The sequence below is a fragment of the Aulonocara sp. 'chitande type north' Nkhata Bay genome, linkage group LG6, assembly GCF_057382095.1.
Source record: "Aulonocara sp. 'chitande type north' Nkhata Bay isolate Kocher_YH1m ecotype deep benthic linkage group LG6, A_spYH_male_GT1.1, whole genome shotgun sequence".
Classification (NCBI taxonomy): domain Eukaryota; kingdom Metazoa; phylum Chordata; class Actinopteri; order Cichliformes; family Cichlidae; genus Aulonocara; species Aulonocara sp. 'chitande type north' Nkhata Bay.
In genome coordinates, this window is record NC_141349.1 from 41451762 (window position 1) to 41591123 (window position 139362).

Genomic DNA, 139362 nt, shown 5'->3' on the forward strand with positions numbered 1-139362 from the left:
ACCCTGCTTTTCATACGTTCTCTCTCTGACTTCAAACAGCTTCTTTCAAATATTTTTCCATTTCTTTGTTCATTATCAGTTTAGTGCATCAACGAAATCATAAAGATTTAAAAACAGGCAGCATACAAACGGGATTTGCACAAACCTCACCTTCAAACCACCAGTGTGAACCATCAGCGATGTGTGAGGGCTAACACCCTCATTTCCAAGGTTTTACATATCAACACATAAAAAACCCTCAGATGAACAGCAGCACAGCATATTATTACACGGTATTATTACACACAGCTCTCTGAATTTTAGTTATAAATTGAATTATGTAGACTGGGAAGACTGGCAGGTGTCATCTGCGAATAATGTTTCTCACTCTAGAACGATGGATTTCAATTTATTTGGAGATGGTCTTCGAACTCTTCCCAGACTGATGGATCATTGCTGATGTTTGTCCTCTTTGGCACTGAATTAACACACGGCTGAATGATCTAAAACATCTGCTTTAACACAGGTGTTCATACAAGCACCTGGGTGCTATTCTTAGTTTCCACAGAAATGTCATGTGTTGTTCTTTATCAGAAATGATATTTATCTAATTTTAAGACATGCTAAGGATGAGATTAGTTTTACGTCCTGATATGTAGGATTGGAGCTGAAAGAAGAAGAGGAGGCGTATTTGAAACTTTTACAAGCTCTAACTGGGCTGTTTATGAGTGTGACACCCTGGATTCAGAAAAAATAGTTTGAATCACAAAGACATAAAACACTTTTTTCTTCAGCGGAGCTCATTAGAGGTCACCATATATATCATCTATTCCCAGCATCCTCTTCTGTCATACCAACCCTTCACATGTCCTACATACATCTTCTCTGAGGTCTTTTTTTCCTCCTGCCTGACAGCTTCTACTTCAACATCCTTCATCCAATATATTCATCTCAGCCTTGCTTCCCTAACTTTATTTTCTATTTAAGAAATCTCTATGTGTTTTCCGGGTTTCCCTTAGAGATCCATCGATATCAGTGAATTGAAAATGGCAGCAGTCTCACCATTTGTGGAAAAACTGAAGAGTGTAGCTGAAATCACATTTTTTAAAGATTCGTGCTGTGTGTTCATAATGCTGTTGTGAATGGATGACTCAGGAGACTTTATTCAAAGAAAGAATAAAGACGGGTGGGTTTTTTCCATGCAGGTTGTTATGTAATAGCTTTTGCGGTCTAACCCAGTTGAGATCAAATTGGGCTGTTTTGTGGTCCATGAGCTAAAACGAGACGCATGACGCCCCCGATCTATGGGAGCAAAACTGAAAAGTACTAAACATGTGAAATTTAAATTTGAATCCAGTTTGTCCATCTGAAGCGCCCTGAGGTTTAATGACTCAAACTTTACTGGCTGTCTTTCCACTTACACTAACTCCTGTAATTCAGTCAGCAGATGTCACCAAAAACATCTCATTTTGACTGGTCTTGCGTCATGGATGCTTTATGACTCCTATCTCGTCTGGTTGAGTAATTCTGTCTTTAAGGTGAAAAGGGGACCTCACACACACACACACACACACACACACACACACACACACACACACACACACACACACGGGTAGAAGCTATCTCGACATAAGCCCTATTCCCGTTTTCCCACGTTTCATTTTAGCTCAGACATGATTTTTCAGAAAACATTCATATCTTCCTAGATTGCCATAATCTGACATGTCTTTCAGCCACAATCTTACTCAACACCATCAAATAACTCGGAAGACATATGCTGTTAACTCAGTGTCTTATAATAGGAAAAAGAGAACCAGCGCAGTTGTACTTTTGAAATGGATGACTGGGCTTTTTATACTGACATATGGACACAAAGCTGTGATGACAGTTTGTCTCACAAGTGTCATTTCTCTTCAAACCCAAAGAGAGAAAAGGGAACTGGCGCTGATGGAGAGGACAGATAGCGAGGTGGCAGCTGGATGAAGCTAACACCCTCTGCTGATCTGAAGGCAGCAAGGCGTAGCCGAGTTCCTGCAGTAACATGTGGGGGCGAAGTGCATCCACATTTGCGCGCGCGCACACAGACACACACACAGCCCCTCCTGCACTCATATATTAAGTTAGCTAGTCAGAACTCATTTTGTGTGCTCACCAAAACTTCCCCAATACAAACAGGAAAGACAGATTTAGCTGTCAGAGGAGGCTCCTGAAGTTTGTCACAAAGAAATTCCCACAAATTTCACATACATTTGTTGCACCTTTGAGATCCCATATCAGGGAGCTTTACTGGCACACGTAATTGATTTCTCTCCTTGCTGTGGGTGAAGTGAAATATAAGTGGGAAGTGGGATTTTTTTTTAAATTTGCATATTCTCTCATTCTTTTCTGGCCCAAAAAATGTAAAATTAAACTATTGTTCACTTTGCTTGAAATCCCCTTCACCCTCTGTCCAACAAAACCACTTTCACATAGAAGCTACACGCACAGAAGACCACGTATGACACATTCGCCACATAGACGACATATATGTGAAGAGACATGTGACTCGTTTTTGTATTTTCTCAAGATGGAGTCAGATTAAATCCTGCGATGATCCCGTTACAAACACCACCATCTCCCCTCCATCCATGGATGGAGGGCCAAAACTGCCAAAATCAAAGATAATTAACAAAATAATTACAAACGGCGTGAAAACTTCAGTTAGAGGAGACGAGCAAAAGGGCGGCTTTGATGCATTTGTAGGTGTTTTTTTTTAAGCGAACATCTACATTTGCTTAAAAGTCCTGATGTCATGTTTGCTTCTTTACGCTATGTTTTGATCGTGGCTGATTCTGCATCAATGCACCAGAATCTCTTTAATACATTTAGTGAAATGAGCAAAGGGTTTACTTCCCAAATGATCCTAAACAATACAAGGAGCTGGATTAGCTCAGACCGTCAGTTCTCTAGCTGTTCCTAACTGCAGACTCTGGTGTAGCTCTGGCATCCATCGTGAAAGAAAATATAGAAATAAATGAGGACATAAACAGGAAGGCGAAAGAAAATATACAGAAATACTTTTAGAAATTATATTAAAAAAAACATTCAGAAGCAAATTAAAATAGAAATATTGGGTTGTGTTGTGCAGTCCCCAAAATAAGAAAGGCCTACATTTATTTTCAACACATTCACCACATTAATTGAGCCATTTACTTACATATGTATTTATTTTAACTTTGGCAGCTTCAGCCAGCCATACATTTCATCATTTTCAGAATCTGTCAACACGTACTGCATGGAACAAAGTGATCAGTCTCTTTTTCCCTCCTGATTTAATGGAACCTAGAAGATTTCATCTGCTGCCATACGCATTTTGAGGCCTTTAGCTTGACTTTTACTGAATTTTTATCCACCTTGTTCGATCTCCTTTACCTCTGTCCTCCATACATGTAGTGCAGTTTTGTACTTTCAAGGGTTAAATGTAATAATGGAACCTCTGTCTCACTGTACGGCCTTTTCTGCACAGTGTGAAGGGAACCGGTGCTGTATAAATCAAACAGAAGTGAGAAATGTAATTGAACACTGTGTGTTTTGTGTGACTAAAAGTCTTGTGAAAAACTGTGAAGCAACTTGTGGGGAGCGCTAAATGAGTACAATATCTGGAGTGAGAAGCAGAGTGATGTGTCCTTTGAAGCCGTGAACTACACTCAGAAAACCACAGCTGAGAAAAAAAGAGACATGTGACCTTCGAGATAATAGGATTTTTTTTTTCTGCAGTCTTGAATTGCCAAGTGTTTGTCAGAGAAGCTAAAAGTCTTTCGGCGTGGTGCAGCTTGTGTGTGACGAAGGAAGAGCTGTCTTTTATTACTTACATCTTTACACTGATAAAAAACAAAAGCATTTACACAATAAATGTAATAAGTGCTCATATTTTTGGAACATTTGAATTAACATATGGAACTGAGGATTAGGATATACACAGCGGCTACAGCAGGGACCATTAAGTACAAATATATGCATGAAAAAGGAGGTAGAAGTGCTCCTGCATTAACATTTTACAGGCCATCTTTTCAGATGACTACAGTATGACTAAAAACACCCTGAAACCCGTTACACTCGTATAACGTCTCCCTCTCCAACACACACACCCACACACACACACCCACACACACACACACACACACACACACACACACACACACACACACACACACACACACACACACACACACACACACACACACACACACACAGGCAGAAAGTGATAGCTACTTCATGAATTCATTTCTGACACTACTTATATGAGTTAATCTGCTGTTTTTCTCATGCAGTGCTGGTGTTGTGCCTGCAGTCTACTTCAACTCTAGGCGGTGCTCGCCACGGGCTATGTGGGAAGAAAACTCGTAACGGTCCCGACTGCGGTGGCCACACACGTTACACTCGAGCGGATCGCGGAAGCCGTGGCACCCCATGTGGATGGTGAACATGACATAGTCCAGGAAGATCACCCTGCAGTGGCCACAGGGGTACACGGCCCCGGGCACGGTCTCCCCGTCAGCTCGCATCACTCGCAAAGCCTCAAGAGGCGACAGGGGGATGGGCTGGGCGTGTGGGTGAGGCATGCCGTTCTGGGAATTCAGCCCCCCAAGCAGGTGGCCTAAGCTGTACATGACAGGCTGGGATATCTGGGTGTTGTCATTGTGGTAAGAGTCCATGCCAAGGGGAGGCTGGGAGGCGTGAGGGATTCCCAGGAGCGGCATGGCCATCTTGTGGCCATTGGTGAGGCCCATGGGAGTGATGTCGCCACGGGCTAACGAGATGGGGTAGGGCCTGTGGGAAGGCGGTTGGTCACCATTGGGGCCTGGGTGGATCGGTTGTTGCTGGTGATGGGCGTCTGGCCCCGGGGAGTCCGACGGAGGATCCTTGACATCAGTTCGGTGGACCAGATCCCTGTTAAAGCTCAGGTCCAGGCACACGCCGTTGTCGCCTAGACGACAAGAAAGAGCTCAGCACGAGGAGACTTTGCAAACCTCATCCAGCAGCACGGGCAGAGAAACAACACAGGAAGCAAGAAGCAGTTAAAACAGATGGAAAAGATTTAGACCCTTGCTGGGTTTCTCACTCCGCCGTGCAGTCGAGTGCAAAACGTGCCCCCCGAGGGCGGGAAAAAGCAAAAACCTGGAAAGCGCCAGGTCGACGGGACTAAAGCAGCTTTAAAGCCTGGCAGCATCCCGAGGCAGCAGTTAGGGACAGGGAGGAAGCATACGACGCAGATGAAGGCCTCTGTAGTGCAGCTGGTGTAATGACAGAGAGACACCTGCTCACGTTTCTCGCCTCGCGCCTTGTTTGCTCTCTGTGGTTACTTCTCTTTTTCCTCCTGTGGTTGTCATATTGAAAGATCTCACTTCATTTGTAAACCTGATGGAGATGTAGGAGGGTTTTTTTTTTTAATTGCCAAAACACTCATGCTTTTTGCGAGCAGCTCGAAGCTCGATTGCGAAACTACAACTCAGTGTTAGTCTTAACCAGAAAGGTGAGAGCAAGCTATTGAAAATCATTGTGCATGTGTGTGTATATATACGCCCATAAAGTTTGGGAAATCACTGTGGCAAGTCAGCCATTTACCGAAACTGATACTTCTGATAATTACCAGCTCAAATTATCTCAGATCGAATCAAAACACAAGCGGTTAGTAATGGAACTCAGAGGTTTCATGTGCATGACACTATTTTATTAACCGTGCAATAATTACCAATACCCACCGATGACACAATTCCTGCAGAGAATTTGGAGCAGTGGGGACCACTCTGTGGTGTGTGCAGGTATGAGGCAGGTGGTCTGCCCTGAAACCCCCTTTGGCGACAGATGAAGGCCAGCATAGACAGACAGACAAACAAGTAGCTCAGACAGACAACTTCAAATTCTGCATTGTGCAGCATAAAAGCGCAGCAAAAGGCAAAATGACAAACGATACGTATAAAAGCTGGAGCCACTAAATATTCCTTAAAGATATAAAAGCACATTTTTAAAGAGAAATCTGAGCGCTTTCATTGGCCTGAGGTGTTTATACCCTTACCTGTAAACTTCTGTGGCATTGAACTCTTCCGCTTGGCTACGTTGCTGGCGAGCCTGTCGAGCAGCAGCGCACGCTCAGTACCCATCTGAGTCCTGGATGTGTGACTGTCCTCTGCTTGGCAGCAGAAGAGCACAGAGAGAGAAAGAGAGAGAGATAAGGAAATGAAGACTCTCTTTTTGATCAGGCAGTGTCATGAGTGCACAGCTGTCCATCAGCCTTTGAAGTCACAGAGTTTTTTTTAAAAAAAAGGAAGAAACTCAAAAAACACAGCAGCTGCGCAGAAGCGCAGTTACACCGGGAGGAACGAGATATTAATTTGAGAGCAGACGCTCCTTTGACCTCACTTCCTGGTTGCTTTTTTACTTCACCAGCACAGGAGAGGAGACCACAGGATGAGGATGTACTTCCTCACCACTACGGCACTATCAGGCATAAACTTACGACATTTGGTGACCACAGAAACAGAGCATTGTCTGTGTGTTGCAACCATGCTGTTGTCCTCTGAGTACATAAAGGCTTTTCTGTTTTTTTATTTGGAGGGAAGGGGGAGGTAAGGTGGTGTGCGTTTGTGTTCCTGCTTGTGTCGGGTGGCTGGGCTGAAGCATTTGCCCTACATTATTTAGCTTCCCCTTTGATGGTAGAGAGATGAGAAGTGGTCTTCTGCACGCTGAGCCTGTACGCCACAGCAGCCATAACCCGTTTAGCTGTAAGTGTGGGGTAGTAGCCATAAGCTTGTTATTTTTAATGGGGCTATAAAAACAGGATCTGTTAAGTGTGCACCTGCACGAGCGTGTGCATTTCTGCACGAGCTGCAGAAATGCATGCGTTCTTCATAACTTTAACACCTATATGTGCATGTGTGAACCGAGTGTCCCTCGGAGACATGTTGGAGTCTTCTTACAAGCGTGGTGGTGAGACAGTGTGTGCGCACCGCTGCTCACCTCTCTCGGCGGGACCTTTGCTCTGAATGTACACATGGCACCTCTCTCGGTGCTCCTCCAGCGAGCTGCGCTGCTTGTAGCTGCGACTGCAATGGTTGCACTTGAAGGGCTTCTCTACTGCGAGGCAGAGGTTTCAGTTAAACACTCAAACACATCAACGGCATGAAGCAAGCATTACTTCGTTAAGTACGCGGTTTCGTACAAAACTGATGATGGTGTGCATATTGGAGGCCGTGCAGGAGAAACACGTGAACTGAAAGTGAATGAGTAAGTTTCCAGAGGTGAATGAGTAAGCTAATCATATGTGATGTGTGTAACCATATGAGAATGCATGGCAAGGTGTTACTGGAAAAGCCATGTAGCCTCAGCAGACCTCAGATTCAAAAGGAGTGAGAAACCAACCAGCATGGTACTGTACGCAGGTGCATACAGTATCAGAGCTTATCAGTGTGTGTGTGTGTGTGGCTGCCTGGTACCAGAGTGGGTGCGCAGGTGCCCGCTCAGAGCGTCACGTCGCCGGCAGGCGTAGCTGCACATCGGGCATTTGAAAGGCTTCTCCCCGGAGTGCAGTTTGATGTGGCGAAGCAGGTTTCCCTTCTGGGTGAAGGAGGCCCCACACTGAGTGCAGTGGAATGGCCTCTCGCCTGAAAAAACACAGCGTTTGAAACAATCCTGCACATTCTCACACGACACCGGCTTCTTTAATCACACAACTTATTCTGATTTCGACCACCTGCCGCGAGGCTCCTGTAAGCAAAATAAAAAACCCCACTGTGGTATTCTTATGTTCTTGTTGGGTGGAAATTTTGCAATAGCTCAGATATTTGTTGGCTTCCATTTTTTTTGACTTTAGTTGTTTTCTTGTTCCTACGATGAATTGCAAAAAAACACAGAATCATTCACCATCTTTAAAAGGGGAAGAAAGTAACGTCCAAACCTAGAAAAGACTGTTCTCACGGACAACTCAGACCGCACAATTGCCAAGCAGATTGTGCATGACTTCCCATGTCAGAAACAAAGCCTCACGGGTGCCAAACGAAGACTAGCACTGCTCGGCTCTACTCAATGAAATGCAGCTCTAATGTTTGTATGTTTTACAACAAAAGTCGCGATTAAATGTCACAGAGACACACGAGCCTTTCAAGTAAGCGAGTACTGCATCAGACGGTGGATCATGGTTGTTACAGGGAGTATGGTCGCCTCAGCGTCTTCACTTCTTAACCATCAGATTTCCTCGCGTCTAGCGGATTTTCCTCAATTTCTCTCCTCAGCTCGCCCACTGAGATCTAACAACAACTTGAAATTACAGTTTGTTCCACGCCCCCGCCCAAGGACACGAGGTGATCGAGCTTTTCGAGGCCACAGCAGGCGACCTGTGGAACGCTCTGCTTCACCTCTGAGGTTTTCCGATTCTGTCATCTCTTTTAAAAGTCAGCTAAAGTCACTTGAGCATTTAAGTAACGTGCTTGCCCCAGCTAAGGACATTTGCGCCTTTGAATCCATGTACTGCTCTAGACTCTGTTTTATTGGGGCAGTTGTGTGTGTTCTTAATCTATCTTCTTTTATCTGTGGGTAAAAAGTGCCATATAAATAAGTATAGCTTGCTTTCATGTTTAAGTACCCTATCTACTCCATCATAACCGTAAACCCAACACTATTTTTTTTTGCTAGAATATTCTTCTGACTAAGATTTGAGAGTTTCAGAAGCCTAAAATCACATAATCTCACAGCACAGGATTATAATAATTGTCTGTGATGACTTAAAGCTAAACTCTGCTTTGTTAGTCAGACTGATGGAAGACGGGACAAAAATAATCTTCGTGACTCATTTTGAAGACATTTAAAATGTAGCAACATGAGAATTTCTGACCTTCTTTCACGTTTTTGATATTTTTTGTGCGCCGCCGATAACTCGATATATCAGTTCTATGGATAAGCTGACAGAGTAATCCCATGAGTGGGATGAGTATTATTTTCCATACTATAACTCGGCTCTGAGCACGCTGGTTAGGTCATCACTTCAGAAAATCTGTCATTCATTTCAGGATTTTAGGGCAGAACGATAACTGCAGCTGCAGTCTGATGTGCTGACCTATCTGCTGCTGCGATCAAATCACACAGTTAGTGCATGCGTGGAATATATGAACAACAATAGAGGCTATTTCACAATCTGTCAGTTAGCACACGATTGTGTGTTCCTAATCGCTTTGACAGAGTCAATAAAAGGAGACCTCAGGGCCATCAACAGCGCAGCGATTGCACAACTGCGATCTTTGAGGTCAGCGTCCCTCTGCTTACCCGTGTGGCTGCGCTTGTGCACCAGCAGTACGTTAATGCTGATGCAGGACAAGCCGCAGATGTCACAGCTGAGCTTGCCTGTCGGTTGGATGCGAGGCGGCCCGGCTCCAGGTGCGTAAGCGCCTTCCGCGTTGGCGGCAGACGCCGCTGCGCTGGCGTCGGGGAGGGCCGCGCTGTTGTAACGCGAGTAGTCCACCAGCGACAGGTCCTGCGGCTCACTCAGGCCATCTCCCTCTTCATCCCCTTCCATGTCCCTCTCCTCATCATTCTCTTCCTCTGTCCTCTCCCCATCAAAACCTTCCTCCATCCCGTCCTCACTGCCTCCCTCTGCTTCCTCTTTAGGCACAATCTCTTGGTCTTTTTCAGCCTTGAGAAGCTGCTCGTTATCTTCCATCTCCTCAGCCTCGGACTTTATCACACCTGAGCAAAGTGGAAGGAGGGGACAACCAAAATATGCATTTGGAGAGACATTTCACAGGAATGTGTAGAGCATTTTCCAACAAAGGAGCTAGATAAGCTGTGAGCAGAATGTGGAACACAGTCACGTCTTTACTTCCACATTTGTATTTAAGGTCGATAGCAAGATATTAGTACTAGCACATCTCCAAAGTGTGGGTAGCCTAATTTGGGCCGATGCATAGTGTCACAGAGAGATTCAGAAGATGTGTGCTTGAGATAAGGCAAAGGCATTTCCTCTACACAGCGGCTAGAACCAGGGCAGGAGAGAGAGAGAGTGAGTGAGCCGGCGCCTCAGACAGACAACACTAATTCCTCATCTGCCTTTGAAGAGTCATTTCAGACTGACTGTTCATCACGTTGGTCACAAAGGCTTAAAAGCATCCAAATTTAAGGGTTAAAAGGTGTTAAAGTGCACCTAAAGTCCTCTCGGTGTCCCCTCAGCCAGCCGAGCACCAATTACATCACCTATACAAGCAAGATTTTCCCGCTTTTGGTTTTTTTTTTTCTGGTTTCTCAACCACACGCTCAGCTCAAACTACTTCTCCATGCAGGATTTAGCAATTTCATTTATTAACACCACATCTGCCTACACGCAGAGTCCTAAGGCCCAATGTACAGGACCTCTCACCTAGCCTCTTGCAAGCGTTAACCAGCCCCCCAGCTTATTCAGTTCCATCCAAAAACCACACTGTGGTCTTGGCGGTGACTGATGATGAGCTGAAGAGCAGCGCCTTGTATTGTGGAAAGCGCTCAGAGGTGCTATGGAAACTTTGCACACACAGAGCTCCGAGAGGCCCGATATAGAGTCCAGTGTCTCAAAGCAGTGAACCGCAGGCTGCGCATTAGACGCAGAGCAGGGCTTTAGGAAGTGCACCCAGTGGGGTAGATAGATGGGTGGCAGTCAGAAATAAAGAGGAGAGCTGTCTGTAACACCATGTTCTTTTTTTTTTTAAGTGAGAAATTAGAGAGTTAGGGCTGAATGACAAAGTCAAAACAATTCAACATTAAAAATATCGTGTGAAACAGAGTTGTCACAGTTTCTGCCCGCTTGATGACAAGAAGAGAGCTTTTAAAATGCAGCTTTTATCACAGAAGCACGAACGTGCAGTGAGAACTAAAACCAGACCATGTCTACCACACGCTGGAGACAGCCTCTCATACCTACATACAGTGTGTGTTCAGTCAGTTTTAATCAAAGGGTCTCTACATGAAAGATTAAAACTAAATTTAATTCTGTATTATCTGTCATCGGGCTCCTAGTAGAAATTTACAAGAAGAACAAGGTTTGAGTAATGATGCAGAAACAGAAGGAGCTTTTCTGGTCACTCTGCTGTGACCAGAAAAAAGAAAGAGAGAAGAGACTGCAGAGTGTGGACACGACACTGGCTGAGAAAATGGAGACAGAGTCCCTGCTGGTTCTCATCAGTGTTCCTGTGACCAATGTTCACCATGTACAAGGAGTTAAAAAGGTCTGATTTTAGACGTCTCAGACTGAGTTTAATGACACCAAATGCTGGAGATGAGGACAGATTTAGGCTTCTGTGAAATGACTTCATCTACTTCCAGACTCAGAGTGCAAACCTTTGGTTTTTGGTGCAGCCCTCAAGTTTTCCTGTAACACTGTGATGCAGCAGGAACAGGACTCGGACCCAGGGACGTTTCTGTGCAGTTTCATCATATATGTTGTAGACATTATCGCAGACTAATAAGTCCTACCATGTCTAACACACTGAGGTGTTGGTCTATATAACCGACTTTGCAGTGAATGTTGTTTTGATGTTACAGCTAAATAGACAAAGCAAAGGCTCGATGCCTGTTTGGGGTCTAAACCTGCCCAATAAAAACAGACCCAGTAGTCTCGTAAGAACAGGTCTGATGAGCCAGGCCAAGCTTTGGGTCAGCTATAACAGGAAGGGTCTCTGGAGGGCTCCTGTCATACTGGGCTGTCTGAACCATCCACACCACAGGCAGATTGAGCTTTTGCTCGAAGGTTTCATCATCTCTTTCTCTCCTTTTCTGCATTCTGACTGCATTTTAGGAAGAATCCAGGATGGATGTTTCCATTTCATCCAATTACTTCTCTGGTTGGTGTCATATTAACTGCTGCCCAATAGGAACAGAAAGACTTCGGACACTCATCAACACTCATTTATTGACCGGAGCTCTGGGAGAACACACAAACTCCACATAGCTACAGCCTCACAAGTCTGAACCCACTATTCTTGTGAGGTGATGGTGCTAACCACTGAGGCATCATGCACCCATATACCATTGGTGTCAAGAAATGTCACCTCACTAACTGGTGAAAAACAACGTTTCCGAACATAAACCACCATCCACTGATCAGATACAGTATGAATGCATATTTGCAGGCCCCGCTCTCTTACTTTCTATATTGGCACGCGGTCAATGAAACTTTAATCAGCTAGATGACCTATCAAATCAATCAAGCACCTCTTCGTCACGTGCAACCTTGATGTAGTTCATGTCAAACCCTGGAAAATGAGAGACATGCAAATACCAGACACAGCTTGTTGCCGAGCTCTTCTCACAATGATTTGGTCCACAGAAAGCCCTCAGCTAGTACACAACAATATTTATTTGGCTTTATAGTATTCAGATAAGCATTTATGCATAAATTTGACAGCTACCGGCACGAACACTAGCTAATTAAACCCAGAAACCTCTGATGTAAAAGCAAAATAACAAATCTGCTTTTTTTGTGCAAGTTTTTGCAGAGACGAGCGTCACAACTGAAAGGTCGCGTGGGAAGTTTCATTTAAAACACAGTTAAAGATCTTTGCTGTTTCACCTGTTACACACATTCCAGTCACCTGCCACGAAACTGGCTGCGCATAAAAATGAAACTCGTCTTCACGTTTCCATCATTTTACGAGCGGGTTTGATAAAACATTTTGCGTTTGCAGCTGCGCTCCTCTTGTGAGCTCAGCGAAGCAGCAGTTCCCTGTCTTTCACTCCAAATGCCTGCTGGTTTGCTGATTCAAACGACAAAATTAAGCTGCAAATTATGCCGTTTGTTGCTTTCGGCGATAGCTAGCCTGTTAGCTCGCAGGTGCAGTGGAGGTGCATGGCCACAGCTACAAATAGGTGGATAAAAAATGATCAGGAACATAAAATAAGATACGGCCTGATTAAGATTTGCAAAGGGCCGGATTTGGCTCGATTTGGCCAAATGCTCTGGTTACAGGTGACCTTTCACATTTTAATCCCCCTCCTCTACTTTTTCTGCCACTCTAAATGGTTTCCTGTATTTCCTGTCCTCAACCAGTATAATCTATTTCATTGTATGAAAGTATTGTAGCACCATTCCTCAATTTTTTTCCTGAAACAGGCAAAAAAACCCAACAAAAGACGTGTAAAGAACAGCTGTAGCACCAATGCCACACACACACACATATATACATATATATATATATATATTTGTGTGTGTTTGAGAGTGTGAGTGTGTGTGTGGGTACACATACGTGGATCTGCGACACCTTCAGCGGACTGAATTCCATTTTCACTAAATGAGCTGTCCTCCTTCTCTTCTTCCTCCTCCTGCGACTTCACATCTGCAACATCTGAGAAAGTAACATGTTGAGTGGATGTGTTAAAACTGAGCGACGCTTTTCTTCTTAATTAAAAAAGTGTTTTCCGTAGCAACAAATGAACATTAAAACTCCAGATTAACAGTAAATATGCAGGAAGTCTTGCTCATGACCCCGACACTATGACCTGCTTTCAGCTGCAGCGTGCACAAATCCCTCCACGTACGTGGTGGAGTTTTTAGGCACGACTTCAGCCAGGATGGTGGCCGCTGTGGAGGAATGCGTGCATCCTCATCATCGAAAGTTTCACATTAAAGACAAGGAATGCCTATACTCACCCATCCCGTCTGCCTCTGAGGATGTGAATTCAGGATGCTTTTCTGTGCTCATGATGAAGGAAAACGTTCTGTGAGGGGGGGGATTTACAGTATTCGGTTAATGAGAGTCTAACCAGATTCTCCCCTTTGGCGCTTTAAAACCAGGTCTGCCAATAAAGATAGAGAAAAGGCGGGTTTGTTTCTTACATTCATTGTGTCACATTTTATCTGACCGTTTGTGAGACAATTTTAACTTTTTCAGATGCTCTCGATGCTAATAAAAGAGCCCCCCCAACCTCCCCTTTACTATTTCTACAAGGCCTGTGAAGAAATAGAAGCAAGACTTGCATCTCTTTGTTCCTGTTGGTTGGACAGTGTAAAAAAAAGAAGAGTGGGTAAAAAAGCCCACGGTTGATTGCTCGACCCTGTCTCTACATTTAGCCTTATGAGAAAGAGATGATGTTCACTGCTCATGTATTTCCTGCTGGGTTTGTACACAGGAGCAGGCGTAAAAGAGCACACACAGACACTCCAGCACAGTTTCAAAATTATTTAAGAAAAATCCAGACGTGCACTTTTTAAAGAAGCCCCCTGTCAGTTTCCACCGAGTTAACAAAGTATTTCATTATATTTTATATTGTTTCAACTATTTATTCGCATCAGCTCTAATAAATAATAAAACACCACACCGTTGATAGGGTTTTCATGATTAACTGAAGCTCTTGCGTTAAAATACATCAATAGGAAACTTTCTCACATGGTCAAAATGAAATTGAGAAGCACATGTCTACATTGCTGCTGTTAATTCCAGGAGACGTCTTTGGTTTTGTTTTTTTGCTGGAAGTTAACAGTAAGTCTGAGGAGTAATGATGAGAATAAGATCTTACCTGCTTCTTGCTCAGCACCACAGAGGAGAAGTGCACTCACAGGAGGAGATTCCACACTCCGCCGCTGGACTTTCTCTGAATATGGAATATAAGCAACGTCACAGCCGTGAATTCCTTAAAGGAACAGGAACGCATTTTCAGCAAGGTGGAGCAACAAAGACCAGAGCGTGTGAATCCAGCAGAGCAGCACCGACGGCGAGACTCAGAACAAGTCTGATGATGTTTAAATCTTCAAACATTCCTTCTCTGAACCTAAACACGCACAGCCAACAACATTTATGAGCGAAACAAAGAACCGATTCGGGGTTTGATGTTACTTCAGGGCGTCCACATGGCTCCAGACTTGGCTTTTAAGGAGATCTAACTCCATCTTGTGGCCAGATGTGAAAGCTACTTCAAAGTCCAACTCGTCTGAAGCTGAAACTTCATTTACTTTTCTTTCTTTTAAGAATTCCCCTCATTTCAGGTGAATAAACAGCTGATATCTGCCCTTTATGGTCCGTACCTGCAGAAGTCAGACACTGGCTGTGGAAAATCTTACATCATGGCTCTGCATCTGTATGCTGCAGCTGCTGAGTGTCCCTCTCTTTATTCCCATCTCTGACGCAGAGTTGGAAGAGAATTAGGAAAAAAGCTTTTAAATACTTGTATCCCAATATTGTCTACAGATGAGCTTTAACAGTCGGGCTTGTTATTATAGGAGAGTTTAAGCAGTCTTAAAAGTGCATATGCAGTATCACTGAAATCAGTACCTATTTTATGATACAGCATATGATCTGAGCACAGCATTCACTTGTTTACAGTGAGTGAAGTTATATTTGTGTGATTTTTATGCCTATAGTTGCTAAATCATCTACCATCCCCCTCACGGGAAAAACAAGCGACTCTAACGCGTGTAAATAAAGGCAAATAAAAGCTCATGCTCTCTCCTGCTGATAAAAACAAGTTAAAAAATCCCTGAACACATGCGCAGCAGATCTCCAGGTGCATGTTTAGTTTGAATGCACTTGTTGCTTGAATGAGCAGCAGTTCTCTAAAACCGCCGTTCGAGTCATACTTAGGTTTTTCTTTAAAGGGGACGAGTGACGCAAACGGAGACAAAAACATGGGGGACAAAAGCGCGTGCGTGTGTGTTTATGTGTAAGAGAGGCGGGGGGGGGGGATACTGACGCATTTTCAGTGTTACGTCAACATTTTCACCGGATCCAGCTTTGACCACAACCTGTGGAGTTACCACAGGTAACAAAGGTCTTGTGGTACAGGAGCATGAAGTGACCCTCAGATATTTGTATCAGATTTAGTTTTTGGTTTCACCTTTAAAATTTACAAAATTTCAAGTGTGAGGTGAAATTTTAAGGGGGGAACAAATAATTCAGCTGAAACACTTTAAAAACTGCCAAAAACTATTTAATATAATCAAAACTTTTAAGTCTTGTGACATTTGAATGTTTTATGTTCATCCCTAAGGCGGGTCTGTTACAAAAGATTATCCACTATCTAACTCCACAGACGCCTAATTAGTAACACGCAGTAATGAAGGAGGTTGGAGCGACCATATGAGCAAAGCTGGTTTTCAGTGACGGGAGGACGTACCAGCATGTAGTGCCTTTAAAGATCCGAACGTAGTCTGAAAACTGAGGCAGAAAGAGGGTCACTGATGAAAATGTTTGTCTTTCACTGCTTCTAAAATTGCTGATGTATGCTCCTCACTTTATTTATATACTTCTTATTTATTTATTTATTTATTTTTTCATCATTGTTTTTATTGCAGATTTTCCTTTAACACGACAGTGTCTCGACAGTAGACACAGAACAACAAAACAGTACAAACACAAAACGTACACAACAGCTCTTAAATAAGGCATAATACAAGATACAAAATATAACATACAAGAGGTGGTGAGTCAGTCTTACAGCGCCCGGGTGGTGATCACGTGTGTAGTAGTCCTTTGAATAAGATAGCGGAAAGGTCTGGTCCAATATAGTCCAAAAAGGGGTGCCACATCCCATAGAACTGACCCACACTGTGGTGTATAACGTGTGTGAGGTATTCCAGAGGAATCAGTTCAAAAACTATTTTGCGCCAGCCACAGACAGTGGGAGTCCTATCGTTGATCCATTGTAAGAGGATATTTTTCCTGGCTGCAAATGTTAGAGTGTTATACAATCTTTTGTTGGCCGCCGCTTTTAGGCGGTCACTTGGAAGACCTAGAATCAGGGACAAAGGGTCCATCTCTATATCAACGTGGAAGATTTTCCCCAGTTCACCTGTAATGTCAGCCCAGTATTCTTGAAGCTTATAACAGGACCAAAAACAGTGAGTTAAAGTCCCTACATCAGTTTTGCACTTAAGACACACAGGGGAAAGAGAGCGGCTGAAGAGGTGTCTGCGGTGAGGGGATACGTGTAATCTGTGTAAAATCTTAAATTGGATTGCTCTTGTCCGAGTACAAATTGAAATCCTTTTTGCGAGAGACCAAACGGTATCCCACTTATCTTCATCTATGGTTACCGACAGTTCCCTCTCCCACACACCTCTAATCCCCTGCGCATCAGTGGTAGTCAAAGCATTAAGCACATGGTAAAATGAACTCAGAGACACCGTCAGCTGTTGCCCAAACAAAACCCTCTCAACATCAGATACTTCAGGGTGCTCAGCAAGGGTTGTATTGTGAGTGATATAGTGTCGTATTTGCAAAAAACGAAAGAAATCCTGTCTAGGCAAGCCGTAACTGTTGGTAAGCTGTTCAAACGACATGAGTTCACCACCCGAGAAAAGGTCACCAAGAGACTTAATATTCTTATCAGACCATCGTTGAAAGCCGGGGTCCAAAGAACCCGGAGGGAAAGCAGGGTTATTCATTATAGGGGTAAAGGTTGATGTTATTCTCGATCTTCCCTCAAGACGGCGGACAATTCGCCACGCTTTTAGGGTGTTGATTGTTACAGGATTTGTACAAAGGGCCTTAATTCCGTTAAAATCATTACAAAATAATAGATCGCTCAGTTTGCATTGTGACAGAGCTGTCTCAATATCCGACCAGATTGAGGTTTTACCCCTAACCCAGTCGCTCACAAATCTTAAATGGGCAGAAAGCTGATACAATCTAATATTAGGTAGATCCAAGCCGCCCCTGGAGCTTGGCAGATGCAACACTGCCATCTTGAGTCTGGGTCTGCGCTTGTTCCAGATGAAAGAGGTGAGCCAACCATTTATGTCCTTCAGTACTCTCTTAGAGAACAAGACGGGGATCATTTGGATAGGATACAATAGCCTGGGCAGCACATTCATTTTGATCAGGGCAATGCGTCCTAGCCAGGAGACAGGAAGTGACGCCCACCGCTCTAGGTCCTGTTTGAGTTTGCCAAATAAGGGTGTGAAGTTGGCTTTGTACAATTGGTCGAGAGACGGGGTAATAAAGATCCCCAAATACACAAATCCATTAGGAGACCATTTAAAAGGAAAGGAAGGAACAGTAGCCGGCATTGTGAAAAGAGTACCGAGAGGCATGGCCTCTGACTTAGCCAAATTGATTCTATAGCCAGAGAAATGGCTAAACCTGTCAATCACCTCAATGAGACTGGGTACGGATGTTACAGGGTTAGTCAAAAGAATCAAGATGTCGTCCGCGTATAAGGTTATTTTATGACACAGCTGTCCAATCTCTAAACTACGTATTGTGGGCGTCGCCCTTATGGCCTCAGCAAGAGGCTCTATGGCCAGAGCGAATAGAAGGGGCGATAAGGGGCAGCCCTGCATAACTCCCCTATGAGTGTTGAAGTAATCAGACCTAAGTCCATTAGTCAGGACTGCTGCCTGTGGATTATTGTAGATAACTTTGACCCATTTTATAAAATTCTCCCCTAAGCTGAATTTGCCCAGAGTATACAACAAATAAGACCACTCAATTCTGTCAAATGCTTTCTCCGCATCGAGAGAAAGCACCAGGCCGTCAATAGATTTTTGCTTGAAAGCTACAATAGCGTTCAGTAAGCGTCTAACATTGGTGGCTGAGTTTCGACCCTTTATAAAGCCTGTCTGGTCCTCCCTTATCAGCACAGGTAAAAAATTTTCTAAGCGGGTGGCCAGAATTTTAGAAAGCAGTTTCCTATCTACATTCAAGAGGGCTATAGGTCTATAGGATCCGCACAAATCAGGACACTTCCCTTTCTTTAGAATTAGGGAAATGTTGGCTTCCTTCAGTGTCTGCGGGAATTCACCCGTAATGAAGGAGTGGTTGAACATATCAAGAAGCGGTTCCACAATAATATCCCGAAACTGTTTATAAAATTCACAACAGAAGCCATCAGGCCCTGGCGACTTTCCACTTCGCAGTGATTTAATAGCCTTAAACACTTCGGTCTTAGTTATAGGGCTGTTAAGGGCAGTCTTCTGTTCCTCTGACAAATTTGGTAAGTCGAATTGGGTGAAGAAATTATGCATCAGCTGCACCCCCTCCGGGACTTGTTGAGAAGAGTACAAGGCTTCGTAGAACTTCTTAACACAGTCATTTATCAGTTTGTTTTCATATATCTTGTGGCCACCTTCATCAGATATCGCTGCAATGGTATTAGATTCTGCGCGCTTCTTAACATAGTACGCCAGACATTTACCGGCCTTATCTCCATGCTCGTAGAACCTCTGTCTGGTGTATTTAAGTTTCTTCTCTGCATCTCTGGTAAGAAGGCAATTCAGCGCTGACCTGAGTGCGGTTATTTCTTGCCATAATGGTGGTGATGGGGAGGCAATATATGTTTTCTCCTTATCCATCAATTCGCTCTCTAAAGAATTTTGTTCCTCCATCCGTTGTCGCTTCTTTGTCGCAGAATACGAAATAATTAGGCCCCTCGCATAAGCTTTGCATGTTTCCCACAAAACAGAGGCAGTAGTAGCTGAGGGGGTGTTGATATCCAAAAACGCTTTAAATTCTGCAGAGAAGTGAGAGGTAAATTCCTCATCCTTAAGAATAATGGTATTAAGCCTCCAGTGGCGGGACCTATGAAGCGCAGCTTTAAGATCGAGATCCATGATTACCCTAGCGTGATCTGAGATGATTATACTTGTTATGTCGCACGATACTACTGAACCTAAGTCAGTTTTCGGGAGAAAAAAGTAATCAATTCTAGTTTGGGACCTATGCGGAGCCGAAAAAAATGTGTATTGCTTATCGGAGGGGTGAGTATATCTCCAAGCATCCACAAGTCCAAACTCGTCGCATAGAGCATGAAGCGCTTTGGCCTGAGGAGAAGGAGTTGCAATGCTGTGTGGAAATCTGTCCATAAGCGGATTTAACATTAAGTTGAAATCACCACCAATAATAACGGTAGAGTTAGGAAGAAATGGGGCTAATTCCAGAAACATTTTGGTAAGAAAGGTAGTTGGGTGGGCAGGTGGAAAATAAACATTCAGTAATAAGATATTTTGGCCTTGCAAAATCCCTTTGACTATCACGTAGCGGCCTTTCAGATCCTTAACGCAATCAGTTACTACAAAAGGTACATTTTTCCTAATCAACACTGCCACTCCTCTACTTCTTGTAGTGAAGGATGAAAAAAACACTTGTCCTCGGTGCTAGAGAGCGGTGAGCGCGGTCTAGTTTGATCTTCCCATTTTTAGTTGTGAGCTCGAGATAGGAGGGGAGCCATGACTCCATGAAGGCGACAACATCATTTCCCTCCGTGCCCTCGGGAAGCCCAACCAGGCGAAGGTTACATCTGCGGCTGCGGTTCTCTAAATCGTCCATGTGGTCTGCCATGTCAGTTACTTGTTTTTCGAGTCGAGCCACTTTCGCCTGCAATACACCTGCCGTGTCTTCCACGCCTGAAATCCGTATCTCGGCGTCTCCCACCCGTGTCGCCAGAGCCTGGATCCGAGACGTCTGTTCACGGATTGCGGCCAGCACAGTATCAACTTTAACATCCAATAAAGTTGTAATGCTGTCAGTTATCTTACTCAGAGCCGCAAGGATATTCGGGTCGATATCACTCCCAGTTTCCTCAGCGTCAGCGGAGATTTCTGTGTCGCTGGCGTTAGCTTCTTCAGGCTCAGCCGCCATAGGACCCACAATGTTGCTAGCTTGCACAACCGGAGCTGTCTTTTTCTTAGACCTGACGTTAGGCATTTTAGAAAAATAGTCGTCCAGACTCATTATAGAGTTACTCCCACGCACATTTGTAACGTTTCACCAGGTGAACACGTATTTTAGACGGATAATCGGGGGACCTCACCGGAGCACAGCGAGACGGGTGTTCGCGCTACGACGCCATCTTGCCGTAATCCCACTTCTTATTTATTTAAATATGATGCTTTTAATGCGTCAGATGTGCCACAATTGTACGTTTTACTATTATCTGTGCATAACGAAGGGTCTCCACACAGTTTTTCCACAGTGTGCTTCAAAATCACAGGACCTATCACAGCCTCAGTGTTCTGGAGAGAGAAAAACATCTTTCTCATTTTAGTGAGGAACAACTGTTTCTGATTTCTCTTAGATCACATATCCTAAAAGCACAGGGTCGGGCTAAGGACTTCTACACTCACAGGTTTAAATATTTGATTGCAAAGAGCTCTGCTGGCAAAGACAGTATGCTTCAAATCAACATTTAAACAGCTTTTAGCTTCCTGTGGTCGTCCCTCCTCTTTGTAAAACTTGTGGACATGACTCAAACCTAAAGCAGTTTAATGTAGGTGAGAGAAAACGCACAGTTCTCCTTCCAGTTCTGCTCGTTTTCAGCTCCTTTCTCTCATTCTCCTTTAATAAGACAGCTTATTGGTTTCATCCTGCACCTTTGTGCAGTAAATATTCACTTCACTGAATCAACTTTGACTGTTTAAGCTTCATATTAGCACCAGACAAACAGAAATACCATATATCCTTATTTCTTTCACTGAAAGCACATAATAAAGGAAAGGTCAGTTTTCTCCTTTTATTTCTCCTTATGTGGCTTTAAAGTTGTGAAGATCTGCCAGGTTGTTCCATTTCGTAATTAAATCTATACCTTTCAGCTTTTATAGCCAATACTTTTGGAATTTGAGTATTGCACATGGTCTCTTTTTGATATTGAAAATATTCCAGGTGGCAAAGATTCTGCTTTTTTTGGGGGAAATCTTATGACATCTATTAGAAGCTGTTTATGTGCTTTTCATTTGTGAACTTCAACAGATCACAGCTTATTGTTAGAATGAACAGCAAGATAAAAAAATTTGATTTCCGCGAGGATATAAACTTTTTTGTTGGGGGGAGGCGGCTTTGTTGTTCTTCTGCTTTTGTCTGCACCGTTTCTTTCAGGTTGTTTTGTTTCACACTGTTGAAAGATTCCCATCCATCGTTTCCCGTCTACGTCTGCCCTCCTTTTCCTGTCATCTCTGGCAAAATAATATTTGTTTAAAACGAGCCTAAAATACCGGAAGAAGAATTTACATGTTCTGCTTGTCTGCCGGTCTGTTGCACTGCTTTTCAAGTTACAACAAAAACACAGCTCACACACAACTCATTAGCTCAGCCAGCATCTACAAAATTGCGTCAATAACCACATTTAACCTTTGACTAACCACCCTGCACCCCCCAAAACACAAACACAGTCAAACACCTCATAACTGACACATATTAACGTTCCTATTCTTGCTGTGAGTTCAGAGACTGTTGAGCAATTCCAGAAACTGCAGCTTGATTTTTCCGTCTCTGTAAAAAAAGAACATAAAAGTAAGCGGGTGGCTCGTCTTTTAAATCGAGGCTCAGTAAAAATTTCTAACCTTACCACGGAGCCCTAAAACAGACTTGTATTGGAGTGTGTTTAAAGTGCTTTGTGGACGTTTCAGATCAGTACCACCGATGTCTCGTAACTAACAACGCTCGCTGCAGCACCCACCTGAGCGGTGCACGGCCTTGAGAGGCTTGGCTGCTGCCCACGGCCTGCCGGTGGCAACCAGCCACCAGCGTGTAGAAAAAAGCTGAAAGAACGCACACTCACAAAGGCGTTACAATGCATGCTGGGTTTCCATGGCAAAATGGAGGCAAAGAAACACAGGGGGAGAAAAAAGAAAAGCAATAAAAGCCATGATTGAAAACCTTTTGGGCTGGGCGGAGGGCACACATGCACAGGCGAACAAGACGCAAGGAGCACGCTGATTTACAGAGTCTGATCAGAAACACACACGTGTGCAATAAACTGCAGCATTGGTAGAACATATCGTGCGATCCCACTGGTGGGAGGCGTTTTTAGGATTGGTGGGGGGAGGGCAGCAGCTGGGAATGGGCAGGGGGGGGGGGGGGGGGGGGGGTCTGTGTTTGACTGTCCATTTGCCTTTTTATAGCTGCCCACTCTAGTTAGGAAAAAGGGAGAGAGAGAGATCTAGGAGCAGAGATAATGAGGAGGTGGGTGGGTGGGCGGGGGGGTTGACGGCACAGCCTGGACTGACCACTGGATGCAGGCACAAACACACGGCGAGACCCTGTTGAGGCTGCAGAGGTTGTTTTCTGCTGTGCATTTGGGGTTGATTAAAGCAGAGCAGCATTGACACGTTGCTTCTTTTTTCCTGGACGTAAATGGTTTTATCTTTTAAAAAAAAGGGAAAAAAATAAATCAATATTTGAGAGTGGCTGAGATAAGGGTGGGCTGCAGGGAGAGAGAACAGAGTGATATTCTCTGTGTGAACAAGTGAAAAGGCGATTGGGCTCTTTTTTCCCTCTCCTCTCAGGGCACTCAGGATTGAGAGAGGACAAGTAAATGAGGGAGAGTGTATATAAGTTTGTGTGCCTGAGTGCGAGAGGGAGACAGAGGGAGAGAGCTTTAGTCTGGCTTTTCTCTGCTCTGCCTTTCAGCTCCTCTCTCACTGTAGAAAGAGGCGTGTCCATGGGCCAGTATAAAGTCCAAGGAGAGCCACTCGTGTTGAGCCATTCTCAGGAGCGAGTCCTTTGCACTGCACACCAGCAAGAGGAGGAAACTGCAGCTGTTACCAAAAACACGGCCTTTCGCTGACTGGCTTTGCATTTGGACACTTGTAGACCAGATTTTTTGGTGTTTCGGCAGAGCGCGGGCGAGCATCGGGACTCGGACTCGAAGAGCAAGCCTCACCACGTGCCGGTGGATATCCTTCCCGCTCGTTCCACCTTAACAAAAAAGAAACCCCCCCAAAAACCCCAAAACTTGTTCTCATCACCCACGAGCTGAGCGCATCAAGAGCAGGCTCCAATTTCTGCGGTGTGAAATTGAATCAGAGCAACGGAGAAGCAGTACAGCAGAGGCATTGTGTGCCTGCATTTGAAACACTAACCAGCTGAAAATATCAAAGACCTTCCAGGACAAAGTGTTCCTCTCAAACCTCTTCTCAAAGTGATTATAAGCTGCACCACATTCAGAAGAGGAGGCGGCCAAAGTGACCATACACAAGGGCAAAGGATTGCGTGCAGGTGCCGGGACTGCCATGGTGCGTGGAGGTGGCGTGGCAGTAGCTCCGTCCTGCTGGGGCCTGTGGGTGTTTGGCGCCCTGTCGTTGGCGGCACTGTGCTTGTCAGACCAGGCCATTCGCTGCCCCGTTTGCTCAGAGGAGCGCCTGGCCAGCTGCCGTCTGCCTGAAGGCTGCGAGGAAACGGTGCGGGAGCCCGGCTGCGGCTGCTGCCCCACCTGTGCCCTGCCTAAAGGAGCCCACTGTGGCGTTTACTCACCCCGATGTGGCACGGGCCTCCGCTGCTACCCGCCGAGGGGCGTGGAGAGGCCGCTGCACTCACTGATGCATGGCCAGGGGATCTGCACTGATGAGAGGGAGGTGGAGGAGAACTCAGGTGAGAGTGAAACCGGGCTCTTCTTCTTCTTGTTTAGTTATGCTCAAAGCGGCAAAGGTCTTTCTCTCATTTGGTGCCAAAAGTGATCTGTCCCAAGCTGAAGCGGCGTCTCTGCAGACCAGAATGTTTTCTCTCTGTGCTCCCCGGACCTTTTTTACCTGATCCGGGCAGAGTTGGGGGGGTGACAATGTGCTGCTTGTTTACCCTAATCTCAGCTAAGCCCTGAAGCAGAGCATGCACACGCACCGGATCCTGATGGGAGAGCGCACACAGTCCCGCCGCTGTCCTGCGGCCGCTCGCTGTGAAAGGGAGCCCTGCTGAAAGATGCGGAGCACCAGGGTGTGCGTGTGCTGCACGCTGCACAAAGTTTACTGAAGGCATCCTGCAAATTTTCTTCTTGTCAGCAGAACTCGCGTATGCCATGTTTAAGTGAGGTCCTGCAGGTGAAGTGCAGGCAGTGAAATGGACTGTGGTGATGCTGGAAATGTGAGAGTCTCCGTGTGTGTGTGTCCCAGTGAATCTGTGTGTGTTTGTAATGGGAGGAGGTAATAAAAGCTGCTGTATGAAATGACTGTAATGGAGTGTGGCCAGTCTGGAGCTATTAGAGCTCTCTGCAATCAGTAATTTACGTGGTGCTCTTTCATGGATACCCCTGGTCCTCCTCCTCCTCCCGCTGCTGCTGCAAATCTCTAACTCTTCTTCTTCTGCTGCTGATGTCTCTATGACACTCTTCTGGCCCAGCTCTCCTTTTCTGTTATTGCATTCCTCTTCCAAAGTCTGTTTCCACTTTCACACAGTGGGATGTCTAATGCTGGATCTGCATATCCAGTTCCAGTTCACTGCACTAACATCAGCTTCTTCCTAACTAGACTAACTGCTTGTCTCCACAAAGGGAGTGGTGCTGATTTCCATTAAATCATTTAAGACAACTGACAAGGTGGCGGCTCTTTTATTTGTTCCAGATTATCTGCTGCACACATGCTCCCAGACATTTTCTGGTAATAGTAGTAGGATAGTCTTCCAAAGACCTGGACGGGCTTTAGTCGGTGTAAAACTCGCAGGACGCTCATTGTCATTGCAGCATCTGTTTCTCCTGGCCCTGGGAGCACCCCACCTCCTCTCTTGCCCGAACGAGCCCTCGAGCGCATCGCCCACCGTGTCCAGCTCCTTCGTGAGGATGAGCTCATCGGCACTGTTGCTGCCAGAGCTGAAATTAGAGCCTTCTGCTCTCTGCGCAGGGCCAGCATAGGTTAGCCCGGCACATAGCGTGACTGAACGGAATCAGAAAGAAGAGGAAAGCTGTGTTGAGCTTGATATAAAAGGAGAGCTGTTTGGGTCCACACCCGTTTATCTTGCAGAATGTTCTCCCTGAATCTCTCCGATGCTGCATTGTCCAGTTAGCTGAGCTGTAGCACACGGAGGGGACTTGGCGGGTTGGAACATTTTGGAAAAGTTTTGTTTTGGGGGTTTTCTGTAATCCGAGCGCTGGGTATCGTTTGCCTCGATGCTCTTTCTCACCCCCGAGGTCTGTCATAACAAAGCAGGGAAGCTCTGCCCGATAAATCTCACTGTAAATCAATTCTGCTGGCAGCAGCTCAGATCTACTGTATGAGAATGTTTAATGTAAACCGTGGCAGACGGGAGACGATCAGAGAGGCACCGGGGAGAGGCAAAAAAGCTCTAGATTTCCTTTGTGGTGCATTCACCGTACTTATGCATTATTAAACAAGGGGGTGCATCTCCTGAATACATGTCTGACACTGCCCCACTCCTAGCAACAGTGAACATGCCAGATAAAAATAGAAAGAGGGATTGTAAAAACCTAGAGAATTCGCAATAAAAGGACCCTGGGATGCAGGCACATCCTAACAGCGTACTGAAGTGAATTTAGGGTGTTCACGCTGGTAGTCACAGCCCTGCAGCTGCTGGCTGGTGCTGCCTCGTGTTTAGGAAAAGTAACATATTAAATCAGGCTGTGAAGAATTATGAGCTATCTGCCCGTTTCTCTCTTCCTGAACTGAATTTCCATAGCAACAACAGGCAGTATCCTGCGCCGCATGTCAAAGTCTAAGGCAGCTTTAGTGCTTCTTAATATTCCTTTCTCAGGATCCGTCTCAATCTTAATACTTAGAATAAATCATCAAGCGTGTGCTGGCATCTGTTCAGACGCTTCCCTCTCGCAGTGAAACGGATGTTATTTACAAACTGATACAGATGTCAGATATGAAAAGTCTTACACCTACAGGCACAGAGGGAGTTGCATGAATGAAGCAGTCGGCGGAGCCAGACTCTGTTCGACTATGTCCAATTTACTGTGACGCACGTAGGCCTTTATGAAAGCAGCATGCTAACCTAGATTTTTTCTCCCAGCACAATTTGGGAGCTCCGAACTGGTTATTAAAGATGTGCTTTCTCAAAGTTGTCTCGGCAGATGTCATTTCATATTTGCTTTCTTTGGGTCGTGCGGTGCATTTGTACAGCTGGGGCTCTTGTGCAGCCGTAAATGCGATTAGCTAATTGCTGTTCTCTGTGGGGCAGGGACCCCCCTCCAGAGTTGGAGCCGAGAGATACACAAACAACCCAACTCTGTCCCGGCCACAACACATCCTTAATCTGAGGCGAGTGAATCCTCACGGGCTGGGATTTAAGTCTGAGCCAGAAGTTCAGTAAGAAAAATACTTTAGCTCCATCTCCCGAGAACAAATGGACATTTTACCTCCTTCAAGGAGGACATGTGACTGGCTTGGTTTGCCTGTTTGTTAGCAGAACTGCTCGAAGAGTTATGGATGGATCTGCATGAACATTTTTGCCCCAGGTGGGGCTTGGCCCAGGTTAAATGGAGTCCCTGGGAGTCGATCCAGATTTGGATCCAGGAATTTTTGGAAAGATTTTCACCACTTCAAGGTAGAACAAAATTGGACATTTGGTTTTATAGCTTCATGAAAAAAAACACATATCAAACTGACACTGGGAATTATTGTCTTAAAGTTCTCAAGACAATATTACACTCTAATCTGGGCCCAGATGTTCTTCGGAATCCAGGAATTCAATAAATACACTAAATAAATCTTTAAATTTTAAATTTCAGTTGGCCTTGGTGTAGGTATGCACCGTTTGACTACATTTTCACCTCTTAACTTCCACTAGGTCACTTAGGAAGCACTGAGTTTAGGATTAAGGGCCCACATCCTGACCTGTAGATGTGAATCAAACTAAACGCCTCACCGGCAACAGTCTTGATATTAAGAGATTTTTAAAAAGTGCGATTCCTCAGCTGTAATCACCAATGTTTGATTTCATTTCCTGTCTTCGCACAGGGGAGCGAATCACTCTGAATGTAAGAATATTCAGCTTACAATCAATCTAATGGAGTAACCCAGAATAGTTTGACCTAGTTCACTATAGATGCAGGGTTCCCTCTATTCACCAAAAAGCACCATTAATGCATAAACTCAGCAAGGATTACTGCTCTCTGTGACAGAATTTACTCACAAATCTGTAAGCAAATGAATCTGCAACACAAACAGCAACACGATCTGGCTCCAGAGATATCTTACTGACAGATCCACATCGGCTGAGTTTATATAACAGACATGAATTCAGATTCAGGTTCTGTCTTCATCTCGATTAAAAACAGAATTCCTTCCTGAAAACACGAGAAACTTAGAGAGGGGGGGGGTGAGCCCCTGTTTCTGAAAAACAAGCTTCATTTTCATCGCCGAACAATGCTTTGATCCAAAAGTTTGACACAGGTTCAAGGATAATGTTTATCCTGATGATGATCCATCTGGAAAAGGTTCAGCCCTATCCTTTACCCATGTTTTTCTCTCTGATCCACACCTTTGTGTGTGTGTGTGTTTGTGTTACATCTGGCTTATAAGAGGTTTAGGCTGTAGAGTATTGGGCTGAAGGGGACCTATTATACTTTTCCTTGTTTTCTGTCATGTCTATATTGTTATAACGGAGGATTCTCACACTAAACACGGTTAAAGTTTCAAATAATGAGGTCAGCGTGTGTAAATGCAAACCATGTGGGTCAAAGCTCAGGCTTCATACTGCTCTAAACGCTCAGTTGCAGACAGTTTTTCTCGGATCGGTTTGCCGTCAGTGAGAGGGGATATCCTTACAAGGTAATCTCAGACGCAAACCTCTGGCTGTGAGAACAGAAGCTTCACGCCCCGCAGTTCAAATCTGTTGTCTGTGAGGGTCAGCCGATCAAGACATCTGCCATTAGGAGCCTAATCAGTGTGTTTGAGCCAGAAGATGAACTGAGGGCTGCATAAGTATACGATTTTGAATCATGAAAAGCTGCTTTGAACCTGTAAAGGAGCCTTATAGTTATAGTTTCTGAGTTCTGTTTCTAATTATGCACTTTTTTCTGCTAGCTCCTAAAGAGCAGCCAGTATATAATCAAGCAGGTATTTTTAATTTTACAGATTTATTGCTCCTGATTGGTTTCTAGAGACTGGGATGTCTGTTTTGACATCCGCTGAGCAGCAGCAGGCCGTGCAGTAGCAGCAGGTTTCTGCTTTTGTGATTTAGTGTTGATTTAACTTTCTTTCAACCTTTCCTTTGACAAATTACCCTATAGCACGGTCCAACATTTTCATTGGCCCCGACAGCAGCACTGGTGCTGCGTTAGATTCGAGCTGTTGATTAACAGATTCAAAGAAATCTTCTGCCTGGAAACCGAGCGTCTGATACTGATACTCTGGCAGTGTCCAGTGTTGACCAAAAAGAGCAGTCAGTTGGTAGTAAGCCTAGATGAGTTCAGTTTGCTGCCAGAATCGCTTGCAGGGAAGGGGGGGGGGAAAAAGCACATAAAAGTGTCACCAAACATTTGGGAAAAGAAGACTCCCCGAAGACCATTTGTTTCAAAAGACATTAGCTGTTGTCAGCGCAATATAAGCTATTCTATCAGGTGTCATTTTAAGTTTTATGTTCAAATCAAACTAATCCTCAATGTTTGGACATAAATAAAACAATGTGTCAGAACAGGAAAGGCCTGAGCCTGATGAGCTGTGGCTCTCGCTGTAACTCAACAGAAGAGAAGAACTTCAAAAAGTTCATTTAAGGAGGGGATCACTGCTTTTCTGGATCAGAAGAAGCCAGTTGAGCAGGTTCGTGTGCCTCCTGGATGACTCTTAGGTGATTTGGTTTGGGCATGTCCAACTGGGAGGAGGTCCTGGGGCCGACCCAGAACATGTTGGAAAGATGATGTCTCTCAGCTGGCTTGGGAATGCCTCAGTATGACACCCACAAGCCTGCAAGAGCTGTTTGGGAAGAGGATGGTTTGTGCATGTCTGCTTAGACTGCTACTCCCATTAACCAGACTTGCCAGAAAAGTGTCAGAAATGGACAGATGCATTTAAGAGCATTGTTAAATACATTACTAGAATCATGAGAGCCGCTAACATGTCAATGGTGTTTCTGTACCATTCAATATAGAGAGTGATGTAGATCATTTGTGGCTAACTTAAGCATTTCTGTGATTAATTTCACACAGTTGAAAAATATATTGTCCAAGTACGGATCCAGTCAAAAGTTTGGACACAATGTTTTTTCCAAGAGCTTATTTTTTTTGCAATAATCCAATAAGCCTAAGTAAAAATCCCATTGGCTTTTTGTTTCAGCCACCAGCACAATGTGAACCTCTGGGTTGGCCTACAAAAGAACAGCAACCGTGTGGCACTCTATAAGTAGCAAATACATTTTATAGCTGCTCCTCTTCAGGGTGTGTCCACCAAAACATCTCATTTGTGAATATGCTGTCCTCCAAAGTGATCTCCATGCGCTTTCAGAAAAGTGCTTGATATGATGTTTTCAGCTTTTCAAACCTTTCTAGCCTCACCTTAAACATATTCACAGCATCTGTATCCAGTAGAGCACGAATGAATAATCTGTAAAAGGCTGCATGTCGTAATGGACGATCTGAGATCTGAGATCCAAGTTAGGAGAAGTATAAACCAGTGGGAAGCACTCTGAGCATAACCAAATATTTATTTGGGGAGAACATTTGTCTTTGGGCTTCACAGCCTCAGCCTTAAAAGCCACTAACAGTGGAATCTGTAATCTGATGACCCCTTCGTGTCACTGCTCTACAGTCTGCAGAGAGAAGGCAAATATATAAACAGACACATGTGGCCTGGACTTGTTATGATGTGGATTAAATAACGTACTGAGACGAACTTATGTAAAGTGGGGTTTTTCTTTTCAAGCGATGAATGATGCCCCTCGGCACGTCACGCTCACTATGACGAAGACGTTGGCAGCAACGCGAAGACAAATATTTATGTAAAAGCTAGGTTGAGCAAGCAATGCAGTTTATTGTGTAAGAGCTTTTGAGTTTGTCTGCTAAATACTCCGAGTCAGAAGCTGCGTTATCGTTCTGCTAACTTATCACAATGACTAGTTGACGATGACCTAAATCTGCTGATTAACAAACAGGTGAGGGTGTCTGTTTGAACTGATTACAGTCTCAGCTTTGGTTAATTAAAATGTACCTGGTCCCTGATTCTGAGTGCGATTGTCTGCTCACTCCAGCACTTCCTTTATCTCTGCTGTGCACCTGTGACTAACAATGCGCCGCAAATGTGTCAGTGCAGGCCTGACAATGCCCTGAAGGAATGATATTTAGATGCCAAGAGCTGGCGATCCAAATCCGATGAAACCACACAGAGAAGTGGCGACTTCCTCCATGGAAAAACAGAAGTGGTAGCAAACAGGACATGCCACCCCTGACCCACTTTGGCTCGCTCTACGTGGAGTCGGAAAAAGTCTGAACCGGCAAAAGAGGAGAAAGAACAACTAGGAAACAGATGAAACCCCGATGGCTCTTGTGGAAGAAAGTGCTGATGAGCAAGGTTTAACAGCAAAGAGACTAAAAATATAAACAGCTGAGATATACTTCCACCCCAGACAAACAAAGCAACATGACCTTTCGTGAGGTTTAGAGAAACACGGTCACCGATCAAGTTGTAAAACCCTCTAATCATCCCCAGGAAGTGGCCCGGGATCCTTAAAGGGGCATTCCAGGACATGTTTAAGAGTCTGAACTACAAAGGAAAGGTTTCTGTATTTGAGCCTTTATGCACCTATGCTGCATGTTGCACAAGATTAAGGAGGCTACAAACCACTGTCTATGCCAGGAGCAGTTAGCTGGATGCCTGCCAGTGATCAGTGATATTAACCAGAGCTCAGATCTGGTTCAGTGATCAGAGAAAGACCAGTTTAAAAATTGTAAAACTACACTTTGAAGTCCTTTGATTCCAGTGCCAATTTGTAAGAAAGCCATGGATTATGAGCACAAAGTCCAAAGCGCTGCCAAGCCTTAAACGCCACAGGTGAAAGGCAAGATGCATGAGAACCGAGACTTCGCATTTTATTCTTTACTTTGCCCTTCTCGTGCCCCCAAAAGCTTGTGACAGTGCAAATACTCTCAAACAACCTCCATCTGGTGCGGACTGCGGTTGTTGTGGAGAGGTGGAGAATGACGAGGCAGGGGGGCATTTCCTCAGGAAGCAGCTGGTTGCCTGCTGGGCTCATACTGCAGGATGATGGAGATGCAAAGGTGGCACAGACTCCCCCCTTCATACAAACAGGCAGGAACAAGGCTGCGTGTCCTTGTAGTTAACCTGGCCTCGTTTTTAGCCTACATTCACCACACTGTTGGCTGACCGAGGAGGACTATTAGAACAAAACAGTTAGATGCTTCACTTCACACTTTTATCATTTAAATGACAAATTATTAGCTTTCACTGCCATTCCTGAAGTAAACTTTCACTAAAATACATTTTGGACTGTTGGTAAGACAAAATAAGGTATTTGAAGTCATCAAGGAACGCACTATTTAACTTTCTGGAGCTCCTTCTGTACAGTTAGGTTCATGCCCCCATAAAGGAACTGTCAGTAAATAAGAAGACTTCTAGAAAAGTATTTTATAAACCTGCTGTGAATAGCATTTTTTTTAAAACACATTTATTTCAAGGATTCATAAACCGCTTGTTTGAATTTGAAGATCTAAAGTTTTACTTCTTGTTGTTTAGCTATGGACAGGCAGGAAGAGATGACTCCCGAACACCCGAACAACAGCAATATCCGGTGCAGTCCACAGGACAAGCGGTGCATACAGAAGACCCTGGCCCGGCACCCTCCAAAATCCACAAACCTGAGAAGCAACAACGCCAGAGAAGACGCCAAAGCGATCCTGGTGAGAGAAATGATCCTCGGGCATTTCTTACGTTTCACAGAAAAAACAAGAAACCCAGACGATGTCCGCTGCAGCGAAATGCATGAATCCAGCAGGTGTTTTACATTACGGCTTTACAGTTCCAGAGTCACAAGCGTGTAACAGGCAGGTTATAAATTGAACAAATTAGTTATTTACAGGCTGGAACATTTGGTCTTGTGAATGAAAGTACACGTGCATATTTTCATTAGCGTGCCATTAGCTGTTCAAACCTGGATCCTAATCCGTCACAGGCACGTTATTCAGCACATTCATTTCGCACAGACATGTGGAACATCGACGCACAGAAATAACACATTTAGAGCTCGAGTTCACATTTCTCAGGGTCAGATGCTGGGTACAAACACACCGGCTTACTTAAAAGCTGCTTTTTCATAATCAGTGTCTTCTGTGCACTCAGATATAACGCTGTGCGACTTCAACCGCAAAAAAAACGACAACATTTTAATCCTATCCCCTTCAAGGGTTTCTCCGTGAACACTTTAATCAGGTACCATCTTTAAATTGCTCCCTGTGAAAGCCTGCTCTGACGACTTCCTGCGCTGGACCCCAGACATGTTTTCTTAGTTTTCATTTTATTCTGGGAAAAGAGGAGGAAGAGGCAGGGCAGCCAGATCTGTCAGCAGGGTGGGTGGTTAGACTGTGCTGGTGTGGTCATTGCCACAGTTCGGATGAATACTCGGCACTGACAGTCTGACCCTGGGGAACAAACCAATGGTGCTCAACCCTCTGAATATTTAAGAAACACACAGGCGTGCTCCTGATGGACCACCTTTGTGTTGGGACACCACTATTTGGATAAGTAATAGGTGGAGACCCATGATAATCTTTAACATGGGATTATTGATGCAGAATGGTAAATGGCCTGTATTTATATAGCACTTTACTAGTCCCTAAGGACCCCAAAGCGCTTTACACATCCAGTCATCCACCCATTCACCCACACATTCACACACTGGTGATGGCAGCTACATTGTAGCCACAGCCGCCCTGGGGCGCACTGACAGAGGCCGATGTTCTACGAAGAACTCGCAAATGAGCACGTTTAAGAGGTCAGAACGGGACATCCACAGGTCGTTCAAAACGTAGGAGTCGACCTTAACAGGATAGCTGCCAAATCAGGGTTTTAGCTTTTTATGGGCTGAGTCACAAACTGCAGTTTGTGAGTAATCAAAATGTTTTTCACTGTGTTCTGAAATCGTGTTTTTGGCATTACTCATCACTTTTCATTACTGACTAGAATGGTAACTTAAGATGGGTGACGCTTTATAAAAGTAAATCTAAACTTGCTCGAGATTTTTCCATGATTTTAATGAGCAAAGAGAATAATTTTCTTCCATTGTTTTAGTGCCTGTTTATTTGTGTGGTTGACAGCTGGTCTTTAAACGTCAAATCAAATCTTATTGCTCCTACAGGCCCCGTGTCGTGCCGAGCTCCAGAGAGCGTTGGACAGATTGGCATCGAATACTCGCACACACGATGACCTCTTCACGATCCCCATACCCAACTGTGACAAAAATGGAGATTTCCACCCTAAACAGGTCTGTACTTTCCAGCTTTCACTCAGCAGACCGCAATCTGACCATGTCAACTGGTGAACTGTGAATCTCAATCATGAAGCCGTTACCAATAAAAATGCCTATCTTTATAGTTCAAAGAGTTCCTTTCAAACTACATAAGCAATCTTCTCGCCAAGACACAAAACATGCCTGCAGCTGATGACATACAGTCTAAATCAACACAAAAGTGTCTCCAAGCAGACTGTCACGGTCATGCCAAGATCGTTATTGTTCTAAGCTCACATGGAAAGTGATTTACTCTCAGAAATCAAGACTGTGTGTAAAGCGGTTTCCCCTAAACTGTTGGACAGTAATCACTTTGTTGTTGCGATGGATGCAATTAGTTCTTGGATGAAGTTACCTGCTTTTTTTGGGGGGTTAGTTTATTTTTTTTGCCTTTGAGAGATTGGGCAAGCGTGCAGATAAGAGTGAGGGAGAATGAGAGGAGATAGGGCTGCTCTTGAGCTCTTGATAGAGCTGCACATGCAATCAAAGCAGCAGACGCAGAGTCAGTGATAAAAGGCGAGCTCTGCTAAGGCACCCGTCATCAAAAGTCTGAGCTGTGCAGATTGTGTAACACGGCTAAAGTATCTCTCTCTGCTCAGATTCGCAGGCATCTGTTTACTGTTTAACTAAAACTGCGCTGTGATAAAACGTATTGGGAAGTAAAGCACAGGTCATTGGGGACAACTGGGAATCATTTCATGGCAGGGTTGCTCTGAGATTGTTAACTCGTCTGTGTTGGTGATGGGAAAAGTGCAAACGCACACAATAAATTTAGTATTACAGTAACTGTTGAAAGCTCAAAAAAGGAATGCTTTAGCTAAATAATTCAACTGCTTTAAACACTTCTCACACTCTGTTTGGATCCACTGGGTATAATTTCTGCAATGTGTGATTGTGTTTTTAGCAAAGTAAGCAGCATTATCTCAATCTGGAGCTGCGATATTACATTTCGGTACAGTGGGAATGTCTTTAAATATCACAACGAAGGTCTTCTTTTCATTGATGAGTCTTGTTACACTCCTAGCAAGACTTGTAGAGTCCAAAAACAAAAATATGCAGGAACAGTTAGTCCAGAAAAACTCACAGTTAGTCTAGAAAAACTGTTACAGAACTAGAATAACGCCTTTGTCTTTATGCTTGCAGTGCCACCCTGCACGTGACGGCCAGCGGGGAAAATGCTGGTGTGTGGATCAGAAGACGGGCCTGAGGCTGCCGGGGCCGCTGGAACTGCGAGGGGATCTAGACTGCCACCAGTTAATTGCTAGCCTGAGGGACTGAAGACCAAGGGGGAAGCAGTGGGGGTGCAGGACCAGCTGAATTCTACTGGTGCTTATTAGTAGAACTATATGACTAAAGGACTTCATTCTTAAGCCTCACTCTACCTGAGGCCAACGGTACTTGAGCTTGTGCAACAAAAAGGAAACCATTGAATTGAGTTCTTTTGCTATCTTGTTTCTGTGTGTGCGGGTATGTGATACGAGTCTTTTGAGCACTTGTTCTGTTTTCTTTGTATCACGTGAACTTTAGGCCAATAGTCCTCAGACACATGTGCTTTAAAGTACCAGATGGCAGAAGAAAGGCACACATACACTTCCAGAAAACAGTTGTGGTTGTGATCTTTGAGAAAGAGAGAATGCAGAGCGTGTCATTTTCTCTGGTTTAGTGTAGCATTCTGGGAAAAAAAGCAGTCACTCCACCCAACAATCAAACCTGAGATTAAACATTTGGTTCATTCTTTCTGGAGCACTTATTCACCAGAATTTCTGGACAATCCGGAAAGATTCTCAAAAGACTGTGCACCAGCTTCTTGTTTTTTAAGTAACTTGTGACTCTTAGTCTGCTATTCTTTCTTTTGTAAACCCCACTCATCTAATAAGCAAGTGAAATCAAACCATAAAATGCGTTTGCTTGCGTTTGATAAACACAAAGTTTACTTCAGCCACGGCATCAGAGTAGCAATAACAGATGGGACGAGAACGAGAGAAAGAAACAGGGAAGAAAAGGAATGCATCAACCCCTGTCTCGAATTACCAAAATGATAAGCCATAGCTTTTCACACCACAAAGACCAAAGTGAAAAGTGAGATTAGTCTGCAAATCTGTATCTCACAGAGCCCAGAATAGTTTTGCTTCATCACCCCATGGTTAACTCTGCACCCCCTCCCTCTTTGAGCTCTCTCTAGCATAAAGGACTGGCAGCGTAGCTGGGTTAGAAACTCTGTGCACTGCTGATAGGATAATCTTGTTTCTCCAGCTGGTGCTAAGATGCCAGTAGGACTCGTGTTTGTATGAATATGCTCCGATGTAGGGGATTTATCTCCAAACAGACTGCATGGCAGAACTTTCGGTGGTGCTACATATTGATTGTGCCAAAGTACAAAAGAAAGAAAAAAAAAAGGAAAATGTTTCTGCACTTTTTGGGTATTGTTTCAGATTGGAGTGACGAGGGGAGCAATTAGCATCAGCAAATGTGAGGATCACCTTTGTTTGAAAAAGGCTTTTCCTGCAGGTTTTCAGTGTTATTGTCAAATGATAAAAAAAAAGAAAATCCCACGTTAGCTTTGCACTATCACTGCAGCTGCCTGGCTGAATGTTTCATTAGTCAGTTCTGTAAATATAGAAGCAGAGTGTAATAAAGTTTAATGATTAAACTCCTCGCAGCAAAGTAAACTTATAGCCAACATAAAATTGGGCTTGGATGACTGCGGCGAAGCAGTAAAGATAACGCAGCGATGATGTGGAAATAAAAATTCCTCAGCGTATCTGTTATCACGCATCTGTTGAGGATTACAATAATAATTAAAGGAGTTCATTATCAGTGCAAATGTCACGGTTTTCCATCATCGGCTGCATGGGCGACTTTGGTTGTTACTGACTCAAGAAAAGATTGTTGTTGCTGTCGTTGTTGTTGGTGTCCTGGCAGTTTGGGCCCAGGATTCACTAGAAAAGGTTCAAAAACCAAAGAACAGAACAGCATTAACATTAACCTAACAAAGCACTGGTGTGTGGCCTATAATTTTAAGATGTGTCGGAAACAAAAAGACACTTAATACAAAATTTTGGCTTTCTTTTTACTTTCTGTATGTCCACCAACTGATTTTACCTAAACAATATTTAAGTTTTAAATCACGGAGCGGTACGTTCAGCTCCAAACTGAATAATAAACGTGCCATGAAAATTCATTCATTTTTGCTTTTTACCTTTCCCACAGTGCATTGGGTTTTTACTTTATAAAAAGCAGGACAGATAAACAGAGACTGAGAAAAGAAAAATAATCTGAGCTTATCTCTCGTGCTTCCTGGGAAAGGTAGTAAAATATATAACCAGTGACAGCTGCTTTCAGCCCAGGTCCCTGTGGAAAACTGATATTCCCAATGTTAATGTGATCGTTTTCTCTTTATGCAACTCAGTCAAGAAATTGGATTTTATTGGACTTATTATGCTCATTGCCAACTCCATATCTTGATTCTTAGATTCTAGTAGAGCAGCTTCAAAACAGCTAAAATAGCTTAAAAGTAATGCTCATTTATCTTACACTGGGTCCTGGTGCTGCCTCCCTTTTTAGCTCCCTTTAAGCCAACTGTGCTGTCTGGCAAACAAACAATCAAGGGGTCTTCTGCCATAGACTGTATATTGAAGATAGATGCAATTTCTGAGTTTACGCTCATGTGGAAGAGTGCCTTAAACGTAAAGAACAGGCAGCAGAGGGCAGGCCTCTTAATTGTAAAAAGAAACCCAACTGTTTAAGTCTATGGGAAAATGGCCCTCAGCTCTCTGACTACTTCTGTATACATTATGATTTATATTCCATAAATTAAAGTTGCCATTAGTGTCCAGGATACCTTATGACTGAACCTTGTGACTAAATGAGTAAATGTGCTAGCGTGCACTGTCCAGGTTTTAAATCAGATCTGCTCCCATGTTCATGACATCTGGTTTGAAAACACTAAGACAGCGAGGTGAAGACCCTCATCACGATGGGTGTCCTCATCTTTTATATACAGTCTATACGTATAAAGCCAAGAGGGATGAGAAACAAACAAACAAACAAACAAAAAATCCCAAATAACAGAGCATTTAGAGCACTCTGCACATTGGACAGTGTACCTGTACACTCACTGATCTTATCTGAAACATTATAACAGACAAATGAAGGAAAAACATATTTTTTCTTTTCTTTCTTTCTTTTTCTTTTTCAAATGGAAAACTGTCAAAAAGGTTTATTATGATTAAACCCTGTAATGTTTAATCATAATAAACAATTTGAGCAACAATGACCGAGCTCAGCATCTTTTCTTGTCTCTGTGTTAACCAAGTTTTGCTCTCATATAAAGCATGATGAAGTTTCCACACACAGGTTACAGGGTATAAAAGTAACAATAAAAATCCAAATAAATCAAGCTGCGATAATCTAATCACTGAAGCTAACGCTCAGTTTAAACATTTTTAGATACAGCGCATGTCATTGACGTGCAGTTTTAGTTGGTAGTAAAAACAGAAATGCATCCAAAGGTAGTTCAGGTAACCACAGATAGATAAGTAGAAGATGGTATGGGTGGAGAATAATTGCTGCGGCTTGAGAAAATCAAACCGAAGACTATGAGCACGTTAAAATAAAGACGCCAGTTCTCATTCAGTGAACTCACAAAGATTGTTCCAGCAAATCCTATCTTACAATTCATCGACTAATGAAGTGTTACTAAACACATTTGTCTGTTAAAACAGTCTTAATCCTTGTGAGAGATGGAAAATGGTTTTGGCTTTGACTGTGTAAAGGCCTTCTAACTACATAAATGGTGTATTTAAGCTATAGTAAGTTGCTTGTCCTCTGACTTTGCTGTACTGAACTGTAATTACATTTCTCGACAATAGACTGTTTGCATTTGATATTATCTGTTAATGTGTAGAACATATGAAGTAATGTTTGCATGCATACAAATGGACTGAGGTTGGAAACAGCTGAAGTCTTGTGTATGTTTCCAGAACAGGATTGTTATACTTAAACACTGAAGTGATCAAACAACTGAAATATAGAGTTTCAAATGAAATAATCAGCTACATTTTAAATGTTTTCCTGATGAAAATGTACACATTGTAATACAACGATTAAAATACATAGAAACTACAGTGTAGCTTGGTGTTATTAGTCGCAGCAGTGATATAAACCTGCATTCCTTCTGATGTCCAGCAGGTGGCGAGTCCCTTGGCTGCCAAAAGAAATAAGATTGTATTAACTGAGAATTTAAAAAATAAACTTTCCACTAAATTATTTTGTGACCTCAATAAACATTGTTTGGTTGATTTCAAGGTCTCAAATGCTAGTTTAACATAGAACAATGTTAACTTTTTAAAGTATTGTCACATTTAGAGTAAAACTGGACAAAAAGAAGGATGTGCTTTATGGTGTGACTATATCCTCTATTGTTTTAGTGAGGTGGTGCAGAAAAAAACCCATTTGGTGCCCACCCTAATCAGGTTTAATGTAGAGTGAAAGAAAACTAACCTGCATTACATTTGCAACCATTTTTTGTTACCTGGCTTTTCACATATCCAAGCATAAGAGATATTTCTGTTTATTAAGTCTGCAGATACAAATAAATGCATAGATTTGTCCTGTAAGGGTAACACAGATTCTTTACCTTACTATTTAGGACTAATTGTGTTTTTGTGTCTAGTCACCCACCAAAAAAACAAAAAAAATCTGCAATGGGTGACATCATTTATATACAGTCAATGTTTATAGCAGATATAGTTCCACTGATCATGGAAAACAGTCATCTGGTTGTCATAAAGTAGTGTTTTTGGTTTTTATCCCACTGGGAAATGTGATTTCTTGGAGTCCTCGCTTCCTGAGTACAAATGCAAAAAGTTCACTTGAGCATTTGTGGGATGTGTCTGACGCACAGAGGCCTCACACTTCGACCTTCAGGGCCCGAAGTACCGACTGCCAAATTCCTGGGGTCTGTCCATGCCTTGACAGGTCAGAGTTAAACTGAAGGCACAGTTGGATGTGTACAAAGGTAGCAAAACACTGTAGTATAAAAATGTCAGAGATATATTTTGGAGAATGGTGCATCAAATCTGAAATATGCTCTATTTAGTGTTATTATTATTTATCAATAAAGACTTGGTCTTATCATTTCTTACCAGTGTCCCAGTTTACAACAGTTAATTATAGTTCTTAGTCTTGAAGCGTTTTTTTCTTTTAAATATCTAAGTTGTTTGTATCCAATCTCAGATCTTTACTGACTCTTCTGTTAAACATGCTCTTGCAGTGAATCGTATGTGAAATATTTCTGTGATTGAATAACTAAATATGAGATCCATTTTTCTAGTGAATATAATTAACTTATGTTTAAATAAATAAATAAATATAGATTCCAGTGTTTGTCTGTCTCTGGCAACCATGTGTGACTATTTCACTGTGCTTACATGGGATTTGTCAGATGTGTCAGATAAGTGAAGGACAGCATTGCCCACCTTTGAGCACCAGATCATCATAAAGTTGTTCGACATACTCAGACTCAACAAACCCAGTGAACTTCTGTCCCGGGGCCAGTAAAAAGTATACTGGGCAGCTGGATGGATAATGAGTTGACGAATGCAATGAACTGAAGCAAACTATTCTTGGCAAGCAGTTTTTCACCACAGTCAGTATTTTTACTTTAACACTGTGAGGTCATCATAGGTGGGATATTTAACCCGATAAAATGTTATATTTCAAAGCTGTTAAGTACAGATGTAAGGATGACATAGAAGGGTTAAAGAGAGTGTATGAGGCAAGGAAAATAAAGACACTGTGCTTAGAGTCAATGAAAACAGCAGGAGGGCTGCATTGGTGCAGGACTCAGAACAAATCTTTCACTTATATATGCAGTAAAAAGAATGTAGCGAGCAACACATCTGCTAATAAAACGTTTCAGCTCAGGTGGACTCAAACAGAGAGCAGCAGCGATGATGCTGTACCATAAAAGATAAAAGCACAATTGCACCTCCACTCACACATGGTGAAGCAGCCTGCAGAAGACGGAGACACTGTGGTCATAAAAGGATGGACACGGTCAGCAACGATACTCAGGCAGGCTCTGCAGGTTAAACAATGCTGAGTTAGTACTAAACAGCCCAAATATCCCCCAGCACCACCACTAGCGTGAACCGCTGATGCAAGGAAAGATGCATCCACTCCCCCGCTCATGCCAGTTACACCAAATTCTGACCATCCAAATGTCACAGCAGAAATTGAGACTCATCAAACCAGGTAACGCTTCTCCAATCTTCTCCAATTTTGGCGAGCCTGTGTGAACTGTAGCCTAGGTTTCCTGTTCTTAGCTGACAGCAGTGGCACCTGGTGTGGTGTTCTGCTGCTGTAGCCCATCTGCTTCGAGACTAAGGCTACGTTCACACTGCAGGCGAAAGTGCATCAAATCCGACTTTTTTGACCGTATGCGACCCATATCCCATCATGGTATGACAGTGTGAACGGCACAAATCCGATATTTCAAATCCTATGTGGTACTGAGCCCGATACATATCTGATGTTTTAGAAAACGACTGCTGTTTGAAAGGTCATGCCGCATTAAATCCGTCTTTTACGTCACTGACACAAGACAGACGCCAATTATCAGCGCCCGAGAAGACATCGTGAACGCTTCCTGGCCATCCAGTGTAGATGTCAGTGAAACTGTCGGGAAGACAACGTTGGAGAAACGTGAACATTTTATTTGTACTGTATAATCTGCAGATTCTGACAGAAATCTGCAGCTATCCTTTGAAGCACCGCTCCTCTAAAACAGCAATAAGGATCATTATTAGGACATTTGTTAATAACAAAATAACTTTTTAACTTAAAGCAAAATTGAGAAACGTAAAGTCTGAAACAAGTCTTTTAAGGCCATTAGTCAAACAATACTGTTTGCTCTGGGTCTAAACAGAGCGCGTTGTGTGCGTTTGCTGTCACGTTTTATTTGTAGTGTGAACAAGCAGACAAAAAAATCGGATGTGATCAAAAAATCAGAATTGAGCTTTAAGACCTGCAGTGTGAACGCAGCCTAAATGTATCTTTGGATAGGTTCTGCATATCTTGGTTTGCATACCTTGAGTTACTGTTGCCTTGCTATCAGGGCGAAGCTGTCTGGCTTTTCTCCTCTGACCTCTGGTATCAATGAGGGATTTTCAACCAGAGAACTGCTGCTGACTGGATATTTTCTCTTTTTTGGACAATTCTCTGCGAACCCTAGAGATGGTTGTGTGGGGAAATCCCAGCAGATCAGCAATTTCTGAAGTAATCAGAGCAGCCTGTCACAAACAACCATGGCAGTTTCAAAGCCGTTTAATTACATTTCTTCCCCATTCTCCTGCTCGGTTTTAGATTCAGCTGGTAGCCTTAACCTTGTCCACATGCCTAAATGCACCGAGTTGTTGCTATGTACATGCCTGATTAGATATTTATCACGATTAGTTATTTATATCACTTTAATGAGCAGCTGAAACAGTGTACTTAACTGAGTGTTACTCTGGGCTATTGTGACCAAACTAAGCAGGGTATAAGCCTCTGAATAAAACGTGACTACATAATGAGCTTTAGTGATCTGGTGAACAAAAATACATTTTTGAGAAAAAAAAAAGTATATCAAGTTGTTGCCTGGAGACCAAATGTAGAAAAGGAAATATTTAGAAGTTACGACAGAAAATATGTACAAGGAGAATTTATGTTCTCACATCTTAATCTGGCACTATATATTTCCCTCAGCCTACAGTGAAAGCTTTTTAAATTGACCCATTAATCATAAAACTCGATGCAGTTATGCAAGGAACCTCTGGAAGGTTACATCATGATAATGTGTGTTTAGCAGCTTCTAAAAATATCTCTGCCATCTAACACCAGAATAAACTTTCACGTCTGCTTAGTTCCACTGCCTGAGTCTATTTTGGTTTATATGCCTAAGGACTGATTGTGCATTACCAGAGGAGCTTCATGGACTCATTTAAAGTGTCACATGGGATATTCTGCCTCTGGGCATCCACAATCCCACAGCTATACCTGGGAGGCCCTGCACAAATGTCCATGTAAAGCCTGCATTGTAACTGAACTTGCAGGAAGCATGTGACCTCCACCCTACCTCCAGATGCACTCTGTTGCAGGTGTGCAAGGTTAAACAAGGTCCTTGCCATGCCTCATTTGGAATCTGTTCTCTGTCTCATCTGTTCAGCTTTCTGGCCTTTTGTGACCTGGAGAGTCAAAGGAAGGTGAAGCACCAGATGAGCTCTGAATGCATATTGTGCAGGAGGCAGGTCATGCAGAAGTAAAATAACCTCTCAAGTGTACAGAGTAAACAGAAAGAAAGAGGGTCACAATGACCACAATCAATTAACAAATTCAAAACAAGAACTATTCAGGCTGAATGGGCCAAATCCCACGGGCTTTTCTTTGTTTTTTTTTAGGGAACTCACTATTAGAACTATTGACCTGGGCGGCTCTCAGACAATGTGAACAAGAATGCAAAGTATTTCAGTTCTAACAACATGGGAGCAGTGAATGGGGCAACCTTGAGTTTATCAAAAGCTCACAAGCCTGTGAAGCATCCATAATGCAGCTTATGGTATGGTGACATAAGAAATCATTCCTGATTTTCCCCTATATTGCAAGAAAAACGAGCTTACTGCCTTAAAATGGAAATAATATATGCTTTCCACAGGTGATGGCTGCAGAGCATCTGCACTGACCTGGCTGATTTTTGACATGATGCGTTTTGCAGTCAGGGGTGACAATGCAGGTCAGCTTTTCACAATCCGGGAGCAAACTGCATCATGCTACGACGTTGCACATCTGCAGCTTAAATCTAAAGCCACGCAGGGAAAATGTGAAATCCCACTCAGCAGCTCTGTTGTTGCCATATGGTCTTTTTTCCTTCTGAATGCTGGAGGAGAAACGTCTCTGCTGTCACTGCTGCAGCGGTGACAGCAGAGAGCGATGAGCATCAGCATCGAGCCGAGGCACAGCTGTAATAAGGAGAGGGTGGGGGTGCAGTTCTAGAAGATTCTGCAGGAATCATACGAGTGGACCCCATTTCACTGGTTTATTGTGGGAACTGTATTACTAAGCTAGGTGGTTAGCCTTCCCTGCCAAAGCCACAACCTGCACACAGTGGTGGGGACTAAAGGGTTTGGGGTGAGTTTTTTGCCCTTTAGTATTCATGCTTGCAGATTACGTGGGAATTTCAAATAACTGTAGACATGTCGGCTTTGCCTAACGCTGCATGCTAATAATAATCATAGGTGTCATTCTCATTCCTTTAGCTACCAGCTATTCAGCTAGTTAGACGTCAACCGGCTGGTTATTTAGAGCAAACGAACTTATGGGCCAAGCGAACTACAAGAAATGTCAGCTATCACAACGTTAGGAATTTGTCAGCCACATTTAAAGTCAGCTCACAACCGTAAATTAAACTTGAGGTTGACTTTTGGCGCAGACAGGCTAACCTAACAGCAAAAGATTTAGCTAGTTAGCGACTTGCTAGTTACGTTATAGGTCGTTTATAGGATGAGCATTGACGAGTCTAACGTCTGCGAACTACGCTCTTCACCCACCATCATCATATTCACACTTTCATAATCACATAGAGCGGTCATTGATGCTATTTACATTGTGACACAGTGAATTTGTCCCATAGATATTCCGCTTATTAAGTTAGCTTTGAGCTAACGTTGATGCTAGTGGACGTTAGCCTGCCTTGTTGCCTGAATCACCATCAGCATCTCTTTGTTTTACGCTATGTTTGAATCTCCCATTTAATCACTGGGGTATATAATGTTACCCTCCTCATAAATGTGTTTATTGCAGATCCAATGACTGGAACAGACTGATTCATCCTCCTCACTGCAGAAATGTCAAGTAAGACACTGGGAGTGTTTGAAACAGTTAATTATAGTCAGGCTCTTTGTAGGTGATGGTATCTAAATGCATCAGACCTGGTGTTTCAGTTTATCCATGCGAAGTGATATGACAAGAGTTGTGGAAGTTAGATTGGTCAGGACTGATTCGCTTTTTTTTAATTTTTATTAATTTCTTTCCCGAAACAGAGAGACCATCCTATGCCCCTCCACCTCCCCCTGCCCCTACAACTGTAAGTATTCTCAAATATACATCCACACCCATGGGTTTTTATTTAAAACCTTTCATTCTGTTTCAGCCCCAACTCCAGCCACCCCCTGGTTTTTTTTTATGTCACACAAAATGGAGATTTTTATTTTGTTTTCAGGTACTGGAGGAAATCACAATCATTGATCAGAAATAAATGCAGTTTAAAAAATACTGGGAAAGACTTTCAAGTGGTATGTGGGATTTATAGCAGATTTGCATGTTTTGTCAGGGCCTTGTAGTCGCTCAGGTGCAGTGACAAATATAGAGCATATTTTATTTTTTTTAGACTTGGTCAAAAGAAAGCAATGCACGAAAAGTGGCACTGAAGAGTGACTGAAGAATAACTAAAACTAATAATTAATTAATAAAAAAGATTTAGTATCAGAGTACATCTTAAAGTAAAAGTACTCATTAAGTAGAATCGTATACATGATATTGATTGTATTGGATCATAATGACGGATTCACTGATATTCACACAGCGTCCTACACAAAACGTGTGTGAATCAGAAAGAGATGGCTGCATCTCTACTGAAATCCAAGGAGCCAAAGTGCAAATAGAGCTACATGAGTGTACAAACACCATCATGAACGATCATAAAATCTCATTTTAGCTTCGTTCATACATGTTGCATTCAAATAAAACATGTATTTGGCTTTCACGTGATTGCCGTAACCTGTGTAGTTTCTGTGTACTTTGTGTGGGAGAACAGGGAAAGGTGGATCTAATGCTGAGAGGTAGTCAGAAATATCAAACTTACTCTTTGCTCCACATTTAGTTAGGATCCAGCTCACGCATATGCAATAAAATGATTGCATCCAAAATATAATTGCATTGAATAAGAAAGCAACATAGAGGAACACAGCATCAGCCCCAGACATCAGTTTTAGTTTTAATACCTCATTGAATATGTTTTAAGTTTTGATGAGGAGACACTTAAGCAGGGTCCTGATTGGGTCTTTTCAGTCACACAAATAAAACCAGAATATTAGTGCTAGGCTCATATAGATTTCATGATGACATTTTTTTCCCCAAGATGTCCTCATGTGATACTTTTAGCAACAGTTCTACCAGATAAATGCAATTTAACATTTGCAGCGTTTGGCCTGTTTTATACAAAAAAATAATCTCATATAATAATAATAATAGGCTTACTGGCAAAAACAGTCTTAACACAGTTACTTAACTTTAAAAAATGTTTGTTTGTTTTTTTAAACAGATTTAACTCTAAATGAATTTTGCCCAGTTGCCCAACATGACTCTAAATTATGCTTCAGGAGTAAAAGATTTCTTTTGAGAGGACCTATCAGAGTCTTCTGCTCTGAATCCTTAATTTTTTATATTTTACTAGCCGTAATTTTCAGCCTGTTAGTGCTTGTTGTTAGACTAAAAAGCCACACATAGATCAAGGCAGATATGGAACGGCACCAGGCTCAACAGTGAAAGTCTGTTTCTGATTTTACTGTCGTTTGCACTACAGATACATCTCAAACAATATTATTTGAGATGTATCTGTTGTTAAAGTAGCATTAATCACTTTGGGAAGGGGATAAACTTTATTCCTACTAGGAATAAAAATAATTCAGGAGAGGCAAAATTATGGAGACCAGAGGGGACGAAATCTCCTCCAGCAAATTACACCAAGGACCTTTAGTACAGTTTGTGCTTGATTTTGTTTAGTCACAGAATGATGTGCTGACACACCACTGCTGTATTTTCCTATAGCACCAGCATGAATTCAAGTTTCTTTATTTTTGCATTTTCCCAGCTTCTTTCATTGGTTTCTTTATTATTTTTTCGTTGTCTTGGGCTTTCCCCTCTTCTTCTTTTAGGTCATTTCTCATTCGTGTTTCTGTCTCATTTGTTTCCATCAGCAAATGCCCAACACCACCGGGTTTGTGGGGTACAACCCATACAGCCATCTGGCCTACAACAACTACAGACTGGGAGGGAGCCAAAGCAGCAACAGTCGGGTAACGGTATGAATATTAACATAGAAGAACAAAACAAATAAATAAAGGCAGTGACTGAAAGTATAAGGCAAACCAGAAAAGCTTGCTCTAGTGAAATGAAGACGCTGCAGATGAGGCCTTTGCAAGCTATAAGACTGACTTTTCTTTGTTTGGAGTAAATCAGGTTAGACATAATTTTGCTTTCCTACAGTAGAAACTCATTCCGGTACTGAGACCGAATCAGAAATGATGCATACCATCCCAAACTCCCTCTGCTGCCTCCTTCATACTGCAGACCTGCTAAGAGTCCATCTGTGTCTATTCAAATCCCACCTGCCTTTCAAAGTCTGCATTTCTGACAGCCATGTTAAGTAACCCATGCCATCATGTTGCCATGGCATTAAAGACTTTGCTGCTCGGCATGGCTCTGGCTGCTGAGCAGTAATTTAGTCGCTGCATGCAAGCTGTGGTTGGCTGCCTCTGATAATGGCATTATGTCTCGCACTGAGCAAATCTCAGCTTAAGTGAGATTTTTCTATTTGATTTTTTCCCCCCACAGTCTGCGTTGTTGCAGTGCACTCTGTGGGCTTTCTTCTTCTTGTTTATACCTCCAAACTGTCATCAATGCAATCGAGTTAAATGATAAGAAGCTCCTTTAATGGATCTTGTGTTTAAACCTGAACATAATCACCTGCTTGTAGCGTCACAAGCTTCAGCCTAGCTTAGCTATAGTGTTTCTGTGGATGCCTCGTCACTGCACAGCAGGCGTATCTCAAGGTGACTCTTTTTCCTTTCTTTACCAGAATTCCTCTGGAATAAATATCCCAAAGCCACCCAAGCCTCCCGATAAGCCACTGATGCCATATATGAGATACAGTCGCAAGGTAGGTACAGTGTTTAACTGCTCCCTTTTGCATCATCATGTGCTCAGCTGGAAGAGAGGGATGCTTTGATTTGAACATAGTTTGCATAGTAAGATGTACATTTTGTCTTGGTAGTTGTTTATCGAGGTAGGTGTGAAGCCAGATTAAGCCAGGAATTACTTAGAACTGTCTACATCACATAGTGGGATTTCTGAGCTTGGAAATGCAGCTTAAAGCACACGGCCTCCTCTGGTTTGTGACCTCTCTGCAAAGAGATAACCACCTATAGCCCCTCCAACCCAACCCAACCCCACACCCATGTCTGGTTCTCATCACCAGGTTTGGGATCAAGTAAAAGCCTCCAATCCTGATCTGAAGCTATGGGAAATTGGGAAGATAATCGGTGGCATGTGGAGGGACCTCACTGATGAGGAGAAACAGGATTATTTGAATGACTACGAAGCAGAGAAGGTTGGTTGTTTTACAAGGGGTGTTTATGGGGTTTTTCCTGATGGGTGACAGTAGATGTGTCCCCGCTAGCTGTGGGTCCCTCCAGTCATCATTCCTTCCTGAATAAACCTCTTTCCTCATCTTGTCCTAGATACAAGGGTCCACATTGTTGTGTCTGCTTGCCTTTTCTGTTTCCTTGTCATTCCTTCATCTTTTCCACTGTAGATTGAGTATAATGAGAGCATGAAGGCCTATCACAACTCGCCAGCCTACCTGGCCTATGTAAATGCAAAAAGCCGGGCCGAGGCAGCTCTGGAAGAGGAGAGTCGCCAGAGGCAGTCCAGGCTGGACAAGGATGAGCCTTACATGAGTATTCAGCCAGCAGAGGATCCAGATGGTAAGGCCCCCTGGGCTCTTTAGAGCACTGCCACAGAGTTGTAATTATTGTAGCACGACCACACAGCGTTGCGAGCGCGCACACCCAGAGAATGTGTTATCCCCCCCCTCCTCCTATAGCGCTACAACCATTAACATCTTTGGTAATGGTACCTTTGAAACGCCATTTCTGCTTTCAAGCTTCCAGCCTGGGACCAAAATTTGCCTTTGTTTTGCACACGTGTTTACATTTTGTAGATATTTTTGGCAATGGTTAAGACATAATTGCAAAATTTACATTCTTTGCTCTGTTGTTATAAAGCCTGACTGATGCACGCACACACACACACACACACACACCATGTTAGACAGAAGCCAGAAGAAAACGTTTGAGTTACACCCACCTCAAGGAAATGATGCTTGTCTGGGGTCTGGCTGAGTTACAGTAGACGATAATGATGCACAGGAAAACTACAGATAAAACCGTTGCTATTTAGAAACACCCCAGACCATAAAAATGTCAAAGCTGGTATCCCAGTGGGCTTTGTTCTTAACAAACTGCACGTACAGCGACGATTAAATAAGATATAGCTCTCCGGGTGGAGAGAACAGAGATCACTCTTTATTAAAGTCTTCGTGCACTTCTACTCTAAACATCAGTTTGTTGCATTGTTTATGAACATTAAAATGGGTATTTTTGAGGTGCTGTGGTTTGACTCTACTAGAAAATAACCTGAAACAGTGTTCGACGTGGAGACCTTACCTTTTGAGAAATATCCCACACATTAGTGAGACGTCATTTGTGATCATAGAGAAGCTTAATGCTCTCACACGGCATTCGGAGTGGTAATGGTTTCCTGTTTTTGTGTCTTGAGCACCTATGTGGCAAACGACATTCATTTCTGCTCTCTGGAAAGTTTCAAAAGGTGCACACAGAGGTGCACAGCACCAGCAACCTCAGGTGATACCCAGTGAGCAAGGGCGAAGCTTGCCACAACAAAGTCAAAGCAAGTCTGCTAAATGGAAAAATGGCGAAAACACAGGTGGATTGTTGTTAACGGGTAAGAGTAAATGGATGTCTTTTTAAACATGTATATGGAGTATAAAAATACACTGTTTCCAGCAGAATTGCACTGTATTTGTTTCTGTAATAAAGTTTAGTCCCTTTAAATAAGAAATTACCACAAGCAGTAGGTTCCTCAAACATCCCTGCAATAGTCCCTGCTCTTCTCTGAAGCCTCGGTGAACTCAACAGCACCAGGTCTCCACCTGCTGCAAGGCCTGGTTTGTGGGGCCATCGTTCTCGCAGCGGATTTCCAGAGCAGAACAAGAACGACTGCTTCAAGCTGCAGTTTAAGCTGTTGAAGCTGGAGTCTGTCCGACGGCAGGGGGAGGGATTTAAGATGCTTATATTAAGAGCCTTCAATAACTTCCAATGTATAATCATACATCACGTGAAAACTGTGACTTTATCATTGTCTCACATCGTTGTAGAGCAATTCTGGCAGAGTTTCTTTACAGCTTTGCTTCAGTTCATTCAAGTTTGTGGGCGCTGGTTAATGCACAGGATCATGATCAGGTTGAGGTCTGGACTTAGACTGGGACCACCACCATGCATCTTCATTCTATTTCAGTCATTCTGTCGCAGATTTGCTGCTGGACTAGGGATTTACTTCCTGTTTAGTGGCTGAAATCGGGCCAAGCTTTAGTTTGACTCAAGAATTTTTTGCGGTCTGGTCCTGTGGCTGTAAAAAAACAAGCCCAAATCATCAGCCCCCTACCATCGTGCTGACAGTATGAGGAGTTGTGGTGGTGCTGTGCAATCTGATCAAACGTCTCCACTTTGGTCTCATTATTATTATGTCTCGTGGTTTGTTCAGATGCAACTTTAGAAACTTAAGAGAACTCTACCAAACAAGCCATACTTGTTCCGTCCTCTTCTAATTGCACTACGATTATTATGATTAGATTCAAAGATTCAAGATTCAAAGCATTTATTGTCATATGTACAGAAGACATAGCATTTCTCTGTGCAGTGAAATTCTTCCTTCTTGCTGTCATAAAGACAAATGAGGATAAAAAAAATAATGGAAGATAAATAAGTACAAAAATAAATAAGTGAAGACAAGTGAGGTTTGCAGATGTCGACGTAGATGGATGTACATGTACGTACGCTGATGATTGTTACTTTTATTATTACTACTACACACTTTAAATTTTCTCCTCCGCTCATAGTTCACAAGGTTTGTACCATAAATATGCTACTAATGCTGAATTAATTATTTATTTTTGCTAATCCGATGGTGTTGGAGCTGTGGTAGCAGATTGGTGGTCTTAACGTTGGCTGCTGAAACTATTTTTCATGCATTTTATTTTCTCTGTTGTAGACTTGATGTGGCAGTCATGTGACAACACACTATGTTTTAAACAGGGGAGTATTAAACATTAACGAGTTAAAAAACAAAGCAAAATAACAGATGTGAGATTATGTCGATTAGAGTTTCTGAATGTCGGTTTTGATTAGTTTTCGATTAATTGGCTAACTCTAGTCTGAACTTGGGGTGAAGTTGCTGGGAAGTCGACCCCTGGGAAGATCCTGAACACACCTGAATGCTCCAGACCAGCAAACTTCCAGTGGTGGTTACAGTCGATTACGATCAGTTCATCGGGTGCATGATTAGCAGAACCTGGCTACCACTTTATGCTCTTACTTTCTGTGGAAGGAGACGGTGGATTCCATAGAGTCCTGTAAAAACGCTGTTTCACTCGACCAAATTTCAAGTCCTGCTAAATGTATATGTCACTCTGTGCCAAGCTGTGTGACATATTACAGTTGATTGTTAACTACCCATCAATTCATGTTCTTTTCTTGGCTGCTGATCAAACCTACCATCACAGGGGATGAGACTGTCACAGCTGACAGGCTAAAAGGCAGGTTACACCCTGACTGCATTATTAATCCATTAGTGTTAACTATTTAACTTACTTAATAATTAGTTTAACTACTTAATATTTGTGGTGCTGACTAGCAAACCTTGACTGGTCATGCACGTCATCTCAAAACCTTTCTAGGAACAAGTCTTGCCAGTCAACAGACATTAATTTTAACACATTATTCAAAAATTAATTTAATTGTGTGCTTAGTGGGAAACAGTCAAATCTGATTAAAAAACACATTTTAAATGTCAGAAAACTTTTCAAAGCGTTTTCCACCTGGAGGTCTATGTACAACTCAACAGTTTGTGGTCTAATATAAATTTCCCCACACAACCACAGTTTGTTAATTGCTGAGCACTGAATACATAATTTACTTTATCAGTCAGCGTGAGCTTGTGAAAGCTTTGTGACATTTATGGTTAATTTCCACTCATCTGGGCCCATAAATCACTCGCCGTGCTCATATAGAGGAAATGTTTTGCATACAGCGCAGTCTTGGGATAGGTTTTAATTTCTAATGAAAATCTCTTAGGTGGCTTTAACAAAGCCGTGCACATGCACTGCTGCGCTTTGACATCTTAACCTGCACTTAAACATCTTATACACACTATTACACACTCACTACAATTACAGGACTCTACACACTGTCACTTCAACAAATGCCACTTAAATGCTCATTGCACAGTTTTGCACAAACTGTATATACCAGCTTGTCTTAAATTCTCTAAATATTTAATGCATTTTTCTTCATTATTATTATTATTATTGCTATTTTTCTGTTATTTTCTTCTTAATATAACTGCACACTTTCTATATGTTCATGTAAAGCTGAGGAGCACGAGCCAAAGATTTTCATTATGGGTAAATGTTGCTACACTGCTTATCTGTACATGACAATAAAACTTGAAATTGAGCAAATTCAAACGACGGTTCAAGTCAAAGCTGTAATCGGTGTCAAAGATGCTTTCAGGATTTCTGTGCATTTATTGGGAATACATTCCCAAATCAGTGGTAACAGGGTAATTTAGCATGAATATTTTCTTCAGGCTGTGTTTGTAGGTTTTTACCTTAATGCACAGTCGTCCTGTACTTACAAGACAACACAGAGAAACATTTACTGATGAATGTAAATTGCAGAGTACGGCTTAAAACATCTGTCCACATACTGTGGGTTATAATTGGCTGCCTGTGCCATTCACCTACTTTGCTTAGGGATGTGTTTGGACATAATGGCATATACTTAGCTCGAACTCTGTATAAATATTGAGCCATATCCTCCGTATGTTTACGCCGTCTTCATACATGTTTGCGTGATTCTGTTTGTATTGTTTACGCTGGTTTTTTGCTGAAGCCTCTTTTGCTTTGCTTTCTGAAAGGCCCATAAACGTGTACGGCAACAACTCAGATGAGTTTCTTGTCTTCAGATTACGACGACGGGTTTTCTATAAAGCACTTGGCTGCGGCTCGTTTCCAACGAAACCACCGTCTGATCAGCGAGATCCTCAGCGAGAGCGTCGTCCCAGACGTGCGATCCGTCGTCACGACCGCTCGCATGCAGGTCCTCAAACGGCAGGTCCAGTCCCTGATGGTTCATCAGGTAGGATCAAACTGGGATGTTTAAACGCTCACTGACGGCTCTGTTTTTATCAGCTCGTTAATTCCTAACTGTGGTGCCTGCGTGTCTCGTTTCCCAGAGAAAACTGGAGGCAGAGTTGCTTCAGATTGAAGACCGCCATCAGGACAAGAAGAGAAAATTCATCGACGCCACAGAGTCGTTCACAAACGAGCTCAAAAGGGTACGGCGTCTTTTACATTGAACTCTGTCATTGCCTACTTGCACGCAAGCTTCACTTTGCGTGACGTGTGCAGCTCTGGTTATGGGCCTTTCTCCATCTGCCACGCAGGCCCAAGCTGCAGCTAACTCCATCCACATGTTCTGGCAATCATATAGCTGTCATCATTCACAATTTGTAGCCTCCATTATAACTGTTATTTTGTGCAATGGGCTGCAGTTCCCGGTGTGGACAAAAGGTGGCGCCATTTATATTTTACAGAGCTTGTTAAAGACAGAACAAGTCTTTAAGTTGACAGACCTGCTGTAGGTGCTCCCTAGACAGCTGTGACATCACATTCAGCCTGCACAAACATGTTAACACCAGAGTTATACTGGTCATGTTTTCCAGTAACTTTTTGTTTCTGTTTTGTTCTTTCTTAGTGTGTTTAGAGCGAGTGTGTTTAGTTTTCACCAGTTTAAGCTTTACAAGTATTAGAATATAAAGGAGGTATGATAACAGGAATTCAGGATACAGATTACAGTACAAACACAACACTTTGTGAATACAGTCAACATCCTGAGTGTCAAAACATCTGCACCAAAGGCTCTGTGACCTGATCCGTGTACTTTCTAACAAGCTGTAATTTTATTTATCCTGCACAGACTTGTTAAAACCACAACCATCACAGGCTTATATTTTCCAGTGAGAACGAAACAGAAATAAAACCTTTTTTTTTTTTTTAATTCCACAAGTTATGATTGAAGAAGTTCAAAATAAACAAAACACATTTTGTGTCGGCGGCTGACGTCCTAAAAGACTGAAACCAAGGAAAGTGCCTCAAGATTGTTTTTTTTTAGTTTTTAAATACAGTGTTTCAGTTTTTGTCAAAGTGTAGTGATTATCTTTATTTCATTTTGCTCAAAAGCTTTCAGGTTTAGTTAACTAACCTTTCAACTCCCATTCTGAGTCATATTTAACCTTCCTGCACTATTTACTGAATCAACCAGTCTTTTCACTTGAATTTGAAGCAACTTGTACATCTTATATGATGTTTTTGAAGAAACAAATACAATTGACTAAAGAGATTTTGCAAAGTGATGCACAAAGCTAACCACATGAGCCGGACGTTTAACACAATGGTACAGGTGTTATATTTTATGCATGGTAGCGCAAAATTCGGGCGTCGCTAATCATGTTGATGAAGCACGTTCAGGGTGCGCAGGAAGCAATGGATGGAAACCGTCTGAGGGGTAGGGGGTGGGAAGAGGAGAAAGACACAAATCAGTAATTTCAGATGCAGTTTGAATAAAGGTCATAGAGTGTGTTTTTGTGCATGGCATGAAAGAAGTAGTGTTTAATGTGAGCCTTGTATGACTTGTGCTATGATTTATTCATGAAAGCAGCCACTTTTACATTCCTCATTTACTTGAGTCATACTACAGAAACATGTGAAACATGTTTAAAACTACGATTTACTGCATGCACTGTTCTGTTTCTCTGCTGCTTCTCTGCCACACATCATAAGTACATCACACTGAAAAGAGTGGTGGGTGGAGGACAGCCACATGAGGTTGGAAAGTCCTGATTTAAATACCCCGAAGAGCGTTGTAGAGAGTGTGTAATGAATGTCAAGTACTGTTGTTTTGCCTGTGTGTGTGAGAGAGAGTTCTGGCAGCGTTGTGTGGTTTATAGAAGAGATAAAACAGTTTTGATGCGTTTGTGGTTTCCAAAAAGAAAATTAGGTTTGTCTTTACAGTTCTGAGAAAACAGTCAGAGGTTTCAAAAATAACTTATTTATTCCACATTTGCTGTTTGTTGTTTTCAGTTGTGCTGCATGAAGGTGGAGGTGGACATGGAGAAGATTTCTGCAGAGATTGCTGCAGCAGAAGAAGCAGCCCGCAAACGGATGGCAGAACGTGAGAAGGATGCAGGAGATCGAGGTGCAAGAGAGGCCCCGACCTGTGTGCTGGCAGAGGAAGACAAACACATTTGTGCAACACATGGCAACAAGCCCCAGCAAAACTCTCTGAGCGAAGGCAGCAACAAGGAAGGCGAGGAGACCGAATCCAGCACTACAGACGCACCAGGTGAGCAACGCTGGACACTAGTCATGGCTTGTGTCCAACGCAACACTCTGAGCAGCTTAATCTGTGGTTTAATAGCCCGGTTTAATAACACGTTTATATTCTGTGTTTCATATATTTAGACTTTTTCAGACTTCTCAATCTTATTTTGAAAGCTCAGTCCTGTCCAGGGCAATGAGATATGCAGCCATCTATCCCTAAACTCATGTGGCTCTGTTTTGAACTGCAGCTAGTCGTTGTTCAAGTTGGTAGGTCAGTCCAACCAACACTGAGCTGCAGGGACCACCATCACCTCCTGCAGTCCACGATGGTGTAGCTCGAGTCTATCGTCAGTATGATATATTTACATGTATCCTTTATATATTGTCACAAAGTGTACATGCTAGTAAAAGCATGGGTCTGTCTGCTTTCATGGCTTACCTCTAGTAACTGAAGCCTGAAAATAAAAGCGGTGATGTAAATGCTGTGAGAGAGGGACAGCGTCCGTCATCATGCTGCAAAGTTTACAAGTGATGTCAGAGGCTTAAAGCAAGGCAAGCATGCATTTTGTGTGTGTTCAGACAGCTGTGCCCTTTGCTCATTCAGCTGCACCGTCTCTGTGTCAAGCAAACAAAAATCTGCTTTAAGGTTGTCAAACAGGTGTTTCACATTGACTTTTTTACCTTCACGAGTTTTTAACAAGCACTGCTGACGTCAGATCTCTCAGAGTTTCCTTTGGTTCCGCCTGGGTTCACTGTCTTGGTCTATTTTAGTAGCAAACAACAGTGTAACAGTTCCTTGATCAAGTTCTGCACCAACAGCTTCGCCCTTCCCGCTGCACCACTGAAAACTGCTACCTTCATTCATGAGCCTCCCTTCAATATGAAAATATGTGAACTGTGATTGGAAATGCCATCCCTGCCCCAGAAATGCTGGTTGGAAGATCGAATTAATAATAACAAATACATTTCTTTGATTCAGGGAAGCCAAAGACCTCAGAGGAACCTGAGGCCCACCCCGGCAGCGAAGAGGGGGCGTCAGAGGACAAAGAGAGCGTCCCAGAGGGAGCCATGGAGGAGGGAACCAGCGACAGCAACACGGGTTCAGAAACCACCTCCGCTCAAACGGAAGACGCCACGACTAGCGAGCCATCAGAGGGGCCCAGCAGGGCGCGAGCAGCCCACTGAGTCCGGCAGCGGGCTGCGTGTGAACTGTCAGGCTGTTGGCCGGGCTGCTGCACTCTGACGATTACAGATATTGCACAGTGTCATCTCAGTTGTCAAAGCATATGAAGAGCATTCAGATGGGCTCGATGTTTAACAAGCCTGAGGCCGAGTTCGAACACTAAGGCTCGCAGACACACTCTGAAAAAAAGAAAAGAAAAGAAAAAAACCTGCACTGGAAGCCGACAAAGCAATGATAAAATCAATGGCTGCTAAATGTGCCACAGAAGCCCATGTGAAAGCACTATGTATTCTCTCCACAGACTGCGTTGCCATTTGGAAGAACCCATACACGCCCTCTTCAGCACATACTGAAACATATCTTTAGCACTCTCTATGGCAGAATCCTGACTGTCGCAATTCGACGTCACACGAAACAAACATTGCTCAGTGTTATATTGAACTTTGTATTGTTGTGTCATTGTTGCTTTTCTTGTTGTTTTTGCATGTTTTTTAAAATGAGCTGTAAAGAGTGGAGCCAAGTGACCATCTCCTCGGCAGGAGAATATTTGTTTACTCTCTGTATCAGTATTACAGTGGCAGTATTGTCTCAGGAGTTCGTAGTCATTTAGTAGTAGCTATTTTTGTTATTTATTATCAGCTTTTTTTAAATTATATTTGTGTATCGGTTGTCCTGGGGCCGGCCCAGTCCATCCGTGAGTATATCACATGATCATCAATGCTGTACAATGCTCAACTACCAGTGTTCTCAAGTTTGCTTGCTGTCAATCAAATCAAAAGCAGTATGCTTAGAACATTTGTGTGTTAAGATCATTATTGTGGTTTTCAACAGAAAGCCTTTAAATGTACCGTAATTGTGTACACAGTGTAACGAGGTTTGCTTAAACATGGATTTTCATAAAAAGCTTGAAGAACATTCATAAACATGCAGTCTTAAAATGAATTTCCTTTTGCATATTTATACCAATAAAACTTTTCTACCCTGAAGGAAACCGCTCGCTTCATTTTTACCCCTCGGCCACAAAAGGTTGTTGAGGCTTTGTCGTCTCCCTGCCGGGCAGGCGCATCCACACCCGAGGTTGTCAGGGATAACTCCAGAACGAAGCATAGTAGGACTTTAGATACCATGGGGGTATCTGCTAAAAATCTCAGACAATTTTGAATCTCAATGACCGTGGCCTAAAGGTCAGAGTTCAAGTTTTCTGAAAATCTTGTTAATGCAATGACTTGAGAACAAAGCAACAAAGGTCTTGATGTTGAATCAACTTTTTGGGAAAGCAACACAGGATTTTGAAATTAATACCGTAGGTATATTTGCTAGAACAGCGGTCCCCAACCAGTCCGTGAGTGGTTTGGTGCCGGGCCATGAGAATTGAGGCTCGGGTGTGAAATTCATGGTTTTCAGGGTTTTTATCGTTAACACGGTCTTTACCCGTGTTGTAGTTGGTTCTTATTTTGAAAGAAATATTTACGCGTTACCATAGCGACCAGAGAGGAGGATGTTACTCTCAATGTTGTTGGTTGTTTCAGGAGCACGCTGCTAATAAAGTTACACAATTACACAGTGAATTCACGTTTATTATTATATTTACAAAATACCACAGTTTTTGTCTCGGTCGTATCATTTTATTTTGTTGTATTTATCCGCGACACCTTAAAGGCCGGTCCGTGGCGCAAAAAAGACCGCTGTGCTGGAAGGCTGAGGATATCACTGGCTGCTGCTGGGATTTGTTATTATGCTTCAGTGAGGGTTGCATTGACAATCCAACACAACGGGCAGCACATTGAACACATTTTATAAGTGGTCAGAAACTTGTAAATAACTCATGAAAGAACAAAGTTACGTTGAAACCAAGCACACCATTGTTTTTCTTGTGACATTACCAATAAGTTTGATGTGTCACATGGCCCTCTTCCTATTGAAAAAACAAAAGTTTTATCCAAGATGGCCGACTTCTAAATGGCCACCATGGTCACCACCCATCTTGAGGAGTTTGCCCCCTCACAGATACTAATGTGCCACAAACAGGACTTTAACATCACCAACCATTCCCATGTTATTACGGTGTATCCATATAAATGGCCCACCCTGTATATTTGGGCTTCAGCTGTATTGAGCTACTAAAACAGCCCAATTTAAAGCCTTCTCTGCTCATTTTCAGCTCCATATTTTTTATTTTCTTTTATACTCTGCTATCTCTTCAAAGTTAACAGTAATCCTTTCTCCTGTACTTAGTCTCTCCAGTATAAACGATTGGTTGACTGATTTAAGTGGCTTAAACCTGCATTCTTTCTGACGACCAGAAGGGGGAGGGGCTGCTGGGACTGTGGTGGCAAAAAAAAAGGACATCAGGTTATACAGAAATTTATAGAAAAAGGGAACTTCTGTTTAAGAACTTTAGTTTTGTGTATTATTAAAAAGGTAATTCTGTCATTTCCATTTGTAATTAGAGTCAGAAAGGATATGCTCATTAGATAATGGCTAATGATTTGTCAATCACAAGTAGAGCAGATTGAGTAGAGAGAAAGTGGCAGCTTGTTGTGACAGACTGATTCAGCTCCACAGATACCAAAAAACATGCAATAAAATCTTTATAACATTATTTAACAGCAGAATTCTCCATATATAAACAAAGTCAATTCTTGTCTTTCATCATGTGCAGCCACTTCTTGTGCATTAATTACCTGTATGAAGGTGTGTGTGTTTGTTTCTGATTAAGTATTTTGATGTTTTTGTTTAGCTTTTTTAAACAAACACACCAGATATTTTTGAATTCATCTGCACGCTGCTTTTAAATGCCTTACTTAAAAGCTGTACTGTTTGATGACAGTACTGTAAAACATTCATGGTGCAGAAATAAGAGCTTCGCCATGGCTCACTGCACTTGCATATAGCATTTTCTCCTTTGCACAGTACAGGTAAGGGAAGTGGGTAACATGTGAAGGAATTGTTCTGATTTCCTCTTCCTGTTTTTCATAGCAGCAGTACCCATCATCCTGTTCATCTCCGATCCTGACACAGTAGGTGCTTCGAGTAATGCCACAGATCTGGCAGGAGATTTAAATCTTTGTGCAATGATTTGTAAGGTTTCAGCCTCATAAGATTGGAAACTAATCACCATCCGATTGACAGATCTGATGGTTTCAACGTGAAAGATGATACGGTGCATTGTAACATGCCACGTTTGTACTGTGGTTAGTACTGCCTCAAGTGAAAGCAACAAACCACAATACCGCAGAGAGACAGGTGTGCAGAAAGCTAGTGCAGATCTTGAGTTAAAAAAAAGCAGCTCTGTAGGGTTTCACCTCATGTCCAGCATTAGCCCTGAATGTCACAGTAACAGCAGCAAATGTCAATGAAAGCAAAACTATCTTTCAGTATGAACACAAAACATTCAGAGAATTCATCTGTTTCATTCAGCTCTAAGCAAATGCTGATTATTATCAGGTCAATACGTGTTAGCTCTCAGATTAGTATCTGCCGACTGCAATGTGTAGCTTTGAACTTCAGCCACCCCTTAGGCACAGAATCACTCAAGTTCCTCTGAACTAACATTTGAAATTTTCACAGTGCTTTACGCATCAACACCTACGCCTTCTCAGTTAGATACAAGGAGCAAAGGGCTGTGCAAAGAAATGTCAATGTTTGCTAGTAGTGTTAACAAATAATTCAACGTGATCAAAACCACCAAACCTGTGCTTTCTTTTTATTCTATAGATCATGTGTAGTGTTACATGGTAGAGTGAAGATTTTGAAGAGGTTATAATCTCTTTATAATAATAATAAAGAGTTGTAGTAGGCAGGTAGGGGTGTGTGTGAGTGTGTGTGAGAGAGTTAGGGAGAGAGAAACAAAGAACACCAACTGGCACACACCATCGTAGCTTGAACTCCATCTATATTTCATATGATATCACTGCGCCATTAACTGAAGTTAACTTTTGTGACATGTGGTTTCACTTCACATGTGGTGGTTACCACGTGATGTGGTATCAGGAAAAAAAATTCAGAGACCTGTCAGTGAGAATGAAGGGAAAGCACCATCAAATAGACAGATCTGCGTGTGCAGCGGCTTCACCTACAGTGAACTACCGTCAGCCAACATGACTCCTCTCAGAGGTGAGTAGAGCTTAGAAACATAGTTAAAGGACGTTTGTGTGCGTTGTGATGAATGAATGAATAAATGCAGACAAAAAACAAAAAATACCAAAAAGATTGTGTTTCTTAAATCTCACGTTTTATATTTTAAAACTAATGATAGCTGCTGTGGCAGTTTCATCTACTATTGAACACTTAACATGGACTTGCATTTTTTTAGTGTGTTAAAGCTGCTTTTTTAAATACTAGAGACTTTGATTCAGCAACTTTACAACTACCTGCTTACTGGTGGTAAAATAAAATAATAATAATTGCCTTGCATGGTTTGTTCTAGTATATGTCTGTCGCAAGGTTAGATAAATCACAAGGTTGCATTTGGTGTAATAATCTGGGCAAAGTCGAGTGTAGATTCATCCGCTGCGACAGCCCCTTGGGAAATAAAGGAGCAGCTCAAAGTATCATTTTTGAAGAAGCCCAAATTACTAAAAATACACTAGTAGCATTTAAAAGAACTTACATCAACAATTAGGAAATAGAAGCAGATTTTATTGCGGTTGGTAACACTTGTCTTTAGTTTTAAATATTATCAACATATCAGTAATGTCACAATCTATTAAAAGTCTCATTTATCTTAACAGTTTCACTAATCAGATTTGTGAGTACCACAAATAACTTTCATAAGAAAAAAAAAAGAAGGAACGGAGTTTTCCCCGATGGCCACATGATCAAAAGCCCCGAAAACAGATTAGAAAAGATAAAAGATGTAGGCCAGAAGGGGAAAAACTTCTCAAACAGTCTATGATTGTTTGGCAGTAATAAAGAGTCGTTGCAGTCAAACAGTGAAAACAGTTATTGTCAAGTCTTTTACAAGCATAAAATCCCACACATGTAGACAATGTAACAATAATAGAAGAAGAAAAACAAAGAACCAGCTGTTCTCTTATTTACAGTTGGTCACCACAGCGGATGGATCTGCTGTGACAAAAATGTGACAAAGGATTTGTGTTTCTTCCCGAGCTTTCAAATGTTAACCAGTACTATACTAATAATACTTGACAATAAAGCCAAATATCAAATTTCACTCTGGGTTAAAAGCTGACAAATAAACACGAATTTCATGCGTGTTATAAAGGAAATCACCCTAATACCACCAATTAACTAACTTATTTTGGGTTTGATAGCTTGATTAGTTCAAAAGATGTGATCTGTACCACGCACGCATCTGCTGGATTTGTGTAACTCCAATGCAAACTGTTAGTCATGTGCAGAAATACACACACACATGCACATAGTGAAATTGTTAACGAACATATTTCCTTACAGACGGACAAAAATAATACAATCCAGAATAAGTAGACCATTTTTGAGGTGTCCAGGCCCAATACAATATTAAAAACTAATAACACCCTTCTTTGAATTTTGAAGTAGAAATTTAAAGGTCATTCAGCCCTCTATGGCTTGAGGACCAATTGATTTGGAAGTTGGGTATTATCTGCATAGAAATACATGTATATGGGTTTTCTACTAAACCTCCCTCGCACAGAAGCTGAGGAAGTCCAAAACTAACGTTTGAGCATCTTGAAAAGTCATCGTTTATATGAACACTAAGCTTGTCTCCACAGATCCTATTTCTAAAATAAATAAATAAATAATCTACATTTGTTTTTCAGCTCTCCAGAACTTTCTGCCGACTGTGCTGGTATGGTTAATGACCTCTAAGGTAAGAGAAACACCTCACTGAAGCTCTTCTTCCAGCTGTAAATATGTTTGGGATAAATAGTATTTACCGAACCGCAGTCTTCCCCTGTGGTACCAAGTGCTCCCCCTCCCCCCAGGAAGTGGTGGTGTAAAAGTACAATGTACCAAAGGCAGGTGGCAGGTGTAGTTTTGTCTGATCTGCTCTGTTATTTTACTTTTTTCATGTGTTTTTTGCTCTGTTTTTGCAGCCTTGCTTGTCCGACGATGGAAATTACACAACCACTACATTCACAGATTACAGCTTTTCCAGCTGGGATTATAGTGAGATTCCTGAACTCTGTAAGAAGCACTCCAATCGGCAGTTCCGCTTCGTGTTTATGCCCATCTTTTTCTCCATCATCTGCTTCCTGGGGCTGGCAGGAAACATGCTCATCATCCTCACTTATATCTACTTCAAGCGACTCAAGACCATGACCGATGTGTACCTGCTCAACTTGTCCTTTGCAGACCTGCTCTTAGCCCTGTCCCTCCCCTTTTGGGCAGCCAACTCCATGGTAGAATGGGTGCTGGGTCTAGGGCTGTGCAAAGCCATGTACACCATTTATAAGGTCAGCTTCTACAGCAGCATGTTGCTTCTGTCCCTCATCAGTGTCGACCGCTACTTTGCCATCTCCAAAGCAATCTCTGCTCACCGCCACCGCTCCCAGGCAGTGATTATCAGCAAGTTGTCATCAGCTTTGGTCTGGGTGTTGGCCCTGATCTTCTCTGTGCCAGAAATGGTGTACACCACCATCAATAACAACACCTGCACCCCTTTCTCCAGCAACTATGACCCACTTCGCATCACCGTCCAGGCAACTCAGATTGCTTTGGGTTTTGTCCTTCCTTTCTTGTTTATGACCTTCTGCTACAGCAGCATCCTCAGGACCCTTTACTATGCTCGTAGCTTTGAACGGAATAAGGCCATCAAGGTGATTCTCGCTGTGGTCGCTGTCTTCTTGGTCTTCCAGACGCCTTATAACGTGGTCCTGTTTTGGAACACAGTTCTTACAGCACGCGGAGTACCGATGGACTGCAAATACGAAATCAACCTCCTCTATGCCACTGACACGACCCAGAGTTTGGCCTTCCTGAGGTGCTGCCTGAACCCCTTTGTTTATGCCTTTATCGGTACAAAGTTTCGTTATGACCTCCTGAAACTACTGAAAGAGTTTGGCTGCATGAGCCAGGAGAGGTTCTTTAGGTATACCTGTGGGAGGAGGCGGAGCTCAGTGCCCACTGAAACTGAGACCACCACCACATTTTCTCCTTAAAACAGCGTCCGTGTGGAGGAGTCAGCACCTTCAGCCTAGTGTTACACACCTGCTTACAAAGAGCTATGGACAATATCAAAGCATATGTTTTTATATGTAGATAGCTTAACTGGGACTTTTGTGGAGGACTGCACAAATAAGCTGAACTAAATTTGGCTCAATCTTAATTTTATGTCGCTGCTTGAAAAAAAAGAAAGTCTGAATGACACAAATGGATTTCCAGATGTTTTTCTGCTCTCCTTGTTTTTGTATATTTGTTCTAAGGTAGAATATTTCAAGATGTTTGTGATCTTAAAGAAAAATGTCAACAGTATTAAACACCTTACCACACAGTGTTACAAAAAACAGAAAAGTGCATTTTTAGTTAAAAATAGGTTTGATATACACAGAAGTTTGATCTACATAGATTCTTTTTCTTTTTATCACCTGAGTTTATTTCTGTCTGTATCTGTTAAACAACTTTCATGATCATTTTTGCATTTGCTACAATGTATATTATTTCTGTCTGTTTGTGCTTGTTATTCAAAGCAGGGTATATCAAATCAAACTAAAGCCAGCTGTGTACCTTTTATTTGTACTTTTCTCTGCCATTTGTAAATAGCCCAGATTATCAAAACAAGATTAAATATATTAAAACAAGATTTCAGGTGCACTTATTACATCAAAAATAGCAATGGCATATTCAGAGAAATTACAATTAAAAATGTGCACTTTGTCATACTTCATATGCTAGCTGCACAGGATCTGTTGTTCTTTTTTGTCCTGTATATAGTGTTCCAACACTGGAAGCTCACATTAATCATGGTAATCCCTGCGAGCTAAAAGCTCAGGCTTCAGACGTCTCAATCTTGGCACTCACCTGCTCTCCGATATCAGTTTGCAAGGGGCAGCCAATCAGAAAAAAGATGATGTCAAAGCATGATTCAGATAGCGTATGAAGGTCTAGGATAAACACATAATGCATAGAATAAATAAAGATTATTCTGAATTTTGAATCATGTAAAGTTACTCTAGTATCTACAGTTGTAAAATAATAAAAATATTAAGTTGGAGATTAGTTTGACTATTTCTTATGCAGGGCAGATAAAAAGACAAGTCAAAACAAGAAATACTTTATCACAAGAGTTGAGAAATGAATATGTTACATAAGCCAATCAAATTAAAACAAACACACAAAAGTGATGAGATCAATAAATTTAAATATGCCAAAACAAGAAGCTTAAATCCAATCTGACTGAAGGTACTGAGGTGTGAGATGTGCCGTATCTGTCCCTGTAGCACTAGAGCAGCAACTGATTTTGGACTAAAAGTCTAGTAAGTTGTGCAGAAGGTGGCGAGAATCCATTAACTAACCACATCCCTTCGACACAGCCACAATTGCTGCAGCTGCAATGATTTACTGCTTTAATTACAAATACAAAGTATTAAGTGTCACAGTTAGAATGCAAAAATAGATAAGGGAAGGATTCTTGCCAAATTTGGAAAGGATACAATTCATCACTCGTTTACTCAAAGTTCAGTTGAGGATAGAAAATAAAAACAAAAGAAACAAAAGAAAGACAAAACAGATGAGTCGACAAAGAGTAACACGGGGCTATTCATGTACAGAGGGTTGATTAAAAAGATGCACAGCTGAAAGGAAAGAGAGACAACACTGACATTTAGGACAGCACTCACAACCACAAAGGAAGGAAAAACAAAGTCAAAATAGAGCAAGACAAAACAGAAGACTAACCTTCAAAATAAAACGGGGAAGTAACAAAAAGACCCACACCAGACGTGGTAACAGAGAGAGAGGAGACGGCACTGACGAGACGAGACAAAGGAGGAACATAGTGGCAATTACTGAGGGAACTAAAACTACTATAACTAATAATAAAAACCAAGACATGAATCAAAACATCACATAACCGAAACTCATCAGCGGAATAACCATGAAGTATAAATTGGAATTAAAGAATCCGTAACGAGACGAAGAAATCGAAATCCACGACACTGAGTGTGATTACAAGGGTTTGTGGTTTACACAGATTTTCATCTGTTAGTGAGGTAGGTGGCTCTAACCCAGGGGTGGGCAACTCCAGGCCTCGAGGGCCGGTGTCCTGCAGGTTTTAGATCTCACCTTGGGTCAACACACCTGAATCACATGATTAGTTCGTTACCAGGCCTCTGGAGAACTTTGTTGAGGAGCTAATTTAACCATTTAAATCAGCTGTGTTGGTTCAAGGACACATCTAAAACCTGGAGTTGCCCACCCCTGGTTTAGTGCGTGACGCCACCAGGGGTGCCACTGGGGATCTGGGGCCCCATGGAAAAAACATATCACTTTGGGCCCCACCACTTTAACAAAGGAAACCACGGCAACATATAACACATTTTTATTTCAGGGAAGATTGATGAGATATATGCAAGTCATATTTTACATTTTCATATTTTTTTTATGATAATTGATAAATTAAATTTTAAATTTTACTTTTTCAGTGATTGGTGGCTTAAACCAAATACATATAAAATATATGTAAGTTTTTTGGGATGGAAGTGAATTTCAATACTCATCTATAAAATTGGGTAAAATAAATTTTTACTGCTTTAACATAAAACTTAAATAATCCTTCGATTATGAATTTTCAAACAAAATATAGTGAACTAAAATACGTCTCTGTCCTGAGAACTGGTGGAACTCAAATAGGTTTTAATTGGTTTCAGCTTCCTGAAAGCTCTCAGCACCTGTCATAAGACAGTGTGGAAAATAAATGCAGAGTAACACACACTTCTCCAAAAACGTTCTATTTAAAGAGTGTGTAGAATGCAAATATTATTTCCCAAGAGGCCTCCTGCAGGTGAAAAAACTTCTTGATGTGAAATATCTCACCTGTTTCTTTAGATATCAGGGCCGGTTCAGTGTCAGGGGTATAAGGAGATGGGAGTGGGGCAGCTAAGCCTGAGCCACAGGTTTGATGTGTTTGGCCTGGCAGCAGGTCAGCAGGTAAAGTACAAAGAGTCTGCCTGCGCCGATTATATGTTAGCTAAAAAAACAAAAACACATGATTTTCTGTTAGAAATGAAATAAGTTCACTAATCCAAGGAAAGTCGAGCAGGTTGGGGAGGAGAGGATGTTGTCTAAGCTAACATCCATCATGGACAACACCTCCCACCCCCTGCATGAGACTGTACGAGCACTGAGCAGCTCGTTGGGGCTTTGGAGACTTGTGGGTGTTTTTGACCGTAACTCCCATCCTGCAACGTCATCCACGCCAAGCTATATGAAGGGGGATGAGTCTTAGTACACCTGGACAGAAGCGGCAGAATGCCAAACAGCCAACTGTCACACATCAGTGAAAGGGGACAAGGTGAGAGACACTGAGCGATCCAGAAACCACACACAGGCGTTAATAATCATTCCTCGGTAGATTTACCTACTGCAAAAACTGAAAGCTCTCTTAGTCATTTGAGCCTTTACAGTGAGTAAAGCTGTGCTTTTAAGACAGTCAAAAGCACCGTGCTGCAAAGGATTTATAACAAGCTATCAAATCCAGAATGATGTGGAGGTAAATATATAAATAATGCTCAACGAGTTTTGGGAACACGAAGATCAAGAAATGAATCAGCATTTTTATAACACTCTTTACAGACAACTTAAAGGCAGATTAACCCATTAATACACAGAGCACGTCCTTTAATAAGGAATGATGATACTGCAGTGGTTAGGTGTAATAAGGGTGGGCAGGAGTCAGAGTGCAGGAACATTTTGGAGCGGCCCAGAAGAAATCACCTCCTTCTGAATGTCAGCAAGACAAAAAAGATGCTGGTTGACTTCTGGATGAAAAACACTGCGACTACGCCCATCAGCATCAGGTCGAAGCAGCGGACACGCTGGAGGAGCAACAGTGACGCTGTGTACAAAAAGGGTATGAGCAGACTCCACTTGTAAGGAAGCTCAGATCCTTTAAGGTGTGCAGCGAGATGTTGGAGATCTTCTACTAGTCTGTGGTAACGATAGTGCCAGAAACACCAGCAGGATCAACAAACTAATCAGTGAGGCTGGAAGCATCACTGGAGACTCCATGGGAGTCAGGCATCACTGAACAAACTGCTCTCCATCACAGTTTTCTATAAAGCTGTATAATAAATCTTCATTCTGTGAGGTGAACACACTCGTCAAGCATCAGATCCCAAAGAGATTTTTGTATTATACCTTCATGCAGCAGTTTTTCTTACAGTTATAGTGCACATATTATTTATTAACGCAATTTTAACTTCTTTCACATAAACAGGTCGATGGATAGATGCACCAAACCAGGAGCCAAGATTTCAGGGCACATCTGTACTCGTTTCTACACCAAATCATCTGTATAGCGTCTGATATGTCATCAGTGCTTCTTCAGATTGTGTTATCACAGAAAAACACTATAGGCAGCCCATCTGCAGACCACTCATCATATTTGAAATCATTTTTCCAAATGTGTTAGCACTCCACCATCATTAAACTTTCCTCATCTCTTTAAGTGAGCTTTGAGTTTTCATTTAGAAGAAATTATTGGATTTCACGAGCCTTTTTTTTTTTTAGCTTGCTAGTTACCAAGTGTGCATGAGCCTAAATTGCCTAAAAAAAATAATATAATCATTAATATTTTTTTCTGTAGTTGTACAGTGCAAAAATATATTGTACAGTTGTCGCAAAGCACACCAGTTGGGAACCACTGCCTTAAGCACGCACACAGATGTATTATGGTCGTGTAAAAGTGCTGCAGATAGCAAGTTGTAATTGTGCATTGTCAAAAATACTTACATTACTTTTTAACTCCCTCTCACCCCCAACATCTTCTGGATTAGCTTTTCTTTCTTGTGTCTGCTTCTGCACCCTTGAACTTTACACGTCTGCACCGCATGATCTCACACACATAATTTAATGTGCACACATACAATCAGACAACACCAAGCACCACTCGGGTCTATGTATCGCGCTCTTATGGAACCACACCTTCTTGCATATGATGGATGTGTGATTTTTCTCCTTCGTTTAAGCGTCACACACAGCGTGCAACATCAGCTACACACACACACAACCATGGGTACACTAAAGTGTGCTAGGTTACAGTTTTTCTCAAATGCTAAAACACATGTCACAAACGTTACCACCAGGTCCCCCAATGTCCAAACACAACACCCTTCTCTAAAGCTACATAAACACAACCACACCTTCCCACTGCAAAACTCAAACTCCCACACCAAGAGAGCAGCTCGAAGCTGTCAAAACTGTAAACACTATACACAGCATTACACACTACAGCAAAACAATTGAAAACACAATGCTCAATTTGTGAGAAGGTTCTTTGGTTCATAACTGCCAATGCATATTTTTATAAACTGTACAGTAACGGATCGTCATAGAACCCTGCAGAGGATTAGGCATTTAGATTTGTGAGTTTCACATGAAGACTATAAATCTATAAAAACATCCTGCATGTACGTACACTACTGTAACACAACTCAATGCAAAAACAGAATCTATCGCACACAACAGTACTCTCGGAAACATGATCAGGGTGTGAAGTCTTTTTTATTGTCTACACGGTCTTTTTACAGTATTACACACAGTCACTGTGCGGCATCATGTCGCCGAGCTGCATTGGGCCACATCACCTCATCCACATCACAGGCTATATTGTCCCTTGCTAGGCACTGCGGGAAAAACGCCCTGGAATGGCGAATCCATCCCTGGAAGGCCTCCACTGGGATGTCAGCACAGGCCAGCTCCATTGCCCGTACGAGGTTCTCTCTTGTGTATGGCTGTCTGTCATACACCTTCCATCTCCATGATGAGAAGAACTCCTCTATAGGGTTCAGGAAAGGGGAGTAGGGTGGCAGACAGACGTTTAAAAAGTGGTCACTGTTTGTGGTGAACCACTCTCTGATTTGGTGTGTCTTGTGGAAGCGGACGTTGTCCCAAATGATCACATACATGTGATGTGCTAGCCTAGGATGGTGTTGTTGACGGTCCAGGAGGATGTCTTTTAGCTCCTCTAGGAAGGTGAGGAGACGTTGGGTGTTGTAAGACCCAAGGACAGCATGCCGGTGGACAAGCCCCTCCGTACCCATAGCTGCACAAAGAGTAATATTACCCCCCCGTTGGCCAGGAACCTCAGTGATGGCTCTCTGGCCAATGATGTTACGGCCTCTTCGCCTTCGTTTCTGGAGGTTGAAGCCAGCCTCATTCAGGAAGAGGTACTCATGGGGTCTGGCCATCGCGTCCAACTGCATTATCCTCTGTGAACATGGGAAAGCGTACAGGTGTTCAGAACGGTCAATCAGGTAGCACAGGTAGTCCAGAAGTAATGTAGGCCACTAAGCAACACAGTATGTCCACTAACTGTACTGTGGACATGGATGTATACGTACTTGCACATACTCGTAACGTTGTCCTATGTGTCGCGCAGAGTTGCGCTTAAAGGGAACCCTGTAGACCTGTTTCATCCTCATCTGTTGGCGCCGGAGAACTCGGTCTATTGTGGACACGCTGACAGCATCAATGTTCTCAAAGTTTACATTATCTGCAATGACTTTGTCTCTGATCTCTCGGAGTCTAATGCAGTTGTTCTCACGGACCATATCTGCAATGAGGGTTTCTTGTGCCGCTGTGAATATGGCAACCCTCCCACCTCTATGTGGCATTCTTTCAGCTCTAAAGAAAGAAACATGTGTTGTCAATTGACTGATTTATATGTAAAACTACATGTAAGGTAACAGACCACTTTCACAGGCCTGTAAAACTGTAGTGTGACAAAGAAAGCAATAGCGTACTATACCTGTTGTGTTGTCTAAATGCCTTGATAATGGTGGCCACGGTGGACCTACTCAGGTTTGGATGTACTCTTCGTCCCGCTTCAGCCATTGTCATGCTATGGACAATGACATGATCAATTACTGTTGCTCGCATATCATCTGTTATGATGGTGCGAGGTTGTCTTCTTCTCCCACCTGGACCTTCTCCTCTCTCTTGTTGGCCTCCTTGTCTTCCTCCTCTACTCCGAACTCCTCTTCTTCTTAGGCCTTCACCTCTTCCTCCTCTGATCTCAACCCCTCTTCCTCTTTGGCCTGCAGCTCTTCTCCTTCCGCACGCTCGAATGCCTTCATCCATTGTGATTGTTTGGCATCTTCACCAAACTATGCTTTCATAGGTGGGGTCACATCATTAGCAACAGGTGTCTTCAATTTTGAGTCGTTGTGTGTAGTGACTGACGCCAAGTGTGTTCCCTGTGTTCACAGATTGGTGACTGTGGCAAGCATTTTGCATCACATGAGCTTTCATTTGAGAATATGTGCAGAGTTGTTTTGCAACATGTGTTTTGGCAAGGAAAAATGTGTTTAGATTTATGAGTACAGAGGGTTGTGTTTTGTGAATTGTGTCTTCATGTGACATGTGTTTATGGTACTGGTATATGGTGGCTACATTTAGTAAATGTGTTTAGACTACTGGTCATTTGGGTTACAGGATTGGCTTTTGTGTTTTAACATTTGAGAAAAACTGTAAAAGGTTAAAGATATTTAAGACCTGTCACAGCTATAGATAAGCAAGTTTCCTAATGTGTTCTCAGCCTGCTATAACTCTAAGCAAAGAGGAGTGGCAATTTTAATTCATAAAAGTGTTCAAGTTATAGATCCAGGGGATAGATTTCTAATAATTAAATGATTTATATGTAACAAAACGTTATGTATTGTCAGCTCAAATGTTGATGACCCCTCATTCTTCCACGTTTTTTTTTTGTGGTGCACTCTCTGAACACCCTGCTCAGGTTGCTCACTTGTTCTTGGGGGCGACCTCAGCCGTGAACTAAATGAAGAAATGGACATGCTCAATACAGGAGGAACTCAGTGCAACTGACAGTCCACAAATGTAATTAATCAGTACATGAGCGATTACGGACTTGGCAACGCATGGCGTTCCCTTCAGGCCAACCGTAGGGACTTTCTTCTCACGTCCATCACTTCTACTCTTGTCTGGATTATTTCCTAGTTAGCAGCTCACTGCTGAGTGACATTTGAGACACTTAGATGTAGGGGGTGTCCAAATTCATAGGGTGCATCCTCCTGAGGACCTGGCCTTCACGGTCTACGTGGGCCAGGTAGGCTGGAAGTGTGAGGCTGTGAAATTGCATGGTCTAGCCTTAAGATTTTTGTGACCAGCTTTATATCATATAACCCCCTATTGCGGGGCGTGGTCTGCGGTGCCGCTGCAGGGGAGGCGGACGCAACTAAACAGCATCCGCAATCATGCCTTGCCAGGATAAAACACTGAACTGGGTCCTGAGTTGATGTTGTTGTTGTGGTGTATGTGGTGGGCTGCAGCCCAGCGTGTGAACAGCAACCAGAAGAATAAAATGTGTGAAATCCTCAAAAGCATGAACGTGTGTGGTCATCGGGTCTGTCGTGGTTTTGCTACACTCGCTTAAAAATATGTTACAGTAGATCGAGAACTCAAGAAAACCATGAATCAACATATGAAGATGCTGCTGACGTGAAGCAGAGCAAAGCTACAGAGGTTTTATTAGAGACTGAGCTAAGCATTTTCCAATTTTTCATAAATGGTAAAAGCTGAAATTTCTTCAGTATTGAACAGCCGAAATTTGACTTTCTTGTCAGAGATTCCCCCCTAAAAAACAGCGGCCGTACACAACGGTAGACTGGTGGGTAATAAGCCAGTGAAAAATGCAGAAAACAGAGATTTTTTGATGGGAAACTGGTCTTGAAGTACACTGAGAGACAGCACTGTGCAGGAAGTGGGATTTTATTGTGGTGGAAGCTAAACGGCAAAAGTAAGAGAAAAGTCATGACGATGTTTTTCAAATGTGAAGTGTAGGTTCATCTTCTTTTCCTGCTGGTTCAGTGAGTTTTGGTCGGAGTGATGAAACGTGCAGTTTAAGAATCTGTGAGATGTGAACAGCGCTTTGTGTTTCTGTTTGCAGAATCTATTTACCTGCCCTTTAATTGCTCGGTGGTTGTTAAAATAGTTTTGTGAGTTATAAGCTGAGATTCTGGCGTTTCTGGCAAAATACATTTATATTTAAACATCTTTCAGAATTTAATTAATTGATATCGGACTATTCAAATTAAAATCTATTTAAAATCGGGAAATCTATTTTTTTAAACCCACAGGATCTAACAGAGGTGGAGGATGGACTCAACCTGGGTGTCTATTGCCTTATGTAGTCTGGGAGTTGACTGAATGTCTGGCGGGTGTAGTTTTCCCTCTGTGGTTGGGTCAGGTGGGCTTTCCTTGGCTTGGCCCCAAGATGGTGCTGCAGCCATGTACCCTGGGCTAGAAGGGCCTGGGGCCCCCTGCCCTTGGTGGATTTTAGGGAACAGGAGTGCCTATTAGGGTCAGTGGGGGGGCTGGCTCCAGGAATCAGGACACTTTGCCCTCTGGGCCTTTCCTCCCCATCCCTAATTGCTTCCCGCTCCATCACACCACCAAACATGCAGGGCCTTGGACACTCTCATTACCTACATTGTCATAACACATACACCTCTTCTGGGTGGGCACACTGAATGGCGTCTAGACAGGGGGTCTGTTCGTTCAGCCTCACCCCACCTGACCCCACTTCTCAATTTTAAATCGCATGTAGACATTGAGGGTTCTGTGGAGGGGTCGTGCTGACACCAGCTGCTATCTGGCAGAGGGTTGTCTGTGCCATGCCCCCCTTTTTAAATGCACTTTAGAACACCATGCATGGACACCACGTATGAACAGGCGGAGTGAAGCATGGGCTCTTTTTACAACCCTGTTCCTTGTTTGCCATCTGGGGCTGGAGGTTGAGAGGACGAACTGGTCGTCCGTTTAGGGTCTGTGATGGTGGACTCCTCTGCTGCTGCGGGGACTGAGCCGGTCGGCCTCCACCCCAGAGTGAAGCGGACCATCTCCTGGGTCTGGGGCCTAAATATAGAGTGTATATGGGGAGTGTGAGTGTGTTTACAGTGTCCATTTCTGTGTGTCTCCTTGTTTTGTGTGCGTGTGTGTTTATTCTCAGGAAATGTGCAACCTAATCCCGGTCCAGATTGCAAATGCTTAAGTACTCCTTGTGATTTCAAAACTCGAACAGGTCTTGGTATCACTCATTTAAATGTCAGAAGTCTTCTTCCCAAAATTGATTTTGTGAAAATTTGGATGAAAGAGTTAGATACTGATATTCTTATATCATCAGAAACCTGGCTTACTAAATCAATTCAGTTCTTTCCCAACATCAGTCAGGATTCAGAAAACAACACAGCACAATAACTGCTGCTGTTTAAGTGGTTAATGACATCGCTGATTTAATGGACTGCAAAAAATCCTGTGCTGCTCTTTTTCTTGACTTGTTAAAGGCTTTTGATACAGTTGACCGTGCTATTTTATTACATAGACTAAACAATATTGGTCTATCTGTAAATGCTGTAAGTTGGTTTTTAAATTACTTGTCACCAAGAAAACAGTGTGTCCGGGTCTTCTTCCTCTTTTCTCCCAGTATCCAAAGGAGTTCCGCAGGGCTCCATATTAGGGCCATTGCTATTTTCTCTTTACATAAACAACCTTTGTGATAATTTCTCGAATGCAGCATTCCATCTTTATGCAGATTAAATACAATTATTTATTGTTCATCCCCTTCAGTAGCACAAATCCTGCAATTTCTGCAGTCTGCCTTTGATGTCGTTCAGTCCCATTTAACTCAAGTTGGTGTTAAATCCAGAGAAATCCAAGTTCATGTTATTCTCAAATGGCAAAGAGTTGTTAGCTACGTCTCCTAAGATTAAAACAATTCAAGGAACTGAAATTGAAATGGTCACATCTTACAAGTATCTAGGGATCATTATAGATCAGAATTTGTCATTAAACTAAGTTTCTTTTTTAGAAATCAATCCTGTTTTTCCCTCCAAGTGAGAAAACACTTGATTCATGCAACTTTTTTACCTTTATTGGATTATGATGACCTGCTTTTTATGAATGCACCTGCCCACTACCTAAAGACGTTGGATACTGTGTACCATTGTGCTTTACGTCTTATTACCGGCTATGGAAATCGTGTACATCATTGTTCTTTGTATGCTGCTGCTAAATGTCCATCTTTGCATATTCGTAGACTCTCCCATTGGTTGATCTTTATCTATAAACCTCTCCTTGGGCTGGTTCATCTTATTTATGTGTTTATATGTGTAAAAACCACAACCAATGCAGCCGTCGTTCTCACAATATCCTACAATTGATTGTCCCAGAAATCAGAACAGAATTGGGGAAAAAGGCTTTTACATACGCTGCCCCTGCTTCCTGGAATAATCTGCAGAAGGAACTGAAATGATCAGAATTGGGAGAGTTTAAGTCTGTCTTAAAGGAACGAGAGAACAACTCTTTTACTGAGTGTGATTGTTTTTAATGTACTCTTAATTTGATCTGTTATTGTATATTTTTCACATGTTGGTATGGGATATTGTATTTGTTTTAAATGTTATGTACTTATGTGGTACGTGTATTGTGACTTTTGTTACCATGATGCCAGGTCTCTCTTGGAAATGAGATTTTTAATCTCAATGAGATTTTTTACCTGGATAAATAAAGGACTAATAAAAAATATATATTTTGTTTTTACACAGGAGAGACCGCAACATGTTCACAGCTTTAATTCTACAAACAGAGGTTTAAACACAGGGATATCTCAAGGTTTGTTTTAGTAAAGAAAGAATAAAAGGAACTATGATTGAGCAACATCCAAAGAACACACAAAGAACGGCTTTGTAGTGAACTGAAACTGTGTTAAAAACAATAAAACATGTCCACTCATTGTGCTTCTCTTGATATTTCATGCCCCCCTCACCACCACCACACACACACTTATTTGCCTTCAGTGAACTCTGCTCTTGTTTCTAAGGCAACTTTTCATCCAGTCAACATTTGACCTACACCCAGAGCGTCTTTGTTCAGGTTTATGAGATTAGCAAACCATTGCATTCTGTTTTCATTTACACACTAATTTTTATCTTTATCAGTGTGTACTCACAGATAAAGGGGTGTGTTTAATGCAACACACATTCTGACTGTATTCATTTAATAGTTAAAGCAGTCTTGGGTAATAGTGGAGCAATATATTATTAACTATACACCAGCTGTTATAGGGGAAGAGCAGGGCACACCTGGGACAGGTCACCAGTCTGTTGCAGGGCTACATCAAGCCCTCACATGTAAAACTTTTGAAATGTCCATAACGTCCTTTGATCTGAACAATTTGTTAAGCTCTATATTAATGCTGGCATCTCCTCACCAAGAGTAACTCTGCATTTTATTGACAAAATTACAAAATTACAAAAAAAAAAAAAAAAAAAAGACTCACTGAGTTTAATAGGGTGTCTGTTTCAAAGAAACACGAGTGAAAAAAAAAATCCATCCATAAAAATTAGTGCTGGTATGACATCATCACCTGGAGCGGCAGGGAGTCGTGATCCTTGCTGCTGATAGGCTCACTGGGAAGAGGGTTGGGATTTGATTAATAAAAGCATCCAACACTTTGAGTGCAACACACTGCAGAGTCAGACGGTAAGCAGCATCACGGCAAGGATACTGACCAGAAGATAGCAAGGTAAGAGGACTTTTTTTGTTACTTGTAACAATAAACAGGATATCATCTGCAGCAAAGGTTTGCAACTAACAGCAGCAGGTCCTCATTTTAAGTTCCTTCCTGTTAATTACGAATGCAGACTTAAGTGTTTATTATAGCGCGACATGGCAGGGACACTAAAAGTTACATGAAACCAAATAATCGCAATATTATGCTCTTATTTTCTGAGATTTAAAAAAACGTATCCAGCTGCTATATGAGCTGTAGTGTATTTCATGCACTGTTTCACAGACTAAGTTGGACCTTTGTGATGCTCAGTGTGTGTTCTTCATGAGCTGAAAATGTTGTTAATAATATGAATTTCCCTTGAAAAGAAATGGAAATTCTTTCCACAATGCACATCTCACTCCTTACAAGCTTTTCCTGTTTTAGGAAAACATTAGAGTTGCCATGGTAACAGCCACTCACCTGAGTGACTCACTGAGCACCACACCTTGTCTAAAGTTTAAAAGAGGGAGACAGATGAGCCAATCCTCCCACATATTAGTCAGTGCGCCCCCAGGGCGGATGTGGCTACAATGTAGCTTGCCATCACCAGTGTGTGAATGTGTGTGTGAATGGGTGGATGACTGGATGTGTAAAGCGCTTTGGGGTCCTTAGGGACTAATACAAATACAGGCCATTTACCATATTACGCAGCCCTGCGTGAGCAGCTATTCATGCTGATGTCAGCAGTGAAACATGGCATTTACTCAGCTCGAGTCATTATTCACCACGTGCTGTTATAATAACGATTGAGAAACATGTTGCACGGCGCGGTCTGTAAGAAGTACTGACTCATACTGGGTGCTGCACTCTAGGACGCACACTGTTTATTTTTTACAGCAACAACAACTTTTTCAGATTAGCCGTCACTGTAGTCCACGCTGATGTGGACAACCCGCCACAGCTGCCCAACAAATGTTCAGGTTTAGCTTTCTGCAGAGTTCCTGAAGCTGAAAGCAACTTAGGCTTCGAAGTCATTTTAAAGGAATTTAGGACCACAGCTGAAGATAAAGCAGTCACTCCAGGTTATTTAATTTTTCTGGTTCACTGGACCTCTAGCTCTCTGAAAGCCCAACAGTTTCTGAGCATTTTTGCCCTTATTGTAGGTTTATCCTCCTAAAGTGCTGCACCTCTATGGAAATCAAAGTGTCATTACTGGAAACACAGAGAAGTGTGGCATATAGCAGGCTCTTTATTGTTTTTTTCTTAACTTCTGCTAGGCTGGGAGGTCATTTGGCTAGACCCCAAATGACAAAACCATAAAACAAAACATCCCCAACAAACTGTACTAATGTATGCAGGCTAACTTGTTGGTTCTGGATAACATGTAGAAATTCACGAGTCCACCTTGAGTTGAATCCAGATCCAGCTTGAATTCGTGCCAAGTTTACATCACTTTCTGCACAACATGAACTATGCCTGGAACCAGTTTCAGCCATGCCTTGGTTAAATCCATGTTGCTGGTTTTGCACTTCTCCAAGTCATTCCTAGAAATCTCAAAATATGACTACTGTTGGCTCCATTTTCATTTTCCACTCGTCCAATTCGGGGTCCAAGAGTGCCCGAAGCTCATCTCAGCTGACGTGCGATCAATTATTTCTCAAAGGCTACACATAATACTTGTTTTTAGAATACTGAATTCAATACTTTAAGACTTTAGGGTCCACGAGAACCCAGGTCTTTGTTTCATAAATGCCACCGGTATCAATAGCAGGATGGAAATCGTACTCCTCCCTCTGTTCTCAAACTGAGCAGTGTCTGTTGTGTCTGTTCCCACCTATTCTGCCTTTAGCCTTCAAAAGCTTCTGAGTCTGCACCAACACTCCCTTTTCAAAGGCCTTTTCAACTCCAGATGTCCTTATACACATTCACAGGGTCCTTTTTCTCCACCGTTTCCAGTCTTTCTGTATTGCTAATGTCAGCATAGGGCAACAAGTTGCACAGCTTTTGGAACCTTCTGTTAAAAATGCAATTGCTACTTTGCTACTTTCTCCAAAAGCAACACTGAAAAACTCAGGATGGGTACCCATGTGTGGTGCACAGTATCGGGGGGGAAAAGACCTTTTGATGCGTCTGTTATACAAAAACAACAATGGCAAGGCTTTCATTTCATTCATGACAGAATAACCGATCTCTCTCCATTGTCTCTCTCTGGCCTTTGGCAGGCACGCACAGAAGACTGAGCTCCCCTAACATGATGCCTACAGTTAAAGGCTTGGCACACACGATACCCAGTCATGTTCTCAGAGTGGGCCAAACTATTTGCTTGGAACCGTCACAAGAGACTGTCACCCACCATGATGATCCTGATCTCGACATTTCTCTGGAAAATCTCAACCAGTTAATCTTGGAACTGGATCCCACATTTGAACCCATCGAATGCAGCAAAAGTCCCACATGTCTCAGCCCCCCTGCAGGTACAGTAAGACTGTAAACACTTCTCTTGCTCTACCCAATTCAACCTCACATCACTTTATTGCAGATGCATCAAACTCAAACGAGAGACAGTCAAAACTTGCTTGCTGTGTGGGAAACTGAACTTGAAAAATTGTGTGGTTAACGGGTACCATATAGCAACTTTATTGCTCTGAAATCAGTTACGTATAAAAGCCTAAAATTGCCAAGTGCAGTTTCACAGAAAATCTACATCTAATTGACCTCAAAGCCACTTCTCCGGTTTTTTCAAGCGATATAATATTCATTTTGAAACCATGCACCAGCAGAAATATAGCAGCACCCTGCGAAGGGTGGAGCTTACTGAGGTCACTAACACTAACCTGACTAGATTAAAACGCCATATTTGATTCAGGCCTTCACGATTCTGACAGTTATATATATATATATGGCAGAATATAAGGACCAGTATGCTAGGTCCTCCTTAAGTTGACAGGGAAGAGATAAAAATGGCCTGTATTTATAAAGCGCTTTACTAGTCCCTAAGGACCCCAAAGCGCTTTACATATCCAGTCATCCACCCATTCACACACACATTCACACACTGGTGATGGAGCTACATTGTAGCCACAGCCACCCTGGGGCGCACTGACAGAGGCGAGGCTGCCGGACACTGGCGCCACCGGGCCCTCTGACCACCACCAGTAGGAAACGGGTGAAGTGTCTTGCCCAAGGACACAACGACCGAGACTGTCCAAGCCGGGGCTCGAACCGGCAACCTTCCGATTACAAGGCGAACTCCCAACTCTTGAGCCACGATCGCCCCAGGGTTTAAAGAGGGTTTAAAGCTATTTCATTAGTCCAAACAGTGATAAGACAATTTCAAAGACACTTCAAACTCAGACACTTCATGCAGAGTGGTCATAAGCAAGATTAAATATTGCTTTGGTTGCATGTCTCTTAAAATCAGTTCAGCAACTTTTTCAAAGCTATTTTCTCTGCTGCTGTGGATTCAAGCGTGTAAAAACATTGCTTGTTGGTAAAGAAGTCATCAGTTTCTCATCTCTCTTAAAATTACTCCCCTTGACCCTGTTGGAACCTGGTTACAGGCAGTGTGCTGGGAAAACTTGTCATCATGTTTCACCCATTATGTTATCACACTTTCAGCAATAAACCAAAGCAACTTAATGTTGCCTACACATTTGGTACCTACATGTTAAATCTGCTTTCTGATCATTTACCTAAATATACTATTGTAGAAAAGTTAAATTTACTTACAATTTAGAGTGATATGTGGACCAGATATAACATGTACAAAGGGCCTGTTTAGCCCTTTGTTATGCTTCAGTCTAACTCTTGAAAGCTCCCAGCTTTCAGAGGTGTGACACAGAGCACAGTAAAACCATAGCCACCCTTGTAAACAAATAGTACAGATAGCCTTGGGCTCTGGAAATTTACCCACCCTTTCTGAGATAGTTTTAATATTTTTAATCATGTTGTAATTGCACCACTTTGTCTGTCCTGGGATTATTGCCCAGACTTGTACCACACCCTGCATGTGTTACAGCTACAGACTGAAAAGGCTCAGCGAGCAGTCACGCACCGGGGTGGAACAACGGTGCCTCATTCAGTCCTGCTTTCATCAGAAAGTGTGCGCAAGAGTCAAAGCATACATACATATGTGTAAAAATAAATGGGTTTCCTGTTTCTGATCTTTTCTTCAGAGAAGTTTGGTCGTGTGTTTATGAAACTGTCACGTGTTCTGAAAAGGTGAATAAGTTTAAAGGAAATCAAGCAGCAGTGTGGAGAAATATCTCCATATTCAGGCAGATTTCGCTCTTTCTGCATGAACATTAGTCATAATTATGCAACTCTGGTTGCAGAAGCCGCTCGTCTGGCATATACAGACACCACATGCTATGGCATTTTCTTAAGGGCGTAAATTGTGCCGATCACCACCTTGATCCTGACGAATCAAGAAGTGGCTGAGGCTCCTCTAGGCGATCTAATGTTCTAGCAACAGTACAAATGTGCAACTCAAAGAACACTCTGTGCAAGCAGGTACCTGCATGACAAAAATACCTGGCAACGGTGTCCTTACATACACACCAAGCCAGTTCTGCTGATATAAACCAAACCAACACTGTTTTTTCCTCACCAGAATAAACTCCCTCCCTCCCAATACTAACATCTCACCCTTCCACCCACAGATGCCTCTTGCTCAGATGAAGATTTCTCTGAAGTTGTGCTCATTCCTAGAGGCTGTTCAACCATTTCATCACCCACAGTGGTCCCCTCGGTGTCCCCGAGTATACCCATCCCCACACACAACGGCCTCAGATGCAGTCCCCAAGGGACGCTGGTTTTCTCCAGCTCCCCAACGTCCTCTCTGCCCCCGCTGCCATTTGGCAGCGCACCCAGGCGAAACCCCTCACCGAAGAATGACTTTTGCCAAGGATCACTGCGGCTGTCACACTCCAACAGAAACAGCACCGCCTCATTGCTCTCCACCTCGACCTGCTCGGACACCAGCTACATCCTTGGCAGGTAAAACTCAGTAAGACATCCCATCATGATACAAATGTCTTCCATTCTGTCCACTTCTCTGGTCTTGAAAACTGATCCACTTTAAACATGGTGAGTATTTTGAGGCGACACGAGCAGAGAAGGCCTGATCGACTTGGATGAGCAGTGCTCACATTGTGACTAAAAGCTGTTCCATTCTGTGTGTAGGCGAGGGTCACACACACACACAAACACACACACACACAGATATTATTGCTTTCCCAAGCGTCTTACTCCAAACTTTAACCATCACAGGTAAGAGCCAAACTCCAACTCCAAGTCTCAAACTTCAAGCAGGCCTGAACGAGTTTTAACACAGTTTCACAGCATTATGCTCAATCCTTTCACAAGTGTTAGGGTTCATTTCTAAACACAAAGTCGAGATTCTCCTTATTTAAAGAAAGGGAAGGGGGGGGCATGCAGAAACTAACTGTACTTCCCAGTGAAATACACTAGTTTCACATTTTTACTGAATTTACTATGAAATCAGGACAATTTATGTCCATGTACTCCAAATTTCTGACATGAAACAATTTCTGACATGCATCTCTCCCCTGATCTAAAACAGGTCTTACAACTTATTGTGACTCATCTTTATTTATTTTTGGTTATTTCTGTCTTTTGATTTCCTGTGAGAAATGATTTCAATCACCCACTTGAGTTCTTATCACGAAACCTGCAACCCGCAGTCTACATTTTGAACAAGCACAATCACATAGTCCTCAAGTTTATCCTTACCGCTGTGCGCTTTTATAATCAATGAGTGTTTAATGTGTACTTCACGAGTGTCTGTTTGTCATGTATTTATAGAGCAACTCAAAACTGTAGCTAGAAAAAAATAGGTCAGGTTGCACTAGGCCTAAAATACTGCACAACCTTATGTTCAATTTGTTCTATACCCGCAGCACCAGTTTACATCGCAACAGTCGTCTAAAGGTGCATTATAATTAGAGGTAAAGACTCCACGACAGTCTTCCATGAGGAAGAACTTAGTGACACTTTTAATAGGAAGACCTAGAAAAGACTTTTCATGGTTTTTCTTGGCTCAGTCTCCTGCTTTTATTTAGCAGGGCACTATACACAAGCACAGTCTGCATATATCTAAGGCAAAAGACATTTAACACACAATTCTTTGCTTTTATTTTAGCTTTTACCATTTGATAACCAGTTACCCACTGTAATTTCTTTTGTTCTGAAATAGTTTGAAATATTAAGAAAATAACTTAATCTATCAACAGAAAAGAAGAAAACTGACTTGCATTTCCAAAAACATGTATTGTGTTAAAGAGCTGTTGACTGCATTTGAACTAAGCGGCGCTGTACTTTGGTTTAAAACCACTTTGTGCCTTAATGTAGTGCCGTAAAACCTACTCGGATCGACTGGTTTTCCATTATAATTTAGTACCTCCAAATGCGCGTGATCTTTGTCATGCCAACGTGTCCAAGCGTCCCACAACTTAATTAATACGCAGCACGAACGCTACAACAAAGGTGGACAAGAATAAACCTGCTGCTCGGTCTGTGGATTTTTGTCAGACTTGGGGATCACTGAGTTGTTTTTTGTTGCCATTTCCCAGTTGTCGGGTTTCAAAAATGCCAGTTTTGATTTCCGTGAACAAAACACTCTCATGACTCGTAGAGTGATGCTACTGACCAGCCAATTGGTGGCATGCAGTCGATGACGTCACATTTTAGTACCTGCTCGGATTGCTTGGAACCCCGGCCAAGCAGGTACTAAAAAAGTACCTGGTAACAGGTGAAAACTGTGCCTAGTCAAGCCCAGTAGGTAATAATGGAAAAGAGGCTTAAGTGACTAGAACCTCAATTTAACCATGCTAATCATTAAGAAGACCTTTTCATTCACAAAGTAAGGTAAGCCTCTCGAAGAGGTTTGCTTCTGCACAGGATAATTACAAAAACACTTTTAAATTCAAAAAACAAAAAACATGTTTTTTATTAAAGTCTTTGTTCCTTTAATTATAGTTATCCTTCTACAGGGAATTAAAATTTTAAAAAAATGTCTCACTGCAAAAGAACCTTGTGTTTCCAACGTTATTTTTCCTCCTTTTTCTTTCCTCATAGTAACCTCTCCTTAACCGGTGAAGATGCTGATTTTCCAGAGTCCATGCTACCCGGCTCCTTTAGTGACGATTCCAGAATGAAGCCATGTAATAACAGGCAAAGCCTGGAGAAGCCCTTGATGACAAAGCGAGGACATTTACAGGAAGTGAACAGCAGAAGAGCACAGAACGGCCCAGTCTCAGGGTCACTGACCGATATTCCCGTACTGTTAGTTAACGGTGCACCTCAACAGGACCTGCACAGCCCTGAACCACAGATCGAGTTACTCCAGAGGAACCCTGTGTCAAAACCAACATATTCCAGTTCTCAAGCCCGTTTTAACGGCAGCCAGCCATCGATGAAATTTGTCATGGATACGTCAAAGTTTTGGTTCCGTCCACACATCAGCAGAGCAGAAGGTGAGACCCAAGCAAGCATCACATGAAGACCTTACAGTAAAAGCACTAAATTCACAGTGGATTTGTTTGAGGAGGTCTCAAAAGTAACAATTTCATTTCACAGTCCTGCTTAAAGTACAAAATGTTGATGCAATTCAGCATGAAAGCATTCACCACAAAGTTAAACACATTCAGTGCTTTTCCATCAATGGGAATCTTCTCGAAAGCTTTGTTCAAACTCTGAAACTGTGCCATCAAGCTAAAGTGATCCATAAGTGTTTTTCTTGAGTAATAAAACACACGTTGTTGCATTTTTCTGAGCATTTTTGATGTCTTATTTATTCTAGCTGAAGCTCTGGTAAAAGACAAGGAAGCAGGAACCTTTGTGGTGAGAGACAGCACCTCCTACAGAGGCAGTTTTGGTTTGGCCATGAAGGTAGATCAAACGCCCACCAGCTTTACTGCTGCTGCCTATCCAGGTAAGCTCACTAGTAAGAGCAGTGGCCTGACCTCAGTTTCAAAAGCAGAAATCAGTCAGATCCAGGAAACAGAAGATCTTAAAGCCACAAAAAACACAACTGCACACACAAAGCATGAATACAGTGTAGCGTATTGCTGTTGTTGTTACTCATATATAACACAGACGGTGTATAAAGATCTCTAATTTTACATAAATGCTCTGGTCTATACCAGAGCCCTGCAGCGCATGCCTTACCCAACTCTGCTGACGACATCAAGCGATCTGTGGCGTGCTAGCACGCAGTGCTGTCATTTTTTCCTACCACAGTATACCTTGTATAAACACAAGAGAAAACCAGCTGTTTACGGCACTGTAAGCAGTCGGTGAGGGGAAAAAAGGACCTCACTCACGAAACAATTTTGAGGCTTGCCTCGTTTGTAGAGTTGTACGTTTTCATCCCTTTCAGGAATGCGGGATATGTGAGCGTTGCTCAAGCTCTGAGACCACTTCACTGACAGGCTCCATCCATCGAATTAATCCCTACATCCCGGGCAATCTAGCAACATGTTTTTCCTATTTAGCATGGTTTTCTTTAGCAGAACATTATATAATAATGCCTCTTTTATTTAAACCAGCCACAAAAATGTAAGGCTATAAAATGGAACTAAAAGCACTAATTAACTCAGTGAGACCAAACAGTTTGCCTTAGCTAAGCTAAAGTTATAAATCCTTCACATACAGACATGTAAAGGCTGTCTGTTCTGCTCGCTTACAGCACCAATCTATCCTTAACTCTGGTCTCAGTGCAGTCCCTCAGTTTACCCTTTGTCATAAATGAATCATTTTAGCTCCTCTCCCTTTAAATGAACTTTCACCTGATTGGTTGCTCCGTACAAACAGAAGGTTCAAACAGCAGGTGGATGACTATCTGCTCTTAATGTGAGCTTTCCGCTCCCAGAGATTACCGAACAAAACTTCTGCTAGTTTAAGATGAGCATCCAACACTGTAATAGTATATTTGTCATTCTTTTCTGTTATAATTTCCATGCACATGACTGACAGCATCATGTGCATGCTGATAATCACCTAGCCTCCCAAAAAAGTGAGGAACAAAAGAAGAGAGTGCATGCCCTGAAACCTCGCAGCACTGCTCGTGAGAACGGCCAATAAATTAGGCTGTAAAGCTCTGCGACTCTATTTTACCGACAGACCGGCACTAGTCAGTCCTTAGGGGGAAAAACATAGGACAGGACGACAACATCAGATCGTTGATGGCCTCATTTATGTGTTTATGGTGGCCTTGTAAGTCAGAATGAATTTTAAATTAAAGTAAATTAACTCCCTGATCACAGCAAATGACAGGAGACAACTACCTGAAAAACTCTACATTTATTAAATCTAATTTATCTGGGCTGTATGGAGGCAAAACGCACTGAATGAATGGCAGCACTTTACTTATTACAGCAGCAACATAATGTTTTTTGAAAGCTTTATGTACCCTGCGTCTCTCACATTCAGAAATCACTGCCATCCAGCGCCATTAGTAACTAATGCCTCTCTTCCATCATTGTGGTCTCAGTGCTGTGCAGAGGCAGCTCTGCTTCAGCGCCTTTTAAGAACAAGCTCACATTTCGAAAGGTTTGGGAATCCTGTGCAGCAGCGCTACTGAAGCCGGGTGAAAGAATTCGTAGGTTACATTTGCCAATCGCTGATGAACATCTTGCGGTGCCCTGCCACACAGCCACTGACGTCAACACGAGCAATTATGTGGTTCTGTGTCTTCTTTTTTGAAGAAACTGGTGGGAAAGGGTTATTCCAGTGCTTCTTTATCACATTGCCTTCATATATTGTTCATTCTCTGACATTTGTCCTTTTGTCAAAACAGGGGAAAGCAGCTCTGATCTTATCAGACACTTCCTCATTGAATCATCTGCCAAAGGCGTGCGCATTAAAGGCTCTTCTCAGGAACCCTACTTTGGTGAGTCGAGTTATCAGTTTCATACCCACCGAGAATTCACTCGTCTGTTTAAAAAGCGAGTGCTGCTCTGACTCAGAGATCTCTCGCCTCCTGGGATGTGGGTGGGCATGAGTGCCATGGATCTTACCCTTGAGCATTAGTACAAAGGGTGTGTATTCTCACACCCAAAGAACCTTTCTTATCAGTAGTGTGGGTCACTGGTTTGTAATCAGACACCCATGGCCATGTACTGATATGTCTGTCGCCACAGATATGTAACGTTACAGTAACGTTGTCACTGAAATATGGAAAAACAGTCATCATAGCAGCAGAAGGATTTATACTGTAGTGAGTCTCTGTGTCATAACAAAACTCTGTAGGTTGTCTTCAGACCTGGCAAAGTGTTGAGGATAAAGTTCAAATTTTATTGTTCTTGAAATAGCCAATCAGAAAGTTGCTTATCTGTACTCAGCTGGAGCTGTGATTTGCTTTGTGTCTTTGCAGGTAGTCTCTCTGCCCTGGTGTACCAGCACACCATTTCTGCGTACGCCTTACCCTGCAGATTATGCCTCTACTGCCACGGTAACTGAGCCTTTGTTATTACTGCACACACACACCAGGAGTAGGCAACTCCAGGCCTTGAGGGCCGGTGTCCTGCAGGTTTTAGATGTATCCTTGTTCCAACACAGCTGATTCAAATGACCTCCTCAACATGTCTTGACGTTCTCCAGAGGCCTGGTAACGAACTAATCATTTGATTCAGGTGTGTTGACCCAGGGTGAGATCTAAAACCTGCAGGAGACCAGCACTTAACTTTTTTAGTGCTGAGACTTAATAAAGAATAAATAATAAAAGTAATCTTCATGTTTGAAAACTATCAGATTGCCTTAAACCTGCATCCTTTCCAAAGTTTGCAAACAATATTGGTTCATAAACATTAAAATAATGGAGTTTGACTTTTTGTTTTAAAGTGTATTTCTAAAGGGGCCTTTAACATATTTCCTTCAATATAATGAATCGACTGCAAAGGACAACTGCTGGGCCCTGAGAGTGACAGATACCTGCTGTGTGCTGCAGAAAGAGACTATGTGAGAGAGACTGAACTATCTGGAGACAAAAGCAGCTGTAGACAACCATTCATACTATATAAAGATATTTTTGAATGAAGGCTTAATTTCAGTCATATTAGCTCGAGCTGAACTTAACAGTGATCGAGTCTGAGCTTTTAGGAAAGGGTTAAAAAGAACTGCTGGGAATTAAGCTTTTTAAGCCAAGGCCTGATCGCCTCTGTGCTTTAATCTGGACCTCAGGAAAGCCAGGAGTTTGTTCTGCAGACCTCAGTGACTTTGAAGAAGTGTACTGGTTCAAAAGATCAGAAAAGGTATGAAGCCGCTAATTCCTGCAATGCCTTAAAAACAAACAATAAAATCTTAAAGACAATTCAGAAACTGACTTAGTAACTGTGCTGCAGCGTTTTAGACCAGCTGCAGTCGGGCTCAACCTGTAGTTTCAGGTAATACTGAATAAAATATTTAGTTCATTTTGTAAATCATGATCATCATCAGTCACAAAGGAGGGTTCTCCAGGATATACTTATTGGCTAATAACCTGTCAATCACAAGATGCAAGTCAATGAGTGAGCAATGTCCTCAGTCAGCTCCAAGCCACACTTCTTAAGTGGTGCTGACAACCAAAATTACCCTTTCGACCAATCAAAATGATGGACACAAACCAATGAGTGGCATCACTGAGGTCATGACCATCCCTTAGATATAGTCGATTGTGTTTTTCTGTCTGTGTCAAAGATATAACGAGGTAGGAAGGTGTCCTCACTCAGACGCTTGGCCTTTCTCACAGTAGGGCTACTTTCCAAACCAAATTCTAACAACTAAAACTATTTTGGAAAGAAGATAAAAGCCGTCAGAGACAAAAAGCAGGAACAGATCCTAACTGAGTGCGGCTCCAGCGACCACAAGCTGGCAACTGAAAAAAGGAAGAAACAGTAATGCAGGGAAACCAGGGGTGTTTCCAAGAGTCTGCTAATGTACTGGCAATGAGCAGAAAACTGAAACATGACACTAAAACAGATCTTTACTTGAACAAGTTCTATTGTGCTTTAATGCCACATTAAAAAAAAAAAAAAAAAAAAGCAGAAATATTCCCAGCAGAAGAAGAACAGGGACAACTTGCTGCTCAGTATTGACAAACACGCCCCCAACATCAGGGACAGACACCACGAACACTGGAAAAAACATTAATGTTGAATCAACTGAAAGTGTCATTTCTAAGTCATTTGGTGTTACTGTTGTGCCAGTAAAGCCCCTCAAATTCAAATAAAAAACTCAAATCTTATCTGTCTACACAGACCTGAGATCAGCAGAGGAGAGAGCAAAAGAGAGAGCACCTTCAGAGGACGACAACAAAATAGGTGAGTCCATGTAACGCCCCAACAACTCTGTTTGGGCATTTTTAGATAAGTAGTATGGCCTGTACAGGACCTGGCCTGGTCCAGTGTCCAGGATTTGGGGAAGACTTCTTTGCCTTTGCCAAAATAAAGACAAACTGGACATTTTCTGTCAGATCACAATATTAAAGGTATTAAAAAGTGGACCTTTTCTAAGCAGCAAACACTGATGATAAGTTATGATTTAAGATATGATTAAATACATAATTTTGCACCAACACTCCAAAAACTAGGACGGGCTTAATTTAAAATTAAGCTAATGGAAACACAGGTTAGTGTGACCTAATATAGCGCAGCTGCAGGTTTCCTTCTGTTCACCACAAAGCTGTACCTGTGCTTCAGCACAGCCAGGGTCAGAGTTAAACTCCAACAAATTAAACTCTAAAATAAGCAGTAACAGGAGTCTGACCAACAGAGTTATGATAGAGTTAAGAAGAGTTAAGAAACCAACAACAATTAACCCCCTTGCATTCAACCTTTTCCTGTCCTGCGGTTATAAACACTACTGTTCTGCTCTGCAGCCAAGCAGGAAATGCTGATATTACCGTGTCCCACCGACTTGTTATCTGAGGTTTGCTCACGAACATCGAAAGCCTGGTTTGAGGGTTTGCACATCGCTTTTATCTGCAGAATATAAAGTGTTGCTTTTACCTGCACCCCTGTTTTCATGTGCATTGACTTCCTGAGCAAACAGCGTGACTGACTGTCAGGCAGTTTGACTTGCCACAGCCGTGAAGCCTCTCACAGGTGGTAATAATACCTCTTCTCGGTAAAGAGCTACGGCGTTAGAGATGCTGCTGATTTCACGCCACAGCCACGTGTTGCTTCATCAGTGAGAGTTCAAAGACCGAACTTTTCTTTTAAAGTCTGAAAAACTCAGGATATTATTAAAAACACTTAGCGTCGTCCTGAAGGCTTTTCCACATTCCTCAAAGTCTCCTTTCACTAAGTGGGAGAAAAATGTTCAGGCTTTGAAACATTCCAGCTGTTTTGGCTCAAGTCCACTCAACCAGGCAGGCAGCCATCTTTGTTTCGACACAGATAAATTTTGGGACAAAGTATCCCAAAATTTTATTTACTTCGGTGAAATACTGAGAGATTTCTCAACAGAAAAATAAATAAACGAAGTGAAAATATATAATCATCCAAAGCAACAAGACAAACTTTCATTTTACAGAAACTGGATCACAAGAATATTTTTATTACTTCAAAGCAAAAAGGAAGTAGGGACTGAAACACAAAATATTTTGTAAAAGTGGTGCACAGTCCTGCAGCAGGAAGGTTCCTGGGTCAAACGTCCTGGTCAGTTTCCTTCTTTGTGGAGCTTACTCCTCTTCTGCATAAAAGTTATTTGATAAATCAAAACTTGTCATTATAGTGCAAATGAAATACAAAGAAACAAAAAACCTAAAACAACAACTGCAAAGATATCACAAAGAATCAACTAATAAAAGAAGAAGAAATAAATGATAGTACACATTGTTTTCTCGTCTCCTTTATTAACACACAAACATGGGGAGTCTGAGGACATTCCTCAGCGCTTCTTACTTTCTGACAACACTCCCTTCTGTACTTAAAGTCTCCCAGTGGCAGAATCGAAACAACCCCTCATCTCTGTGTTTAACAAGTGTGTTTGTTTGTCTTGTCAACAGCCTCCAACTTTGTCTACCTTAACGCCATCCCCACTGAGATGCTGACAGGCCCCTGTGCAGTGCAAAGGGCGGTGTCCTCAACACTCGAGAAGGCTCCGGGTTCCTTCACACCAACCATAGTCAACATGAAAGTGTCTCTGAAGGGTGTCACTCTCACAGACATCAACAGGAAGTAAGAAAACACATGAAATCAACGTGTTGCTGAGATTTTATGTGCTGCCGTGCTGTTTAGGTGTGGTCTGTGTGTGACACTGGGTCAAGACTCATCGTTTCTTGCAGGCTCTTCTTCAGGCGCCATTACCCTGCACACATGCTGAGCTACGGTGGTGAAGATCCAGACAATCGAGTGTGAGTATGCACGACATGAGCTGCGAGCGCAGACGTCAGAGATCATCTCCACTGGTGGTCATCAACGTGTTTCATTTCTAATCTGAACATTTGTCTGTCTTATACTCACAGGTGGACGAGAGGTTCAAGTTTTGGTGCAAGGTAATCTGAACTTCAAGTCTAAACAGGGGACCTGTTCTGTTCATTTACACATTTTAGCTGTATTAGTGTAGCTTTGCATCAGCAGCAGCTCAAAATAATCCTTCTTTATCTTACACTGTGTCTTGGTGCAGGAACTCAGCTCATCCTCTTTCTGAAATAAGGTGTTTCAGTCAGCTCCTCCCTTTTAAGCCAGCTTTTTTCTTATTGGCTGCCCCTCATAAATCAATTGTTTGAATAGGATGTGGGTGGGGCTTCTATGAATACTACTGAGAACAATATATTTGACAGTAAATAATGAAAAGCAGAAGAGGTCCCTTTGAAAAATATCTTCTTCTTGGGGTGCAGATTAATCTGACTCATGTTTCTTTGTGCCGACAGGTTGTTTGGCTTTGTGGCAAAGGGCATTGAAGCCGGTATGGAGAATGTTTGTCACGTATTTGCAGAATATGACACCCTGCAGCCCTGCAGCGAAGTCATCAAGGTGATTCAGGCAGCTGTATCCAAGCCATAAACATGCAAACCCAGAGACGGCGTGATACATCTTCAAGACTCCTGCTTACACTTTCTGTTTAACACTGTGCTCTTCTACAAATAACCTGTCCAGTATGGTGGTTACAGGAAGTGTCGCTACTGCTTTGGAGAAAACTGGACAAGTTTGTGTTTCTGCTGAATTGCAAGGAAAACCTGATTTAGGTTCCGGTGTTTGATCAGATAATAAAAATCATATTAAAAGATATATGAGTGATTATGGCAAAAATTAGGATATAGTGGACTGCACCTATAACATGATTGTAAATGAATGAGGCGCCATAGTTTGAATATCATCCAATCAGCTTGTAAAAGCAGTAAAACAAAGCCAACTATTTCTTTTAAGACTGCTGAGAGAACAGTTGTAGATGTGAGAAAGCGGCACGCTATGTCTTCATAAGAACAGGAGCCCTTTTCCCTGAGAGGTGAACGTGCATTATCTGATGCATTGAAATATAGTGATGTGGTAATTAAAAGTTTGAAGGTGAAAAGACTTGAAGAGAAACAAATGAACCCTGGTAGGTCAGTTCATTTCAAATTCTGCAGCTACCCCTGAATGTATTTATTACACTGCAATGCACTGTAAAAACTTTATTCTCTGTATATTCGTGGATTTTTATTTTTGTTTTTCATGATGGAAAATAAACATTTTTAACTATTCATATGTTAATAGTGTGTGTGAAAATAATAAAGAAGCTTTATTTTGGACGTGACAGAAAACACAACAGTCTGCACATATTTCTGTGTTTTATTTGAAATGATAAATCTTTAGATAAAAGCATAATGCTTCATTCAAATGAAGAGTGTGCTTCCTGAAGCAAAGCAAAACCAAGTACAGAACTGCATAGGTAATTTTTTTAAATATTCTCAACATATCTTAAGGGACCCAAATGCAAAGCTCAGCGGTCCGCTTCTTTTATATATATATATATATATATATATTTATCTTTGGTGCCAACTCAAAAGATAGCATAAAAACTTGAGTCTAAGGTGCAACAGGACGTGTTACAGGACCGAGTGGAGCACTGAGAACACTCTGCAGTGGTAACTATTTACAAACACTGCCCTCCTCTGGTTAAGACGGGGAATCTAAATTCTCACTGCTGTTTGGTTCACAGTGAGTATCACACAATAACGCCATAGCAATATATATTATTGTATTCTTTTTAAATCCCCACACAGAGGATTAACCGCAATGACAAAAGACCCTCAGAGTAAAAGAAACTCTTCTTTCAGTGCTGTGAGTGTCTGCAGTGCAAAGCAGGAAGGGACTGTATGAAAATTAGCGGACACGGAGCAAGGCTTTACTTTAAAAGCAAAGTTTAAGACACTCATCTACATATTTGATGTTATATGTACCTGAAATCGTCAGAGATGGTTATAATGTGGAAATTGAAGTAAGTTGCACTGAAATGTGACCTGTTATTGTGCATGATCTGTAGTTGGGTGAACTTGTTTGAACTATCTGCTGCTGTTTTGAAAAAGAGATGTTACAGTCTTTTATTGGGATAAATAAAGGATGTCATTTAAAAATGTATATAGATCTATTAGATTAGTTAGAATGATTTTTCCATCAACCTTTTTTTTTCTTTTTACATTTTTTAATTAATTTTTAAAAATTAATCTGTGATCTGAGCAGGACTCCGCCTTTCAGGATGACCTCTTGAATCGTGGCACATTTGTCTATTTGCAAACAAGCTTTTTTAACCCCCCGTCTCAGTGCTGGAATCCCAAACATTCTGTTTCCATCTGTTCTGTTTCTCTTTCACCTCAGAGTCATCCTCACTACAGACTCCTCTCACCTGAAACCCAAAGGTGACCTGGTCTTTCTGTTTTTGCCCCCCCACAGTCTGGACCCGTCTGATATGTCCAACAATTGTTAAATCGGTTCTATTTGATGATCTCTTATTATTTTTTAAACTCATTTTTTAAATTCATCATTAGTATTTGTTATTAATTTTGATTTGTGGGTTTTTTATTCTTTTTATATTTTTCCTGTCGCTGTTTTATTCGCTACCTTTTGATTTCTCACCTGATCACCTGCACTTCCTGCTCAGTACTGCCTCTAACGCATCCATTTTTTTACACAGAATAACTGAAAAGCACTTTGGGGCTGCCCATAAAGAACTGGGCTGTTCATTTGGTCTTCCTTTGGGTCAACTTCTGTTTTTTTCAAGTGTGCTGCACGGTCAAAGGTTACCTGATGGGACTGGATGTCCATCTACTAACCATCCAGTGTTAACGAATATCAGCTGGTTAACCCTTTATTGACCGGCCCTTCAAATTTACCTGTAAAATGGGCCCGCCGGTGGGCCCATGGTCAATAAAGGGTTAATAGACGTAGGTTTAGCTCTCAGATGGCCCTCCTAAAAATCTGATTAGGCCACAGGTTAAACTAATTGGTACCTAATGCAGGAGAAACATTTGAAAGCCATCACAGTGATTCTTTCGTCCATCATGTGACTTTCAGTAGAAGTTTTCCTTCTCAGATTTTTTCTTTTGCACTTTGTAAACTCTATTTTAAAAGTGCTATTTAAATTACACTTTGATTGCATTTTTATTTCAGTCAGAATAATATCAGGCGGCTTCTTTGGTCAGTGTGTACGTTTTTTTGAAAAATGGTGCGAATTGCACTTTTTAACAGATAAAATTTTCTCCCAGTGCAGAAACCTCACGGTGGAAGGATTAAAGACTAACACTGTCTTCTAAATTAAATGCTAATGATCTGATGGGAAAATAACTTTCACGTGGTCACCGATGCACATATCAAAAGGGAAAATGGAAAATTTCCCAAATTCTTCCATCAATTTTCCAATTCTGATCTATTTATTGATGTTTTTACACATGTTTTGCTCTGCTCTGAGATGCAGACTGGAGTTGAACGATTCTGCGACATTGACAAATTTTATATGTCATTCCTACAAAAAAACAAATAAAAAACAAAACTTTGTAATTTTCATACAGCCCCTCACAGAAAATCTACCAAAACATGAAAATCCACTCTTAGGTAGTTCACAGCAGCTCTTAGTGCTGTGTCTCCATCCATCCAAGTCTACCTGTGCTCTCAGCTTCCTGTACCAGGTGCTAATCAGGGTTAAATGCTGTAGTTAAGCAGAGTCATTGTTATGATGTCTTTAATCCAGTGAAACCTAACTGAAACAAAGTGTTCAAAGACAGCTTTTCTTCATCTAAAATGATGACGCAGAAATATGTTTTACATATTAAATACTTATCCTCTGTGAAGTAATGACTGTAAGTCTTTCTGACACTATAAAAATGGTCACCACAAAAGCCTGATGGTTAATGATCGTCCTGTCAAAGATGAGATCTGATGGGAGCTCATCAGCTAAAATTCAGATTAAGCACGATGGTGACGGGTGGTAACGTGCCCACCGTCGTGGCACAAATGTTATTTCTGTTACCGCAAACCAGTGTCAGCTCGGGCCCAACGGTGACCGAGTTACTGCGTGATGGTCGGGATGCTGCGGGATCTCTTCATGATGAGACGCACCTCCACGTCGGGGAGGCTGTCCTGTTTAGTTTGGGCGCACCCCTCGTCCGCCGCGGCCATGTGCAGGTCGAAGCGCAGCGACACGGACTTCTTCCTCAGCTTGGGATTCCCCCTGAAGAAGGAGCCCTCCCACTGCTTTATCACCTTATCAATCTTCTCTGTCCTGGTGAGAGACGTTGGAGATGTTGGTAATAAACGGTGAATATGCAAACTGTAAACAGATTCTGTGAAAAACGTTATCGGGCTCTTTGCGTTTCTTTTGTTTGTGCAATGACTCATCTTCTCTTTGAATTTGAAAATCTGTCTTTTCATCTAAGTGTCATTCATTCATTCTCATCCTTGCTGAGACAGATAGAGCCTGCAGGGGGCAGCGACGGAGAGCGCTGATGCTAAAATGTGCTGAGCTTGAATTGCCCTAGATGTAGCCTTTGATAAGACATGATGTGAAACATAAAGAAGATACGCCCTCACTCTGTATTTTAATCATGATATAACACATCATTTTGTATCCTCATCAAACTATTTTTGAAGGCTTTTGATATTCTGGGAGACAGTCAATCAGCTTTCCATTGATTTACAGTGACCCTTCATTTTTAAAGAGACAAGTAGACCCAAGCCGTGTCAGCAAACTGCTCTGAAACTGCACAACAGAGCCTCTGGATCCTCTCATGCTAAGGGTTATTTGGGGCTTCCTTTAATTTGTCTGCACATTCATAATGATACAACTGTCTGGGAGGGAGGGAGGGAGAGAGAGAGAGACCTTGCCTCAGCCCACTACTGCACTTTAAAGTGTGTCACAGCTGAAACGGGGTCAACTAACAGAGTGGTAGAAAACTGAAACACAGAGGTTGCACATTTATGTGTGTTTGTTTTGGTTTGTTTTTGTGTCAGATGGTTTCCAAAGTGGGTTCGATAGTTTCAGTTTCATCTTTAATATTTTAACATGTCAGTTTTATTTAGTTTTGATGGTTTAAGCGTTTCTGTCGTTTTAGCTTATTAAAATATGGGTTTTACGTTCGGGGGTAGACTCAAACAATTCAGAATGCATATTAATGCAAAAGTAAAGGGAAATTATTTGACATTGGTTTAAAATAATAACAGTTGATTCTGTTCTGGACATGTTGTTTCATCACACATCCAAGTGACTTTTCAGTCTCTGCTGACTGCAGGTTTCCTTATAAACAGAACATCTGCATAATGACTGAAACCAGCAACACTGTGAGGTCAGTTTCATGATCATTAATATGTAAATTGCCATGACCACTGATCAATGGTCATATGCACCATTCACCATTCACAGCATTGTAAGATGGTGAAAGATGTACCCTTAGGCCTCCTCCTCGATTTCCATGTAAATGTGTTCCTTGACTCCCCAGACAAACCAGCGTTCCTCCCACTGAAAACGCTACATCCAGATAAACAGATTTTTTTTTGGGACCTCCTCACCTGGATGATTGAGCATGCATCAAGACAAGTTTTCACAGGACTGCTTCCAAGTAACAGCCCATTACTGCTAATCAAATCCACTTGATTTAATCATCAGCACCTCTACAAACACAGTTGTGAGTGATGCCGTAAAAGCAGAGGCTTTGACAGTTTGATGGTCTGGAGTAATGATGTGTGTGTTAACATAATGACAAAGAAAGCCCACAATGATCTCAGACAAGCAATCGTTGGTGCCCATCATTCTGGGAAAAGTTATCACACCATTTCCAAACAATGTGAAATCCTTTGCTCTACTTTTACAAGTGGAAAACATTAACGTTGTCCGTTTTCCCAGGAGTGGACGCCGCAGCGAATCCACACCGAGGTCGGACGTGCAGTGCTCAGAGAAACTGCAAAAAACACAAAAGCTCCAGTTTAGACCCCACAGGCCTCAGTTAGCAACTTGAATGTTAAGGTTCATGAGAGTTCAATTAGAAATAGACAAAACAAGTATGACTTGTTTGGATGGGTTGCCAGGAGAAAGCCTGATCTCTTTTAAAATCTGTAGATGTTCTGGATAAAGTGAAAAACAAATTTAGTGATGAGGGCTCGTCTTGATAAACAAAACAAAAACCAAACAAAAGAAACCAGCACATATAAAAAAATAATAATAATTCACTACACCTAGATCCCAGATATCCCATGCCGATCATATGTTTTTAATTGCTTCAGCCTGCCCACGGTTGCTTTTGCATCTGCATCCATCTCTCGTCTGTTGTGACTGATGCAGACTCTTTTATTCGCTGGGATCTCGCTGCTGCTTTTCCCACATCAGATGGAAATAATCACTCCTGATTGAAATGTAATATTTACTCTGCTTGCAGCTTTGTGTTTGATCTACACCTTTTCTTTTTTCCTAGCAGCCCCTTGCTTCACTGTTTGACCAGCTACTCCCTAATTGTGTCCTTGGCTGTCTGGTCTTATCAGGCAGTATGGAGCAGGTTTGTCAGAGCTTTTCTGCTGGGAACAAGTGTCTGCCTGGACTAGAAATGAGCTTCTATGTAAGGTCAAACAAATTAGCCATGCACTAAAAGGCAGTGTATAAGCAGGGTGAAAGACATCAGGTGATAGTTGTCTGTAGATCGTTCACTGTGATTGATTGATGGATTGTTAATCTAAAAATGTCTTGGCAATTATCTCCTAGTATACTAGTAATTTGAAGTCTGCAGTTACAGACGAAACACCAGTTTGCTCAGTAACTGCAGACAGACGCCTCACTCAGGGAGTAGCTCTGAGCACTGCTTTGAAGTTAAGAGCCGCACACTAGTGGATATTTCAGGCTCTGGTCACCTAGGTTACGCTAATGTATCAACAGCCCGTCATATATCAATCAGTCACTTTTCCTGATGTTGGTAGCTGTCGCCAGTAGTTATCTTACCCTTCATCACTTTCAGTCACTGAATGTCATTGACTTTCTCTGCTGTTGCCACATCACTGCGATCACTTCCTTTGCTCCTGACAAAGTTGATTAGTTTAAACAGACAGTTTTATTTAGTTCTTGTTCATTTTTCCATTTTTTGTGGGAATGTCTTTCAGCTCTTCATCACACAATGTTTCGAACATTTAACCAGCATGAAACTGGAATGTGACACAACAGTCAGCTGCTGACATCAGCCTAATCTTATTTGCCAATCAAATATGCACACATAAGTCAGCAGGGTGCATTCTTACTTGTTATCTTTAGAGAGGGAAGAAGGGCGAGGTTTAGTCTAATTAAAAAATAACAAGGTCAAACTATGCAAGAGGCCCTCCCAGCAATAGCACAACAAAATAATAAACACGGGTCGTCCATCTTTGATGTGGGCAAGCGCGGTCACCTGCAAAATGTAGAAAATAACAGGATCTTTGAAGCAAACAACAGCGCACTCAGGAGAAAGTGTGAGGACATGACCGATAGTTGCTGGGCTGGCAGAGCAACTGCGTCTCTTTGCATCTGCGGCTCTCTGAGGACATTATGCAAGTGTGTATGCGTGGCTGTGTCTCGGTCTGGTAATACCTGAAGCACGAACAAAGATTTCCACCCATGTCTCGTCCAACAATGACAGGTGTCACGCCCTGAAGCATGCATACCGGGCGAGTACCTCCACATCAAACACAGGCCATTAAAGGAGGAGAATTCCCATGCAACCCAGTGAGGAATTACTCATGGGAAATGTTTTTGTTTCTCCTAACTCGTTCGATGTGTGAAGGTAATTCTTCTGTTCGCCTAGACGTCGCCGGGGAGTGGAGTATGATGACTGCATGCTTGTGAACTAATATAAAGACTCTAATTGAAATGTGTTAAAGCTTCAGGAGATTACATGAGTAAGATGTTTTTGCAATAGGGATTTATCTGTGTGATGTAATTAGCGGTTACTATTAGAAAATGCCTAGGTTTCACACTCAAGCAGAAGCACTGACTGCAGGCCAAGTGGGAGCACAGCGATCAATACTTACTCAATGGTGCCGTGACCCTCCGCGCTTTCTTGCACCACATTGCCTTGAAGGATCTCCTGAGTCTTCACAGTGGAGATTGGCAAGTCCTTATCTAGTTCTGGCTCTGCGAGAAGTCGTTAAAGATAAACCATAATAAGAAATGACTGCAACAAGTAGGCGTGTCACTACTTTTCCATCAATAAAGAGGAATGCACCGAAATGATGAGACGTCAGCTTTTTGGCCAAAAAATAAGATTACCGATGCGACCCAAAGACATTTACATATCATTTGTTCCCATGGAAATTACCTGAACCTCTCCTTTGAAGCTGAACATAACACCGGGCTCATGTTACACTCTATATTTGCCTGTTCTATATTTATACAGTAATCAAAATGTCCCGCAGTATATTTGCAGAGCTTTTTGTTATTTTTTCCCTGTACATTAGAGTCCATTGACATCTCTTGTAGTATTCCCCGTCTGCCTGCCTGGTGTCCTGTGTTTAAGTCCCTTTAAGGGTTTTGGCTCAATAAAAAGAAAAATGGAGGAATGGCGGCTACATGGTGGCTATCTTTCTGTCAGTATGATGTGAGATGTCCCACTCAGTGCTGCACAGCTGATTTTTCTGATGAGGCCCATACACTGTATATAAAAGATGGACATAGCCACTGTGACGTTACCTGCCGGTTTTGGTGTTAGCATTTAAGCTACTGTGTTGGTTTCTGGAGCCAGAAGTCACCATAATTAAAAAGAAATGGGTTGGAGAGCTAAATTGTAACGCTATCGAGTTCTGTTAGCTTCATCAATTTTGCAGACAAAACACTTATTCCCACATAGCAAAGTTGGTATGGCCCGGATCTGGCCCACACAATATGCTTACACATTCTTTGCACATACCGCAAAGAATGATGGCCCTTTGGTGGCCCAGATCTGGTTTGCCAGAGGTGGCTCACACATGGGCCAGCACAAGGCCTAATGTGTCACATTGGCTCATTTAATTATGACACACTGTATGAGAGACACCTTAAATCAAAGAGGGACTGGTTTGCTCCGCACAGCGAGGTAAATGTGTGTCTTACCTGTGAGTATCACCAGGCTTCGCTGTCTGTACAGTATGCTTTTCTTCAGCCCATTTTCTGTTGGGAGGAGTGAAGGTATGTCAGGGAGGGGCTCTGACTTGGGTTCGTCTGGAGTAACGGCGAGGTCACTGAAACCATTTTCAAGTCCATTCTCCTTTGGCTCCACGACTGAAGACCTCCATGGCCGCAGAACCATCGGCTGTGCAGTACGACCCATGTATCTGCAGGCACATGAAGACGTAAAGATGTGTAATATATGTACGACTCAGACGGCGGGAGGGATCTGTGGCGGCACTATATCCCTTGAAGTCTGATTGTTTCCATGTTTGACACCAAGTTGTCATATCATGAGTTCACAGTTCTTTACTTTCGCTTCTCTGTAGAATGAAGGATACAGCACCTATGGTTGTAACCAGACTGCTGGTCGTTAGCTCTCCGCTCTGCGTTCATATCCACAGTAATGTAGAAGCCACGACTGCTAATACATGTTTATGCAGGCAGGAGGTCTGTCTCCAATTAAAGCCATTATAACTTCCTGAAGTTACTACTAATTTTCAAGTCGTTTGATACTTCCATACCACCCCAACTGCTTCTTAGTCATCTGCTTTCATCATGTCATTTTAATTCCCAGGAAATTCCCATCCTTTATGCTAATGTGAAACGAAAAGCAGATTAGCTGAAGACTGTGGGAGGGATAAACACAGAAAAGGCAACAAAAAAAAGGTATCAATTTAAACAAGTTTGGCCAACTGGAAACACATGAACAGGTTTAATAAAAAACAACTGAATGGAATTTTATTCACAACAAGGTGCTTTATACTGTAAAGAAACCCCACCAAACAATCCTCTAAGAGCAAGCACGTGGCAAACATAAAACCAGGCCTCAAACCAGCACCTCTCTTAGAGCTGTCAAAAAGGAAATCCTCAGATGTTAATCCGTACTAAAAATTGCTTTTAGATGTTCCAAAAAATTTGATTCTGTTCATCTGGACGTAGAGTTTTCAGTGGGAGAAACGTTTCGTCACTCATCCAAGTGACTTCTTCAGTCTCAGCCGACTGCAGGTTTCCCCAATCTTACAAATTGGAGGTTCATTTTCAACTATGCACACAATTTGGAAAACACGAAGCTCATGAAGTGTAACAGTAACATCACTCAAACCCCATTTCCCGGTCTCACTCAGATGTCATCGTTCTGCACATTTCGCTCACCTGCAGGAACACCGGACATCAAAATGTAACATCCTGGTTGCCAATTAGCCTCGCTCATGTTGCGCCTGTTTAAACTCCACTGGAAGAACAATTCAGTGGGTGAAACGAGCACAAATGAAGAACGTAACGTCACACTTGGAAGGCGGATGATGAATATGAGAATCAAAAGAACTGGAAATTATAATAAGTCGTTTAAAAAATATATAGCCATTAAAACACGGTTTGATGTTTTTACCACACGAGCGTTTCTTTGATGTTCTATAAGACATAAGCATAGAACAGCAGTGTGTATTATTTTGGGGGGAGGATTCAGTTTGAATAGAGAGAGCGTTGTTTTGAGGCCTTTGATGTGTGGAGTTTTGACAAAGCAGTCTGTATTCAGAGTTTGGAGAAACTGAGCCACAGTTTCTAGAAATTTGGGAACTATTATCAGCAGAACTACCTTTTTCTGACATTACTGTTGGTAACGTTGCGCTATCATTTTAAAAGTTTGCTTTGTGTTTTGCATACTTGTGAATGTTGGCAGATGTTAGCATGCTAACAGTGAGTTGGACAGACCATCCAAAGTGTGTGCTCAGGTTGTGAGAGCAGTTGGAGCCAAATGATGCAGCACAGTGCAATGTGTCCTACAACCTCACTGACACACGAGCATGACTTCTGTTGTTGTTATTTAACAATTCATCTGCGATATTAACACAGTGTGGTGCAAAAGACAATGGTGATGTATTCTCTGGACTGAGCAGATGATCTAAAAGCATTGTGGCGCGACCTTTCAGAATCATCTTTTGTGCTTTTTATTCGGTAAATACCCATTTCACAAACCTCAGCGGTTTTATGTGCTGAAGCTTCAGTGAGACTTGTTTTTAATGCGTGCAGATGCTCTGCTCTCTCATTTTTTCTTGTTTTATTGTGTTTTATCCCACTCAATGCCGCCCTTCTCAAATATGACTAAACAATAGAAATTTCATATGCGTCCTGCCCGTCCTTGCATCATCGTCATTAATCTAAAGAGATGAGACAAATCAAAGGCAGCACTCCACTCTGCCCGTAACCTATGTGGCATAAAGTCAAAGTGATGTCTCCTAGCTATAAAACGTCAGCAGTGCGGTTGATGCAGCAAATGTGTTGAAGCATCTCAGAAGAGTCTAGCGTCCAAATGGAAGGAGATAATTAAAGGCCCCGTCAGGTGAGCTGAATAGTCCCCTATAAAACAACTTGGCGCTTGCAGAAAAAGCCAGACAAAGACGCCTCTACTGTCTGGATTCTGTCAGCTCATGTAATTAAAGACAGCTGGATTTTCAGGCTATGAATCGGAGAGTTTGTCATCTTCATTTCAGTTTAACAGAAATGTTTATGTGCCACTATGTTGTATGGGCGGACAGCAGGGCCTGAGTACGTCTCAACTTGCAATTATTGTGGATTTTGAATTTGTATTCAGGTAAATTCAACATAATCCAAAAGATAAAGGTTAAGCTTTGAAAGTGTCAACTCATAAAAGCTTGACAGCTCAAGTTAAAGAAAACAAACAAGAAGTAATTTTGTTTACTTTGTGCATTACTTCTGACAATGACGCTTCTAACTTGCTCACGGCACTAAAGCGCGTGCCAAGTTTGTCAGACTCTGCTGCTTGATGCGCGATCTTTTTCTTTTTCTCAAGGAAGACATTTCATTAAACTGTAAAGACAAGGAAGAACTCTAAAACCACAAAATTCCAGCTCAAACAACCCTCCTGTCTTCTTTTAAGATTCCTCGCCCTTTGTCTCGCGCTCACCTTCCCTCCTCGCGCTCCAGCAGACGGCGGTAAGTAGCAATCTCTCTCTCCAGCCTCATCTTAGTGTTGAGAAGCTGATTGTGGCGCTGACGCTGGGTGGCCAACCCGCTCCTCACCTGCTCGAGCTCGCTCTCCAGCCCAGCGATCACCTGGGAAAGATCCTGCAGCTGGCTGGAGTAGAGCCTCTGGGTGTGCTGGAGGGACGTTTCCAGGCCTTTCTCCTAGACGCCAGAGAATAAAGACCTGTTTGGATCATGACTTGATGGTCTTTGTTTTCTTAAAAAGGAATGCAGTGAATACAAAACGATATTAAATAAAACAATTTTACAAATTCACCTAAATATATCAAGACTTTTAAAACTTTAGTGTCAACAATGAATCGAAACGCTTTAGCGCTCAGAGCTCTCCAGATGGAGCGGTTAGACGACGGTAAACTCAGCGTTTTTAAATTTAAGGGGGATTCTGTGCAGCTTTTTAATTTATCATCAACCAGCAAAATTAAAGTCATGACTCTTTTCCCAGTCTTAATAATTAGGTGCTTCTAGAAAGCATTGTACATAGAAGAGGAAATGTTACGCTGCTCTGTGGGCATACGAAAGGTCACTTTGTTAACTAGTGTATCAAATTGACAAGGCTAAAAACTTAGGACTGGATCAGGTGACTAGCAGTTTAATGCTTGTTTTATGCTGTTCTTGTCTTTCTATGCTCCTCTCTTTGTCTCCTCACCTTCAAACTGTTCATAGCAGACTGCTCTTCCTCCCTAAGCCTCTGTCATGGTCCTGGGTCAGTGACCCAGCGCTTTAAGTTTATTATTATCATTTTCTAGTTTATTATTATGATGATTATTATTGTTTGAGTTCTACGTGTTATATTCGGTCTGCCTCTGAGTCTGAGTCTGTATCTCTGTCTGTCTATGGTGTCTGTTTGTGAATCTGTCTGTTCAGTTCAGCGTCTTGTCTGGTTCCCTGTGTCTGAGTTTCCTGTTTTATTGTGAAGGTCTGTGTCTTATGTGAGTGTGCTGAGTTTACGTTTCCCTGTCTCGTCAGCTGTGATTTCTCCCAGGTGTGTTCCCCTCCTGTCTCTCATCCCTTGATTACTGCCGTCTGTGTATTTAAGCCCTGTGTTTCTCTGTGTTAGTATCGTACCTTCAACTAGCTGTGTGTTCAGCTTCCGTGTTTAGTGTTTCTTTTCTAGTGTTTCAGTCCTCAGTTCCACTATTACGACCTTTATTTTCTTTTAGTGAGTTTAGTTTGTACGAGGTTTCTCCAAGCAATAAAGCTGCGCTTTAAGTCTCACTTCCGTGTCTGAGTTCTGCATTTTGGGTCCACCACTCCTGCTTGCCTGCCTGCCACACAGCCAACCATGACAGCCTCGTTCTATTGAAGGTTTCTTCCTGTTAAAAATGAGTTCTTCCTTCCCACCATTGCCAACCCACAGTTCACAGGGGTTTGTCTGATCTTTAGAGGGTTTTTTCTAATTCCGTGGGTTCATTCACATCCATAATGTAAAATTGTATTAAAGCAGCAGTTGGGAATTAAATAAACTGAACTGAAATTAAACTGAATGAGTTTTTTTTATATTCATAACTTTCTTCTTTTTATTCCAGTTTTCATTCCTTAGATTTTCCATGAATTGCAGTTATGGAATCAGTTACACAATGTTTATGAAAGCAGCTCTGAAAATGAAGAAATAATAATAAAGTATCTGTGATTGAAAGATAGAAACCTTATGTATATCTTGGCACAGATGTATTAAAACTCCCTTTAGTTGCTAAATTGAAACATTACGCAAAAACAGTATTTTTTCTTGTTATTGTCGTCTTTTCACAGGCAGTCTGCCGTGTGGTGTTGAAGCAGTGTTAACAGTGTGAATGATAACTTTAGATATTTGTTTTTTCTTACCAAAGCATGTAGGGTCTCAATCTCCACTTGCAGCGAGTGCCACTGCTTCCTGGCCTCGGCTAGCTCGGCCCGTGCCTCCCTCAGGGCGGCGCCGCCGAGGCTCACCTGCTCCCACGCTGCCTCCTCCTGCACAACGAGAGGGGAGCCAGATGTTTAAAGAGGTGTGAATCCCAGCACCACCACCCTCTTCGCCAAACATTCACACAACTACCTAGTTTTCCCTTATAGAACACACTCAAGTGGTTTCATATTTGTGTTAATGTAAAGTAGCTGATGAGATGCAATTGTTGGGTTTAATATCTGTACTATGTAAACGAAACAGAGGCCTGTTCACACAATGACACACACACACACCTCATGAGTAAGTACTTTTTCCCACTGGCACCGTCAGACAACACAGAGGCGAAGCAGTCACAGGTGGTGCCTTTGGTGATGTGTGTTTCAGTGCAAGGTAAACAGACAGCGTGTACACACAGCTGTCCACACACTGTACAGCTGTGAGGCGTTTCACACCCTTCGTCCTCGCCCCGTTAAAACGCAGCAGAGCGGTGAAGCTGTCTCAGCACTTATGACAATATTTTGACAGATAAAACAAAGTTACGCAAGATACTTCCTGTATAATTTGTTACTTCACTGACTCCATTTATCAGTTGCAACAAATTTAAAAAAAGATCTTTATTCAAGGAGACATTCATTTAGGGCAATATTAGCTGAAATCAGCAGCTCATTGATGATAACACCGGCAAACAAGACTTGACCTGACAGTGGATTTAAAAGGGACTCCTTACATATGCTTGCATATACATAGATTTTTATTTGAAAGTTGAGCATACACTTGAAACGAGCTATATATGACACCTACATCATACACATATATCATCTATATCCAACAGAAGATAAGCACTAGAAGTAAAATCCAAACAAAAACTCTTACAGAAGAGGTTGTGTTGGTGTTGTGTTATATTACATAAGAACATATCAGTGAGTTATTAATAGGGCCGTTATATGTGGAGCATGTTGACGCTGAAATCTGTTCTTGGAGTTAAATTATTATGTGTATTATATCACTGGGTTAACATTATTGTTCTGGAACAGCTCATTCATGTGTGTGCTTTATATACTGTTGACATGTGTTTGGGTAAATATTTGCATTTGATCTGCTTTCGTATGCGGTACATTTTTTAAAATTCTACAGTTTTTTGTTCTTATTCCTGTTTTTGCTTTTCTTTTCATCCTGTTATGTTTTTAATTTGTGCATAATGCTGTTCGTTGCCTGGTCAGACTCACGCTTGCATACCGTGAAACATCAGTGCACCACATTCTCCTCACTTATACAGCACTATGGAAAGTCTTTTCATCTTCATTTCCAGTAGCAAGAAAACTGCAGAATATGACATCATCTTGACATTATTACAGTTATACAAAGCTTGAATTGCATCTGCTGCGATTCCAATCCAGGCTTTTAAGAAAATCTAAATATAAACTTTTGTTTGTTCAGAGACAACTCCAATTGGCGCCTTTAAGCTTAAAGAGCTTTACTGTCATTGAACGTGATGACAGAAGTCATGCATGGATGGAGGTTTGGATTCTTTAGTCCATTTTGCACTCAGACTTTGACGTTTCATAAGGTAAACATTGTAAATGTTCCCGGGGACAACGAGGCTGCTCTGTATAATCTTACACGGTATCCAGACAGCTCCTCCTAAAATTAAACCTACATATTATTATATTATCTTTCTGTCTTGTGGAGCTCTTTATACTTTGTTTCAGCAACCAGATTACTGTCTCTGAAATAACCTATTACTGCTGCGCTTTTTATGTCATTTTTGGCACTTTGAACACCATAAAGTGATTGTCCAGTGTGCAGAAGCAAATGCTGATGTCTACTCAGCTAAAATCTCCAGAACCAGGCAGTTCACAATGTAGACACAGAGCGTAAACTCTGGTGTGTGCACTTAAGATCTAAAACAGATAATTATTCGGCAGAGCTGCAGAAATTAGGATAGATTATTTGCCAAATACATATTTGGCAAATAATCTATCCTAATTTCTAATATTTTTGCTTGCTTAGTTTAATTAGCAGGTAAAATACAAACAGAGGCTCCTAATGCTGTACAGGGAGTTGTGGTCCTGGGTAACGGACCGAGTGTCTTAAGTTTATAGATTTTGTATTTTTGTTTTATCTGAATGTCTGTGAAGGTTCTCAGTCATCCAGGTCATCGTAGTCAAAGGAGCTTGCAAAGAAAAGCGTCTGGACTTCTTTAAGTTGCTTGAAGACGTTTCACCTCTCATCCGAGAAGCTTCTTCAGTTCTAAGGTCAAATGGTGGGACTCCCCACCAGGTCAAATCTGGGACTCCCCACCATTTGACCTTAGAACTGAAGAAGCTTCTCGGATGAGAGGTGAAACATCTTCAAGCAACTTAAAGAAGTCCAGATGTTTTATCTGAATGTCTTCTGGCAATTCTTAGTCTTCCTTTGTTCCTTAGTTCCTGGTTATAATCTTTGGTTACTGTTCTTTATATATTTTTCAGTTTAGTTCCATTCTCAGTTTTTGGTAGTTTAGAGTTTAGTTTCACACTTTTGTGTAATTCCCCCGTATTGTGTTCATTTGTGTCTGTTTCCCCATTCAGTTTTATTTCACCTCCTTTTTTATTTTGATAAGTCATCTGTCCTTGTGCCTTGCATTCACTTTACTTCCCCTCGTCTCATCTTCCCCATTTGTTGTGCTTCCTACAGCTGTGTCCAATTCCCAATATCCCTCAGTGTGTGTACAAACCCAGTCAGTCCTTTGTCGGTGCATTTGTTATTCCTTCCTGTCCTGTTTCCTGGTTGGTTTGTTTTTTCCTCCTTCTGGATTTAGTTACCTTTTGGACTTTGTTTTCCTTGAACTGTCTACACGTACTCATTAAAGGTATTCTTTGAGTTTTCCACCTGCCCGTGTGTTAGTCTGACTTCTGGAGTCCACATCCACACATAACAGGACAACAAGAAGCAGTTGTCCATGTATTGATAAATCAGTTAAAGTATATTAACTGCTCACGACCCCCACAAAACAATTCATTTTAGCTACGCAAACGTCCCTTGCCTTAATTCCTACAGATTAGAGGAAAAGAAGAACTCCTCTGAAACAAGCCAAACGCAGTCTTTGAATCTTTGAATGATTTTTTTATTGCCGTGTTGTCAGCTCTTGACTGCTGCATTGTGCTGCTGTTAGTGGGTCTGATGTAAACAGCAGAATTTAATAAAACCTGCCCTGATTTAATGCCGTGGTCGCTCTCAGCCCTTGGTGAAGGCACTTTATTGTTGCTGTCAGACCAAAGTCATGGTGCTGTGGAATAATAAACAGCTTCTGGACTGTGTTTTTCCCAGAAAAGAGGCCAGCTGAGCTAAAATAAGAGTGGAAACGTCAAAACAAAACAAAGCTGCTATTACTAGACACAGGATGAGGATGCTTAGGTTGTATTTTGGGTTGTAAATATTTAATGAAGGTGAGGGATCATTCACACAGACCACCACTACTGTGTTTAGATGAAGAGAGAAAGGAGACAAACACACAATCTGCACACAAACAGGCCATATAGCAAGGAAGGAGAGGTTTCAAGCTTTTTATCCCAGTCAACAAATACCAGCGGGGCACATGCATCACCCTGCCTGTGGGACAGCCTGGAGTTGGTCCTGAGGGTGTGTCGGACCGGCACAGATCAGGACCATTGTCCTCAGAAAAGACAAGTGAAGATTGTGTAAGAGTGGATGCGTACCTCGCTGAGGGCTCCTCTGTGTGTTCTGGATGCTGCTGCTGCTCCAGCTCCAGCATGAGGAGGCCCGACCAAGCCGGGGGCTGGATTTGAGATGGCGCCCAGGCCGAGGTGTCTCTCCCCCGGGCTGGGGAGTCTGCTCTGTTCGCACTGCGCTCTGATTCGGTCGAGGAGCTGGGTGAGCTCCATCCCTGTGCCATCCTCCTCCTCCCTTCCTCCTGCTGCTGCTGCTGCTGCCGTGGCCGTCGCTAACAGAGCATCACAGGAGCTGGCCCGCTGCAGCTGCAGAGCCCGGGCTGCCTGCAAAACAACCAACCAGGGGGAGGGAGAGAGAAAGGGAGCAGAGAGAGAGGGGAGGGTGAAGGATGGTAAAAAATACAGGCGAGACAAAAAGAGAGATGAGAGTTGGATTAAAATAAATTCTGAATGAAAAAGGTGAGTAAAATGCAAAGGAGAAAAAAGTGGGAACACATGTGGAGAGACAAGGAGAGGAAGAGTAAGCAGGGATCAATACCACATTTATGCATATGTGTGTGCATGAAAGGATCCTGAAAGTGAGGGAGGGGAGTATTAGTCAGCAGGAATGAGAAAATGAAGATAAGGAGGGAGGAAAGAAAAGATGGAGGAGGGACGGACGAGGTCACTGTGAGCTGTTTCTCACACAAGGAAAAAAAGTGCTCATGCACACCCAGTCATTACAGGACTATTATGTCGAGGTTGGAACAGATCACTTATAATTTACGTGTTATTATAACAAGTATTCCTATAATTAGAGATCTAAATAGGACTATTACACGCATTTTATATATCATAACCACTTAAGGGTCATGTAGCGTTCACGAGAGGAGCACATCTGTGGAGGTCAGAGTGAAGGGACAAACAAAGACTGTGTGGAAATTGTTTTTCATCCTGTTTTTAATGTGAGAGATCGAGACAGCAGATGCAGTTAATAGACAGTCCCTTGAAAATGTGCCTCATCATGTACCTCTTTTCCACAGCCACTGACAATAAAGGCTTCAAAGGCCTTAAGTTTGTTACATGCCGATGGCAGCTTTTTGGCACCACAATGTTTTTGCAGTGGAAACGTGTGAAAACTGGTTATAGACTTGTAGGGGCTGGTTTCTGCTCTCTTTTCCAGCCACTACAAGATGACAGTTTGAATCCAGCACCAACGAGAAAATGTCAACTCATTCCTCCAAACATGCAGGTACTGTAATTTCCTGCCTCTTCGCTTCTTCTTCCTCTACTCTGTCTCAGAATTACTGAGTTTTGCAGCCTCCAGGGACCCTGAATGTTCTCGCTGAAGTTATAGGGGTGAGCTAGTTTCTACTTTGGAACACAGTTACTACTGTGCATGCAGATGGAAAAGCACGGGAGGACAGAAAAGAGAGCAAAGTTAAAAAGACAAATGAATGAGAAGGCAAGACAGAAGAACATTTAATGACCTCAAATTCCCAGTGCATCTCCTGCAGCTCTGTCATGGAGCGGTGAACCTCTGCATGCAGTATCATGCTGCTGTGATCTGCCGTCCTCTTGGTCTCCCTGAGCAGAGCCACCTCTTCCTCCAGACGCCTGGTGTTCCTCTCTTCGGTCTCGCACCTGCGAGGGGATATTGACACATATCGACCTAGTTTTATTATTTAAACAGTAAAATGCATGAACACACCAACCACCCGGCATCCATTCACATTGTTTTCTGGGGGAAAACTTGCATTTTTGAGGCCATTACAAAAATATGAATTCATCCTAATTTCAACCTTAACTAAATATGCCTGCTGAGCAATTTATGATTGATTAGAGGACCAGCTAACATCTAACTGGTGCAAAACCAGTCCAGGGTAGCATCTGCTTTAATCTGGTTCAGTTCAAACTGGAAGTTTAGCAGATCATGTGCAGCCAATGTTTAATAAAATGGAATAAGATGAAAGACACCACATGAATTAAAATTAATGAATAATGATTCAAGTTAAATTCCAGGTTTTTGTTTGATTAGTTGTGATTTTTAGATAATCTTCTAATTTGAAACATTTGAAAGGTACTTTATAGATGACAAAAAGTCAAAAGCTTTTTGTGTTTTATTATAAATCACTGCTTGCAGCCTACCTGGAGTACCTTCAGGACTCACCACAGGATCACAGCTCACACTGTGGCAAGCATTTAAATTGAGGTTTGATCGCTACTGTGCATCAAATGTTTGACCTTTGTATTGAAATCTGTGTTGTAAGATTCAACCTTTGCTTTTCCAGTTAACTGCTTCAGAGAAGTGTAAACGGGTTAAAAATGTGTCATTTTTATTTCAACTTGTAAATCTGGTGAAAAACATCTTGATTAATCCTGGATTTGTGAGTGAAATGCTCATATGCACTGTTTGTGACATGCCAGGGTCCAAAGTGGCGCAGTGATAAACAATGCTCCCTCACAAGAGGAAGGATCTGGGTTTGAATCTGCCAGTAGTCTGGCAATTTTGCAGCGGAGGTATGTTCAAAGTCATGTTTTATTTATCGCTCCGGCTCGAGACCGAGCTAATTTAGCAACTGAAATGACTGAGTAGGGCAATTTGAAAGTAAACTAAGAAAACACCCCAGAAATTCTCATCATTGGTCCAGACAACATGGAGGAAGATCGCAGAGAAGGTTGATGTGACAGGCTGAGACAGAGACAGATGATCCCTAAAGAGACCAGGCAGGAAGAGGAAGAAGAGGGCGACGATGACAACACGACAAGCATTTTTGAGAAACATGTAAATAAGGTCACCCGATCCCTGGTACTACCACCTGAGGGTCGGTATAATCCACACTGAGTTTTAGCACTCAGCTTTTCCTCTTGGACAGATTATTGTAAAGCTCTTTTACAAGCTATTAATCAAAAATCGATCAATAGACTTCAAATCACTCAAAATGCAGCAGTAAGACTTTTTTCAGGAACTAATGAAAGTGTCTAAAAATATTGCACAGATTTTACTGACTCTACACTGGCTGTTCATTAGTTTTACAATTGTTTCCAAGATTTTGCTTCTTACTCTTAAAGCTCTTTGTGGCCTTGTTCCAGAATACACTGGAACCTTGTGCCAACCAGTGCATGGCCCGAGATCCTCAGGCAGGAACCAGTTAACTGCTCCCACCTCACACTTAAAGACAAAAGTAAATTCAATTCAATTTAATTCAACTTTAATTTTATAGCGTGAAATCAAATCTATCGCCACAAGGTGCGTTTGTAAGGTAAGGACCCGATGATAATAAAGAGAAAACCCAAACAATCAGACGACCTCCCGTGGTGACATACTTGGCGACAGTGGGAAGGAAAAACTCCCCTTTAAAAGAAAGAAACCTGTTAAATCCTCTGCCACAATTCATTTGGTTCGACGGAAAGAAAACTGGACAAAAGATGAAAATCAACAGGGAGCTAGTTCCACAGAAGGGCCCTGTGGCCCCTCCCTGAGCCTGGTTCTGTTGGAGGTTTCTTCCTGTTAAAAGTGAGTTTTTCCTTCCCACTGTCGTCAAAGTGCTTGCTCATAGGGGGTCATATGATTGTTGGATTTTTCTCTGTATGTATTATTGTAGGGGCTACCTTACAATATCAAGCGCCTTGAGGCGACTGTTGTTGTGATTTGGTGCTGTGTAAATAAAATTGAATTGAACTGAACTGAGAAAGGACCCAAGTGCAGGCACTGACAAATGACGTATTGCGAGTGAGCTTTAATTACAGTGGGGAAAACGAAACACAAACAAAAGCTGAACATGGCAGCAACTAAACTGAAACAAAACCTAAACTGGGTGAAACTAAAGTGATACAAAGGAACAAAAGCCTGGGACTAGAAACTCGGGACATAAACCATAACAACCTGAGACATGGAGCCTGGAGCACAGAGAAATGCAACAGGTAATGCACAGAGAGGAAGACACAGGGCTTAAATACACAGGCAGGACAATGAGAGGATGGTGAACAGGTGGGAACACAGCTGGGACAAATCAGACATAATAAGACAAAGGAAGCAAAGCAGAATACACTAACATAAGACAAGGACTATCAAAGTAAAACAGGAAGCATGAGACATTCGCAGAGACGCAGACTCAGAGACACGGACTAGACACTGAGACATGACTGACATGATGCACTGTGGAACACAGGGAAGACACAGTGAGCGAAACTAGGAGATAGAACAACAAATATAGTATAAACACAAACCCAGCCATGAATAACAAATAATCAAGGAATATAACTTAATCAAACACAAAACACTGGGTCACAGACTCAATGCCATGACAAACTGTAGTTGCTTCCTTCAAGCTTTAAAGACTGAGTCACATCCTATCTACAGCTTTCAACTCAAATCAATTTACTTTTATTTATATAGCGCTAAATCACAACAACAGTTGCCTCAAGGTGTTTTATATTTCAAGGTAAAGACCCTGCAATAATACAAAGAAAACAGAGAAAACCCCAAAATTCATGTGACCCCCTATGAGCAAGCGTTTTGGCAGCAGTGGGGAGGAAAAACTCCCTTTTAAGAAACCTCCAGCAGAACTACGCTAAGGGAGGGGAGGGGTGGGTCATCTGCTGCAACCAGTTTTAAGCCTCATCTTAAAAGTAGAGATAGTGTCTCTCTCCTGAATCCAAAGTCTTATACTGTTTTCTTTGCCTTGGACAGATATTCTAAAAATTATTCAAAAAGGGGTTTTAATATGAAATCTTTATGATTTCATGTTAATCTTTATGAATATGAGATCTTTATGCCATAATTCAGAGTTCTTCAGAGTTCACTATCACAGAGACAGTATGTGAGCTTTAAACATCCTTCAAAGCATTAAGTTTGCCTGTCTGCTCTGTTATCAAACCACATACTTGAGGATATCTCTGAATCTTGCTCTAAGTCTTACAGCAATGGTTCACTGCACAACATCACAATGTAGTGGTTAAAAGTGGATAATTACAAATAAAATCAGACCACAAAACTTTCCATTACCCTAGCCACATCAAAGATCCAGTTCCTGGAATAAACTACAAAGAGCAGGAGAAAAATTCTCTGTAGGAAACATTTTCATTATTAAAAATATCAGAGCACATACAAACATATGGCTAACCCCACCCAGTCACTCGAAGGTCAAGTATTGACTAATGCAAACAGCAATTCTAAGAATAGCTAGTGAGTGTCTAACCAGGGGCTGGAGTCTCTGGTATCAGCTGGAAGTTTTTATTTCACCCCATGACTGTGAGTCATTGCGCTGCAGAAATGATAACTAAAAGAGAAAAGGACATAAAAAGACCTTGGAGTCATCCTAGTGCATCATAAACAGACAGATGGTCAGGAAACTCGTCAGGTGGAGGTATAAAAGGAAGAGACAGGTATTTCATCCACTGTCCTTTAGGGGTTAACATTCGACAGCAGGCGGGAGGTGTGTGAGGGAGGTAGAGGTGGTGCTGATGGTGGTGGTGTGTGTGTGTGTGTGTGTGTGGGGGGGGGTGTCTGTGTCACTCTGCATCAATACATAAGTGAAAGCGCCGACGCGGCACAAAGTCAGGCAGGTTGGCTCACAGGAGCGGGAACTGGCCTGAGTGCGATAAAAGGGGAGCTGGAAAAGCATTGCAGCAGGATGAAAACAGGAAGTCTTTTATTCTGAACTCAACAGCTTTGCCTCAAACACTGAAACATCTTTATTGGCTGGTGATGATTATCCCATATTAGCGCCTGTCATCTGGTAAAAACTACCAATGGTACACAAACAAAACCATGTCTTTTGCCCACTGTGGCCGATTACTTTGGACATACAATAGGTTTATGCAATATGAAATCATACCTAATGCTAATTAATAATCAGAAAATTGTATTGATTGAGGAAGAGGAGCACTGGAGCTTCCAGGAAAATTAAAGCCAAATACAGCTGACCTGGCCTGGATGGCAGCCGCTCTGGACTTCATGCTGTCAGACTCTAAAGCCAGCTGAGCATTCTCCATCAGTAGTTTACCGACCTGACAAAGCAAAAAACAAAAAAACAAATAAGATGTGATTAGATTTGGAGGTCAAGGCAAAATCTAACCGGTGATTCTATACATACAGTTTCCATGTTCTGGTGGCATGATCAAAGCTACAGCTCTCTAAGAAACAAATCATGAGATGAAAGTCACAAAACTTGGAAAAAGTGGGAGAGCAAGTCGCGGCAGTGGTTAGCACCGCTGACTTTTAGGAAGAAGGTTCTGGGTTTGAATCTCGTGATCTCTGGACTCTTTTGTGTGGAGTCTGGTTATTTTCCACATTATAAGGCGCACTTAAAATCCTAATTTTCTCAAAAATCGACAGTGCGTATTATAATCCGGTGCGCCTGATGTATGAATTCTGGTTGTGCTTACTGACCTTTTATGTGGTACACGGCGCTCAAAATCTGTCAACAATGTTTTAGTAGGACTTTTGTGAGCTATGAAGCCGCACTGCTTGATAGATTTTCTGAGCCTCACGGCTACTGTAGTCAGGAGCCTCGCGGAGTAATCTGGGTCCTAAACTCCTTCTACTTCTGTCCCAAGGTCAAACGAACACTGCGGCATCACTGGGAGTTAAAAACTGTCTAAATTCTTTCATCTTTAATAAAATGATCAGCGTTACTGCTTTACTGGATGTAACAATTAAGTTTAACATCCAGGCATCCATGAAAACAGAATTTATTAAATTTAACGGAGTCAGAAGTTAGCAGGAAGTTAGCTCGCTAGTTTCCACCTACAGCTCTTCTATCATTTTCAACATAAATGAAGACAAAAAACTAAACAGCAGTGACTTTTTTTAGGGTTGCTGAAGTTGGGCTAGCTGGTATGTAATGATGCGCTACGTGATCGCTAGCTACACAGCTATGTTAGCATAACAAACTGGAGGACGAACGCTAACCTTTTTTCCACTCTGTAAAAGTTAATGTGAGGGTTCCCGTTGGTTACGAACAAATGCAGTTGCATGGCAGAATGCTGTAAACGGACCAAACTTCAGGCAGGAGAACAACTGAGATAATCCATCCACAATAAGAGGTTAGTCATTAATATACTGCAGCAACATGGGAATAGAGCAGCTGCGAGAGAATTCAACATTAATGAATCAATGGTATGGAAGTACGGAGCCCTGCAAGGGACATGGGAGAGAAAAAAATTACGATGAACTTTTGCGAGATCTCGCAAAACTAACTCGGGATCTCGCAAAAGACAGATATCTCCGAAAATGTCAGAGCACTTTTGCAAATATGTGATGTCTGGAATTCAACTTTTGCGAGATCCCGAGTTACCGAGTTACCTTTGCGAGATCTCGCAAAAGTTCATCTTAATTTTTTTTTCTCCCATGTCCCTTGTGGGGCTCCGTATGGAAGTGGAGGAAGCAAGAAGAATGAGTTGAGTAAAATTTGACTCATCTGACTGTTTTGTTTCGCTTAATGCGCCTTATAATCCGGCCTGCCTGATGGTCCGGTATTCTCCTAAACCCTGTGTGGGCTTACAAGTACTCAGGCTTGCTAAACAGTCCAAAAACATGCATGTTAGGTTAAGAGGTGATTCTAAATTGGTCGTACATAAAGAATCTAAATGCATAAAATAAAGTGCAATATGACTTTGTGTGAAAATGTAAATGTGGCTTGTAATCTAAAGCACTTTGAGTGGTCAGTGAGATTAAAAAGGAGCTATAAAAATGCCCAACCCATGCTATAGACGCCTCATGCTTGTAATCCATCCTACTTTGCATGCCAAAATCCCCATATTATCAGACGCACACAGACTCTGAAGAGATACTGTTATGAATTAGGCCTATTCAGAAGAAAACAAAGCATTTGTACATCAAAGGTGATGCGATTGACTCGATTCAGCTCACGCCCTTCCTCTTTGTACTTTTTAAATATAAATTACACTAATACCTCAAAATATAGCTTGTTGAATATAAACTTGATATATTTAATTTACAGGTAAAGCTAAACTCGATCCTTTGAGTGTTATTGCTCCTCATGTCACTTCTGCACTCAGAAAGCCAATCAGTGGTCCAGTTTGCACATCCTGTTTACATACTGTTCATGGGAGAGTTCATTTAGCATACACCTTCTGCAGGGATTTATATCAAATCCCACAATTTTTTATAATTTCTAATATTATTTTAATACAGCAAAGTAAAGTATAAAACATTGGATCCTTGTATTATATCAAACACAAATAAAAGTCTTAACACGCCCTCATTCTCCTTTGTTTTCTTATGAGTACAAAACTTTTGAAAGAAGACACACCCTTGCTGAAAGAAAGCCAAAGATAACATCGACTATTCCACCATTTATTTTTTTTACCATAAGCACCATTACAAGCTTCACTCATTATATGGATAGAACATTACAATCCCAGCTTCAGACTCCCGGTGAGGATGTGAGTCAGGAGACTGACAACATCATGGAGTAATGTCTGCCCCGTCTCCTGTGATGTAACTAAATTGAGCACTTCTTAAGAAGATAAATAAAAAGAACTAATCCCTAACATTTATATGGAAGCACTCCCTGGATCCTCAGACAATGAAGTTGGCTGAGTTTGTCTGTGGTAGTCATGGGAAGATGTGAACAACTAATTAGTGTCTGTCAGTGACACCTACTTATGCACGGTGTAAAGAAAGTGACAGTAAATCCAGGGAGCAGCTCAAAACCATCAGTTGAGTCATGGGAGATCACTGCTGTTAGTCGTCGACTCAGCGCTTCCGCATTCTTTCTGTGGCAGCCATCAATCGTGGGTCTCTGTGGCAGCGTAATGATACGGGCACAAGACATATCTTTCTATATCTGTGGCGAGCCCTCTCACAGTATGCAAAACATCTTCGATTAGTCTCGTTGATACCAAGGCTGTTACAATGATAACTAATGTTAAAGGTAAAAAACTTGGGCGTGTGGTTCGACATGGTGCTCTCTTTCAGGTCTCATGTAACAGAGACAACAAAGTCCACCTTTTATCATTTAAGAAACATAATCAGACAAGTTTTGTCAAGCGACACTGCAGAGGTTCTTGTCCATGCATTTGTGTCTTCGCGTATTTATTATTGTAATGCTCTCCTTTCTGGGCTACCAAAGAAAAGTTTTAGAGGTTTACAGATGGTTCAAAATGCAGCTGCTCGCATTTTAACTAAAACTGGGAAATCTGAGCACATTACCCCTGTACTGAGATCTCTTCATTGGCTACCTTGACAGGTTCAAGCAGATTTTAAGGTCCTGCTGCTCACCTACAAGGCTTCAAATGCACCTTCATACCTCTCTGACCTTGAAGACCCACTTGTTCACCCTGTCCTACATGTCAAAATTCCATGCCTTTTAGTTTTTAAATAATAATAATAATAATAATAATAATAAACTAAGTCTAAAAGCATTTTACCTACCTGAAATGATTATTAGCTAAAAAAAATGTTATGTATTATGTGAGTACAAGAAAATAATTATTAGAATATAATGTGTTAAATTGGCTTAGATGAGAGGGTCCAGCAATAGATCAGAGGAAGAGGGAAGCATTTGTTTGTGTGTTTTAGTTTGGTTTAGCTGTAGGCTTGAGAGTGTGTGTAATTGTGTAGAGGGAAAGGAATTTATGGAGACTGGGGGTCAGCCTGTCATAAAAGGAGACAGGAAGCTACAGTTGGGGGTTGCTGATGCTGATGCTTGTACCTTTAATAAAAACTCATAATTGTTATAACTTAGAAGCAGGTTTGCAGGAGACTCTCCACATGCTTATCTGTAAATGTAAGACAACAAGAGGCCAATGGCCCAGTGGATGCAGAGTCGGGGTCTCAGTGTTTGTAATATGTTAACTCTGTTTTGTATGTTGTGTAGAGGAATTTAGTGTAGCTTGGGTGAGGAGATTACTTTTATGACCGGCAGGAAGTCATGTACACAGAGACACACACACAATGCTTTGACTGTTATGACGCACCCACACCTATATGCACACTCACTCACGTGCACTCACACTTACACACGGGTACGCGCACACACACTCACTCACGTGCACGTGCATACACACACAAACACAGAGTTTGCAGCACACCGTGGGGGTTTTATGATGGGGTCACTTCTATAAAGCTGACTGTAACAAACAAAGGAGTGGAAGATTTGCAGAGGGACACCGGCCTTGCGCGCCTCCCCTTCTCTTGCTTAACTGAAGATGAATGAAGATGAATAAAGGTTTTGTGAAAATGACTACTGAGTCCGGTGCCGTCTCTGGATGCCTCGAGGAATAAAAAAGAACTGATTTCGTAACAGTTTCAAAACTAATAAACCAGAAGCTTTATATCTACATGACATACAAGTCTTTAGTATTTGGCTTTTAGTATTGGACAATTGCAATGATTTGTTTTATTACATAATAAAGCAAAATCACATTTAGGAGGGGCCATAGGAGTCCAGTCAATGTGGATTGGGCTCTTGTTGAGGACTGAAACTGGCTTTGGGTAGGTGGAACGTCACCTGTCTGGTGGGGAAGGAGTGTGAGGTAGTTCTAGAGGCAGAGGGATACTGGGTATGGCTAAGTATAGTTAGACTCATCTCAGTGCACAACTTGGAACCAGTTAGTTGGAGCGGTTGGACTGACACTGAGAGGTGGCAGGCAGGGGTGGGTATATTTTTATCCCCTCGGTTCAGTGCCTGTAATTTGCAGTGATTATAAGCTGAACAGCATCTCAATGTACCCAGTAGGGTCCCTGAGTGGAGTCCTGGAAGATGCCCCATCTGCCCTACTCAGGGACCCCTGTGCTCACGAGGGCAATGACATTGTGACCTGGAGTTATGTGACTGGGAGGAACACCATGCTCGCACATAAGGGTGCCCATAAGTGCACAGGGTACCAGGACACCCTAGGCCTCAGGTTGATGATTGGTTTTGTAATCATATCATCAGCTCAGCTGCTTGCTGAGGAGCACTGAAACTGAGAGGAGATCGAACCCCCGCCCCCCAAAAACATGTCGGCTGCAGCCCTTATGCACAACTTTCTCTATTTTGAAGTTAGCGTTAGGCTTGTTCAAGTTTTTGTTCCATGCAAACGTCAATAGCATTAAGCAACACTAGCTAACCTTGACTTGTGAGCTACTAACCCCAAAATGCTGTCTCGAGTTGCTCCTGGAAGCGAATTGACTATATTATATTATAACTACCGGTATATTATAACATTGGACTGAGTTTGGCAGATGAAATAAAAAGTAAAAATCTTGCTGTGTGTTTATGAGCTATTTGAAACTGTTAACTACATTCTATAATAACCAAATCATGTTTTATGTGTCAGTGAAATGAGTGCACACACACAGTGACAGCTAACTTTGAATATAGCAGTGCAACAGCAGCAGCCTTCCTTCTTTGGACATGCCTGTTCTCCAGTGACTTCATGTCATATGCCATGACACGATTAATCGACGAGCAGCATTGTCTAGTCGACTAGCTTTTCACTTTAGCCTTTAGTAACTCATCTGATTCCTGTGGCCTGATATTTGTGATAAATTAACTTGTAGTTGTCAAATTATTTTATCAGCCGTGAATGAACTGTTGCCACATTCATGCAGCGTAGCAAAGTTACATCTAGCTTTCACATATTTAATTAAAAATGATCAACAACAGATTAAATTTGCGGTCCTTGTATGCAGTCCTAACAGGAACTTCAGAAATAAAAGGCAGTTCATTTTACAAACTGTGTGATGGTCTTAAAAACAGGGTGCCATTAACCACCTATCCTATCCTTTAACTAAACATGTGTTCGAGGCTGTTCACAGGATGCTGCATCCAGCTGTCATCGACACTACACTGGACAATAGGCTGTGTTTTTACTGCACTCATTGTTTGATTATACACACCCACTCCTCTCCTGTGGCTGCAAGATGGCCTTGAGCTGATTATTATAAAGCCTGAGTAGAAATAATACTGCAGCACCACAATTATGTCAAACAGCTGTGAAATTTACATAACTCTTTATACCATCTGACCTGGGCACGGAGCTCCTTGACGGTCTGTTCCTGTTTGGACCAGTCCTGGGAACGCGCGGTGTTCCTGACCCCCCAGCTGGCTATCTGAGCCTCCAGCCGCTGGTTTTCTTCCTGCAGCCGGTTCACCTGCTCCAAGAAGCTCTTCAAGCGAGCATTCAGGCCCCACATTGTGTGACTGGAGTCCTGCAGCGAGTCCATGGACATCTGAGAGAGAGCGAATGTTTACAGTCACACGCAGTTGCTGAGCCTGTGAAATTTTCATACAGTCAAATGACGCAGCTGGTGGTGCCTGTGATGGCCAAACCTTTCAGGCAGTACGTGACTGACAGGCGCGTGTTCACAAGAGCTTACAACTTTCTCTGCAGTGTGAAACCCACACGCTGCCAAAGGCGTTTACAAGGTAAATGTTTACCTAGTGATACTCACCTGCAGCAACGTGGCCTTCCCTGAATGAAGCACAGTATATGTAAGTCACTCTGTTTGCCCGGTCACACAGTCCACCACTCCTCACAGCTTAGCTGCATTCCTCCACAGCGAGCTGGAGAGCACTTCCCACTGTGTCCCAGGTCATCGGCAGCAGGCCCCCGAGACAGAGCAGACAGGCTGGCCTGCCGGTATCAGCGTTCGCTTGTCTTCAGGGTCAGTCACGGCAGGGACGTTCCTCCCTGTCCCACCTCGGCCCCTCCCAGGCAGCATGTGGTTACCCGCTGGACACTGGACACAGTGCTTGCATCACCAACGCTCTGGGGTCCCTTTGTACTCTCTGATCCAGGATTACTGATCTGCTTTCAAACAGGCAGCAACACAAGCTGCAGAGGGAATGTTCAGGGAGACACAGTGACAGGACCTGAGTGTGTGTGTGTGTTTGTGTGAATGGTCCTGTAATGAGAAGTTACATTCACTGTAATGAATGTGAAGCCCGTGTCCCTGAACACTCTCTCACTCTTTGTGCAGACTTGCTCAATGACAGCCTTGGTTGGATGTGTTTGTGCTGTCTGGGCCAAAGGTTTTCTCTTCCAAATATTATTATGTGGTTTTTTTATATTCCCTTGGTTACAAGGACTGCAGATACGCTTTCTTAACTACTGTTTAAGCAGTTACTTGATGTCATCTGGAGTTTGTAGCTTTCTGTTGCTTTCAGCGGACAGACTCTGCGGCATCATCTTAGACTTCAATAATATCATGGAAATGGCTAATGTGTCATGATAAGAGAGGTATGTTTTTTTAAGGTGGGGTGTGGTTCAAACACTCTCTCCTCTCAATGTTTAAGAGGATAAACCCAGTAAAAACAACTGGGTGGGCCACTGTAACAGCTAGAAAAGAAAAAAAAACTAAAAACAAGGCTCGACGGAGGATTCAAAAGTGCATGTTAGAAGTGGATGGTGGGCGGGTCTAATGTCTGTAAGACAAAATCAAAATCAGCTGAACTCACATGAACTCACAAGCAGAATGACAGAGCTTCACTGCCATGAACAGATCCCTAAAGATCAAACTGAGGTGTTTTTTTCCACCCTGTTGCACATGAATTCATAACTGAAACTTGGCTTGTTTACCTGCGAATCTTTGGGTCAACTCTCTTTAAAGCCACAGCAGCCACCCAGGTTACTGCAGCTTTCAGCACTGCCTTTGGCATCAAAATTCTAAGCATAGTATTAAAGATGAACGTTGCTTTCAGCTCTGAAAAAACAACTTTGAACGTGCCCCGGGGGACAGCAATAAGGGTGACATTTAACTTACTTTAAATAAATAATTTTAAATAAATAAACACTGTAAAATTTGTATATGTACATGCATTCCTACCCCCCCACCCCCACCCCCCTTGAATGTCTCCCTAATTCTGAGGTCTCAAGGATCGCAAGTTTGCAGAGACAGAGCAGGAGATGTAAGAAAAGTGCATGAAATTAAACGACCTTGTGTTTTATTTCTTGGGCTCTATTTTTGGGACTTTTAGAGAAGAGCAGGGTTTTTTCCCTTTTCTGTCACTTACTCGTATCACTTTAAGGTCTGCTACATTAAAAATGGCTCACAAAGATGAATCAATTTTTAAGAAGATGAACGTTTCACTATACCTGGACGCCTTTTTTTGTTTTCAAAGAGCCTTGTTTGCGGATTTGCAAATACTTGAGCTGTCTGGATTTGCTTGCCAGGCAAAACAAGCATGTTTTGCTAAGAGAAAGGATGTGGGGGTACTATTACACACATCTGAGCTTCTTTGTGTTGCTGCAACCTGACTTTTTCATGTGGCTTCACTGATGGTTGTGGGTGTTGTGGTTATCTATCAGCGTGGCCAGAAAAGACAGGAAATGGGTTCATGTACAGAGAACAAAAAATCAGATATAAAGAGTGAAAGAGCAAGAGAAGGAGAATAAGTCTGTAACAGGACATGAGCTGTGTAGATAATTTTTTTTAATAATTAAACGCACACACACAAAGCACACTGTCTAACTAAACAATGCCAGACTTGTATGCCAGGACACTTACTGTCATTGCACTCCCACACCCTGTCAGTAAGATGGATTGGCAGGAGAGCAGCAACGATGATAGTCAGTTGAAATCCGGGAAACAAAAAAGCAAAAAATTTCCATGATTACAAAAAAATGCTCTTAGGGCGTAGCAGGTGGCTCTGCTTTGGGTGTCTGTGACAGATGATTTTTGCTGCAAGCGTAACGGGGGAATGCCATCGAGCCTGTTTCTGGATGCCGTGTTGCTCCCTCAGACATCCAAGATGTGTTTTTTTATTGCACTGCATTTAACTGATGGGTTTAAGCAGGTGTTAACTTGTTACACAAATTTAAGGAGAAAAGGTGGAGGCGTTAGAGGTGGACACTGCCCAAAAAGAGAGTGAAAAACAAAACAAATCCACCCTGGATTATGAGTTTACCACCAAACAGTCTCACGAACATGAACTTTGCCTCTTCGCATTCCTCGACCTCTGTTTCCTTCGAGGGAGGAGGGGCGGCAACAGCTCTTTGATCCTTCTTCATGTGATCCCTCATTTTCATGAGCCTTTTGCTAAACGTGTCTGACAGAAAAAACAGAAAAAACCTGTTATAAACACACAATACCTTTCATCCTTTGTTTCGTAATTACTGCTTAAAACCAACTCAGTGCCAACAGTTTTTGTTCATACACGGTATCACCACAACAGTCACTTCAGATCTGATTTAGAGACTATTGTGGGCTAAGTCCAAAACTACAGAAAGGATTAACTTCGCATAAACTCCACCAGACTCTGCTGTAGGGGTTATGTTCAGCTAAAGCGTGTGTCATGTGCTTTTACTTGTGGTATAAAGTACACAACAGTTATACTTTAACCTGTGTTGGCTTTTATTTATACCTCTAACCCGCTCGCTCAGGCACCATAAAGTATGTTTCTACTCAAATCACTATTATCAATCATTGTGCTGTTTAAAGCTTTACTAAGAAATGTTTTTATTTCCACAATGCCAAATGACTAATGTAAAGGACAACACAACAGGAGACCAGGTCGTCCTCACCTCTGCAGAAAGTTTTGACATCTTTCAGGTAATTGTGTTTGTATTTTCCCTCTAAGCAGCAGCCAGCACTTTTAGGACACTATTCGAATCCTTTTAACCTCGATGGTGGAGCGCTAGGGATATATTGCTGCATTCAGTTACTGTCCATGGGCATCATTAGCACGCACTTAGCTGCTAGTGAGTGCTAATTAACAGACTAATAAAAACTGGAATTTCACTCACTAAAACTGAAGCACAAACATGTTGAACAGACAAACTGTGCTATTCTTCAGATAATTCCACTAAAAACCTCCAAAAGTTGATTCTGTTCATCTGGACGCAGCGTTTTGTGGGAGAAACGTTTCGTCACTCATCCAGGTGACTTCTTCAGTCTCAGCTGACTGCAGGTTTCCGATCTTATAAACAGTACATTTGCATAATGACTGAAACCAGCCCACCGAAGGAACAATGGCCTGGGAGGTCAGTTCCTTAATCATAATTATGCAAATTCTCATGACGATTGATCAACTACCACTGATCAACAGCCATGAGTACCATTCACAGAGAGTTGGGGAATGGCTGTAATCACAGCATTGTAAGATGGTGACAGATGTACCCTTAGGCCCCCTCCTCAATTCAGAGATGGTCTTTCCCATTTCACGTAAATGCCCTCCTTGACTCCGCCCTCAAACCAGCGTTCCTCCCTGTCCAGGATGTTACATCCTCATCACTGAAAGAGTGTCCACTGGCCTGTAGGTGTAAATAGACTGCAGAGTCCTGGCCTGACGAGGTAGCTCTTCTGTGTTGTGCCATCCGCTTCGCCAGAGGTTGTTTGGTTTCCCCGATGTATAAATCCTGCCAATCCTCCTGGCACTTAACAGCGTACACTATGATACTCTGTTTGTGTCGGGGGACATAAGAGAGTCCACCTTGGGCTGGACCAATTTTTGGCACAGTGTGTTTTGGGGTTTAAAAGCCACAGAGACCCGGTGTTTAGAAAAAATGGGTCTCAACTGCTCCGATACTCCTGACACATCACTACAGGTTTTCGCTTGGGCAGCGGTTGTCCTTCTCTCCTGCATCAGCTGGAGCTTTCTTTAGGCTTTGACAAAAGTCCAGCTGGGATAACCACATTTACTCAGGGCCTTCTTGATGTGCTGTTCTTCTGCCTCCTTGGCAGATGTCCCCCCATTACTGATGGGGGACATCTAGACACAGTGTAAGAAGGCTAACCTGCCACTTTTCATATCCTCTCTGGTGAATTTGATGTGTCAGTCCACCGAATTAATGTGATCTGTGAAATGTGATACGTCCTGAGATTTGATTTTCACCCAGGTGTCATCCACATACCTGAACCAATGGCTTGGTGGTGTTCCAGGGTAGGATAGCAAAGCCCTCTTTTCCACTTCTTCCATGTACAAAATGGCCATGATGGGTGAAACTGGGGAGCCCACGGCACACCCATGTTTCTGCCTGTAGAACTGACCCTTGAAGTAGGTGGAATGAAGACACAGTTCCAAAAGCAAACACACTTCGATGGTGAGAGTGGTCCTGTTGCTGAGGTTGGTCATCCTGTAATCTCTTACATTCAAGTTTGTCCTTTAACCAGCGCTCACATTGCCCTGAGCGCTGTCACTTAAATCAAATGAGCCACACTTCAGTATTTTTCCACCCCCTCATGGAATCTGTGACATCACAAATACCCCTGATTGATCGTTTGCTATGATCGGCCTGGAGCAGCACCATCACTGTGCCACATCAGTAATCTTTATGGTTTGGTTCGGCCTTTCAGTTCTACACGAGTAATCTGTAGATATTAAAGCATTGATAGTGGTGCCAGCTTCCTGCTTACAGTTTGGATAAGGAGCCTTCCTGTCTCAGCTTGTCATTTGCACATTGTGAAACTAATGGTTTTTGCCAGTTTGACGTGGAACAATCTGACTCAGATACCTCATGAATTCATGGGAATGCAGACTAAGAGCAGGTTTTTGTTATGTTTGATCCCAGTAATTTACAACTAACACGTTATGCAAAAAGAGCTTTTAATCATCTGTAATTGAGTGGTGTGGTTTCTTCACGCGTTCCAGCACTCACACAGTGTCAGAAGCAGAACGAGCACAAGTTAAGCCCTTCACACCTTAGACATAAACGCAGATCAAACCACTGGAAGCACTGGAAACAATGTGGTAACGACCAGAAATGCATCATGCCATACATTTCACGGCTGCTAAGCCAACAAATGTGACATGCACAAGTTCATAACAGTGAGGATGATTGAAGGGAACAGCTTGATCGTTTTGTCACGCACTGGGCAAAGTGGCTCCTCCCAACAGAGCAGGAAAGTGAGCAGAACATCTTTAATCAGTCGTTTGTCGTTAACAGATATTGTCAATGTCACAGCAGTCTCATTCTTACACATCACATTAATGAGACGTGAGGAATCAAGACATGAAACAAGCGTCTCCGAGCACAAGGAATAAATTGAGTGGAAACAACCTGAAGGGACAAAGTATTAAATTCTTTAAATATTTGTATAACATAGATTTTTAAACGGGCCTGAAAAACAATTATCTTCATCGCACTTTGTTTGACATTCATAAAGCACCCCAGGGTTACAGTGTGTTTGCTTCTCACAAAACAATTAGACTAGGCGTGCCACTGTTGGCTGTCATTTATGGTTGCGTAGAAAAAAAGGTTGGGCAAATATCTCAAACGTCTCGAACAAGTCAGAGCTGGGAGCTCAAAGGAGTTCCCGGCAGGCTGTGGGGTCAGAGAGTATGCTGGATGGCAGGTACCTGTCAAACTGCAGAGGCTTTCTCACTTCACTCAAGTTCGGCTTTGGCATGTTTATGTATGTGTTTAGTTGAGTGAACGGGGTCTAGTATACTGAGTATATTTCAGCTGTTTACCACGGGACACAGGGGCGCGTTTAAATATATATTTTACTCATATTTAGCCACTTCTTTTCTCCTTGTGATTTGACCACTAGAGGGAAGGATTTGACAAACTGGAAAAAGCACAAAAACACTGACAACAATGATAATGATTTTAATATCATGAGGGGGGAAACTGAATGACTGAGGCCTGAAAAATATATTTTATGTAGTTCCACTTGACTTTATCACCCACTTGAGAGACCAGTGATAAGACTTAGACTACAGTAAGATTAGCTGTAATTTACCATCAACCATTAATTTAATCTCATCTGTTTAATTTCTAACCCTCATGAAAAAACTCTTACATCTACCTTCAGTTTAAGACCTAAATATAGCTAAATCCTTCAATAAATGGTTATTTAGTGACCATTAGGACAGCCAACAAGCTGTAAACACTGCACATATTAGCTTATTATAAAAGCAGCTGTCTCCTGTGTGGACAGCAATTAGCTGTGTAAGGTTTCTGGTCTTAGAACCTGCAGTTTTATTTGTCTTTGAAAACGAGGAGTTGTGCTCATTTTATAAAACGTTCATGCTTTTTCATCAGTACTCTGTTCCTCCTACATTCTGGTTATACCCTCTGTTAATATTTAGTGTGTATTTGTTCCTTCAGTGGTCTAAAGTGCTTGGAAATAAAAGCTGGATTTCTTTAAGTTGTTTGAAGATGCTTCACCTCTCATCCAAGAAGCTTCTTCAGTTAAGAACTGATTAATTTCACAATGTGCAAATGACTTGCTGAGACAGGAAGGCTCCTTATCCAAACTGTAAGCAGGAAGTTGGCACCACTATCAATGCTTTAATATCTATAGATTACTCGTGTAGAGCTGAAAGGCCGAACCAAACCATAAAGAATACTGATGTGGCGTATATCACAGTGATGGTGACGCTGCTCCAGGCCCCTCATTGCAACCGATCAATCGGGGGTATTTGTGATGTCACAGATTCTGTGGAGGTAAAAAAAAAAGAGAAAATACTGAAGTGTGGCTCATTTGATTTAAGCTCACATCGCAGGGGATCAGGGGTCCGTGAACTGGACAAACTTGAATTTATGAGACTGGGGTTCAAGTCCACCGTGATGCTCTGAGTTCATGCGGACTTAGTTTTATAGTTACTTGATTTGTTTTTTTATTTAATTATGTCCACACCTTTGTTAGGTTCATGCAAAAAAAAGTTCTTGATTTGAGTAAAAGTCAACAGATGTGCAGTTGCTCTGATGGTCTAATATTGTTCTAATCTTGAGGCTATCTCCTGCACCACCAAGAGCACCCTGACGGGAAACATCTGCACCTGGTATGAAACAGCACCAAGCAGGACAGAGTGGGGCGAATGCATCATTCGCTCTGAGCTTCCTGACCTTCAGCTCTGAACTGAAGAAGCTTCTAGGATGAGAGGTGAAACGTCTTCAAGCAACTTAAGGAAGTCCAGACGCTTTTCTTTCCAAGCTCTTTAGACTACGATGACCTGGATGACTGAGAACCTTCACAGACTTGTTGCTTCAGTGTTTCCCCGTGTGCTGATTTCTGTTTATTTTGGTAGTCTTATGATAACCCGTGTTTTGCATTTATGTGTGTCTTCCCTTTGTCCTTTATCACATCGTCTGTTATCCTTCCTTGCGTGAGTGTTTCTGCCAGAATTCTGTTGGTTGTTTGTTTTGGACTTTTTGTGAAGAAGGTGCCAGATGTTATCATTTCTGTCTATTTTACCCGCCTGAATCTAACCTGCCTAGAGCACCAAGACTGACATTAAAACAGCAAATAATTACATGTCAAATTAACCTCCTAGGACTTGGCGTCCACATATGTGGGCATCAGATTTTGGGTTGTTTAGACCAAAATGCTAAATTTGCTCTACAAGGGTCTGATATCCACTAACAAGGACATTATACTGCCACTGTTCTATCGAAATTTAACATGAATGTCCTCGATCTAATTTTTCTCAGAAACAAAATAAAGGTAAAAAAACAAAAACAGGTAATTCTTTGTTTTTACATTCATCAGGCCCTAATCTGCCCAAATAGCAAAGAGAAATTAAAAATGCCATGAAAGAGTTCGGGTCTTAGGAGGTCAAACCAGTGAGCTGAAAACGCACAGAAAAGGGAAGCTAATGCAGAGGTAGCTTAAACCTGCGTTCTTTCTGTTCGTCTGCTCTCGCTGCAAAAACATCTTTGCTCACCTGATCTATGATGTAAACATTTACTAAGGAGGTTGTGCTTTAAGTCACTACTTTAAATTCTTATTTATTAATACAACATGATTTACATTTTTATCATTATCCTCCCTTTTGCAGTAAATTAGACGATAAAGCAGGGCAAATAAAGTTTTATGGACAGAGTTAAATCTGACAGTTTAATAAAGTTAGAATAAACATATGTACCGTTTCATGTTCACCTTCTGCTTCAGCAGCATCTGCTGCTTTTCAGTTTTGCTACAAGATGACAGACGCCAGGACGCTTAACTCGAGCCTTCAGAGTCACAGCGTTACATCTTCATCAGAGGTGAACTCCAGATCACAGCGATAACTGTTAAACCTGCATTTTTACAAGCGACCATTTTCACATTACACGCATTCACTCGATTCTTACTTTAAGCTCTTGTGTGTCTAACTCCAGTCGTGTTGGTCCAGAGCTAAACTTCCTTGTCATTTTAACCCGACATTTAATCTTGTTTGTTTAGGGATCGAGTAGGAGTGTATACTTGCACGCATTTGCACCTTCTAAAACCTTCTGAGAGAACCATATCTGGATTTCATCTGTGTTTTCTTTTTTCCTTGCAACGAATTTGCCTGCAAGGAATTCTTGTCAGTAATTCATTGAAAACCCGGAATAATGTGAATTATTTCAGAGTGAAATACTTTTCCTGATCACACTGAAAGGTAAGGGACACTGAACAGGACCTACCCCTGCATTTATTAACAGTAAAACATCTGCCAATTGCCTCTAGTTGAAGTAATTGGACATAATTTAAATGAAGCATTGATGTGTTTGGATACATGTCTGTATAAGAACAAACAGGCTTCATGGGAATTGGAGCCTATTCACAAGTTTTAAAAGAAGGCTCTTGGCAACTGCTGTGAAAATGAAAATAAAATGTGTTTATAGCTTCTGCTTATCCAGGAGTTTACCACCATTACTGCCAAGATCAACACCTACCCGTACTATTCAACATTTTTTGTGCAACAGATAAGCAATGCAATCATATCAATCAGAATGGAACATTCCTACTCTCAGTTGTTTAAAATCCATGAGGCCACAGACCTGTGCTTCCTTCAGGATAGAAATGTTTCTTCAGATGTTCAGGTTTTTTTCCTTCAGGCTGCCACACATCATGTCTAATAAAGAAGAAAACAGTATTCTAACTTTGCACATTTTATTCTGGTGTTAACAGCTGATCTTGGTAAAAGTATGATTTGTGGACTGTTGGTTTATTAGCACTCAAGGAAAACATGGATCCAGCAGCGAGCTGTAAGTTTACAGTGGACCAAACCTGAAGCTGAACATGGCTGATTTTATTTAACTAAGCTTAAGATGATCTTTTGTTTATTGTCCACAGATGCACATTTACGGTGGCCCCTAGAGACAAAGCATGTATAAACTCCAAAACACTTACAAATTCCAAATAGCACGCACAAACTCCTCAACACATACAAAATCCAAAACACGTGCAAACTCCAAAACACATGCAAAATCCAAAACACGTACAAAATCCAAGACACGTGCAAAAGACAAAACACGTACAAAATACAAAACACATGCAAACTCCAAAACACATGCAAAATCCAAAACACATGCAAAATCCAAAACACGTGCAAAATACAAAACACGTACAAAATTCAAAACACATACAAAATCCAAAACACGTACAAAATTCAAAACACATGCAAAATCCAAAACACGTACAAAATCCAAAACACGTGCAAAATCCAAAACACGTACAAAATTCAAAACACGTGCAAACTCCAAAACACATGCAAAATCCAAAACACGTACAAAATTCAAAACACGTACAAACTCCAAAACACATACAAAATCCAAAACACGTGCAAAATCCAAAACACGTACAAAATTCAAAACACGTGCAAACTCCAAAACACATACAAAATCCAAAACACGTGCAAAATCCGAAACACGTACAAAATTCAAAACACATGCAAAATCCAAAACACGTGCAAAATCCAAAACACGTACAAAATTCAAAACACGTGCAAAATCCAAAACACGTGCAAAATCCAAAACACGTACAAAATTCAAAACACATGCAAACTCCAAAACACATACAAAATCCAAAACACATGCAAAATCCAAAACACGTGCAAAATCCAAAACACGTACAAAATTCAAAACACGTACAAAATCCAAAACACATGCAAAATCCAAAACACGTGCAAAATCCAAAACACGTACAAAATTCAAAACACATGCAAACTCCAAATCACAACGGAAGTGCTCCAGGACGCTAGGGGCAGTGTTGAGCTCGATTTGTAAAATAAACGGCAAGTTTGTTGCAAACACATAGGCTCTAGTCTCCGTTGCGCTTCCCAGGTTGCCTAGCAACTATGATACTAACAGCTGGAAACGTGTCATACAACTTGGTTTGACAGAAATGAAGGAGAACATATTTTTTTTCATTTGTTTGTTTGTTTCTACAAGAGCTTTGTGTGATTTGATAAGTATCTGAGGCTGAGACCACAGGACAGTAAAACATGATTTTTGGGCTTCATTTCTGTACTGAACAGTCATTTAAGATTAGCTAGTAAATAACAATTAGCTAATGTTGTTCATGAGACTAAAGTCATATCACTTTGGTAATGTAAATATAATATGGCCAATATTATGGTTATTATATTAGTCATTATTAGCTATTACAGCAGTGAACATGAACTCTTTGTCAAATACTGAGCTTCAGTACAGATTCAAGTTGCAGTTATTTACATGTCTTACCACCTTAAATCTTCACTCAAAGACAAGTATATAGGAATGACTGCCAAATTTATTTGCCACTGAAGCCGAAGGATGGCATCTGAATAAAACCTCTCTTGACATGCCTAGATCACATTAAAGCTTGGTTGGCTCTAAACTTTTTAAATTTGAATGAAAAGAAAACAGATTTGTTGGTGTTTGGACCCAGTGGCCCCTGTGAGTCCTCTTCTTTTCATTTGGAACCCCTGGAGGTTTATTTTAAACCTGTTGTTACTGCCCTTGGTTTTAAGTTGGACCAGTCCATTTTTATCATTTAAGGCGACTGGCAAGAGTGAAATCGTTTCTTTCTAGGCAGCACTTTGAAACCGTGATCCATGCTTTTATTTCTTCCCCTGTGGACTACTGTAACGCACTTTATGTGGGGGTCAGTCAGTTGTTACTCTGACATCTGCAGCTGGTTCAAAATGTATATTGACAGTGCATATATAGGTGTATCATATATAAGAGACAAATGTTGTTCCTTCAGTATGTTGGCATTACTAAATTTGGCTCAAATGCTTACATACATGTGTAAAAAGAAAATGTACAAGCTGTGAGCTGTTTCAAATCAAATCACTTTTATTGTCACATCACATGTGCAGGTACATTGGTACAGCACATGTGAGTGAAATTCTTGTGTGCGAGCTTCACAAGCAACAGAGTTGTGCAAAATACAATAATGTAAACAAGCAAAAAACAAGAATGGCTACATCTGAAACTAATAAATATATGTACAATATATAATAATAGTATATATATGTTTCTGATAAAATGAAGAGTAGACTGATGTATTAAATATTCCTTTATTGGGTGAGAAAATCAGACCATGTCATAACTGCTTTAAGTCATACAGAATAGATATCAGAGCTTTAAACAGGCGGACGTCTGCTAAATGGGTCAAACTGGGCAGAAAGTATACAAACACATAACATCCTTATAGAATATGATGTAACACTATAGATCAACTTACCTCAGAATATATAAAGCATATAAACAATTACAGCAATATGATGCAACAAACACAGCAGTGCTACTGATCCAAAATACTCAAAGCTTCATAGAACTGAAACAAACATTTATTTTTAGTTCCATTCTGCTGCTGATACAGACTTTAGGTTTCTGAACATTAAACTTGTTGCTGCCTTTCATAGTGCGTAACTTGAAGGCCCTGAGTACTTTCTCCCACACTGGAAACACTGGAATGATAAAATTATTTGAACATTACCTAATAAGACTGATTCAGGACAGACAATTAGTTATTTTAAACGTTTCTAGCAGTCCTTCACAAACAGGGAACAGTCTGTCTATTCTCTCCATCTGTCAGCTGCTGCTGGCTCTTCCTCCTCCTCTTCCTCACATACTGCTGAGATTGTCCTGGTGGATCATCAGGGGTGCAAAGCCTCACAGATGATGTAATGCAGTGGGTCCCTCAGTCTGTCCTCACTCTGGACACTTGCAGGTGTCACACATAGAAATCAAATGTGTGATAAGCTGCAGGATTCAAACACAAGTGTGACTTATAAATACATGTTCATACTTTTATTCCACAATCAGAGAGAAAGAAACAGAGAGAGAGTGCAGGACAGACAGACAGGTGACAGTCTCAGGTGTACACACTGCTACAAAACAGCACCAGAGAAGGAGGATTTAGTGTTTGTGTCATTACGAGTGCTAAACAAGAAGAGTTCCCAGATGGTACAGTGGACACATGTGTGACTCCTGTGATTAAAGCATCTTTCTTTCAGCTTAAGGAGTGAACCGTCAGCTGACTGACATGACTGACTTTAATTACGCATAAAATCATCACATTCTCTGTAAGATTAAAGTCAGCTATTGAACGGCGAATATTTTGAAGTGAAGGCTTTAAAACCAAGTTAGTACAAACGTCGCTAATGTCACATAACTTTCCCGACATGTTGCCAACAGTAATGTTTTAATGTTCTTCATTATAAAAACATTTGCGCATAAATAAGTGACATAATATTCAGTACTTACTTCTGGAAGTTTACTCTTCGTCCGCTCCGCTTCCGCCGTTTTTTTTCGGCAAAATTATCCAAACCACCGCCGCGCTATGAAGTCTGGGATATGTTGGGCCATGAAGGCTACACAGACCCATCCTTAAAATTCAGGGAAATTAAGGACGCATTTGAGGGCCGCATTTCGAGCAGCCTTTGAATTGGGACAGTCTTTGTCGTGTCGCTGTGACATAATCGGCCTTAAAATGCGGCCTTTAAGGCTGCAGACCCCAAATCCGGTCATTGGTACTTCCTGGCTTGTGTAGTTACTAGGTAACAAAAGCTCAACACTGCCCCTAGCGTCCTGGAGCACTTCCGTTGTGTTTTGGATTTTGCATGTGTTTTGGAGTTTGCGCGTGTTTTGGGGTTTGCACGTGTTTTGGATTTTGCACGTGTTTTGGATTTTGCACGTGTTTTGTATTTTGTACGTGTTTTGTATTTTGCACGTGTTTTGTATTTTGCACGTGTTTTGTATTTTGTACGTGTTTTGGATTTTGCACGCGTTTTGTATTTTGTAAGTGTTTTGGAGTTTGCACGTGTTTTGTATTTTGCACGTGTTTTGTATATTGTACGTGTTTTGTATTTTGTACGTGTTTTGTATTTTGCATGTGTTTTGGAGTTTGCGCGTGTTTTGGGGTTTGCGCGTGTTTTGTATTTTGCACGTGTTTTGTATTTTGCACGTGTTTTGTATTTTGCACGTGTTTTGTATTTTGCACGTGTTTTGTATTTTGTACGTGTTTTGTATTTTGCACGCGTTTTGTATTTTGTACGTGTTTTGTATTTTGCATGTGTTTTGGAGTTTGCGCGTGTTTTGGGGTTTGCGCGTGTTTTGTATTTTGCACGTGTTTTGTATTTTGTACGTGTTTTGTATTTTGCATGTGTTTTGTATTTTGCACGTGTTTTGTATTTTGCACGTGTTTTGTATTTTGTACGTGTTTTGGATTTTGCACGCGTTTTGTATTTTGTACGTGTTTTGTATTTTGTACGTGTTTTGTATTTTGCACGTGTTTTGTATTTTGTAAGTGTTTTGGAGTTTGCACGTGTTTTGTATTTTGCACGTGTTTTGTATATTGTACGTGTTTTGTATTTTGTACGTGTTTTGTATTTTGCATGTGTTTTGGATTTTGTACGTGTTTTGGAGTTTGCACGTGTTTTGTATTTTGTAAGTGTTTTGGAGTTTGCACGTGTTTTGGATTTTGTAAGTGCTTTGGAGTTTGCACGTGTTTTGTATTTTGTACGTGTTTTGTATTTTGCACGTGTTTTGTATTTTGCACGTGTTTTGGATTTTGTACGTGTTTTGGATTTTGCACGCGTTTTGTATTTTGTAAGTGTTTTGGAGTTTGCACGTGTTTTGTATTTTGCACGTGTTTTGTATATTGTACGTGTTTTGTATTTTGTACGTGTTTTGTATTTTGCATGTGTTTTGGAGTTTGCGCGTGTTTTGGGGTTTGCGCGTGTTTTGTATTTTGCACGTGTTTTGTATTTTGCACGTGTTTTGTATTTTGTACGTGTTTTGTATTTTGCACGTGTTTTGTATTTTGCACGTGTTTTGTATTTTGTACGTGTTTTGTATTTTGCACGCGTTTTGTATTTTGTACGTGTTTTGTATTTTGCATGTGTTTTGGAGTTTGCGCGTGTTTTGGGGTTTGCGCGTGTTTTGTATTTTGCACGTGTTTTGTATTTTGTACGTGTTTTGTATTTTGCATGTGTTTTGTATTTTGCACGTGTTTTGTATTTTGCACGTGTTTTGTATTTTGTACGTGTTTTGGATTTTGCACGCGTTTTGTATTTTGTACGTGTTTTGTATTTTGTACGTGTTTTGTATTTTGCACGTGTTTTGTATTTTGTAAGTGTTTTGGAGTTTGCACGTGTTTTGTATTTTGCACGTGTTTTGTATATTGTACGTGTTTTGTATTTTGTACGTGTTTTGTATTTTGCATGTGTTTTGGATTTTGTACGTGTTTTGGAGTTTGCACGTGTTTTGTATTTTGTAAGTGTTTTGGAGTTTGCACGTGTTTTGGATTTTGTAAGTGCTTTGGAGTTTGCACGTGTTTTGGAGTTTGTACGTGTTTTGGATTTTGCATGTTTTTTGTATTTTGTACGTGTTTTGTCTTTTGCATGTGTTTTGGATTTTGCACGTGTTTTGGATTTTGTAAGTGTTTTGGAGTTTGTACGTGCTTTGTCTCTAGGGGCCACCGTAACTGCAGACACACACGTCTGCTAATCCGAACTAAAGAACAAATAACTAACTTCTACAAATACTAGAAATCACTCAATGAAATAGAAATCGTGCATCTTTGATAGTTTCTACAATAGAATACAATAGATAGATGGAATAGCCTTTTATTGTCATTGTGCATGTACAACAGAATTATGGGTGATAATAACATTATGGGTGACAGCAGAAATAAATAAGAAACGGAAGAAATATATACAAAACATGAGAAAGACACACATTAAAGAACAAAGTGCTTGGAAGTAGTGCACAGAAAAGACTTAGATTGGTGGGTAGGTTGACACCGGTGGGGTGTGTCGGTGTTTGTTAACAGTCTGAATGGCCCAGGGGAAGAAGCTGTTTCTGAGTCTAGAGGTGTGGGATGTGATTGACCTGAGGCGCCAGTCAGAAGGCAGCGGGTCAAAGTGCTTGTGGACAGGGTGCGTGCGAGGGGTCACCTGTGATGGCCCAGGTTTTTCTGAGACAGGAGGTTCTGGTGATGGCCTCCAGGGGTGGCAGAGGGCAGCCAGTTATGTTTTGGGTGGTGTTAATTACTATGTGCAGATTCCTGTTCTCAGTCGTGGCCTCTACGTACCAAACATCCAGACAGTAAGAGAGCATGCTCTCCACTGAGGAGCGGTAGAAGGCCAGCAGCAGCTTCTGCACACGGAGGAAGTGCAGCCACTGCTGGGCTTTCTTTACCAGGGAGATGGTGTTGTGGGTCCAGGTGAGATCAGCGGCGATGTGGGTGCCCAAAAACCTGAAGGTGGAGACAGATTCACCCTGTTCTACATTTGTGATGATGAGTGGAGTGGACCTGTCTGTGCCTCTTGAAGTCTATTATGACACAGCACATCAACCATTTGTCAGTTAACTGAATTAAATGTTCATAAATGCACCAACAGCACAAACAGAGTCAACTGTTCCACTTCAGTGACTCCAATTAGCTGAGGTGAGTCCAAGAAGACAGCTAACAACTATAGATGGAAACAACCTGTCAGTCAAAGCAGGCACTCCCTTCATGGCATTGAAATGGATCACTTATAATAACGGTCACCCAGTATGAAGGACTCAGGAAGGAAGTTTTGCAAACACATGATTCATCTTCTAAATTGTAGGAAAAGTTTCTTCTCTTCTGGTTTGTATGAGCGCTCATATGAACCTAAAAAGCTGCTCATCCAACTTTTAGCAAACGCAACCCAAGTGCTCACCTACAAAAGCTTGTGCAACAGCAGCAGCCTGAGAGAACAACACTCCAGAGAAAATGACTTTTTCAGAACTGGCTACATCTACCAAAGATGTATCATATTTAATTAATTAATTTCTTGGTAACACTGACGTCACGCTGCGTTTGTTGGATGTGTCAGTGTTTTTTGATAGAAAAGGGGAGGTACCAGACCTAACTCCAGTTCTATGAGTGCGTTTAAGGTGCCCCCAAAGAAAGAGTGCCACCAGAGCCGATCTAGGAGAGCCGTTCCACTTCATGGTAACCTCACTGTGCAGAAGACAACTGCAGTTCAGCTGTGTGTGCAGGAGGGGGAGTGTGTAATTAATGAATTAATTAATTAAATTGTAAAATCTTTATCTATATCTGCTTCCAGACAGAAAAAAGCACCCTTTTTTTGCAAGTACAGCACAAAAAATGTCAGAATTTAAATAAAATAACACGAGGATCTCATCTGGACAACCAACTGCTCCAAGTTGGTCAAGAAGGTGCCTCTTCTTCCTGAGGACTCCGAGGAAGAACCACCAGTCCTCAGACATCCTGGTGAACTTCTACCGCTGCACCATCGAGAGCATCCTGAACAACTGTATAACAGTCTGGTACGGGAGCTGCTCTGCCTCAGCCCGAATAAACTGCACTACTGTAAATGCTATATAGACAGTCGTTCTGTACTATACAATAATTATAGTTTTACAACTGTTTATAACTTGTATAGTTTCATATTTATATCCTGATCATAGCTTGTACACTCACTACAGCCTGTACATACTTATAGTTATAGCATATTCATAACATACCTCCATGTACATTGTAACATACCCATAATAGACCCATATTTTGTATTGTATCTATATATCTATGTTATTGCTAAAGCACTTTCTGGATGGATGCGAACTGCATTTTGTTGCCTTGTACTTTTGATATGTGCAATGACAATAAAGTTGAATTCTGATTCTGATTCTTTTCTCCATAAAACACAACCTTTGTATGTTGATTGGTTGGTCCAGGATTTATGACAGGACACATTTTATTGTAAGAGATAATTACATGTTAGACATACAGCACACTGGAGACTTCCATGTGTACATAAGAAACAGCTGGTTGTAGGGAGGGAAAATGATGCAATCCAGTAACTGCTGCTTGTTTCCTGACATCAAAATGGCTCGTGGCGTGGTGACATGCCTGAGACTCACATAAAGACACTTTACTACTACTAAAACATCTATACTGCACCAACCAGGTGTTTTAAAAGTGTGATAAAAAGTAGTAGAAACTTGAGCTTCAGCTCTGTAGGCTAGAGGTGTAAATACTGGCCCAGTATCACAGATACCAAGTACCAGTAGTGATACAACAAACTTAATGAGGTGAATGCATCATTGTTGTGCTATATAAATACATTCATCTTAACAGTTAACACAGAACGGTTATTATATCCAGGCATTTACATTTTTTCACTTCCAATAAAATAATTTAACATGTTTCAAAAGGATGATTACATTATTTCAATCTTTGAATGTACTCTATTGGTAACCAGTCAGCTGAAGTAACAGCTATCGTGACCAAAAACACTTTGAAAATTACTAATGCTGTTGAGCCCACATGAGTCATAACTGAAACATGACTTTCACCACCATAAACTACCTGGGTTTTCTCTACCAGGAGCCTCGGTGTCTGTGCCGGGGATCTGGGTCTCTTTGAGCGTTTTTTTTATTTTTTTTATTTTGCAGCTTGTTGTTGCCTTTTTCAGTTTTTGATCCATTTGTACAAACTGTTTTGCAACAGCAGAGAATTCCCTTCTTACACACATATTGCAGTTTGCTGTGTGTTCACTGACAGCTGTAAAATGTTCCTGCAGGATGCTCCTCTCTGCAGCCCGCATGTGTCTTTGCACAAGGTGTCACATGACAGAACGAGGGGGAGAATCGTATGTGTATGAGAGGAGCTGTGTTTGCACAGACA

General features: G+C 41.9%; 6 protein-coding genes across 13 annotated transcripts; 4 read left to right on the forward strand and 2 right to left on the reverse strand.

The window, feature by feature from the left end:
- Positions 1-2813: 2813 nt before the first annotated feature.
- On the reverse strand, positions 2814-44819 carry LOC147328563 (zinc finger protein Aiolos-like). Of its 3 annotated transcripts, none has more exons than XM_086297022.1 (10): positions 43805-44819; positions 43201-43309; positions 14488-14562; positions 13622-13689; positions 13218-13316; positions 9274-9693; positions 7452-7619; positions 6976-7092; positions 6035-6145; positions 2814-4945 (listed from the first exon to the last, which is right to left on the reverse strand). In XM_086297022.1, the coding sequence occupies exons 4-10, from the start codon at positions 13671-13673 to the stop codon at positions 4311-4313; spliced, it is 1602 nt and encodes a 533-aa protein (XP_086153148.1). In that variant the 5' UTR covers positions 13674-13689; positions 14488-14562; positions 43201-43309; positions 43805-44819; the 3' UTR covers positions 2814-4310. The 3 variants fall into 3 exon arrangements, with proteins under 3 accessions (XP_086153148.1, XP_086153146.1, XP_086153147.1); XM_086297020.1 differs by having other exon boundaries at positions 13622-13767; XM_086297021.1 differs by lacking the exons at positions 43201-43309; positions 43805-44819 and having other exon boundaries at positions 13622-13767; positions 14488-14727.
- On the forward strand, positions 23369-40413 carry LOC147328564 (insulin-like growth factor-binding protein 4). The gene is made up of 4 exons (XM_086297019.1): positions 23369-24269; positions 32315-32478; positions 33933-34058; positions 35226-40413. The coding sequence occupies exons 1-4, from the start codon at positions 23912-23914 to the stop codon at positions 35358-35360; spliced, it is 783 nt and encodes a 260-aa protein (XP_086153145.1). The 5' UTR covers positions 23369-23911; the 3' UTR covers positions 35361-40413.
- Positions 43961-57824, forward strand: LOC147328565 (SWI/SNF-related matrix-associated actin-dependent regulator of chromatin subfamily E member 1-like). 5 transcript variants are annotated; one of them, XM_086297026.1, is made up of 11 exons: positions 43962-44249; positions 44922-44972; positions 45161-45204; positions 47096-47194; positions 47977-48057; positions 48376-48507; positions 48712-48883; positions 53223-53395; positions 53493-53594; positions 55399-55660; positions 56618-57823. In XM_086297026.1, the coding sequence occupies exons 2-11, from the start codon at positions 44966-44968 to the stop codon at positions 56821-56823; spliced, it is 1278 nt and encodes a 425-aa protein (XP_086153152.1). In that variant the 5' UTR covers positions 43962-44249; positions 44922-44965; the 3' UTR covers positions 56824-57823. The 5 variants fall into 5 exon arrangements, with proteins under 5 accessions (XP_086153153.1, XP_086153154.1, XP_086153152.1 ...); XM_086297023.1 differs by having other exon boundaries at positions 43963-44249; positions 47096-47200; XM_086297024.1 differs by lacking the exon at positions 43962-44249 and adding an exon at positions 44337-44503 and having other exon boundaries at positions 47096-47200; positions 56618-57824.
- A 2959-nt stretch (positions 57825-60783) lies between these two features.
- Positions 60784-64874, forward strand: ccr7 (chemokine (C-C motif) receptor 7). The gene is made up of 3 exons (XM_086297712.1): positions 60784-60937; positions 62587-62636; positions 62863-64874. Exons 1-3 carry the CDS (start codon positions 60784-60786, stop codon positions 63925-63927), a joined length of 1269 nt encoding a protein of 422 aa, XP_086153838.1. The 3' UTR covers positions 63928-64874.
- Positions 64875-76466: 11592 nt separating this feature from the next.
- Positions 76467-92178, forward strand: LOC147328567 (tensin-4-like). The gene is made up of 12 exons (XM_086297029.1): positions 76467-76526; positions 78716-78967; positions 81155-81491; positions 83592-83989; positions 84316-84447; positions 86314-86406; positions 86890-86967; positions 88751-88813; positions 90502-90673; positions 90781-90849; positions 90961-90990; positions 91369-92178. Exons 2-12 carry the CDS (start codon positions 78745-78747, stop codon positions 91499-91501), a joined length of 1728 nt encoding a protein of 575 aa, XP_086153155.1. The 5' UTR covers positions 76467-76526; positions 78716-78744; the 3' UTR covers positions 91502-92178.
- Positions 92179-92441: 263 nt separating this feature from the next.
- Positions 92442-121671, reverse strand: krt222 (keratin 222). 2 transcript variants are annotated; one of them, XM_086297030.1, is made up of 10 exons: positions 121009-121671; positions 120583-120786; positions 114529-114611; positions 110090-110243; positions 108648-108944; positions 104889-105014; positions 102988-103208; positions 100008-100228; positions 98951-99053; positions 92442-95192 (listed from the first exon to the last, which is right to left on the reverse strand). In XM_086297030.1, the coding sequence occupies exons 2-10, from the start codon at positions 120784-120786 to the stop codon at positions 94979-94981; spliced, it is 1623 nt and encodes a 540-aa protein (XP_086153156.1). In that variant the 5' UTR covers positions 121009-121671; the 3' UTR covers positions 92442-94978. The 2 variants fall into 2 exon arrangements, with proteins under 2 accessions (XP_086153156.1, XP_086153157.1); XM_086297031.1 differs by lacking the exons at positions 120583-120786; positions 121009-121671 and adding an exon at positions 115516-115702.
- Between the last annotated feature and the right edge of the window lie 17691 nt (positions 121672-139362).

Excerpts from the sequence above, each read along its gene's own strand:
- LOC147328563 (XM_086297022.1), bottom strand. The coding sequence starts at position 13,673 with ATGAGCACAGAAAAGCATCCTGAATTCACATCCTCAGAGGCAGACGGG. Across the intron at positions 9,694-13,217 it reads TGAAGGTGTCGCAGATCCAC|GTGTGATAAAGTCCGAGGCT; the intron begins GTATGTGTACCC and ends CACTTTGCTCAG. Across the intron at positions 7,620-9,273 it reads GCACAAGCGCAGCCACACGG|GCGAGAGGCCATTCCACTGC; the intron begins GTAAGCAGAGGG and ends GTGTTTTTTCAG.
- LOC147328564 (XM_086297019.1), top strand. The coding sequence starts at position 23,912 with ATGGTGCGTGGAGGTGGCGTGGCAGTAGCTCCGTCCTGCTGGGGCCTG. Across the intron at positions 24,270-32,314 it reads GGAGGTGGAGGAGAACTCAG|CTATGGACAGGCAGGAAGAG; the intron begins GTGAGAGTGAAA and ends CTTGTTGTTTAG. Across the intron at positions 32,479-33,932 it reads AAGACGCCAAAGCGATCCTG|GCCCCGTGTCGTGCCGAGCT; the intron begins GTGAGAGAAATG and ends TTGCTCCTACAG.
- LOC147328565 (XM_086297023.1), top strand. Across the intron at positions 48,508-48,711 it reads ATGACTACGAAGCAGAGAAG|ATTGAGTATAATGAGAGCAT; the intron begins GTTGGTTGTTTT and ends TTTCCACTGTAG. Across the intron at positions 53,396-53,492 it reads AGTCCCTGATGGTTCATCAG|AGAAAACTGGAGGCAGAGTT; the intron begins GTAGGATCAAAC and ends CTCGTTTCCCAG.
- ccr7 (XM_086297712.1), top strand. The coding sequence starts at position 60,784 with ATGTGGTGGTTACCACGTGATGTGGTATCAGGAAAAAAAATTCAGAGA. Across the intron at positions 60,938-62,586 it reads CAACATGACTCCTCTCAGAG|CTCTCCAGAACTTTCTGCCG; the intron begins GTGAGTAGAGCT and ends TTTGTTTTTCAG. Across the intron at positions 62,637-62,862 it reads TATGGTTAATGACCTCTAAG|CCTTGCTTGTCCGACGATGG; the intron begins GTAAGAGAAACA and ends CTGTTTTTGCAG.
- LOC147328567 (XM_086297029.1), top strand. The coding sequence starts at position 78,745 with ATGATGCCTACAGTTAAAGGCTTGGCACACACGATACCCAGTCATGTT. Across the intron at positions 83,990-84,315 it reads ACACATCAGCAGAGCAGAAG|CTGAAGCTCTGGTAAAAGAC; the intron begins GTGAGACCCAAG and ends TATTTATTCTAG. Across the intron at positions 90,850-90,960 it reads GAAGATCCAGACAATCGAGT|GTGGACGAGAGGTTCAAGTT; the intron begins GTGAGTATGCAC and ends TTATACTCACAG.
- krt222 (XM_086297030.1), bottom strand. The coding sequence starts at position 120,786 with ATGTCCATGGACTCGCTGCAGGACTCCAGTCACACAATGTGGGGCCTG. Across the intron at positions 99,054-100,007 it reads AAGCCTGGTGATACTCACAG|AGCCAGAACTAGATAAGGAC; the intron begins GTAAGACACACA and ends GACTTCTCGCAG. Across the intron at positions 95,193-98,950 it reads GAGGGTCACGGCACCATTGA|GACAGAGAAGATTGATAAGG; the intron begins GTAAGTATTGAT and ends GTCTCTCACCAG.